The following is a 121,896-nucleotide window of genomic DNA, read 5'->3' as shown; positions in this document are numbered from 1 at the left end:
GCAGCAGTCTACTGGAAACTAGCCCAGCATATCATAGCTCTGCTGTAAAATTAAAGTTCCAATGAAGGACTACTTGTACCAGTAAAACTATAAAAAGTATTGACCCAAAAATTTAATTTCTTTTTGTTTAAGTACACAAGAAGAAGGACGGAGCAAGTTCATCATGTCATGGGTATGACGGAGGCACACAGGTTTGTTTTTGTGCATCGAGCATTTGCAAATGCGACAAAGTTTAATATATTTGTCTGCATATAAGGTCCTGTGAAATGCACATAAAATAATATTAATCAAAACTAACAGACAGTAATGCCAAGGAAAGTACAGGGGATGTTCTTTGTATTAATTAGGATATAAATGTGAAGAAAGTAAAGGGGACGAAAACGATAACTTGCCACCGGCAGAGACTGAACCTGCGACCTTCCAATAACGCGTCCGATGCTCTACCACTGAGCTACGGCGGCGGTCATCCCCTCGTCCACTTTATGGGGTATATATGTGCATTTAAACCTAGGAGTGTTAGTCAACACCAATCGCAGCCGTGACAGCAAGTGTGGAACACTTTTTTTCTGCCTGTTGGCATCACGTAGCATGACCCCATACTTTCCTCGGCATTATTGTCTGTTAGTTCTCATTAATACTGTGTCTAACAAAGAAAAAACGAGCCCTTAAAGGTCATTTTCTTTCCTTTAGCATAAAATAAGGACTACATAGAAAGGTACACATAGGTCTTTCTATGTTTATACAGTTGACTATATACTGTTTACAAAAATAAATTATACGTACAATAAATTTCTATTCACACAGTGCTGGCTATTTGTTAGCTGATGCCAAATATCTTGCCATGGAGGTAGTCTTGCTTGGCACTTGACTCGGCCAACTTCATTGAGTTCCACTCGTAGAATGGCACCTGCCAACAGCAAATAGTGTTCATCGTGTAAGAAAGCAGCAGCAGCATCCAAGTACACCACATGGTCTCCCAAAACTCCCCCCCCCCTCCCCTTCAAAAAATGTATATACTTATGCTACCTGGTAAGTAGGAAATAGCACGGTGATGTTTAAAATGCAATGTAAAGGTAATGGGAAATGAGTCCACATCACATGACAAGCAAGTGATAGCTCCTGGCCATCTTGCGGACAGACTATGTGTGACATCATAATATAATATAATATAATATAATATAATATAATATAATATAATATAATATAATATAATATAATATAATATAATATAATATAATATAATATAATATAATATAATATAATATAATATAAAAAATTCGGCCAGCTACGCACTAGTGTGGGAAAGACTGGAATCAGTGCAGCTGATTGCTTTGCCTTCCTTTTTTTCCTCTTCCTCACATTCACTTCCCTTTCCCACCCCCTTACTATACTACTATACTACTTCAGTATGTTACTATACTACTACAGTATTGAATTGAATTGAGTTTATTGACGACAAGGTTGCGAGGATGAGCAGGCAAAAAAGCTGCATTGAGCAGCTTGAGGGGAACCTTCCACCGCATGCACTGGGCAGCTTCACAGCGGTCAAACAGAAACACGCGGTATACGTAATGCATGAACTAACTAAAACAGTAAAAACAGTAAACATCCACGGTCAGAATAAATAAACAAGGTTATTGTGGAAACAACTGAAGAAAAGGGGAAGAAAATAGGCGAAGTGATGAAGACAGAGAAAAAGAAAAACAAATGAACCCACGGCAGCACAAGCAATCGCATAAATATGTCGCATAGCCTTTTTAGTGACAGAGTAGATACATTGGGACCGTTTCCTCTGCATAATTAATTTAGAACAGTAGGTAAACAAAACTGTAGCATTTGGTCACCGTATTTAGTTCTGTTTTTGTTAACAATCCAAGGTTCCGAATGACGAAATTTATAAAAAAGAATTATGTTGCTGTAAGAATGCCAGTTGTGTTAAGGCATTATCATTCTTAATTTTTCCCATTCTATACATGCGACAAAGCCTATATGTGTACAAGCTTATGGTCCTAAGCTTTGTAAACAAAGGAGCACCATGCCAAAGATATGGCACCCTGGAGACAAGGCGGATTGCTCTTTTTAGATGCGAAGCATCTTATGACGGAGTTCAAACAGGTGGTGGTGGTGTGCGGCGTGACCACACTTACTGCGCATGCGCGAACCCTCTCCACACACCTCCTCTCCCACTTTCTCCCTCTCCACTCCCCCTCTCCAATTCCCCTCTGAAACACGGGCTCGACATGCCGAAATGCTGCTTCGCATCGCCTCATGGTCCCCTTTAGCGGAGATGGTGTGAATTTTTGTAATACCATCAGCCTGTGAATGTTTTCAGCTGAAGTCGTCCCCCACACTACAATTCCGTGTTGAACTGGCGAAAGAAACATTGAATTATATAAAATCATATTAATGGATGTAGGAAGATAGTTACAATGGCGACACATAGTACCTATTACTCTAGATAATTTACCAACTAAGTGATTCACTTGGCAATCCCACGACATAGTTTCAGAGAAATATACGCCAAGCAATTTGAAAGACGGTAGTATTTCTATTTCAGTACTGCTTAATTTAATGGGGGTTAGTTGAAATTGTTTGTTACGTGGATGAAACATCACTGTCTTTGTTTTTTCTACATTAATATTAAGATAATTACTTGTCGCCCACTTGTGTATACTTGCAAGTGTCTTATTGGCTCGATTTGACATTTCAGAACCTAAGTCAAAATCAAAGAACAGGCTTGTATCGTCTGCGTAAATTACGCACTTAGCAGATGGATCAACATTGATTATGTTACTGATGTACAATAAGAGATACAGACCCAATATGTTCCCCTGTGGGACGCCTGTTCTTACAGATTTCAACTCCGAATGGTCCCCAGCTATAACTAAGAACTGGGATCTGTGTTGAAGGTAGGATGTAATAAGAGAATGAGCTACGCCGCGAATACCGTAGCGATCAAGTTTTTTAAGCAAAACATCATGACCGATAAGATCAAAGGCCTTGGAAAAATTGAGAAAAATTCCAAGCACCGTTTTCTTTTCCTCAAATTTTTGTAATATCAACTCCTTTTGGGTCATTACGGCTAATTCAGTTAACCTGTTTTTACGAAAACCGAACTCTGCAGGACTTATGATACAAAGTGGTCAGTAAGCGAACAAAACCGCGCTAAAATCACCTTCTCTAAACCTTTTGAAAAAACAGGCAACACTGATGCAGGGCTGTAACTTGAAAGATCATTTTTGTCGCCTTTTTTGGATATTATTGTCACCTTTGCCGTCTGCATGCTACGAGGAAAAACGCCTGTTGACAAACACAGAAGAGAAATGCACTCTAGGCAAGATGCAATTATGTCTATCATGAATTTTACCGGCGCTGCTTGAATACCAAATGCATCAGTGGCTCTGCTGTTACTTAATGACAAGAATGAAGAAATAACTTCTTGCGTTGTAACACCCCTTAGGAATAATGACTGCTTATTAGGTGAGTTCATGCATGAAAGGTCGATACCATCACATGCCTGACCAAGGGAAAAAAAAATCATTAAAAGCATTAACAAGATCAACCCCATTTAGTTCATTGCTGCCTTTTAGGACTGTGGTAGTTTTTTCAAGCGCAGTCCCAGTTATCGAAGCAAATGTCCTCCAAATTTTATCAGGGCGTCCTGCAGATGAGTTGAAGATATTAAAGTGATAGTGCTTCTTAGCAAACCTTAATTGTTTTGTGACATAGTTCCTGTATTCTTTAAATGCTTTTAATGCTTCCGGTGATTTAGTTTTCATAAATGAACTGTAAAACCTGCCTCTCTTATTTATAAGCTTAAGCAGCTGCTTATCTACCCACGGTTTGCAACATTTATATGTCTGCTTTAAAGTTTTCACCGGGAAACATGCATTGTATATTTTCATAAACAATTGCATAAACTTGTCATAAGCCGCATCTGCGTTTTTTTCTCTATACACATCATCACACGCGGCACTGGCAAGACGCTCTCGGAATGCAGACAAGGTGTTAGTATATACGAGCCGATAAGAGAACGCTTGATGTACTTGTTTTTGTTTTTCAACTGCGGTAGCAATGAATATAAACACAGGTAAGTGGTCACTAATTGCGTATACTAAAACACCAGATTTTACAGAAGACACGTCAAAATAAGTTATGAACAAGTCTAATGCAGTTTCACATGTTGCCGTAACTCGCGTAGGCAATGTTATAACATTTTGACAGAGATGAATATTTAGGAGAGATTCTAGCTCTAATTTCATCTTATTTTGGGTAATCATATTTATGTTTAGGTAACCTCCAAGGACTATTTGGTAACCGTTATTGTTAACATATTCTAAGAGAGAATGAATCTAAATACGATAAAAACAGCAAATAATTTCCCGATGGAGGCCAGTAGCAAACACAAAAATTATATTGCTACATTTAACTACGACAGCGTCACAGTGCTGATTAGTACAACAGAATTCAGAAAGAAGCTCAGAGTTAAATGAATTTGAAACCAGCATTGAAACACATCCCCCACGTCTACCACGATGGTTCATGTAAAAGGATTTGTAACCGGGAAAATTATACACACCATCTTCTGAAGCAAACCACGTTTCCGAAAACATGACAACACCAAATCGACATTCTGTTCCACCAACATACATGAAAATGGTATGCTTTACACTCTCCCCTCCTCCTTTCCCTCCACCCTTGCTATATTATAGTATACATGACTATGCTAGGCATTTTTCTCTTTATTTCTCTTTTTTCTGTTCTTTCTATCTCTTTTCTGTCTGTTTATATTTCTATTTCTTTTTTTTCTCTCTTTATTTCTTTCTTTTTCTTCCCTTTCATTCTTTCTATTTCTTGCATCCTCTTTCTATCTCTTTCTCTCTCTCTATTTCTTCCTTTCCGTTTCTTTGATTCTCTTGCTTTCTCTATTTTCTATCCCTTTTTTGTGTCCGTTTCTTGCTATAGTATATCTCTCTCTCTGTCTATTTCTTTCTCTGTCTTTCTCTCTTTATCTTTCTGTCTATCTCTTTCTTTCTCTCTCTCTGCACTTGTTCTCTCGCACATCAGCGTATTGCATCTCACGCTGCACAAATTGGTGCCCGTGTTCTGGGAGCGAAGCAGAAGATGAAGAAGAGGACGAAGACAGTACGTGTCGGTTCACGATGATCTTCTGTCAGCTCTGCATGGCATGACGAAAAGCTTAACAGCTCCGCTGTAAAATATAATATAATATAACTCTCGGGGTTTTATGTCCGAAAAACAGGATATGATTATGAGGGGTGCCATAGGAGAGGACTCATTTTGATGATCTTGTGTTCTTTAACGTGCACCTAAATCTAAGCACACAAGCCTCTAGCATTTCGCCTCCGTCGAAAAGCCTATCTGTGACATGGAACTGAGGAACAGTGGCAAAAGCAAGGAGGTTAGCCAGTGTATAGACAGGCTGGCGGCCCTCTGCTCGGGCAAGGGCTTATGGGAAATCAAAGTGTGCACAGGGCTCCACCAGATGCTATCAGGTAACAAAGCTTGGTATGCTGTAAAAGGTACCACGTATTTCACGTTTCAGGATGCGATAGCTCTTAATGGCACCCCAGTTGTGCCTTGAAATGAGTTTAGTTGCTTGGGATAGCATGTTCGGTCTCGTTTATTGCGAAACAGTGTTCCACACTTGCCGCTCGCAGCCATGACAGTTAGTGTGGAACACTCTTTCTTTTTGCCAGATGGCAGCAAGTAGCACGTAAACCTTTAACGAGCACCGTCACAGCTGCGAGCAGCGCTGACTAACACTCCCAGGTTTCATGCACATAAGTACCCGATAATGTGGAGGAGGGGACGACTGCCGCCATAGCTCAACTGGTAAGAGCGTCTATAAGAGTATCTATGACTGCTGCCATAGCTAAATTAGCAAGAGCATCTTCTAATCTTTAACCTGAAGGTTAAAAAACAGAAGATTCCTTTTCAATGAAAAAACAGCATCACACTTACCAGAACCAGCTGGTAACCAAGAATCTCAAGGTGCCTTATCTTAAGTTGCTGGTAGCCCGTAATCTGAGGATAGTTCTCACAGAAGCTCTTCTCTCCCAGGACGAGCACAGCGATCCTGCATTTGTATACTGTCAATTACTACACCGATGACTGTGAGCTAGATTCGAGACAGTTCATCGCTAAAATGACACGAGGCCACATATTACGACAGACACTCATGGTAGCGAAGCTACTTTATATTATGTTTTCCACAACACTACTTTAATGCATACCTGCCAAGCCGGGTGCCTCAAAACCTGCCGGATTTGTAGAGCAAGAAGGGGGGTAAGGAGATAAAGGTAAGGAAAACTACAGTACGTTTTTATTTTATTTATTTTCTCAGCGCCACAGAAATGTCATAGGCAGCTATGAATGACTGCCAGCTGTGATTTTAGAAGTTGGCAATCATGTTGGTACTTGTAAATGCATGGTTGATGCATGCGTGTTAAATCAAAATACAAAATGTGCCGTGTGCCATGACAACTAGTAGCCCCTGTCCAACCTTAGTGCACTTTTCCACATGACAACAGTGTACCACAATGAAAGTGACTTAACTCTTTGAGACCCTTTGCAGACATTTGTGTACACAACTTGTTTTTGCTAGTTGTGTCGACTACTGACTAAAGGGCAAGATACGTTGAGCTTTGGATGAATTGAACTTTCTGTGTAATAAATGTGTCTTCATTTAACTTCATTTTGCAGTGTTCTGTTGCATATGATCACTTTTCTGAAGACACTGCCGTGTTCGATGAGTCGTTCGATGTGTCACTTTGGCTAACCACACCAAAAGTATCATTTTTCTGTGCTCGATATAAACATAACCAAAAACAAAATTGTACGATATTTCTAGCCCAAGGGATGATTCCATTTGTGCAAAAACAGACTATGAATCACTTCAGAATAAATAGATACCTACGTTACTGCAATTTATTTAGGACTAATTACTGTAAAACACAAAACGACGTGTTATGATACTAATTTTGTTGCAATAGGATATCGAGTGTTTTGAAATAACGTGTAAATTTAATAATGAGAACTAACAGACAATAATGCAAAAGAAAGTATAGGGGATGTTATTCGTTGTAATTAGGATAAAGTGTCAAGAAAGTAAAGTGGACGAAAAGATCGCAGGTTCGGTCCCTGCCAGCGGTGAGTTATCTTTTCGTCCACTTTACTTTCTTCACATTTATATTCTAAATACTACAGATAACACCCCCTATACTTTCCTTGGCGTTATTGTCTGTTAGTTCTCATTAATATTGTGTCTAACTAAAAAACGAGCCCTTAAGAGTCACCTCCTTTCCTTCATTCATAGCGAGGTCCTTGCTCTGGCAGACTTGATGCCTTCAGGCAGTATGCGAGGGATTATTGGTCAGCTGCCAGCTCGTAAAAAGATCACGTACTTTGTGACACCAACAGGCAGAAAAAGAGTGTTCCACACTCGCCGCCATGGCTGCGACTGGCGCTGACTAACACTCCTAGGTTTAAATCAACATATATACCCCAGAAAGTGGACGGGAGGATCACCGCCGTAGCTCAGTGGTGGAGCATCCGACACATTATTCGAAGGTCACAGGTTCAGTCCCTGCCGGCAGTGAGTTATCTTTTCGTCCACTTTACTTTCTTCACACATTGTCCTAATTACAACGAATAACATCTCCTATACTTTCTTTGGCATTATCGTCTGTTAGTTCTCATTAATATTGTGTCTAACTAAGAAACGAGCCCTTAAAAGCCGTGTAAATTTGACGCATTTAGAGACTGTTCTTTATAGGTCACGTCTGAAAGGGTTAAAAAGCGTTCTACACGCGATAGACCAAGGCAAGAATTTTTTAAAAACTGCTGTCCTTTGCTATTAAGGTGAAAGCATGTGCAGTCAGCTCCTCCTCCCGCTGTGCAGAAAGGCGTGTGTGCGCGTTCTGTGCAGGTGCGTCACACAGACAGAGAAGTGGCATGTTGTCATCCTGTGCACTTCCTCGAAGCGGGCCCCAATGTCTTGCCAAGGTGTTAACGTGATGAATTATCGATGTGCTGCCCAGCTTTCGCCTTCTTGTGCAACAACACTGTAACACCTGCCAAGCATTTATTATTTTCTTTTTCGCAGTAGGGTTAGTACTGTTTTTTGGAAGATTTATGGCCCTGCCCATGCAATCAGAAGGATTGCTCAAAATTACGGGGTGTTCCGGGCAAATCGAGAGAGCTAATTGGCAGTTATGCTAATGAAATGTTTTCTTTTGATTTCTAACACCTTAAACCCTTAATTGCCGATTAAATCACGAAAAATTGTTCGAAAATTGCGATTTTTTTACATAAAATGCTTCATTAACATGCTCAAAACAGAAAAATACTTGAGAAAACATTTTATGGGCGATAAAAAAGCTTTATTCGTCGTATTTCGTGCCGTCATGTAATTGGGGCATTTGATGTGTATTCCAAAAGAAATTTCTGCAACTCCAGAAGGTAAGTTTCATTTAACTTTCCGTGAACACAATGCACTATTCCTCGATATTCAACTCAAACTGAATGAGGCTACCATACTTGCGGTAGCGTTCAAAGCACAGCACTGCGCCATGTTCATTTGTAACGTGCGGGAAATGCAAGGCATGCATTTTGCTGCTCAGTGTGCAGACTCTCATTCAATAAAAGCGCCAATCGCGGAACACGTACTGCCATTTACGTTTTAAATAGGAAAACACCATTTGACGAGCTGGGCTCACCAAAAGCCCTTTGAAACATTGCTGAAGAGCCATGATGAGCTCAGGCTGTCTTAAGTGCTTAAGGGGTTAAAGGCCGAAATGCATCACATGAGGGAGCATATATATCAAGTTCTAGAACAATACAACAAAAAACCAACTGGTAATAAATTTAACAAAAGAAATAGAACAAACAAAGGTGGCATGTGGCAGCATGAAGACAAGTTAACAACATGCTATGATGGTCATGTATCATTAGAGCACACTGTGGGTTAATTGCTTGTGAGATGTTCCTTTACCTGAGCATGAAGGTATGTTGTTAGGAAGCATGTTCCACAAGGGATCAAGGAGTCATACATTGCCGATGTTCGACCACTTATGTGTGCAATGGGACGTGTGTGGAAGATGATCTGAGGGGTGGGTTTAGTGGTGTGTGCATTGCACGGAACTGATAAAGGAAAGAATTAAGCAGGCAAAAACGAGTAATTATGTGACATGACTAAGGTGCTCGAAGAGAGAAGTCTGTTTTAGAGGATCTATACTGATGAACGGAGAATATTGAGATGATACAACATGTGCTGCGTGGTTTTGTAGTGCTTCTATTACACTGAAAAAGACATGATTGTGATAGATGCCATATCTGTGACGCATACTCGAGCATCGGTCACACATATGTTAAATATGCCAGCTTCTTGAAGTTAGTGGATGAAGATTTAAGACAGCAATGTAGGTATCCAAGTGCAAGTGACGCCTCAGAACAAATTGTTCGAATATGTAATACCCATGATAGTGATGGCGTTAAGTGCATTCTTAGGTACTCGCAAGTTTAAGTTGATGAGGGATGAATTAATGTTTCGTAGGGGAGCAGTGCAAAAGGCATGGACGAAAAAGGCACACATGCAACCACATGTAGCGCTGACTGGTAAGTGAAGTTAGTGCAGTGAAGAACGTAAATAAATACATACGTATCTGTAGTGAATGGATCAAATTTGTAAAGGGCACTTGTGTCCTTGTGAACTTTCAAGTGAATTTTGAGAACTTTTGCGCGGCTGCGACTACGAAGACAACGGAGAAAAGAAGATGAGCCAGGGGCAGGTGGCACGCACGGCGGTGGCACGAGAGGTAAAACAAGAAAAGAAGACGAGAACGAGAAGCGCGTGTAGAACGCGCAGAGGATCAAGGAGGTCGAAGGACACGCCGGACCAGGGCGCTGTCCGTGGAGCTCCTCCTGCCCGTTCCCGTTTTCCTGCCGAGGCCCTGGAGCCGAGGTACCTGCCTGGTGCTCCAGATACCGGGCGTGGCTCCTGCTGTGTCGGCGTGCGGGACAGACACAACCGGTTCCCGATCACCGCCACTACCTGGGACGGCCTAAGGCCGTGTTCTGCTCGAGGCCTGGCGGAGACCTCGTCTTCGTGCCGAGGCCGCACGCGGGACGTGTACCAGCCGCGTTCCTTGGCTTGATTACGACAGGGGTCGTTGCAGCGCGCGAAGAGCGACACCTCCGGAAGACGTCATAGTCTACGAACTCGTGAGACCTCATTTTTGTTATAGGTCGCACATTCCGCCATTAGGACTTTGAGTTTAGTTGTGTGTTTAACTTTGTGTCTGCTTGTATTCGTGATTGTCCCTCTAGTGTCTTTCGTATCGATAAATGTTTCGAGCTCCTTCGTGCGTCTTTTCCCGTTCATTTCGTTAACCACGCACACGCAAACGTGACGAACCACACTGTCGTTACAGTATCTATGTATCAGCCCTCGTCAATAACAGCGAGAAAAGGAAAAAGCAAAAACAAGGAAAGATATATGGACACCGAAGCAGGAAGCTGTGAGAGCATGACGACAGTACTAGTAGTTAACATAATTTGTCAGCAGAAAGGTGCGCGATTTCCTTGTCAGATAATAAAAAAGATATAGTGTGCACACATCTATCTTTTAACCTTATCTTTTAAGAGCAGCACTCTAAAATTAGTTCATTAAAACGATTATTCTAGCAAATTACCTCACACACTCTGACACTCGCAGTTTTCTTTTGTTTCTTTTTTACAGTTGAGAAGACACCATCCATTAACACAAAGAGAAATAAAAATTAAAGCATCTTCGCACTAGTGGTGTCAAGCCTGATGGAAGTGCAGAGCTGGGTGGCCTTCTTTCTTTCTCTCTATTTTTCTCTTTCTTTCTTTTCTTTTCTCTCCTATGTTTTTCTACGACTTTTTTTGCCTCTGTCTATTTCTTTCTTTCTTTTTCTTCCCTTTCTCGCTTCCTCATTCTTTTTATCTCTTTCGCATTCTGTCTATATCTCTCTCTCTCTTTCTTTGATTCTATCTCTTTCTGTCTTTCTTTTGCTTTCAGCTTTTTCCCTTTCTTTCTCTATTTTTCTTTCTATGCTATGCTTTCCTCTCTCCCTTCCTTTCCCTCCTCCTCACCCTCACTTCCCTTTCCCACCCCCTTGGTATACTATACAAGGCTACGTTATGCTCTGCTAGCATGCCTGGATAGCCGAGTGGTTACAATGCTCGCCTTCAGACCGTGGGTACGCAGGTTTGAATCGCACTTCATCAAGAAATTATTTTGCCAAGAATTTTTCTCTCTTTCATTTTATCTCTCTCTTTCTTTCTAGTATCTGTACTCATTCTCTCACCCATTCGAGTTATTGCATCCTAAGCCGGACAAACAGGCGCAGTGGGAGAGCGCGCGCCGGTCACGGATGTTCGTGTAGTAAAACAGAAGCCGAAGAAGAGGACGAAAAGGGAATGCTGGCCGAGTTATTTCTTTTCACACACTAGAAAGGTAGATGCCATCCATGATGATGATAGTTTCCGTGAACGCATAACGGCATAACAAAAAACATAACAGCTTCGCCCAGAAACTGTTATAATGGTAAATAAATCAGTGAAAAAACGCCAGGCCTACACGGCACACGCAGCACAGTGACAACAAATGCTGGAGGAAAGGCCTTTCTAGAGCCCATTGTAAACTCTCTTGGGGCGACTACTACAATTGTACAGTTGCAAGGTGCCCACTACGTCATAAATCCTCATAATTTTGGAAAGTGGGGATGTACCCACTAAGCCATTAGTATTCATCATTTTGTGGAGAAGCGAGCTACCCATTACACATCTATAAGGCATTATGTGCACTTTGCTGATGCTGTGGCTGAAGACGAAGAATCACGCGCATGAGCCATTTGTAATGGGTGGGATGCTTTAAACAACCTCCTCATTAGAGCAATTTGCATTGTGTGACGCCTGGTTGTTAATTGACTGTTATGCAATGCTATATTATATCTGTCAATGCGATTCCTCGCCTGACATAACGCCTGTATAGGGTCTTTTTGCGAATGAGTTTCGAGCACTGGCGTGGCTCTGTGGTAGAATACTCGACTGCCATGCAGAGGGTGCAGGGTGGGTTAAAGCCTCGCTCGATCATACATATTCTTTTTCTCCTTGCGCGTAATAGCGGTTACGGACACTGGCGGTGGACAACTATGCCACCAATATTGGCTGTTGTGATCACATAACAGATTTTGCTGTAAAATTCTGCAGGGCCCACGTACCTTTTATGAGCTCTATGGAAGGCTGCTGGAGCTTGACTTTCTGGCAGCCGGTGGTGTTCCCTGGTGCTGCTGCTGAACGGAACAGGCGTCTTTGCAGCGTCCAACTCACAGGAGAGTTCTAGAAGAGAGCAGTGATCGATTTGATATGACCCATCATTTTGCGTCAAGAACTGATGATCATGTGTATACAAGGAGTATGCTGGGTATTAGATATTAAAAACATTGGAGATGTTTTTTGTAGTGTTCATAATAAGTAACCAAATGTACTTTATAAGCTGACATCAGCTATAGGGGTCTGTTTTTGTTTGTATCGGGATTAATTCTTGACCAGCTGGAATTATCAGTGCTTTAACACAGTTTGCCGAACCATGACTGCGCACGGGTGGTATTCACTGTGCTCATTGTACTTTGCTCCTACCGCCTGGCAAGATTATAGGAATGGCCATGTGTGAATGAAATGGGGTAACACAATTGAAGCTTTGGCCAAGATGAGACAAAGCATGGATAAACAAACACTGGCAGCCACTGGTAGGTAGATGCCAAAATACTTTCATGATTTGGTGGCATCTTTTCTCTCACATTATGGGATCAGAACAAACAGCTGATCTTCATAAAAGTGATAAAAACACTGTCAAGTACTTTGTCCTCAGTGTGGGATGAAACCAAGTGCATTCTTACTTGAGCATTTATTTCTCACTTCCACAGAGGAGCAACTTTGGGCCGTCCGGTAAGCCGAGGATGCCGCCCGGGTCCAAGGGCTTAAAGCCGTCACCTGACGCCATCATCGACGGAAAGTGGGACGGGACAGGGGTTAATCCCCTCTTCCCCCCGCCTCGCCCGGACTTTTAATAAAGTTTATTCACTCACTCCACAGAGGAGAGCAAGTAGCAAGCACAAACTAGGATCAAAGTGGGTAACATGGGCATTCTCACGCTTTTACGCACTTGAACCAACCAGCGCAAGCCATCCAAGTGAGTTTGACAGAAAACAGCGGCCAATACTGAGATCTTGGTGAAACCAGTGCACGTGCAATCATGGGATCCTGTTACTGACAATAACAAAATGCTACGCTACATAGTACACTTCCTTTAAACTGCAGGATGTGTCCAAATAAGAACGAACACGAGGTCCCAGTCACCACTCCCAGTTTTGATGAAATATACTGTAGGTGAAGGTATGAGCTCTATCGAAGGCTGCAGGAGCTTGACTTTCTGGCAGCCTGTGGTGTTCCCTGGTGCTGCTGCTGAATGGAACAGGCGTCTTTGAACAATGGTCTAAAACAATGGTCTAAAAGCTAGTCTAGTGAAAAGAAATGCTGCTTGCATGAAAAAAAAATATATATATAGGGTGTTTCGAATATCACGCAGCTTGATTTAAAACAAGCTGAAAGTCGTTATGCGAAGCACATCTTGTGCATGTTGTTCCCAGTATACTGTAGTCTTCTAATGTTTTAACTACTAATTTTTTTATTAAGGAGGTTTAGCCATTTAATTATAATTATGTTTCTAACTCGACAAGCATTCACCTAATCAATAAAATGTCAAAGAGGTGTATGGAAACACGCTCAAATCACATCTAACTGCACTGTTCTCAGCAATGTACTAATTCCGTGCTCATTTTTTCTGGCTAATAAAGAAAGCATGTGAAATATGAAAAATGACACGTGACTACACTACCACTCGCAAAAGGTGGGAGTGTAGTCTTGACTTGCTACGGGCGCTGCTTCTTGATGCGTGCTGCAGTCTAGTCACGTGTCATTTTTGAGATTTCACGGGGTTTCTTTGTTAGCCAAAAAAAGTGAGCACGCCATTAGTATGTTGTTGCAAATAACGCAGTTAGATGTCATTTGAACATGCCTACATATGCCTCATTGAGGTTTTAATGATTAGATGAGTATTTGTCGAGTTAGAAACATAATTACGACTGGTTAACTAAACCTCATTAACAAAAAAATTAGTAGTGGCCTCTATAGCATACTGGGAACAATATGCACTAGGTGTGCTTTGCGTAACGACGTTCCTCTTTATTTTAATCGTGCTGATATTTGGGCCACCCTGTATATGTATTTCAGCCACACAAAAAAAAAAAAAAAACACTTTTCCGCCAATTTTGCAATTTCTGAACTTTGTATGCACCTGGGGAAAAAACAATGCACTCCTTGGCCGCATTATTCATTTCCATCAAAGAGCAACTGAAACACAACCTAATGAGTTGATTATTGCTCTTACCTGTCGAAGAACTTTGGAGGAAAAAAATCACAAACATGGCAAACCGCAAGAAATATACCTGTATTTCAGGAATTTATTGCTACAGACAAGTTAAACTGAGGATAATAAAAAATTCTGTACATTCTGACTTTGATATTTGCACCTTCTTTTAAATAATTTTCGTGGTTTTCTCGTGTTCTGTATTGCTTCAAAATTGTGCTGAAGCAGTTGTCGTTGACCGAAAATGCCAACATTTGAAAATAGTTTTCTCAGGAAGGCCATTTTAAATTAAAAAAAAAAAAGATCCCTCTGACTAAAGTCAAGGACACTGTCTACCATTCTCCGTAAAAAACATTGCGTTATTTTGGTTGCTAAGAAGCTATAACGCGTCACATGTGACAAAGTCAGCCTAGCGGCCACGCCATTTGTTATGTGCTGAAAATCGGATAGAAGTTATTCAAAATCATTGTACATGACATAATCACAAAGCAGCTGCTCCAGAACAACAAATTCACAACTAGGCTGCATGGTGCAGCATAGTGCAGCATGGTTGCTGCATGGTGCAGCAAAATTTGTCTTGTGATCAGCCGCTTAGAAAACCCGCAGCAACAGCCGCTCGAAGCTACAGGCACTCACATTACACGAGTATCAGAATAACTGAGAGCTGAGCAAGTTGGTAAGTATTCATTCTAAATGACAGGGTGTGCAAACACGGACACAAGAAAGAAGGCAAGACACCACAAACTTCCTTCTTGTGCCCGTGTTTGCATGCCCTGTCTTTTAGAACGATTACATGAGTGCCGCTTCGACTGCGGACGAGCTCTGCTTGCGTGTGTAAACCTCACTCAGAGGGCGAATGAGATAAGTATAGAATGTTTCACTGCGAAAAGTAAACGCTGTTAAATTGCCAACATTTGCCCATATCATGCAACGAAAACTCTGCTGGAAATTTTGCAGTGAGCGCCTCCAATTGCACGCACATCTGTTTCTGCCTCTCTTGTGATGGCCTAAAAATAATTAGATCCATTCTATCAGCAGCATATGACATAAAAGCAAGCCTGTGACATCTAAAGATAGCTGTCAAACATGCTCATGATGGTAGAACAGCTCAAACTGCACTTGCTCTGCTTCTCGTGCCAGAACATTGGTGTCAGGTGGCTGTTAACAGAAGTGCGTCTAAGTCCTTTGCTTCATGAAAGTACCGCTATTACAGTACTGTATTCTTGTGTGACTGCAGAGATTAAAGTGGCGAGTTGGGCTTGTTGGTACATAATTCTGGCACACTGCAGCTCCTCGTCGTCGTTCGTGTGCCGTCCGTTGTGTGTCTTTTGCGCCGTAGTGTGCCAGAATTCTGTAGACATGATATTCAACACAAGCCGCACATTTATCACAATACTTCGCGGCTTCAGAAATAACAGCAGTCGAAGAAATACATGCGTGCTGTACAGAGGGTTCTCACTACAAAATTTCCAGCAGAGCTTTCGTAGCATGACATGGACGAATGTTGGCAATTAACAGCGTTTACTTTTCACAGTGATACATTCGATGCTTATCTCATTTGTCCTCTGAGCGTAGTTTTCATGCGCAAGCGGAGCTTCTCCTCAGTCAAAGCGGCACTCATGTGATGTGAGCGCCCGCAGCCTCGAGCGGCCGCCGCTGCAGGTTTTCCAAGCAGCCCATCGCAAGACAATTTTGCTGCACCATGCAAGCTGGCTGTGCATTTCTTGCTCTGGAGCAGCTGCTTTGTGGTGATGTGGCGTACAATTATTTTGAATAACTTGTCCCCGACTTTCAGCACATAACGAATGGTGCAGCCACTAGGCTGGCTTGGTCGCATGTGACACATTATAACTTCTTAGCAACCAAAATAATGTGACGTTTCTTTACGGAAAATGGTAGGCAACGTCCTTGAATTTAGTCAGAGGGATTTTTTTTTTTAAATTTAAAAAGGCCTCTTTAAGAAAACTATTTTCAAACTTTGAAATTTTTCGTAAACCACGTTTATTTCAGCACAATTTTGAAGAAAAACGTAGTGCAAGAACGCCATGAAAATTATTTTAAAAGAAAGCGCAAATATCGAAGTCAGAATATACCGAGTTTTTATTATCCTCAGTTTAACTTGTCTGTAGCAATAATCTAGAAGAGAAACTTGGGCTAGTTGGTGGTTCATTATTGTGAAGGAAAAACAGCGCTAAAAACGGACGAGGACTACGGAAGACAGCACCTGTGTGGTGTCTTCCGCATTACTCGTCCGTTTTTAACACTGCTTTTCCTTCACAAAGCTCTAGGAATAAATCCCTGAAATACAGGTATATTTAGTGCGGTTTGCCATGTTTATGATTTTTTTTCCTCCAAAGTAATTCAACAAGTAAGAATAATAATGTACTTATAAGATCGTATTTCAGTTGTTCCTTGACAGGAATAAATAACGTGGCCAAGAAGTGCACCGTTTTTTTTCCTAGCTGTGCACAAAGTTCAGAAATTGCAAAATTGGTGGAAAAGTGTTTTTGTGGCAAAGATTTGTATGTATATGCATTTTTCAGGTGAACAAAATTTTTTGCACTAAACTAACTTCAAAACCATTGTTCTGGGTCTAATACCTGCGCCTGCAGTAATTTTGATCAAAATCAGGAATGGTGACAGGGACCTCGTGTTCGTTCTCAACTAGACACACCCTACATTAAGAGCACTGCAGTATGACATAGTAAGTGGTTTCGTGTACTGCCCGAATTCGGCTGACATGACTATGTACCAAACCTGTGACTTCGTGCCACATAAATTATAATAGCCACTGAGCCAGCTTGGTAAGAGGCAAGCGTGGTGTGCTTAAAATTTTATGAAATAATTTACCAGACTTGCATGATTACAAAAATGGCCCTGAGATCGCTTAGCCATCCTGCGTGTTGCTACATGCTGGTTGAGTGCACCTTGTGAATTCCGCACTTCCTCTGTCTTTGCGATCCACCTCGTCCTTTGCGAACTTCAAACAGATGAAGTGTGAAGTTGCCTTTGGCTCAACAGCACTACCATGTACACACTATGTTTTTACTACCATGTTGCCACACCTATTTTTATGCCCTCATGATAAATGAACCCCGTGAAACAAGAGATCTAATGTTATATTGGTCACTAAACAACAAACAACAAATTTGGTAATTTTGTGTGGAAGCTTGAGTAAGTTGGTGAATGGTAATTGTAGTTCACTTCGACGGTGTTCACTATACGTACATATATGTGTAAGGTACACACTCCACTAAGGCATGCCTCATAGCCTGAGTTGGTATTGGACGTTAAACCTCATTAATTATTCAATCAAGCAGTAGTGAACATTAACAATTTAGAGAAATAAAAGTTTCATCGCAGCCAGCCTACAATGTTGCAGCTATATAATTTACCGTGCCATTACTTGAGGTGCGGTCCATAGCTTCTTAGCGTCTTTCCCAAGTGGCACTCATTGTTCCATGCCCTCAGCTATTTCCTTCAGTCACCGCATAGACGCGACTCGTTATTGCCAGTTCTGTTCAGCATTGGTGAAGCTTAAGACATTTAGTTGTGTCTCAATTGAGCCTTCTGCTTCCATAGAGTGACAGCATATCACTTCAGGCTTAAAAAATTTTGCAACATATGACAACTTAGGCGCTCCAGTGTTTTTCGAAATATGCGACATGCTGTGTTCCGTCAGGAATAGCGAGACAATTGCCTCTGCTTCCTCATAATGACTGCTGTGTATCATTATCTTGTGCAAGTGCTTAGTGTTGATTCATTTCTTCTTCATGAAGAAAATGTGACATTATTTATATTAATTATATTTGAACTGTCTCAAACCATGAGAATTTGGTAAGAAACGCAAAAGGAAATCCCCCGTAACTTGACTTTCTTTTTATGTAATGTACAGTACCACGAAATCAAGTTACGCAACTTCGACACATTTATTGACACAGGCCACTGCAATTCCTGGCTGAAGGGGCTCCAAGAGCACGAATAACACAGCACCGAAATATGTGCTCTTCCATAGTGTCTGCGAGCATTACTAGGGGTGCACTATTCTGGACAATGTTGAATGTGTCCATATTGTCAAATTCCATAATGATGACATGACATTTTAAGCCAATCAGAGATCTCTGGACCAATGACAGTTGAGAACATGCAAATCTGACAACATGGCGGAACTTGACAGTGTCCAGAATGCACCCACGATGCTAAATGTAAAAGTAGGGTGAAGAGACTGCTGTCAATCAGAGTTTTTCAATCACACCTGTTGTGAAACTTCATTATGAAATCCGGACAAACCCATGGACAAATTTGCAGAAGATAGCAAATCAATATGCCACGTGAGAGTAATGACAGAACACACACCGACTCAGCGTGATAGCTGCAGTCTCTACTGTCACTACGTGAGTTGCTACGGCGATAGTTAGGACAAGTGCTTTCGAGAAAGTTCAAAGAGTTTTAGGGCCGCAGTATCATCTGCAAAATGCAAGCTGCAAGCGTAAATACACTGCTGACTTCACCAATGCGGCATCACTAGTGGGCTTGAGCATTGAATCACAGAACAATGCCATTTGTTAGCTCACTTTTCTGCCCGCAGGTGGTGCCACAATCAGTAGACCTCTGCAATTTCAGCTTATGGTGCGTCCGAATTCCAACACATGGAGGCCTGTGGGGAGTTTCGCAACTCACGACTGAATAGCTCTGGCCATCAATCGGCGTGCACATCTATAGGTAGTGTCCACTCTACATCACAGCTGACCACACCGTGAGTGGCGCCTCAGTGGAAGGTGTCAGAAAACAAAGCAATGTGTCGTCAATCGATAGAAGAAAAGAAAAACTCACGAAGGAGGTAGCCATACGGAGCAAACACGTGTCTCTGCACAAACTGGCTTCCACCTAGGACGTGCTCCAGGTTGTCTTGAACGTCTTTTTGCAGGGCAGTCAAGTGCCTTCGAGCTGCAGTCAAAGAAGCAGAGGTGTGTGACCGGGCTAGTTGGTATTCCATATTGACGTGAACTCGTCGTTTCTTCGTCCTTGTGTATTACACGCGCTGTTCACGTCAATAAAGAAGCAGAGACAGTTTTACTTCAAACATTCTGCCATGCAGGGGTTTACTACTGGGATGACATTATTAAGGCGAAAGCCTTAAGTGCCTCATCGCACGATGGTCCTGAAAAACATGGCCTGTGGTACAAAAGTTCATGTGACCTTAACAAAACTTACCTTTTAATATCAACGTCCGAGCCGGATTGAACCCAAGTATCCAGTGTGGTGGTCAAGTATTCTACCCCAAAGCCACACCAATTCTTGAAACCACTTTGGTAAAAGACCCTACACAGTTGTCATGCTGGCCAAGGAGTCGCATGAACAGATGTGATAATGTGTGTCAAAAGCACACAATTGTACCGGGCATCAGACCATACAAAGTGCTTAATGAGTCACTCGTTACAAGCTGCCATCCTCAAGCAAATTATGGTGCAGTGGGTACTTTGCAACTGCACTTGCAGTAGGCACCCTAAAAGAGTTTACGATGGGCTCTAAGGACGCTCCTCCAGCTTAGTCACACTGGCTGGCTTTTGCCTTTGAGTTGTCCTAGGCAAATGCATAAAGGACCTCCTGAGTTTTCTAAAAATCCTGCCATACAGGGGATACTACTGATATGACATTCAACTTTCTTTTAGATGCGAAGTATCTTAAGGCGGAGCTCAATCCGGTGGTGGTGTGCGGCGTGACCACCCTTACTGCGCATGCGCATACCCCCTCCACACACCTCCTCTCCACTCCCCCTCACCATTGCCCCTGTCATCTACCCTCTCCCATTTCCCCTCTCCACTCACCCTCTCCCCTTCCCCTCTCCCATACCCCTCTCCACTTCCCCTCTCCCCTCCCCCTTTCCACTCTTCCTCTGAAACGCGGGCTAGACATGCCGAAATTCTCTCCTGCGCAACGCCGCGATGAGCTCGAGCGCATGCGCGTCCCCTCCCCTTCTCTCTCCTCTCCTACGCTGCCCCCCTCTCGCCCGCCTGTCGACCACGTGCCCCGCTCGCCCTGCGAGAATTAACGGCCAGGCTAGATGGATGAAACGACGCGCGTAGCGTCGCTCTCTGCGTTCCACGACGCGAGCTCGGTAGCATGCCCAACGAACGCCAACGGAACGCGATCGTGCAAGTGCTCCGGCTTCGCATCTACTCATGGTCCCCTTTAGCGGGAGATGGTGTAATTTTTTTTTACTTTTTGCAGTACCTACACAGTTTCAAGGGACACTAAAGGCAAATATTAAGTCCACGTTGATTGTTGAAATAGCGGTTCAGAAACCTCGTAGTGCTACTCTTGTGCCAAGGAAGTGCTTATTTTGAAATAAAATCACGTTTTAGTGGTGCGCATCGCGTTAGCGCACTTCAAACCACCTGCCTGAAAGCGGTCTTTCTGACGTCACTGTTGCTGTGCCCAACGTTGCCCGCCTTTACGGCGCGGCGGCGTGCACTGGGGTTGTGTACCATTCGGGCATCCGGCAGCATCACAAGCATGCGGCATTTTGTCGAACTTTCTGTCAGAGCGACTTTCACGAGCGTGCAAAACACACGTGGCAGTACGCGATACTGAAACTACCACTGAGAGGCGACCGCGTGAGCGAAGCCAGGTGCCAGGCGAAGCGCAGTTAGGTGAAAACGGAACCTTTTCCCATGGCAACACCAAAGAGGTTCTTTTTTCTATGAATCAAACAGAAACAAACATGCAGCATTTTATTACATCTCTTGATGCACGGGAGGTTCTTTTTTTATTGCAGCTACATAGTTTGATTACTAGTGATTAATTGTAGTCAGATGCTCTCACGTCATTAGGATCATTTCCAAAATGTCCCACTCGTGGCGCACGTCGTGTGATACATTTAGCGTTATTTCTCGGCAAGTAGGGCACTGCTGCTGATAATATTGCCATTTTAGACATTGCCATACATTGAGCTTTCACTCTAACATATATTGTTATTTGCCTTTAGTGTCCCTTTCACTACCACCTATCTCCTCTAACTAATGTGATAACTGTTTTAATTTTCATAATTATTACTGTCATCTGAAGCTGTCTGCGACCACAGTAAAAGTGGTTACAAAGATATTGAGCAAATATCGCATATCCCTTATTTTGGAGGCTTTTAGGACAAATTTCGTGAAACACCTTAACTGTATGCATTACTTACCTGTAAATTCACACATTAACAACTAACATTAACATTAAAACTTAACTAAGAAAGGGGAAAATAGACAATCACCCGTTTGTAGCACGAAGCCACAAGGAAATCCATACGGATCTCTCAGAAAGAAAGCCTCTTAGTTGCCGAAAAATTTGCCCTGGTCCGGGGATCGAACCCGCGACCAACGCCTTACCGGGGCGGTCGCTTTATCAATTGAGCTAACCAGGAAGCTAGACACTGGCAGCACAAGGGCGAATTCATCGACAAGTCGAAGCACAACGACGCATATTATTGCACTAGTTGCCTTTGCGGCAACTAGTGGGACACATTAAGCTGTGGTACATGCATGCGGAGGGCACGCATGCACATCAAACTGCAGTGCACAAGCACAAACTGCTGTCACACTCACCTCCATAGGTCGGCCAAAAACGTGGAGCTCACTCAGACTCACTCATCTAATATATTTTGCCCTTAGAGCTCAGTCAGACTCAGACTCACGAAAATTTTCCTCACTCGGACTCACTCGGACTCAGACTCGCTGAAATTTTTCTCAGCTGGACTCACTCGGACTCAAACTCACCAAATTATTACTTACTCGGACTCACTCAGACTAAGACTCACGGCTCTATCCGAGTCTGAGTGAGTCTGAGTGCGTCGACTCATGAGTCCGTTAGCGTATAATTGGCTTTATCGACCATGGTGCCAGTGCTCTTTCACAGCAATATCTTGCATAATTGGTGCTCTGCATGGCGCCTTTTGATCTCATACCTTCAGATATGAGTTATCACTCAGTGGTTGCAATCCAGTAAGGACATTTTTATTGAAAGAGATGACTCACACGAGATATTTTTATCAAGAACTTCCTGTCAAAGAGGTTTCGGGGGCAAATTGTGGCACCTCCCCACCACCCTCTGTAAGTCACGCCTCTGATCACGCCGATAGTGAGAGAACTCCCGAGTTTTTTTTGTTTTTTTTATGTGCAAGAGAAAGCTTACCAGTCAGAGTGTGTAATCATGGAATGGTAACGCGAAAAACACCGTGAGACATTTATAATCAGAATTTTTAGATCTGTGGCGACTATGAAGTCGTATGCACACAACACGGGCTGCGAACAGTGGGAGGTGAGCATAGGTCGGTAATCTCACTCATGAGTCGACTCACTCAGACTCACTCAGACTCAGATCGAGCCGTGAATCTGAGTCTGAGTGAGCCTGGATGTGTAATATTTTGGTGAGTCTGAGTCCGAGTGAGTTCAGTTGAGAAAAATTGTACTGAGTCTGAGTGAGACTGGTTGAAGAAAATTTCGGTGAGTCTGAGTCCGAGTGAGCCCTAAGCGCCAAATATATTTCATGAGCGAGTCTGAGTGAGCTCCACATTTTTTGCCGACCTATGGTCCTATCTACTCAACTTCAGCAGTACTATCAGCCTTATGTCAGCTTACGTTTATATACTCACATCTACTCACACATACTTTAGCGCACTAGTGTCCATATGACAGCTCAATATTTATTGATCTGAGGCATGAGCTACGAAAGGAGGGGGGGGGTGCCCTGACCTCCGCACGCAAACTTTTTCACGGAATGTTCTTCATATAAATATCTCGTGTGAGTTCTCTCTTTCAATAAAAATGTCCTTACTGGACTGGAACCACAGGTAACTCATATATTAAGGTACGATATCAAATACTGCCAAGTAGAGCACCGATTATGCGAGATATTGGTATTAAACACTATGGTCTAAAGCTCATTATACGCTAAAGGACTCATGAGTGGACTCACTCAGACTGAGATCAAGCCGTTAGTGTGAGTCTGAGAGTAATATTTTGGTGAGTTTGAGTCCGAGTGAGTCCGGTTGAGAAAAATTTTAGTGAGCCTGAGTTCGAGGGAGTCCGTTTGCGGAAGCGTTTGGTGATTCTGAGTCCGAGTGAGCCCGAAGGGCAATATATATTTTATTAGTGAGTCTGAGTGAGCACCACATTTTTTGCAGACCTATGATTGTGTGCACAATTGGTCGTACTAAGCGAGTCTTATTGCTACAAATCTGACTGCTTAAGGTAATGTTGGCTAGATGTAATGTAAAGAGTCAAAATTATGCCAATATGACACGAAGTGATGATGGTGGAAACGAAAGTATGTGCATTACGTAGCCCTAAATTGTCGTGTTTCAATCCATGAAAAGTGTACATTTGGCAATTGTGGCTAGAGCAAGAGGATCAGAAATGCGAGTTCGGCTAGTTGGTGCGAACTGACTTCAGACATAACTAATTAGCTCAAGAAGGACAAAAGGACAAGCCAGCGGAAAACTGATAGGACGCAGCACTTCATATTAGTGCCGTGTCCTGTTTTCCTTCACCTGGTCCTTTGTCCTTTTTGTGCTAATTACGAAAGAAAGGAAGCTGTTTGAGGGGCTTGTTTCTTTTTTACACATATCTAATGAAACAATTAAGATTAGGAAAGCATAGGGGACATTTTTTATTGTGCGATCAGATCCCACCGATGAAAAGGGTGATTTTTTCATCCACTTAAATCCCTTTTAATTTAGGTAAAAAAAAATCAATATGCTATAGTTAAAGAATCAACAAATAATGTCCCCTATGCTTTCCTAGGCTTAATTCTCTGTTGGTTTCATTGTTTCGCACTAATTAGTTATGTCTGAAGGCAGGGAAAGGGGAAAGGCACGAGAGTGCCTTAAAAAGCAACAGAACAGAGATGATGCAGACAGCACGGTCTCTGATCGCTGACACGCTCATTGGCTATGCCAAATGCATTGAAAGATATTAGAGTTGACACTCTTCCCTGTGCGGGTGCCTATTCCTTGGTTTTGACAATCGCCATGTGACATGACTGCGTGGGCTTTTTTGGTCTAATATGACAAATAAAGTAGCAGATAGCCAAAGACAGGAGAGGATTATCACTATACTCCATCTCAAAAGTTCCTTTCAGCACTGTGGAGGCTACAGGTCCCCTTAGCCAATAGGAAGAGTGGACATCCTTCGCAATGCATTCATATGCACTGCGTTGTCTGCTCAGCGTACCCCTGGTGTCTGCGCACACATGCTGGACGAGTAGAGCGAGCAGAGGGCAGCGCCAAAATAAGACGAACGTGGCTGCACCCATCGACACTGGTGCCCTCCACCTTGAATTTATCACGTCATCGTGCACTCTGTGGCCCGTAAGTTCCAAACTGACGCTTGTATTTGCTTAAAATGTACTTGTGGGCTAGTTGGTTGGTCATATTTATGATAAACGGCAGCGCACACCGGGTTAAGACACATACACGAAACACGAAAAGCGCTAGTGTCGTCCTTTTTCGTGTTTCGTGTATGTGTCTTAACCAGGTGTACGCTGCCGTTTATCGCTTGTATTTGCTTTAGATTTATGTCCTGATGCTTCAACAGCAGCGTACTCGCGACTATATTGCGCTATTTTCATGTACCGTTATCAAATTGTCAGCATGATAGGCTTAGCAGGCACGGCTAAACAAACAAATGATCTCGCCAAAACGACAAAGCGTACCTGATGATTTTTCCTCATTGTGACATGGCACAGAGCGATGGCTCATTTTACCATTTATTTTTGGCTGTCAGCGCTGTGGGCAAGTAACAAGTGCAAGCTCGGATCGAAGCGGGCGGTTGTGTCTGCATGGGCGCTGCCATGTTGATTTGTAACCACAGTTACCGGTGGTTATTTTGATACAACAATAAAAGAAATGCGACGTAAATGCGATGATATACATACTATCACTTCTTGATGTGAAGCAGCACCTCCCAAACAAGCGCAAATGTCTCAACCCCGCGAACTGGAAGGTAATTATATCTGGAACTATGTTTTACTGCGCAAGCATGTGGCTTGCTTATACCCCGCAGCCTTGGTAGTGCTGAACGGTAGTGGTGAGATGGAGCATAGTCTGTCACATATTTCATCTACCTCCATAATCCTGTGCTCCTGTTTGTCATGACCCACCGAAGCTTTTCTGCCCCCAAAGTGAGTAGTGCTCTGTTCTTCGATATTATCCATTTCTCACAAGTACCAGCATGAAACAACGAGGTCTACCCACCATTTACGGCTCGTGTCGCGTAGAACTGGTCGTGAAACCAAGGCACGTGCTCTTCTGGAAAGTCCAGGCAGGCAATACGGTTGAGGGTGGCCAGAAGCTCTCGCACGTGGTGATCAGTGCGCTCGTTCCCAACAGATCCTGCATGATTAAAGAGGCATCAAAGAGATCCACACCTTAAAAGAAAGATCAATGAGGCAATGATGCAGCATTGAACAATGAAAAAGGAGCAAGAAACGAGCGATGGTGTCCTGAAAATGTGGGCTCCGGTGGCGTAGCCAGCAGGGGGGGCTGACCGGGCTACAGGACCCCCCCCCCCCCCCCGAAATTTTTTCGTACTGTCATGTACCGCCGACCAAAACAGCCCAGAAATTATCTGTATTTTTTCTAGAATTCCTTTCCACAGTCGAAAAGACACTTCGGTGCAAACATTGCTGATTTGGGCTGGCTGTCCTCGCTGCGCCTATGGCAGCCCTGTAACTGGCTGCCATGCTGGCTGCGCAGCGCATGACCGTCAGAAATACCCTGCAAATAGAGGCATAGTGTCATGGACTGCCATTTTGCGACGCAGCGACACGCTCATTAACAGGCTCCGCTATCCCACGCTGATGCCGTGCTCACGTGAATGAGTAACTATTGTTGACTAGCCGGATGCTCGGGATTAAGCTATACAGAAGGTATTATGAATACACCATGGCGGCGGGGACGTCCTGAACTGAAAGGATTATATTGTGCTAGCAGAGGGCCCAAAAGGGGGTGGTCATCTTTGACAGCTGTCCAGGAACGTTTCGTTCTCTTGCCCCTGTACGGAGAGTCGGGTGTCATTTTCGACAGTCTTCTTTGTCTTTTTAACTACTTCCCATCAAACGCGGGCGAAAAGTTTAGTAGGTACTTAACAGTGAGCCCATTTCGTTGCTCTGAAGGGCCCTTTGCAGAAAAGTCGTGTGTCTGCCATCTGTCATGGATTGCCATTTTTGCGACCCGGCGCCATGCCAATTAACGGAAGCCACGCTCCCCCGCTGACCAACGGGACCACTTGACCATGAGAGGGTTGTCTTTAGAGCCGAAGGGGTATTATTCTTTGGACGTTCGCCACTGACGTTTGATCCTTTGTACCTGCACCGGCAGCGACGGCAGGGTCGTTGAAGGCCGCGACGTACCCCGAACCAGGTGTAGACTGCAAGACGCATCGGCCAAGAGCCAAGGAAAGGGACCATTCTCACGGTGAAAACTGCAGGTGGGCAAGCCGTACGTTGCCACTCTCGCTCAGTTGAGTACCTCCCATAATTAAAAAGGGGCGTGGTCAATATATTATTAGGGCCGAGTTGGTAACAATGAAACGTGCATGATTGGACCCATGTGGAGGTCCCTTTTCCCCCAGTAAGAGAAGCGGGGGACACGAAGGAATATCGCCCTGCTAATCAGTCTAGTTGCTTGTCTAACGTGGTGTAGAAGCAGATCAGCAAATATCCCTTCTGGAAGTTTTTAGTGTGGCTCTGCGTCGGCTAGCTACCTAAACTTAGCCATTCGTCTAGTTGATACGCGTAATTAATATCTGCAAGGCATCGGAACTTCAATCTCAAGTTAGCTCAACTTGCTTGAGCTAACTTGAGATTGAGAGCTAACTTCAAGCACTAGCCACCAGCCACCGGAAAGGTCAACGTTGAAACTCCGCCGACATTGCAGTCGTGCCAGACCTCTCTGTGACTCGTCCCATCCGATCGTCGGGGACTCGACGCTTCCGGTCATCGCATGTACTATGCCTCCATCTGCTTATATTTCGAACTTTCCCATCTTTAGCTACTGTTAACTCGATTAACGTCTGCTGTTAGCCTAGATGTACAGCCTGCGTAAATACCTACTACTGTTTGTTAATCGTGTGATACTTGCCTCTTGTAAATGATTGATCGATTTTATACGTATGTTAGTTATGTTGGGTTTTATGGCTCAAGAATACGTATGTTAGTTTGCTTTAAGTGTTGTACTGCTGAAATTCCTATAGCTGCGATACCGCTAGATTAAAGTTGTTTTGTTTCCCAAACACGTCTCTGATCTAATCGCTGTGTCTGCTTGCGTACAACGACCTAACCTGCTGTCATTCCAGTCGCCGACTTCCCTTCTAACAGTGTCACTGCACATTAAGGCCTTTCCGGAAGATGTCCCCTCATGTGAAGGACTTTAGAGTGTCCTTGTGTGAAACGATGAAATGGCCGCACGGGCTGTGAACGAAGAAAGTGCTCCGTGAGAAAATCGCAGGTGGCTCATGTACGTATCTCTTTGGATGCAAAAATCTTCTAAAATCAGGGTAAGTAATTGTAAAAGGTTTACTCAAATTAAAAAAACACAATTATTAGCAAAATGAAATAGACGTTTCGCCACATATGCACCTATGCACACCCCTGCACAGGACATAGCTTCGACTGAAACGATGCGACGACGTTGGCTTGGGAACGAAGGTAGGGCAAAGGAGAACTACTGGAATCGTGGTTCATTCGTCTTAAACCGTCGGCTTGCAACAACAGCCGCGGCCCCTTACTGGACGTTTACAAGGACGTATGCGACACTGGTCGACCTCCGCTCATTTGTTGCCAGTGTATATATACTGAGAATGCCACATGCATAGGCGGCGAAACTAGACTCCCGAGAAAAACTGCTCTGCAATCCCATCTGATGCAAGAAGACTCGCCAGCACTCTTGCAGACTGCTCGACTCCTTGGCTCGTCGCATGCTAGCTTTTGTTTACTTTTGAACTTGTGTTATAGTTAGCCACTGTTAAGCGTATGCTTTTGAACTGTTAGGGAATTGAGATTCGAGCGCTTACACACACACACGCTATAAATCTATATATATGTTGACATGCCAGCCCCCCCCCCCCCCCCCGAGAAAAACTTCTGGCTACGCCACTGGTGGGCTCCAACCTTCGAAACTATACTGAATGCTCATAAACTGGCATCGTCATCTTCATAATTAAAATTGTCATGTTACACACAGGAAATTCAAGTAGTACACACTGCAGCGAAGCCATGAGTTACAAGTAAGCCTTTGCAAATGTTTGGTAACTTCAAATAATCGAACAAATATTACAGTGTTTGCATTCGCATCGACATGAATTTTAATAGCATTTCCAAGCCACCTAAAAAGATAATTTCACAGCAGCGTGGGACCGCTAAGCCGTGAAACCGTCTGTTCAGGAAAATACACACAGCAAGAAGCCACACTTCAAGGTTAACAATGCATGTTATTAACGCCCTGATTAATCTTATTTTTTTTTTAACTTTATGAGCCTATATCGGCTAGGTGTGGCAAATTTTAAAACAATGTATTTCACCGCTTATAAACTGCACGCACCCTGCCTCTATTCAAATCCTGCTACTGTTTGAGTTTGCGTCGGAATTATTCTATGCTAAATACCGTTTGCTCCAATTTCACTTTGAACCAAGAAAGCTCTATTCGCACAAGCCTAGTTATACGTGGGGCTTCGTGTTGTTCGAGTTAATTTTTCTTTAAATTCATAGGGTGTTTTCCGGAGTTTATTCCTTGGTGAAAATACGGCATTTATCGGAGTTCGTTTTACGCAAATCCACAATTTTCCAAAATTCGGAGTTTGATTTTGCATTATTCTCAATACTCCAATATCTTAGATGAAATGACATTTGCACACGAAAACATCAGAACACACAAAGCGTGTTTTAGTTGCCTGGAAGGCGTGAACACACAAACACATATACACACAACACAAATACTTGAATACAAAACACCAATGTTTGTGCATATTAGAACCTTAACGCTGGGTGTAACAGACGCAAACACACTTTACGAGGTCCATATATTCGATGTCATCTGGTGTGCCCCAGTGCCGCCGCGGGACCGTATATCAAGATGTCTCGCACTAGCGGGGTCCAGAGGCACTACAGAGGCAGAGACGCCAACAAGTCTCTCCTCTGTGCACGACATGCCCTTTGTTAAATGTGCGATGGGTAGATACTGTTGATGTGAGGTAAAGTTTATGCTGGCCAAACTGGCCGATGTATCAGTAATCACTAAGAACAGGCGTCGGCAACCTTTTGAGGCGAAGGGCCGAGCTGCATGAAGCCGACACGGCGGGGGCCGCAGGTTGCTAACCCCTGACTTAAAACATGCCCTTTTGATAAATAACAAAACAGGGACGTATTGGCCGTTAAAATCAGGGCTTATTGGATAAATCCAAATTGTCAAAAATTTTACCAGCGAGTGTTTATCGAATTTTTTCGGATTTATCCTAAAACGTGGAGCCCTAGTTGTAAGTAAGAGCATGCTAATCTTAAAAATGTTGAATACAAATTGAATAGTGTGCTTTACTCAATTCGTAATTGATTTGAAAATTCACTTTGAAGGTGTCGAAGATTTAGATGTATTCAGGTAATTCACAGCAGTTTACTGTTTATAATCTCTTCAGTTATTAGTTCATTAGTCAGTGATGCTACCGAGGACTTCTGATTTGGAGCAATTTTTGGAGCAGCAAAATTTCCGTTTTGGAGCACTTTGGAGCAGCAAAATTTTCATCTTGGAGCACTTTGGAGGAGCTAATTTTGTATCTGGGACAACTCTGAAGCAGCGAATTTTACATCCTGGAGTGCACTACAGAAGCATATTTCAATAACATTCAAGCACCGGAATATTACTATTGGGCTCTTATGAAGGCTAGAAATATTTCGATTCATTGCAAATCTCATGGAAAAAATCATCTCAGGAGAACTCCATATTTCACTCCCTAAAAAAAAAAAATAAGGGATCATGCAGTTGAGTGTTCTGGATTAACCTCTTCGGCGATTATTTTCGACACTAGGAAATAAACAGAATACCGGATCAATAAAATTGCACTTCATGAAATAACACTCTAAATACATCTATGTGGTTATCAGCAGGTATTGTAGACAAACGCCGTGATGTACAGCATTGCCTCAATGCCAAAGAGCCAAACTATCCCTAATGCATTCCCCTAAGAAAACTCCAAGGCGAAAGCCAGGTTCTTTTTCTTCTCGATCGACGGGTTGATGCTCCCCCTTCCTCTCTGCAAGCTTTCTGCACCTCACCTGGTTTTGCGCTAGCTCCATGATCGGCGCACCGATCACGGAAGCAGTGTAAAGCGACGATGTCATGCGATGGCGTCATCACGTGCATCACGATATATGACGCCATGATGACGTCACAAGTTTTGACGATCTATGACGTGATCATGACGCCATCACATGATTATTTTTTGCATCAATCGACTGACGCCGCCGACGGTCAATTTTCGTGTTTGATAAAGCATCTGAGGCTTTCACATTATTATTGCGTATTGAACGTTAACAACCTGGCCTTACGTACCAAACTGTCCTCCACCATGTCACCTCTTTGCCATGAGCGAAACAGCTTCGCTTATCATCTACTTCATAGAGTGAAATGGCTCCTCAACTTTTTTAAAATGTTTATTGTGATAACAATTATATGGGCACTCTCCGCGGATTTTTGCCGTCGCCATTGCCGTAATTTTCTGTATAAAGACCAAATTAATAACATCACCACGCACATTCCAGCCGCGGGTAAAAAGCTCGCGAGCGCTGGCGACGAACGCGGCTGAAGCGGAGATTAAACTAGCCGGCCGTCTATGTCCGTCGCACGGACAGCGCATGAGATATCATCTACCCGCGTGCGGGCCTGCCGTCGATTGCTCATCAAACAGAGAAGAAACGCCCGGCCCGTCATTCGTAAGGAGCATGAAAGGACGCCAGGGGAGCGGAAGGGGGGGAGGGGACCGCATCGTTCGAAGGGCGCAGTCGCTTGCGCGCGCGCTATCTCGAGGCATCAGGAGACGGCTCGTAAACTTGCTGCGCTCTCAACGCTTACTTCGTGTTCAGAGAACTCAGAGCAAGAAAACGCTTCAGTTCCTGGAGCGGCCATAGTCCCTTAAACCAGTGTTTTGTTGAGTTACGCGAGATCGGATCCAAAAGAGTTATCTGCTAGCCTTAATTCGTTTAACAATAAAATTTGTTGGTATCGCATTCATTGCTTCGCCCTTAAGCGAAACTGAGTTCTTTTAACCGTCAGCTATTGACCCCCGAAAGCGAGGGGCGGACGTGTAACATGGGGTAGCCGCTTCACTGTGGGCCGTCAGCGACGGGCCCGCTACTGACAGCTGCGCACTTGCGGCTGCTCCGACCAGGAGATATGCTTTTATTAATGAGATGTCATTTTTAAAAAGCAAGCAAAAAATTCGAATTGGAACCGTAGCACGTGAGCTCGAAAGGGCAGGGCCTTTTAGGGGGTATTTACCGCAGAGTGATTACAAACTCGGACGTGCTGGTATAAGCAATTACGAAAAAGCTCTTCCGAATGAAGATCCATGGATAAAGTATATCTGAGGAAAAGAATGAACGCGTTTCCACCGTTCGCGTGCTCTTCCATAGACGCGAAGCAAAGAAAATTCGATATTTTCCCATATATCTACTGCTAGCGATCCCATATTTCATTCCGCGATGTCCGGAAACAGAAGTGACCATAGGCGGAGAGTACGGGGGGGCTGGGGAGCTTGGGCCCCCCCCCAGACTGCCTCATGGGGGGGCAGAGCCCCCCCTGGCGCCGACCCAGGGTATTTTTTAAGAGCTTGGCTTAGATCCCCGGGTCGTGCTGTCTCGCAGCTATTTCACAGGAGGCTGTTTATGCCCGCTTCTTTTTCATTTCAGCCATTTAAAGTTCGGCACATGGGCCAGTGACAAGTCAAACATTCAATGAAAAAATGCCCCTCAAACGGATTTTTACGTGCAGAATATGTTGTGCTGATGAACAACTGAAGCGACGACTTAAGCTATGACAAATATTAAAAAAAATCACAGCATATCCACGTGGTGAATGATGAGTGGGGCGAAGCGAACTCGCGCTGCAGCACGGCGATGGCATTGGCGCGAGCGTGGTCCTTCTTGATGGAAGATATTGTGATTAGATTGTTTGAGAACCACAATCTGTTGCACACACCGCAACTATGGCCGAAACTGTTATCAAGGAAGTCCCGCTGGAAGCGCACGTCGGCGCCTTCGGGCAGAGCCCGCCTGATGCGTTTTGCAGCCACTTCACGTGCTCGCACAGCCTCGCGGGCTCTGCCTGCCGGTACGCGCGCTTTCTCGCCGCTTCACGGTCCTTCACATTTTGAAGATCCGTTTCGCGCCGCAGCCGTGCAGCTTGTCGAGCAGCTTCGGCCTCGCGGGCTCGAATGGCGGGGTCTTCTCGCCGCAGCCCTGCAGCTTGTCGAGCAGCTTCAGCCTCGCGGGCTCGAACGGTCTTCTCGCCGCAGCCGTGCAGCTTGTCAGCTTCGGCTTCGCGGGCTCGAACGGCAGAATCTGCTTCGCGGCGTCGACGTGCAGCTTCGGCCTCGCGGGCTCTCACCTCAGGATTCTTCTTCTTCTACTGCATACCAGAACGTGCGCTTCTCACGAGCTAGAGGTGGCTACTACAATGCTACAAACGGAGGATGGACAGACCCACGGCATAAGGAAAGAGAGAGAGAGAGAGAACAACTTTATTGGTTCGATCCGGCAAAACAGGAGAGGGGATAGGGATGGAGACTCTTGTGTGCCCGCTTGCCGAGGCGGGGGCCGTACTACAAGCCCGTATAGGCGGCCAGTGCTCGCCTACGGCATAAGAAGCTTCGCCCCTAAAATTCACCGGCGATTACGATACTGCCTAATTCGCTGAGCGCAGCCTCGTGTTCGCGCAGCGCCAGCTATGTTGGAAGTTTTGACTATCCGCAGTTGTAGCAATGTAACATTCGTTACATACTGCCACAGAAACTGCCAGCGCTCGAGTGCTACGCACACTATATACTCTGTGCATTGCAGCTGTCGCGAACCAAGTGAAACGCCCACAGCCCGGTTACGACAAGTGAAGCCAGCCGCAGTGCACGTGCCAGCCCTGCATGCGCACGAGTGACAGAGGAAGAAAGCGAGGTTAGAGGCCAGTATCTCGTGATATCGACAGACTCCGCGTTCGCTCTCTTTCGTACTCGTTCGCGCTATCGGTTACGCCGCCGACACCAATGGCGATGCCGCTCAACGCAGGAACGGACGCCTAAGAGCTGCGCTCTAATTGTCTTGAACCCCGTAGTGAATGGTCTTGAGAACACAAAAATGATACTGAGAATACAAAGCAATCCCGACACAGTCAGTCAGTGAACGCTTTCGGACAAACTTACTCGCCAATAAAAAAACGGGTAATTTCTTGGTTGCCTACATATTGGTACCCTTCGACATGCCTGCTTATAAAAGTGCCGAGAAAAGATTGTACGCCGTTTTGATTTATCAGTAAAGGGTTTTACTAAAAGTTCGGCCACCAATGATTAACTCCATTACTCGTCCAGATTCATAACCGCAGCTTCGCACAAGGTGTTGTGGTAAGCAAATGTTATTTGCTACCGTCTCAGAATTACTTTCGGCCATCTTGAATTGAACTCACTGGCATCCCGTGAACGCTTCCCGTGATAGCGTCAGCCTACTCTCTCCTGTGTGGCGCATGTTTTAACAAAGTAAAGGCTAACCCCACGCATTGCGTGAATCGATTTTACGCGACGCAGTCAACGAATCAACGAAAAAGGTCGCGTAAAAAGGTCGCCTACGCGACCTTTTTCGCTTCGAGCCAAGAGTTACGAGGTGGATCGATGTCTTTGTGTGAATTGAAAAATAAATCTAGGGTCTTCCACTTACAGATCTTCATTGTGATATCGCGGGCACCTAAGAGTCTAAAGTTACATTAAATTCTTTAATTTGGAAGTTGGACTCTTCTCTCTCTCTCTCTCTATATATATATATATATATATATATATATATATATATAGGGAGAGTGAGAGAGAATTGTGGAAGAGCAAGTCGGGCCCCCACCCCCTCCGGTAAAATGAAAACTCACCGCCTATGGAAGTGACAGACATTTTAGCAGCACACATGCAGTTATTACTGAACATTGCTTTCCTTACGTGCCGTGCGACGCTTGAAACGAGCTATCAGCAGCGTTTCTAGAACAGACGACATCCGCCGATGAATCGCTGTCGCACTTCCTCGCTACAGACGTCACGAGCCTCTGCGGAGAGCGCGTTTTGCTGTCGAGCCGACTTGCAGAACAGAAGCTGCGTCGGCACCGTGCATGGCATCGTGGCTTACTCGAGACGCACGCGCGAGCGCTTTTTATTCAGCGGAATAATTCAGCGGTTGCGACTTTGGCAGCCCCAAGATCAAGCTGCACATGTTCTGACGCGCCGGCCGTGCGATTGCCGGTGATAGACGGCCCCAAACCCGAGATTTTGGCGCAGTTTGGCGCAATTTTCGTCGATATTATCAGGATGGCGCAGTAAATACAATTTGGCGCACTTTGGCGCAGTTGGCGCAGAAATGAATCACTGATTAGTTATAAAATACATCAATATATTGGCAGTACTTGCGCCCATACATAAAAAATTCAGTGCGCAAACAAGGCAAGGACAAGGGAGGGCTCCACACAAGGAATGGGTGGGAGTGAATAGGGTGTTTTAGTGGTGTTAGCGCTTTGAATTTTTAATGTATGAACCATTACCAAGCAACTCACTTTGCCCTTTTGCTTCACTTGCCCGCAATTCTAGTACGTCCCTGAGTGAACCAGCGTAAATTTTTGTATGCTTTAAAAGTGGAAAACTAACATAAAATGAAACTTAGCTTGTAAACGAAGCACAAGTAGAATGTGGATAAAAATTTTTAGCAAGAAAGATATAGCATGGCTTCTGATTTTGGCCCTAAGAAAAGGAGAAATCTCACACAACAATAATTTATTCAATTAATTTCCACCATCCTCCGCCCCAAACTCCCCTTACAGCTGTCTATGAAGAACCTAAAACACTGTTCCTCCATATGGTTCATGGTGCACTTCATATTTATGCTATTGTCAAACGATTCTGTAACAAATTAAAATGGAATACTAGTAGGCTAACCACATTGCAAGTTTGTCCTGCAACACATGCAATTATATGGAACAGTGAGAGCAGATAATGTGACTTATTTCCAATAGCTTAAACATGTAAAATAACCTATCATTTGAAAATGCAAGGGTTATCAGACTGAAATCTGCATGACCTCACCATCACGCTATGCTTGTTAAGTTTTCATTTATGGTGGCCATCTTGAGATGGCGATCGCAATGATACTAGCTGGACCAACCCAAAAATGGCTCTGATGGTAGATGGACACCTTTCTGACTTTGGCTTCATGTTGGATTACCTGGCCCGAGCAATTTATCAAATCAGTTTTATTAAAAAATAAAGCGCTCAAAACACCAACAAGGAGGGATTTGAAGCAATGCAGTGTCTGACAGTGGTTAGAGGAGGACCACAGAATGCTGCAAAATAGGATAGATTAGCTTCAATTTTGGCTGGCATTAACTTTCTGGTTTGATGTAAGTGTTGCATTGTCAAAGAACTTGAAGTAGCCAGAATGTCAAAACGTATGATAAGACCAGTCGGGACTTTGGGTGCACGTACTGGTCAGCTCACGATCCAGGCGCTCCATAAAGGGCAGAGCAAAAATACGTTGGATCAAGTCGCTTCCCAAGCACTGGAAGAAGCCCAGGGCCACTGCTGTCTGGAGCACCTCTGGAGTTGGCAGGTCATCGAAGTTGCTGGAATGTGAACCGTGATGAACGATGAATTGTGGGCTTTGACCATTTGGGTTTCTTGAAAGCCCCGACTTCAATGCACACTTTCTTTAACGACTGGGATGGCACGGTCAATGTACAGAAGTAAGGGCTTGGGAAAGAAACGGAAATCTAGAAAAAGAAAACTGCTTTTTCTTTTTTCCCAGAATGTAAAAGGCGTGAAGAAAGAAGCTCTCCAAGCTCACCCAATAAAGTGCAGTAAGTTACTAGTTTGTACCATGAAAAAGTTACGCTGGTGTGACTTCATAGGTATGAATGTACAGGTTACATATTGTTTTATCCAGCCTCTGTAGCATTTTTGATGTTGGTGGTGTGCCGCACCTCCATCTTTTGTCACGCCAAAATGCAAAATCCCCACACGTCGCATGGCTCATCGTGGTACACAGGGTTCGATACCACTCATAAAAAAACGACAAAAAGGACATTCCTGGTAATGTTCTCATTCATAAGCAAGAAAGAATGGCATTGAAAGCTATGTCGCATGCTTGACTCACCTGTTAATGGATGTTAAAGGCAGTATGCAGAGCTCAGAAATTCCATGCAAAAACTTAGAGGATGCTTAAGCTTTGCCTTTGAGAGAGCAACGCGGTAGTGTTATTGTGCCTCATTCTCATCGCCTTCTCAAGCACTTGCCATGCTTTGCTTCTCGGAGGACGCCTCAATGATATAGAACCATTTAACCTGTGGCATATAAAGTTGCTCATGAGCCAAAGTTTATAGTATACAATTAAACCTCGATATAACGAACACGGATATAACGAAGTAAAGTAAGAATAGTCTTGTCATATATACAGTGTTATGAATATATATTTATAACGAATTTTTGGATATAACGAACTTATTTTCGTGTCAGATGCGACTTTGTTATAACGAGTAACTTTATAACGAGTTATAACGAGTAAACTTTGGCTGGTGCCAGCTTAGCCTCAAGACCTTTATAATCAGCCAAAATGTATGCATGGATCTATGTTGCTTTATCGCAACAGTGATTTGTTGCCCTTTCCCACCACTGACATACGTCTCTAATGCACGACAGATTGAGTATTACACCACTTTCCAAATGCAGAGTTCACTACTGCACTCTACCCACATGCAAGTTTGCATGTTTTCACAGATCACACCGAGTCTCCTGGTGGCACACGATGGCAATGTATCCATGCATGAATTTGTTCAAACAAGAGAAACATGCAGCAACATTGAGGCTGAAGACATAAAGTGACATGTAAGACTGATAAGGCCTGTGGCTTCAAAAAGCAACATTTGTGATGAAAAGTAAGAAACAGAAAAACAGATAGTACTGACACTGTGACCTGCACTGAAAATAAGGTCTCGCAACTCTCGCTTTAGGATAGACAAGAAGTTGGTCTTATTGAATATTTTAAACAATGAAGAAGATGTTTGTTCTGTTTTGCTGTATCTTGAGAACTGACTTCTTGCAACTTTTTTTGTAAGGAATTTAAGTAATAAAAGAAACTCGCATGAAACTCAAATCAAAAGGAATAGACAAAGAAAATCTCCCATACTAGTACACACACCACACACATCAACAAGTCTTTGGCATCATACTTAGGGACTTATAGGTTTTTCAAAAATGATCTCTAACTGTACTTGTTTCACAACCCATTGGCTACCAAAGTCAGCAAACCGTAGGGTGCAAGAACGAAATGCATCTAATCAAGGACAGTGGCTTGGTTCGAAGTATGGTTAGTTTAAAAAGGTACGTATGTAGACATTGCAATCGGTAATAAATACTGCACTAGTTTTGAAGCATTGTCCATAGTTGGTCGCACTACTTTCCTAATGCAGAAGAAATGGGATTTGTTTATTTTATTCTTGAAGTTTATAGAACATTTGTGTACACTTTCTTTTTTGTGGAAAATTGTCAACAAGAAAGCCGTAGGCAGCGGCTGTCACATGATAAAATTTTTAACATTCCCTATGAAAGTGACATCAGTGAAGGTTCGGGGGACGACAGTAACTACCTTGATGAGTCTTCTAAACCTGGAAGCTGCTCTGAAAATGGCTTTGTGCATGCACGAATGCTACAAGCTTTCTGATGTAAAAATTAACTTATATTTCACTTCACGTGGAACTGAAGAATATTCTTTCCGACTGTAAAATGAAACTTATTTAATGACATGTCTCGAGCACTTACTATCATGCAGCACTATATAAGGAATGCGTCAGATGAAGCTTTCGTAATGCGGGTATGCTCAAAAAACACTTGGCACTTAACATTTGGTAGCCAAATGTTAAGGTTAGGTTAGGTAAATCTCGATAAGAAGGAGAGGCAGTGCAATGCGTTACCTGAGAACAAAGGGGCTGACAACCTTTGCAAGCTGTTCCGCCTTGTCGGGAACCAGGCCACTAATAAAGCAAGCATAGGGTAAGTGGCACAAGGTAATAGGAAATAACCAATCCGGCTTCTCCACTGCGCGAGCCACTAGCCGGTTCAAGTAGTCTGGAAGCCATAACCGTTCTGCAGTCAGCACTTTGCAGAATGACGCCAGAGATCGGGGAGAGCCACCTTCCATCAAGGCCGCTGACCTGCAAGAAACGCTCTGAAGTCAGCAATGCTCACGGTCTCATGAGTGAAACGTGCGACGGAAATCACAAATGAAGAAAAGAAAGACGGCCTTGGAGATGTATGGAAATTTGTGAAACTCGCACGTTAAAACAGAGTAAATCTGTACAAGGAAGTTTTTGCACCCTTCGGAAGTCCTAGAGATTTGCTTGGCTACCACCTGATACCAACCCAAGACTTTGCACAATGTTCACGTTATTATACAAGGAGTGCGAATTGTAGACGAACACATGGAGCAGAAAAGCACAACACAAGCACTCCGTGTCTTCGCCTACCAGGTGCGGCACCAGGATTTTTTTACTGGGGGGTCACCGACGATAAGCAGAGTTCTTTCAGGGGGGGGGGCAGGGAGGCTGGGACTTATGCCCAGTGTTTTGAATATATTTGCTCTTGGGACGACAAAGGAGGGGCAGGCGGAAATTTTGGTGGGGGGCAATTGCCCCCCGGTGCCCCTCGCTGGCGCTGCCCCTGTCACCTACTGTTTGTGCTTCTTGTATATTATGGATCCATACCAACTCACCCAGTTTTCTGCATATATTTCACTAAATACATCGCTACAATCGAGTTTAGTACTTATGTTCCATCCACTACAGGTGGCACCTGTTTGCCTCACCTTGCCAAAACCAGTGTTCACTAGCACCTCACAAATGCCAATGTACAACTGGAAAGCTTTACTGTAAAGATATTTGTCATTCAGGGCCAGTAAACAATGTCCATATGTGTCAACTAAAAGCCTACAAAAGTAAGCAAATTAAATTTCCCCGAACCTAGCTGTTATATTTAGAAAAACCAGGCATATTTTATATATATGCTAATGTGCACACTAGTTAAGTGCTGCTATGTGTATAATTGCTCAACAGTTTCACACTGAGAGGCCTCCATATGTGAATGCACCTCTTTGCATTGAAAACAAATTACAGCTAAAAAAGTTTCAATTCTTTCTTTTTGCAGATGCCACTTTAACCTCGATATAAGGAATCATTGGTTATAACGTCTTATCTGTTATAATGAAGTAGATTTGTAGTAGCCTTGCCATTGCTGGTGTAGTAAACGTACGCTCACAACAAATTTTCGCGTATAACAAAATTATTTTTGTAAAATTGCAACTTTGTTAAAACGAGGTTTGAGTGCATTTAACTACATAAAGCATGTGGAAATGGCTCAGCATAATGTATGTTGAGAATATACTGGTGCGGGTTGTGTACCGATGTCTCAGGTTAAAATTATCCACAGAACTTTTGGAAAGTGGACCTTTCGTCCGGATCCTGGGGAATGGATACCTTTGTATTGCACTCAAGTGCACCCAAACGTGTCAAGATTTCAGCGCCACAGAAGTTTAGCGCTCGACAGCGCGTCTGCCTCGTAAGAACAATGCAGAACACTAGAGAGTGTTGTCATTGTTGACATCTTCTAGATACCTCTTTAACATGACATTAACCACCGCTGCAAAGTGAAGAAAAAAAAAACTTAGTTAACAAGTGACACCACTAAAATTTCAAACCACATCATTTGAGCAATATGCGCATAGAAGGTGGCCATGATAACCACTACGCCAAAGCTCAGCTAGAGTGCCTGGCAATTAGTGAGAAGTCATGCACACCACACACACACTATGAGAACGGTGGTGCTTACGCACACATTTCAAATGTCATAACTCGCACAGTAGCAGAATCATTTGGCAAATCAGTTGGGCAGAAGCCTGAAAGGTGGAGGAATGCTTACAAAAGACAAAAGCTGTCATCCATCCATTTGTAGAATGTAGCTACAAGGAAATATGTACAAATTTCTTTCTGAGAAACATGTGCACGAATTTCTCAGAAAGAAAGCTTCCTGGTTCATGAAAAATTTGTCATCAAGAAAAGTTTCCTATTGTTGTTTCACGCTACAAACATGTGGATGACAATCTTTTTTTCTTCAACATTCTATTAAGTAGAAGGTTCTCCTTAACAAGATGGCAGAGTGTTGGTTTCAATTCTTTTACACCATGCTCAAGAACATGGGACCACCCGTACAAAAGAGGTGTGCGTAACTTTGAGTGCCAGATGAAGCACATGCCCATGATGCAAGACACAGCAAGAGTCAGGCAGTTAGTGTAACCCAACATGAAAAGCCTCGTCGGCGTCACTACCTACAGTGGCACCACTAAAACAATGACAAAGAGTTCTTTACCTAGCATCTCAAAAGACTTGCCGTCACCTAGTATTCAATACGTATCTCTGCATTGCAAATGTACTATGCAGAAAAAGAAGTATTTTGCTAGAATCTGACAGGATGCACCGTATTGTTCAACTCACAATGTCAATTTTCATAAGTGAGTCATTTCAGAGCTTCTGGATGGTTTTTTTTTTTAATTTCAGAAAAAAAAAACCCCTCCAGAATCTCGGAAATGGCTCAATGATCTTCAAAAGCTAGTAGTCTCTAATGATGCAAACGGTAGTGTGGCATATTTCTTTGGTTGTTTAGTGTAGAAACTTCTCGTGTCTGTCTCTCAAAAGTTTCTGCGCTAAATGCAGCAACAAATTACACAGACACTTTATATTTATGCGAACATCATATTTGAAAGCTGCATGAAATGTCACACTGTAAATATGTTAGGCAAGTTGGTGCTTCGTTGTTGTCCAACTGAATGATGGAAACATATGACTGCATTCAATCTCTGGAAACCTATTACGCTGACAACAGTGCAGGTTCACTACAGTGACGCACAAAAGCAATGAAAATAAAGGTGATGTGACGGTGCCATCTGAGTGAAATAAAGCCAATGACAAACTTGTCAGACATGCCAGATAATTCGGTCACCTCTGTGGCACTGCCTTAAACTCCATACAGTGAATCAATACATGAGTATGTCTGAAATTTCGGGGGCTGAAAACATTCGCTGTGCGATTTTAAAGACTTTTTGCAGTGATTTCCGGTTACCCATGAAATTATTCAAAAGCCACAACCACAGCCACATCGATTATCTTGCAACACTGAACCAGCACTCTTGTGCACGAATCCTTACAGTTGTACTACTGTTGTAGCAGTTTCCAAAAGTCAGCTTCGCCACAATACTGCACTTTTACGCAGTCAGGCATACAAACTATATTGCGGTGAAGCACATCAAGAACGAAAAAGGGGCATGGTTATCATCTGGATGGCTTCGCAGCGCCTCCACACACTCCCTAGGGTCATAATAAATGTAACAGTGTAAGAAACAACGACAAGTGAAGAAGAACGCACATGTAGCGCTGTCATTTAAATGAGAATCACAACAATGTGTACAATACAGTTCAAGGCCACTTTACAATCTACTGCAGCTGCGTGCCTCACTTTGATGAGCATTGTGAGATATTAAGTAAGCACAGCTTGGAGCTAGCGTGAGAGATTATTGAGGAATATCACACCAGAAAGTTTGATCACTTATGCAAAAGTTCCCTATAAATCGCACTATTGCAAAAAGAGAGAGCATATCTGAATAAATTTCGAACTTTGTCCAAAGTCGGCACTGTGCATGCGTTCTTCTTTGCTAGTCCCTGTTTCTTGCATGACCCACCAACACGCCGAAGTTTCCACCATTCATCCCTAAGCCAATGTAAAAGGACCTCAGAAATGTGTTTCTTAACTATACATGCGCACATCTGCCATTTCACGTCACACTACGTGCACACAGATGCCTAAGAAGTATACTGGCAGGCCTTTGGAGTTTTAATATATGTGGCAATTTGAACCCTTAAAAGTAGAATGGGAGAAGCAGACATCGCCCTATTTCCTATGTTATTAGGTTCATTAAAAACTCATGCAGGAATGGATTCAGTGAAACAGTCACTTACAATAATCCTTTCTCAGTTTGAAAAAAACAACAAAAAGAAGTGTTGCAGGGTAACCGCTTTAAAGGATGTTCTGAATCCATTTTAATTCCACAATATCTAGATTCTGCAGTAGCCCACTACATGGATAATCGGTTTATATTAATCAAATATTTACGGAAAGTCTTGGTTACTTACAGTATCTCTTGAAATAATATGCACTCAGAATAAGCAAACAAAACAAAACAGGCAATTGGAACCAGTGAAAATCAGAGTAAACTGTCCTACGTTTTAGCCAAATTGAGTGACGCATCAGTGGTGGCCCTTACGTTAGATGTAACCTTCAATCTTAACGTGAAAAAGTTAATAGGAAGTGCTTTAAGAAAAACAGCAATATCAGCTGCATTTTATCACATCATTTAAGGACCAACCCCTTATGACAGAGAACGCACTGATCTCCATGCATGACTTTATGCAATTTTAGCAAGCACAGTAAAAAAAACTAATGTAGGATGAATAATAAGCAATGGACACTGACACTTCTGCGTGCATATGTTTAGTTTCAGTTTCACTAATTACATAACATACAGGAACTGCACTAATATGCATGGGTAACAAAGGAATGGTGACAGCGTGAATCAACAACAGTGTGATTTGATGTCAACATTAATCAATTACACATGTGTTTCAGGACTGGAATTCACATATTCATGAATTACTGCAAATGCGTATCTCTAAAACTCAACATAAACCTTTTGTGGAAACCGACGTTTTGATCTGCTGCCCTTCATCCATCCTACACAGTAGTTGTTTCCCTAAAAGAGATTGCTAAAGCGCCATAAATGCAATGGCACATTGCATGAGGTCTGACAGCCTATATGAGTTGGTGTAACGTTGGGCGAGTTGGCGCATAGCTTAATAAAAGACTTGTGGCACAAGATGAACGAGGAACAAATATCCTGTCTATCCTGTCATGTTTTTTTTTCCTTGTTCTGTTCGTGCCGCAACTCTTTCGTTAGGCCTCCATGAGGTGTGTTGACACAAAGCAAACGGCACTTAATGTGGCCCACCTGGTTGCGATGCACTCCTTCAGCTGGATGTTATGTCCTCTCGACGACCACAGTACTTTGCTACAGATAGACAACACAGTCAGTTCGGCTAGATCTTCAACTGTTTCCACTCGTTTGGAGACCACCCTGTGAATGTCTGTCTTTAGGTCCATTAGTGCGGGGGAGAGAGTGGTGACACTCCTCAGCTTACTAAACGATGCCCGTTCTGCTGCCTTAAGGCCCAGGGAGAGTTCTAGCAGAGACCAGTTTCGGAAGCGGCCCGACAGTGAGCTGAGCCGGCAGACGTTCTCGGAGCTCAGTTCCGAAAGTCTGAACGTCAGCAGGAACTGCGCCGCCAGGGCGACCGCTGCGAGCTTCCACGAGCTTTCCAATTCTTCCTTGCTCCACTCCAGCACGACGGACTCGAAAGACTCACTACGAAAGCGAGTCTGGTGGTAGCAGGAAAGATAACGTCTTATGAGGATCATCAGTGACGGATTGGACAGGTCCGCCGCCGCGTTCCAGAATGCGGACAGCAAACTGAAACTGCTGACGGGAAGCCACGTGACTATGTCTGCAAAATCGGTGACACTGCGATGCGAAAGGCCTGCCTTCAAAATTTGGTGAAGAGAACTTTCGATCTGATGGCGTTCTGGCTGCTGCAGGCGGGGACCCATGACGAGAGAATGCACAAGAGACACAGACGGTGCTTGCCTGAAGAGCTGCAGTGCTCGTTCTTGGATCAACTTAATCGTGTTACTAGCATTGCAATGAGTGTCGGATACCACGTTGGCGAGAGATGAAAGGTCCTTTACATCCAACGAAGCTATCAGCGGGTCGACGTAAGTGAGGACTTTGGACATGCAACTGTCACGAAAGCTACCCTGAGGCTCGTTACAGATAACCGGTAAGCTACGAAGAAGTGTGTGAGCATGTGATGCAGGGGTCAGAATCTCGAAGGCCTTACCGCAGAAGGTAGCAATGAGAGACGGTGATGACAGGTGAAGTAGGCGCCTCAGTGAAATTGCGGCACACTTGAAGTCCTGCTCCGTACTGCAAGACGGAAGCAACTCCTGCAGCCGTGAAATGGAAAGACACTGGTACGTGAGATTGACATTTCTCGATTGGTTCAGGCTAACAATGAAGCGTGAAAGATCTTGAAGGTTAAAGGATGAGCATCGCGAGGCGGCTTCCCGAAGTAGCGTGTGATAAATGGGAATTGAAGGTTCTTGAAGTAGCCTCTTCAGCGAAACAAGCACAGCTGTGAGGCAGCTGTTGGTCAGTGAGCCACACTCGCATTGAAGTTGATCCACCAAAGAGTCAAAGCCTGGTGAGGAAAGCACTGCTGCGGCATCGAAGGTCTCGTTCGTGGCTCTTGTGAGTTTTTTAAGATCCCACAGGGACACGATGGCTTGCGCAGCATACACCAGTGGACATGGCGTCCCAAGCTCGGACACGGACGAAAACAGCTCCTGCAAAGGAACAATGAGAAATGCAGAAGGGGGCAAAGTAGAGGACAAAAGCAAACAAACAGGTGAAATGTAGTGCTCTAGTTTGACGGTGACCAAATAAGGTGAACCGTACTTGGTCTCTTGGCCGTCATAGGGTACCGAGGTGCTGGGTGTGCTGGCTTTGGGTATGCATGCCATACTTGTTTTAGAATAGCTTGTCCTCCATGAAGCCAATTGCAAGTGTCATATTGAAACAGTGCAAAAGATGTAGGACATAGAAAGGCTTGACAACACAAGCGCTGACTGACAATTGATTGCTTAATTCAAGCGAAACAGAAAAAGAAAGGGAAGAAGAAAGACCCAAACATGCGCGCGCAACCTATGCACATGACAAAAGACTACACTTGTAACATCATTATGTCTTCTCCAGGTACGTGAACTCGCAATCAAGTAACGCAATCGACAGTGTGCTGACGCACGTGTCACCATTTTTGCAGATAGCGAAGGTTTCAGCTATCTCTCTTATGCGAGAATTCGTGTCTCTATAAACGGTGGTTGTGCGGCAGAATTCTGGGGTGCAATGACAGGCAGACAAATGGGAGAATGGCGCACCCTTTAAAGAGCTGTGGTGCTCATGCAGGCGAATGTTGAGGCAGCGTCCCGTTTGCCCCACATAAACCTTACCGCATGAAAACAGAATGGAATAAACGACATTGTTTTTGCAAGGGACAAACAGCATGCGGTGCTTGACTGTGCACGTTCTACTAGACGACATATTCACACTCGTGGACAACTTATCAATTCTGGCACACAAGCTGTTGGGCTTATTTTTGGTGGAAAAGTGAACATCAATGTTGAACTTGTCGGCAATCTTTTTTATACGATAAGAAATACCATGAATATACGGAATCATCGTTAGCCTCTTACCCTTTCCCGATTTTGTGTTACGTGGTTCTGCTTGAACATTTTTGACTTTGTTAAAAACTTTTCATGATGCGGAAACAATGGCATCACGGGGGAAGGCTGCATGTTCCAGACGTTGAACTTGAGATAAAAGGCTGGAGGACATTTTGTCAACACAAGACTTCATTAAGGCAGAAGAAATGGTGTTACCAGCAACGCCAGATTTTACAATTTTGGAATGAGGGAAAATCTAGATGCCTAAAACACCGCAAGAAGAACGAAGAAGCACAGGGAAAGAGCATCACTCGCAACTGATGATGAACCAACTAGCCCAGCAACAAGGACTTCTAATTTTGGAATGAATGAAGGAATAGCAGAGCAAGGGCTTACTTTACAGCACACTTCACGTGATCAATGCGAAAGTGCTTTGGGATGGCTACGGTTGTACAATATTTAAAAAAATAGGAGCTAGAACGCCAACCCAAAGAGTGTATGGCATATTTATAGTAGCGGCGACAACCCAAAGTGATAGTGTACGTAACGCTTTGAGTACCCTATTCTAAAACTGTCAGATTTATCAAATCAGGGGCCGAAACACTAGTCCAAAGCATGGCTTGTGTTTGATAAATGAAAAACGACAGCGTGCGCAAAACTGGCAAACATGCTGTACAGGAGCATTTCGTGATAAAGGGAGTTATGCATACCATGTGCTTACATCTTATATATATCTATATTCGAGATATTCGACCATAATCCGGTCTTCATCAGGAATGATTGTGCAGAATGTACTTGGTTGTATTTACATCTATGTCTATAATAATAAACAAATGGGGGGAGCAGAGAGTGATGGAAAGAGTCAACTGGGGACAGGTTTACCTTGTGATAAAGCTGTCCCCAACCGACTCTTTTCTCAACCTGCCACTTCACTGCAGAATCTACCCTTATCCAGACACCTACGTCTGCCAAACCACAACTGAAAGTATCAGCATGACCGATTTCAAAACCGGTGAACAGCACGAGGCATATTTTATTTTCAAATTTCGAACAACGATAACTAGCATCAACGAGAACCCTGGAAGACTCTCGTGCCTCCGAGAAAAAGCCCAAGATGAATTTGGCGACACGAATATATAACTGGTGACCGTGCTTGTTTTTTGAGAGGGCCGTACGTGTGCAGTATCATATTGTAACGCACACTTCGAGAACACACGTTTAATAAACTAAAGTAGTTGTGGCGAACTTGTGCCCGAGAAGGAACAACTAAAAGGAAGTCTCCTAACAGTCTTGAGAACAGTGCTCTTTTTCTTCTCAATCTCCACCTCTTCTCTTTTTCTTGTTTTCCGCGTGGGTTTTGCGCAACAGCTATTCCTTGGGTCACGCAGGCACATGCTCTCCGCCACACTTTTACTTTGCTTCGCACGTATGCCGCAAACAATCCGGAGGGCGTACGGATCGGCCAGCGCGCGTAGCTTGAAATCATCTTGCGTCAATATTGTTGTGCTGATAGGAAAAACGCTGGTGTCACCTGGAATGCTTACAGATCCCTACCCCTCCAAAGCCATTTAAAAGAAAATGAAGAAAGGCGGGAAAGCAGTCCATTATGGGATATGCTTCTTTCACGTGTGAGCTCACTGGCTCCTTATGCCCACCATGGCGACTACTTTGGGTGGCCCTTTACATGACGAGGACCGGCACACGAGACATTAGAACCAGATGTAATTGAAACCTTGAGGGTTTTTTTCTTTTTGCCCTCTGACTGAAATGTGTTCGAGGGCTAGGGGGACTTTGCCGTAAAAGTCAGCTCGACAACACTTTTAACGTAAGCCCAGACGAAGAGAGCTAGGAGCCCTCCTGAAACTGTTGGCAGTAAAATAAGTTTTTATTTTACTGTTCAAGACAATGCCTCCACTGTGCCATCACTCATTAATAGAACTGGCCCACTACTCTACAGTGACTATACATGTAATTGATATTCTGCATTTCATCACACTCACAGTACTATTTTGCGTTTCATCGCACTCACGGTACTATTGAAATTTATTGTGAGTTTTAATACGGAAGCCAGAAGAAGTTTTTGTTCGCCCCCAACACACACATGCACACAAACACACACAATGGCTGGAAAACAAATTGTGGGGTGGTTGAGAGTACCATTTTCCTTACCCCTTGTCAGAAACACGGCTAACACGCTTCTGACGCTCTGTAAAATAAAATATAAACGGCACACGTCCGTTAAATTTCATGACTACAGGTGATCAGGATGCTGCACTGGTTCTTTTTTTTTTTCAGCAGAGGAGCTGCTTACGCCAATTAGCATTGGTCTGTGACGAGCGAACAGAAATGGTCATCACGTGCGCCAAATTGGCCGGCGTGGGATGCATTAACTCTGATGGGCAGAAGATAGAGTACAGAGAGAAAGAATCAAGGAGAGAGAAATTAAGAGATATGGAAAGAAAGAGGAAGCGATAAAGAGAGAGAGAAAGAAAGAGAAAAAAAAGAGCGAGAAATAAATAGAGAGAGAAAAAAGAAATCGAAATAAACAGAGAGAAGAGAGAAAAGGAAAGAGAAAACTAAAGCTAAACAAAGCAAGGCCGCCCAGCTCCGCACTTCGTTCAGGCTTGGGACCCCTACAGCGAAGCTGCCGTATTTTTTTTTTCTGTTCAAATTCCTTTCGCGTACATTTTACAAACGTTCGCAAACGAACCACCACGTCAGAACAGAGCGTGCGGCGAACCAACGCACTTACCGACGGTGTCTCCGAGGACAACAGCCGCTGAAGCTGCGCGTCAGAGACGTCCGGTATGAGCACAGTTTTGTAAGGGTACTTTGCTAGGAGTGCATCGAGTTCCTCCGAGTCAGACGACGTTCCGTTATCAATGTCCTGGTCTTGGCAACTCAGTTTAGCCGAAATATGCATAGCCCGCCTCAGGCTACACATGCGAGTAGACGGCGGCAGGCATCGCAGTGCGCGCATAAAATGCCGGTAGAATGCATTCATTGCAACAAGCACTTTCAGAGAAAAGAGGAAAACACCATTATGCGAACGTTAAACGGTGACGATCATCGTCGTAACGTGAAACAGTTTCCGTGCGCTACGATTTGCTTGGCCCACGTTGTTTTAAGAGCGGACGCTTTTTTTGCAAACCCACTGCTTTGGATTGCACTTGTTGTGGCTTGTACGCAGCTCAAGTTGAATCCAGTGTAATTTAAAACAATACTGCTTTAAATTGAGCAATAAGAATAACTTAATAACTAAAATTTTTGAGCCGTACAGGTAACAGTTTTTAATGTTATTTTTTATATTTGTTCTTGTTATTACTTTAAACACAGCCACAATCGTTTTCCAGTCTCGAAACACTGGAATCGAAACAACGAGCAAAATTTTGTGATGATGGCGAGTGACAGCCGTTATTGCGCGATCCTCTGCGAATACTGCGCCTAGTTTCTTTACGAGCTGATTCACTGTCTTGCCGACCAGTTGAAAGATCTACGGGGCGTGCGCCAGTGTTTTTCCTCCGAGTTCATGACGCCAATCACCAGGTACGCTGAAAAGATGAGACGTCGAGCGTAACGCTGGGTCGGCTGTGTTGGCTCGCTCGTAGATTAGTGGATCAGTGCTGCGCGTGCCGAGCGGCGTCGGAGCAGCGATGTGGGCCCTACTGAGTCGCGTCGCGGCCTTCCTGTTCATGCAAATAAGGCCGACGGTCAAGTGGATCCTCCGTAGTCTAACGCGCTTGTGCGAGTTGCAGCGCATTTGCTACGGAACCGAACGGGGATGCAAGCGCACCCGCCAGCTCGAGTGGAGCTTGCAGATGTCGCGCACCCCGGCCGTGCGGACCATCTACGAGCGGCTCATGCAACTCGCCGACGAAGGCCGCTTCACCAAGGAGCTGTGCGTGAACGCGGTCGAGTACGCCGTCATCGGCGTCGCCTACGTCAAGAAGATCAACACGCAGGTGCACCGAGAGTTCGTGCGCTCCTTCCGGACCAGCATGCTGCAGATGTGCGGCTACCGGCAGCTCGTGCACGAGGTGGAGCTGCTGCGCAAGACCCAGTTCGTGGCGCAGGATCCCGAGCACCTGAGCAAGCTGCTTCGGCTGTGGAAGCTGCTGCGACCGGACGAGCACCTGCGCGGCCCGGTGTCCAAGCAGTGGACCGAGGTGGGCTTCCAGGGCGAGGACCCGCGCACCGACTTCCGCGGCATGGGCATGCTGGGCCTGGAGAACCTGGTCTTCTTCGCCGCCGAGTACACCGAGGTGGCTCGCCACGTCCTCTCGCACTCGCTGCACCCGCAGTACGGTTACTCGTTCGCCATCGTGGGCATCAACCTGACCAGCCTGCTGTACCACCTACTCGTCAAGGGCAAGCTCAAGTCGCACGTGTACAACGCGGTCGCCGAGCGTCCGCACGTGGACGACTTCCACCGGGCGTACTGCTTCGTCTTCTTCGAGTTCGACAAGTTCTGGCTGGCCGAGAAGCCTGCCGACATCATGGAGTTCAACCGCATCCGGGACAAGTTCGAGGACCGGCTGGTGCAGATGCTCGACAAGGACGACTGCCTCTTCAAGCTCAGCTTGGCGGTCAAGAAGGTCTGAGTGGCCGACCACCGGTGTCGTCGTGGTCGTCAGATAGGCATATCCGGTGGTGCTTGTTTGCCAGCCTGGCTCATCACAGGCAGTCACTTGGCTGTCACTTGCCAGGGTTGTTACATAAACCAGCTCACAGTGCTGACGTTGCTGTGTGGGGTGGTCAAATTATTGCCGGATGACACGCACAGTCCAGGCAATGCCCGGTGTGAGAAGAAAAAAAGGTTGAAAGTTCCGTACCCACCACGCACATACATAAACTGCCCTTGTGCCATAGCTTGGAGTTACCTGTGATCGCAATCGTGTCTTGATAATCACAAGTTCATTTCCTCATGCCTGGCATACTCTCATCCTTTTAAAGGGAAGGTGCTCCTCGGTGCGCATATTTTATTATGTGTGGACAAACATTTTACATCTGTGATTTTTACGTGTATGTTTCTCAAATATTAGATGACCACCAGTGGTGTGTTTATTTTTGTGTTGTTTTCCAAAATGTTTGCAATGCATCTGGGAAGTGTTTTGAAAGCTTTGGGTTGTTTGGTTAGTCCCAGTTTGCAAAGCGAGGATGAGTGTGTTTAATTTATAGACAACGATTAAGTGCAAAACTTTTGGTGGTTTGGTCTTCTTTCCTCTAGGTTTGCATTATTTTGTGTGTTCAATTATTTAACGTCCTGAATGACTGTATTGCTCTGGGAAGGCGAGATCAAAACTCAAAAGCTGCTTCCTTTGATCGGAGTGTACGAGACAGCTTCCGCAAACCTGCACAGAAGCAGTCAGACCGTTCATGTTGTTCCAGTATTAAAGCGATTCTCCTTAGCTGCAGCTCGCATTTTAATTTGCATATGATCCCTCTCTGGACATTCTCCTGTTCAGAGCTGAGCATTTTAATTGCAGCGTTAGGTCTTCATTCAATTGCATCATTGGTATGAGTCTTCACCAATCCTTATTTAGTTATCCCTGCTCTCTAGGATGCTCCTTCAGTTGACACTTGCCTCTTAAAAGGGGTTTGCTGTGTTCACCCAATGACGAAAATAGGCGATGCACTTTATACTCTGTTTCATGCGTGGGGTGCAGTGCTGTGGGGACTGACGAGACTTAGCGGGGGGCAGTGCAAAAAGATGAGCATGACACAGTACACTGGACGAGAGTTCTTGTAGCAGCTGCGTTCACAACAAAATACAGTTTGGCGTTTTTGCCTGCGAGCATACGAGATAGTTTTTTATTTCAGCTGAGTAATAAGGGAAGACTGGCTGCCGCCTTTGAAAGAAACCTGCCACATTGCGCAATTGTCAGTACATTATTTCTCTAAGATTTCAAGTCTTGTTGTTCGTTTTTGGGTTTTTCACCCACAGCTTGTCGCAATGTCTCGTGCACAGTCCTGCACAAGTACTCACAACCACGAAACATGCAACGTTGTAGATTTTGCTTACTCAACTTCTTGCGTAGCTTCTATAGCATTACAGACTGCATATGGAACACAAAATATTGTCATTGCATGACTGTTCCATAATGAAAATTTGGGTACCGTGGACGTGTAGTATGAGTCTGTTAAAGTGCACTGGAGTGTAGGGGTATTTTGCAAGCACCTTCTTTTTGTAAGGATCTCCGAGAGGAATTATTGAAACAAAGTGTTTACTGTTAAGGAGTGGCATTGTTTTCCACACGGTGGTTTCGAGGAAACATTGTGCATATAAGGCTTGGAGTCCAACTGTTTGCATTTAAAGGAGCACAGACACAGTTCTGCAGTTGTGGATACAATTGTCTCACATACATGGATGATGCTTTACAAGCATAAGGCAGGTGAAATGGCAGATGCCTTAGTGTGAAAGTACTGTGAGTTACCAAAGGCCAAATGTAGCATTGCTGACATTGTTGTGATGTTATGAAGCCAGGCAAAATTTGTTATTGTCACATAGCATGGAGTCCTGACACAATGTCCTGGCAAGCAATTATAGGAACAAAGCAGGCAAGTGTATCACAATGTGCCATGGTGCATCCACATTCTAGATATCAAAACGGAAACAGGCTTTATAGATAATTATTTAGCACACCATTACATTCTCATTACATTTTCCAGTGTGTGTTTGCAATGCTTAAATACTTTGATGCAATAAGATGTGAAGACGACAATGATATGTTAGTATTCCATTAGAACAGCATTTCACCTCGCGAAGACCTCGCATGATGGTAATACTGCTGCTAGATACGACCACACTAGGTTCAGCACAGGTTGAACAGCTGTTAAAAAGAACTTCCTCCATGAGAGATCTGTTATGCGTCCCTATGGAGTAGGCGTGCAGTTCACCATTTGTGCATGTCTTTGTGGAATTTATCACGGCCTGTTTGAAGGCACACTCTTAGTTGCGTGCACCAGACAGATATGAGTACAACATCAGCATTAGTGAAGTAAGATAACATACGACATCTAAGAACAGTCATTGCATGCTTCTGTCGACACTGTGGTGCTGCGTTCTCACTGGAAATGGCTCTTGGAACTCAATCAAATGAAACATAGCTTTACTATGGTGGGATGTTAGTATCTACAGTGCTCAGCAATTCAGACATGATAGATAGTTAAACTGCGAGTAGTGCAGCAATTTTTGTCATCGGAGAGCACTCGGTGATTGTGGGGGGGAGTGTTGTTAAGTGGAGTCAGAGTGTGTAGAAAAAGCTCCCACTTTCATGGCATATCACAACACACCAGCTCAGTGTCCCCAGTGCCCACTTGCGTTTCAAAAGGTGCTGCCAGTCACATGCTCCAAGTGTCCTATTTTAATCGCTTAGCATGGTGCATTGTCCCCTCATTTCAACCTAATGTAAGCGTGCAGTTATGCAAAAGTGGTGCGCCATTTGATGTGGCACGTTCACATTTGCTGCAGTGGGTCTCACTTTAGAAATTGCAGTGAGCATTATTGTGGCAAGTTTCTACGCAGTAGCCTCTATAAGACTGCAAGAGATTGGTTATGGGCATGCTGCTGACTATGATGTTGCTGATTCAATTCTTGGGTGTGATGGTTGCTGTGTTTCGATGGGGGCAGAACACAAAAACACTCATATAATTGCGTTAAGGTCACGTTAATATATCCAAGTGGGCCAAATAAGCTGGATTACTTTAGCTGCAACATCCTTCATAGCCTGTTGTGTGTTGCTTTAATATATTAAGCTCCAGAAGATTTTATGTAGGCTTTTCAAATTTTTAATAATCGGTAGGCATAGGTGTTGATAGGTACAGGGCATATCACACTTCACTGGAGGGGTTTGCTCCAAGTTTCATTGGCTATGTTTGCAGGAGGGTGCCTGTCAGTTCAAGATAGGACTGCATTTTGATTATGTGGTACAGCTAGAATCGTGAACACAGCTCTTTTTTTGAGAAATACTAGGAATAGCAGGGACTGTGTCTTGCCATTGCTAGACCATAAGTAGTGACACATGACTGGAGTGATTTGAGATCTGCACTGGAAGTTGCTGAATCAAGGGAGGGTTCTCGAAATGTGCTGCGAGATGTTATTTGTACCTCCAAGTGGAGAGGGAATGTGAATGCGATAGGGCTTATAAATACAGTTTTGTTAGGCGCCCTTAAATTATGTTCCACTTCTGATGAGTTCTCGGATAATAGATCAGTGAGATCTGTGAAGTCCATTGAGAAAGGCCCAACTGCATCAAAAAATACTTTAAAATTTTGCTGACGTTTTGTTGTGCTTGATTGGAAGTTCAGATTGTGATAAGGCTGTCCATCACAGGGCAGAGTCATTTAACTAACACACAAAGATCTGGTGACAATATCCTCGAAAATTTGTTTTGCTTTGCTTTTATCAGTTTCTTTTGTGAACCTTTCATTTACCCCTAATAGTGCAGACTAATGACATACAAGCTTGTACACACTGATTTTGCGCGTTTTTTTTTTTTCTGTTGTGCATGTTTCAGTACAGCTGTGTTTATATCTGGGTGAACTTGCAGCACAGATTTATATTTCAGTTTCACGTATTGCTGCGTAAGGGATGTGTTGTGTAGGTATGGGAAGGTGTTGCACAATCTATTAAAAAGATTTTGTCTTCCTCAAAAAGGCACAGGCAAGACGACAGATGTAGAAAGTATTACGTTGCCTTAGTGCTCAAATACTGTCTCCATCTGTCACCAGAAGGTATTGGCGGGCTAGTTGGTGAGAATCCATAGTGCTTTTTTAGCGCAAAAAACGACACAAGTGCTGTGTTCTGTCTTCTTTCTTGTGGTGTCGTTTTTTGCGCTAAAAAGCACTATGGATTCTTCTGTCACCTTTTCAGCGCTCTGGATTCGTCACTAAGAATGCATGATAAACCGGGCCACCTATTGATCCGCTCCAAGTAATATCCTGCCGATACTAATAGAAACACACGGCTGGAATTGACATTCGTCATTGCCTCCTAGCAGCAGCTATGGAACCCTTGCTCTACTTTTACGCAAGCAACACTGGGTACTCTCGATCTCATGCATGGTCTTTCCCTCTTTTTACCTTCCTGCAGATTATAAAGATGCGATGACAAACATTTTGTGAGTTCTGCCTCCACGTTTTGTGGTTTCATTGCACCTCTACTGGCCTATGGGTAGAGACAGTTCTGGTAGCAAAGAACCAGCACCTCCCCCCCAAAAAAAGACTTAAGTCTCGTGTCCCATAAGCTTACAGTACCAATAGAATGAAGCATGTTTATAAAAGTTGACGCAACATACGAAACGTCTCTTTCTATGTTTTCAAGCGAAATGAATTCCCATCATGTCTCAAGCACAGATATCAGGAATGTTCTGGTCTGCAAAGTCTGCAAAATTGATTTGTAAATGTTGTCAGTAACTGTAAAGGAAAACTGTTCGTAGCATTCATGCTTTTGACATTTGCACTACTGGAGCTTCCCATTGTCTCTCACCTGCCGCATGGATTAGCACTGGAAACTAGCGAGGGCTTCACTGATGTGATGTGACACCATGTGTTGTAATGAGTTGCGGGGTCTCTTGCTTTGTTAGCAGCAGAATTGCTTACGGTGTATTCTTGCGTGCAAGTAGTTCTTGTGTTGCTACCCTGTCTGTACAGCAGTGCATACTGTTTACGGTAAAGGTTAAAGAAGAAATAGCACATTACGAAGGTGTGAGGAAAAGAGCACTGTAGGAAGCTATGCACGTCCCTTTGCCAAGGCTTGAATGAACGGTGGTAGTCTGGGCTAGTTGGTGATTTGGCATCAACATATTTGGACAGCACGAAATGAACAAGGACAGATGAGAGGACACAACACAGTGCCTGTGTTGTGTCCTCTCATATGTCCTCATTCATTTCGCGCTGTGCAAATATGTCCATGCCAAGGCATTAGTTGAATGCTACGCAATATAGGCAAGCCAATGCTCCTGTCCATCTCTATACAATATGTTTCTTGAAAAATGCATGACATTTGTGCAACATACATAGCAGATCATGAATGAGCAATCATACCTTCCTGTAGTTTCAGAAGTGTAGGTCACGTGATTGGTTGAAAGGAGTACTGACACAAAATTTTGAAGGCGAGATAATGTGTGGGATAGATTTGTGTGTAGACACACATAATCTGCAAAACATCAAAGGCTAATATAGCCTATAAAAAAAGCAACTTTAAAGTGTGTGCCACACAACTGCACGTCGAACGGACCACCTCACCACATGTACGCCGACTTCGTTCCGATGTAAAGAACCAAAAACCACTCACACCATGAGTTTGTGATGAAGGGAACAAAGTACACCGACCAAATAAGAGCTTAAAAGAAAACGTTTTGGCTTCCATACGGAAGCCTTGTTCACACCCTTCCTTCCCTTCATCATGTTTCTTCCCGACCAGACGGGTTTCTGTCGAACTCTCAATTTGACCATGAGTTTGTGTTGACCACCGCACTCCTTGCATGTGCTCTCTCCCACAGTTGTCGACGTGGTGGCATGCGTGGCAAATGCGTCACTTTTTAGTGTGCTGATGTGGCGAACTGTGTTTACACAAAAACCCCAGTGGGGTTGTTTTGTAAACACGGTTTCTGATAGCGCTTCTCTTAGCACTCTCGGAAACTGAAACATTATACAAACGTCTCTGTACAATCAACCATTGCGTGCTCAAGCAAACAACATTTCCAATCATGATATGTGTTTCTCAACAGGAGAAAATAAGATGTAAAATTTTTATATCAGTACTCCTTTCAGGTACTTCTGTGTTAGCTTCCATATGTAAGCTTGTGCAGGGGGAGAATAGTGTGATGTTTGCAGTTGCCACGACATAGGCATGCGATCGTCCAGGGTAATCTTTTTAAGTCTTCAGTTATAATGCATCTTAAATGTGTTAAGGCTGGGAATGTTACGTGCAGGAAAAAAAAAGTATGTTGCAGAAAGGCCCCTTCATTTCATGACAACGGGATCAACGTTCACAATAAACTTTCTCACTTTCCTAGTCTCCTGCATGTTGACAATCTCACTTTTGTGCATTAGATCGATGCTGGATATTGTGAAAACTAAGGAGACAGGTAGAAATGGTTTTTTTGGCTGTAGCACTATCTTAAGCTAGAATTTCTTGGATAGTTTGGATTTCGTGGCCTTTTTATTGTGCAATACCTCATTTTAATGTAGTGCTTGCGTCAGCCACATTGAATTACATGGGTAGCACCATGATATAATGGTTCTTTGTTGCTTTGTTATCATTTCATTGTAAGCTGATCACGACTGCCAAAAGGTGCTGTCACTGAAGGCTTTGTGTGCTCAGGCCACTTATAACTTTCAAAAGTTTTGATATAAGATCTTTATGTTATCTGGTTCTATGGTGGACACTACGTAGAAACAGGAACACCAGGAACGAAATTCCACTACTGCGTTAGGTCGTTTGTGCACCAAATTACATGCAGAAATGGCGTTTTGTGGAGTGTGCAGCTACAGTAGCTAGTTTCAAAGCAACGTCTGCCATGTTTGCCCAAGGTTAATGAAGTGTTGACAGTGCTATTAATCCCAGGCCTGCCTGGTAACCCATGCTTTTGCCTAACAATTAGATAGAGTGGTGAAAATTCTAGTGTTGTCTCTCATCACAACAGGCAAAATGTGCTGATCTACATTGGTTGAAACGGGCAGTTTATTGAATTTATTCCAACGTGGCATTGAACTGCAACAGAAGTTCAATGCCACCTCTGTGTGAAATGCGCACGCACACATACTGCTGACTTAGCTCAAAAAAGCTGCGTTTACTTGGTGGTCCTATTTATAGAAAATGCGTCACATCATCTGCAGTGGTGTGGGACCATAACAATTATAGCAAGGCTTTAGTACCATGCATGTACTGTCCACAATGGCGGTGCATACGTAAGAACGCCGCATTCCGCATAATGCGCATGAGCCAAAGTTCGGCATGAGATGCAGTGTTCATACGTATGCACTAGAACTCGCCAGCATCTCAGTGAGAGCAACAGTGGTGCCATCCGTCACGTTAAGAGCAAGAGAGTGTAACCACGGTTTTTTATTCTAGGTTTATTGTCTCTTGTAGGCCATGTATAGCTAATGCTGAAGATTTATTCTGAACGGAACATGCTAATACCACATCCAGGCAAGATAAATGAACAAAATCCCTAGCTGTAGAGCGCAGTTTCAGATTGACAGAGTGATCAGTTCGGCTACAGAACTAATTTATGGACAGGCTGTACAGCGTAATGTCGCGAATATTCAGCAGTACTTCCGTCAAATGCATCTGTACAAAAAGATAAATGGAAACTACTGTCTCATGTTTTTCGTGCATACAACATTTAATGCAAACTACTAAAAAATTTTGCTTTGGCTAAATTGTCTAAAGAACTGTTCCACCACATTAAAGCACATTGCAGGTAATAGCCTCTGAGATATTCAGCACATGGTTGCCCCAATCTCGTAAGTCATGCCTAGTTAGTGTTCGACATTTTCTGTAATTTGTGTTCATTTCAAACAAAGCAGTGCTAAGAGCAGTGCCTAAATTTAAATTGGAAAGTAAACTTACGGGGTCGAAAACTTGTTTACAGTTGGCCTTTGCTGAATGTTACTCCTGAGAAAAGTTTACAGATACTTCTGAAAGGATTGTTGAAAGAGGCAACCAGAGCAGAAAACCAGGAGTCTTGTTTCCAATCGCCCTGTACTGTGCCTCCTTGTTTGCGAACGTGCAGTTTCCCAATGCCTGTCTTTGTGTGCATTATTCAACGAGTGCAGATTACCCCTGAGCCTTGTGTGTGACCCGTTAAAGGAGCAGGCACAGATAAGCCATGCCAAGAAATGGCTCAAGAACTGCCACATTTGTGATACCGAAACATTCCAGTTGACTCTGAATGTTGCACTCTCTTGAATTTTGACTGTTGCATCAATAAAGTATTCTTTTATTTCAAGACGTCGGTGGTTTGTCAATGATAAGCAGCATCACTTCCTTGCACTTGTTTTAAAATTGTTTCATGAGCAAAGATTTAGTGCACAGTGATCTGAAGCTAATCTAATCTCATTTATAAGAATAATTTATTTTTTCTGCTTAATTAAGATAAAAAAAAGGATATCTACGCTAGCTTCTGATGTTCATAGAAAGATGATAAAGAATATTGGGAAGTTGATGCTGAAGTTTAAGCATAACTACTAGACACAGTGTAACAATAAATATGCAATGTATCAGGCATGATGGATAGATACTAAACAGTTACATACAAATGAAAAATTTATAAACAGTGTCTGTGCGCTGGAGCAGACGTCTCGACACTTCTTCAAGGCTGCAACTGATTTCCTTACCCTCTCCTCCAGTCCAAACAAAGGAGGAGCAGAGGGCAACCGCGAGAGCGAGGGTGGGAAAGAGGCGGTGTGACGAATTGGGTGAGTCAAAAGGAAAGAGGTATTTCGTGACAAAATAAAAAAAGAGGAGCGGGGGGGAGGTAGACGCTTCGCTGAATTATGGTTGTCAGCACCATAATTCAGCAACACTTTTTTTTTCACGGAATGCCTCTTTCCTTCTGACTCACCCAATCCAACACACCGGCCACTCCCCCCCGCTTTCGCAGTTGCCCTCTCCTGCTTCTTTGTTTCGATTCGAGGAGAGGGTACGGAGCATATACACACAAGCGCTAAGGAAATCAGTTCCAGCCTTGAAGAAGACAAGTCCACTTGTCGAAACGTCGGCTCGATCATGCAGACCCTGTTTACGAATTTTTCATTGCAAGCTTCAGCCTTCCCCTGACTCCTGCTTTCTTTTTTATAATAAACAAAGTGTGATAGAGGAATAAAGTAATTTAACAATGTAATGGAAACCATTTAAATGTACTGTAAAGCATTAATGGATGTAGATACTAAAAAAAATTTGCATAGTTTGCACTGGAGGCGCAGTGCCGAAGAGACAGCGCAGCTGATGGGCACCTATGTAGTCCTGGCTTTTGCTGTTTTTCTAAGTTTTGCAAATTTTATTTCTTTCTTCTGTCTTTTTTCTCTACATTTATTTCTCGTGCTTCTTCTTAAATCCCTTTCTTTCTCTCTATCTCTCACTGTACTTCTTCCTCCATTTCTCTCTATTTCTCTTTCTCATTCTTTCCGTGCTACACTTTACTCTTTCCCTCCTCCTCACCGTCACATCTCTCCTCCTCATGCTCACTTCCCTTTCCCACCCCCTTGCTACACTATACTATAGACTATTTTACAGATGGGTTTCAGTGCTGCCATACTGGGCTGTTAACCTTACCGTTTTGTATCTTTAACAACTGTATGAAAAGTGATACGGCAGACGCATGTGCATGTAAACAGTTGGGCTGGTGCATTCGACGTTTCATGACTTTATTAATTCATGTCGCGACATAAAATAAAGAAAACATTCGTTTAGCTGCCCAAGATGGCGACGTCCATTCGTCTTACGTAATATCGTCTATACAAGGCTATGCGGCGCTCTGCTAGCATGCCTGGATAGCCGAGTGGTTAGGACACTCGCCTTTGGATTGAGGGAACGTGGGTTCGAATCCCACCTCGTGAAGATTTTTTTTTTTTTCAGCAAGAATTTCTCTCTTTCTTTCTTTCTGTATTTCTCTCTCTCTTTGTAGTTGTTCTCTCACCCATCATGGTTATTACAGGCCACGCTGGAGAAATCGGCTCATGTGCTGTGAGAGCAGAGCAGAAGATGAAGAATGGAGCGTGTGCCAGTTCGTGATGAAGATAGTTTTGGGCCACAACAGACATTTATAAGTTTCGCTGTTAAAATAAACACAGACACAAATGTTGAACTGAATCCAACAGGAATAAGAACCGATGCCTAGACAAGCTGTGTTAGCTAATTAAACATAACTGCGAGAGTAGCCTTGGTAAAATGCAAACAGTGGACAGCAATGCCACCATAAAATTTCTCCCTACATTGATGGTCTACATATTTTGTCATGCCCCGAAATTACCAACATGACAAGGTACTTCAGTATCCATGACAGTATACTGACATACACACCTAGAATTTAATAAAAGTATTCTCTAATACAATACTGATAGCTATTTTGAATGAAATTAGTAATAGGTTCTACAACAATATTTAACAAGCCCAAAATGATCTAGTGCTGTTGTTTAGTGTTCCTTAAATTTAATTGACAAAAAAAAGGCATGACGAGCAAGAAATTCAGCTTGAGATTAAGAAGTTGAAATACCTCCAGCCACAAATTCTTGGAGGAAACCCGACAAGCTGCGACGAAGCCCCCCTGATCAGCACAGTCACCCCTGAAGAAGAGACCAAGCCGGTCTCGAAACATTGGGTTTCCTCCAAGAATTTGTGGCTGGAGGTATTTCAACTTCTTAATTCTTCCACCCAGCCAGACAGACTTCTGTCGAAATGTTTACATTTAGGCTTGAGATTAGTATCAGAGCATTTTATTTCTTTAATTTATTTACCCACAATACATACAGCATCTGCATGAGGCAATGTAGGGAAAAATAATGCCATAAAATTCCAAAAATAGTAATAATAATAATAAAACTTGCATTACACAACAAAGCACAGATTGGTAACACGTCATTGGAATTATATGCAGAAATGACTCTGCAGTCGGGTTGAAAAATAACGAATAGCAATGAGGAGTCAAGAAGAGTCAAGCACAAATTACTAAGTAGAAGAAAGTAAAAACAATAACATTCAATTATGCACTGGCTGTCAAATAAAACTTTGAAGCACAAGTGGGAATCATGAATGGGAAGCGGAGACAATTTCTTGAAGGAACTGATTCCCTTGTTTGTGAAAAAATGAAGATCTGAATAGATTTATTCTGGCAGTAAACTCGCACAGTTTTATCAATGACAATGCAATGTACATCTGGCGACAAAAGTTTACGGGGCATGGGCTACATCACAAATAGGAATTTCCACTCTGTTGCAAGGCGCTTCTAATTTAACGAATTATTGCATAAGTAGCTGAAGCTTTTAATTAGATGCCACCATCCCATGCTTAGTGTGAATTCAGCTTTTTTGTTAATCTCGTGTGCATAAAACTTGTGTCATCACGCGTACATAGTGTTAAAATTGAAGGAAGATCATCCTTTACCCTCGAGCGCCGGGTTTTCGGGTATATCTGTCCTTTGCATGCAAAAGAATTTTTCCACATCAAATTCTATCTGGAAGTACCATGATACATAGGCAAACCTGGCAATTGGTTTATTTACAACATATTGCATTACATTTCACAACGCCTTCTTATTTAAATGGGAATGATATCTCTGCTGATTAATGGACCGATCTCTTCGGCACTATGGCTGCCACTGAATACCTTATACAGTGTATCATGGCTCACAGTAAGGTCTCAAAATTTCTCATCATTTAGAAACTATTGGCTACTTGTTACTGTTACGAAAAAATAAGTCTCGACCTCCGTTAAAGATGCAGGTAACAGTGAGCATTGCAGTATTAGACAGGTAAGCTTCACTTATCCGTTGCAAACGAAAGCGAAATTGTCGCATCATTTGTCTTCACATCAAATGTAAAGAAGAAAATCTTTGGCACAACACCTCAGGATGCCCTCGTTTTTTCCCAGCTATCCTAGTGTGGGAGAAAGTGCTGTTTATTATGCTTGCTCTTCACTAATGGCGATTTACCTCCAGATGTAGTGCACAAGCAGCAGCAAGAATGAACGAGCAGTGCTGCGCAATGCTGCACTGAAAAGTGCAGCATTGTGCACTCCAGCAAAGGAACATTACAGCATGCTCCAAATGTGCTGACTGATCTATGGCGGATGGGCGGGCTACTGCAAAAAACACTGCACAGTGTTGGTATCGAAGTTGGCACCAAACCCAGGCCTCCCAGCAATGCAGCTGCAGCATCTCTGGTGCTGACACTGACTGGTACAAATGTCGCATTGTACAGCACAATGCATGGGAGAGCACAAACACTTTCCACTGAGACCACAATCGGAACATGCAATGAAAGACATCCAATCTTGCCACGCTTTCATGTGTCCCATAACATAGCCACGAGTTGCTTACAAAAGCAAGAGCGCACTAGTTTCTCCCTATCCCTCTTTGACTGCAGCAAAAATGAACGAAAGAAAATGGACCGAAGGGCTCGTTTCTTTGTTGGACACAGACGCAAGAAGCCAAGCAAAGCACAGGGGCCATTATTTGTAGTGTTTAACTGTAGTGTACTAGTAATTACGCCGTAAAGTGGAAGGGATTAAAGTGTATACATGCCTTGCATGTGATGTCACAGACAGGTTCTCTGAGCTTGTTCACAAGCATGGTGGCCACTGTGACTTTTTATCTCATTAGAGTGTCATTTCAGCGGAGGACACCCAGTCGTTCCCTCCCCGCTTTCTTTTGTTCGCCAGCTGCGCCAAGGGGGAACACAAAGGATTGGCGGGGGCACCGGAACCACCCTGGGTCTCAACCAGTTTGTTCTCGGAGATGGTGGCCATGGTGACGTCAATGCAAGCCATCTATTGTAGGGAAGAAGCGTGAAAGGTGGGGACAGGAAAAGGCACACAACCGCACACTGAGCTTCAGTGGCAGTCATTCTCTCCCCCACTTATTAGGTATTAGCGAACATTTACCGCCATGACTAAGACTGGAGTGACATCCTTAGCCATGGCGATAACAACGTTAAATACGAAATTGTTCTCCATATCTAGTACATTCAGCAATGTGCTCAATGCTTTTCAATACCCTAAGCAACGCTAGATATTCAGTTGCCTGCAGGACGCTTCACTTAACATACGGCTCCTACAGTGAACGGAATGTCCATGTTTTGGATTGCACCCACTTATTCAGCGATCTTTCTGTTGACAATTTCACCTGCTCCGTATTTCCAAAATATGTCCAATGAAGGCTTATATCTTTTCAAGGTAATGAGCTAGATTTTAACTATGTTTTTGTAAAAATTTCACACGACACTAGTAGAGCTTGAATCGATATGCTTTTACGAGAAATTTCGGACACGACAGATACAGATTTAATCAACTCCGTAACGAGTACGCGGGGGGTTTCACATGTGCAAATCATCTCGGGACACAACAGGGATAAGAGGAAATTATAACACGTGGTCCGCAAGTTCTTGGTAAAGGTCTTTAGCTGCAAAAATTACCTTCAATATGATATGGAGAAACATAGAGATCGGCTCTTAGCAGGCTTTCTTTCGATCATATGCGTCTACAAGATTTGCACGTGAAGTTTCAGATAGCTAAAAAACTATACCCTCAACATACCAATGGCATTAAATTCTGTAGATAACACTGCACACCTGGTATTTAGGTAAAACAACTGTTCCTACACTCCTGATAAAATAAACAGATGTGCCAATGAACAACCAACACAAGAACATTAGAGCAACTTTTCAAACTTGAATTCAAACCAATAAATTTGCTTTGCAGATAAGAAGAGACATCAGAAATACATCACACAAATGCAAAGTTCAGAAATTTGCTTTGCAGATAAGAAGAGACATCAGAAATACATCACACAAATGCAAAGTTCAGAAATTTGTAACTGCACATGGCAGAATGTGGAGTGAATTGCAGAGTGAAGTGCAGTTTTTTTATACTGACAATCAAATACAAACTTAACACAGAAGAAGAGCACGTTAAACAAACAAGCACCCGTGAAACATTAAACATGACGTGTACAGTTGTGCTCAATATGACTTGCAACACGAGAGCGCGTGGCCTCACGAGTTCAAAGATTGCACATGGCTTCAACATGTTTTACTTTCAACAGCTAAATGATATTTTCTTATTTGGGGTCATACTCAAGTGCGAGAACAGCATTTATTTATGGAAATAAGGCCATAGTAGAAGCCATGTGTAGTCTTTGAACTCGTGAGGCCACGCGCTCTTGTGTTGCAAGTCATATTGAGCGTGAATGTACATTCGCTGCAACCCTGCAAAGCAATAGGAACCCACGACTATTTTTCAGCATATCGGAAACTTGGGTTTGTTGGTGTAGCATTGCAATCCACCAGTGCACAATCACAATAAGCAGCACTGTTGTGTGTGCTTCCTTCTTGTCCTCATCGTGATTGTGTGCTGGTGGGTTGCAATAGTTTTCAGCATTTACAGCTTCTCCATCACTCAGGTTGGCCTGTGGACAAGTGTGTGACAGGCGAGATCATGATTTCACTTTTTTGGGCAAATATAACAACATGGAAATTGAGCACTAATTGGCGAATCACCACATAAACCTCTGAACGGCTGGGTCACCCGTCCACGTAAACGTGCGGTTTAAGAACAGCCACATTGCGGCTACATTGAGAGAAATATTGGCAACAAGTTCCGTAAGCACTTGCCAATACTTCACGTCTTTCAACTGCAGCCGAAAGAACAGATACGGAACTATAAAGTAACGGAACTCCAGCAACTTCTGGGGCACTGTAGTGGCGACGACGCACACAAAGAACAGAAGCTGCCACAACAGCTTTTTATGGCGCAGCTGGTGCGACATGGCGTAGCCTGCGTAGATGTAGAACGGCACGAGGCAGCAGCGCACTAGCTCGTTCCTGCCCAGCAGCCGCCTCCAAAGGTAGAAGGGAAAGTGTCGGTTGTCCGCCAATAGATACGGGTGAACGTAGGTGAAGTTTTGCACGGCAAGAAGGCAGGCTAACGTAACAGCCGCGTAAAAGAATGGCCTTCGGAGAACGCTTTCGCAGAAGCGCCTGAGAATGCCGGGCTGCAACAAGTACGGAGCGGCGTGGACGAGCGTGAAAAGCGCGAAGTAGCCGAGCTGCGGCAGGTGCGCGCACGCCTGGTGCGAAGACTTGTCGCCGAGAACGATGCCGTCGTTCACGAGCACGAAAGCCACGAACGATAGGCCCACGACCACGTAACCCGCGCACTCGCTCAACACTCTCTTCGCAAAGTCCGCGAAAAGCCGCGCTTGTTTCATCGGAGCGGAGGCGATTGCGGCGACGGCGCACGAAAGGCCTTCGGGTTTGTTGTCGCTCGCAGAAAACACACTTTCGGCGATCTCCAAGGCTTTGCAGGCGGCAACCATAAATACCCAAACGACGGAGGTCTGTCGATAAAGCACGGCTACAGCTCCGAAGCACGCAGCGAGGTGGTGACGATCGAACAGGGAGTACAGATACATGAGTTGCAGGAAGAGCACGGATCCCGGGTCGGTGTAATAGAGAAACGTGAAGAAGTGCAGCACCGGTAGCAACGACATTGCGGCGCTCGAGAGGACGAGCTTCGCGCGGACTTTGCTTCCAGCGGCTCCGGCAAGTTTGATCGCAATCAACGATGAGACGTAGAAGTTTCCGAGCGTCAAAACTATGTTGCAGCAACGCAACGCGAACAGCGAGCAAACTTCAGTGTTCGTAACAAGCCTGAGAGGAAGCAGGAACATCAGCGATGTCAGGTACAGTCCCGGTGGCGTAGTAATCATCGGATCCCAGTGAGACACGTTGTAGGCGCAGTAATTCTGTGCTTGCGGAACGTGAAAGATTTCGTCCATATACGGCGTTGGCTGAGCATCATGCAATGTGAGAGAGACTAGCACCGACGACAACAGCACCGCACTTGCGACTGCTGTTAAAGCTACGAGGTGCATAGCTTTACAAAGTGGAATACCGCCACTCTTTCGAGCGCACTCCACGGAGGCTACTTTTTCGCTACACCAAGCAAGTTTGTAAACAATATGCCACGGTAACACGCACGCAGAGCTAAACCGGAAGTGATGATGGCAATGTCTGCGGCTCTTTCCACATCCATGGAGGAAGAAAAGCCATGTTCGCATCGGTCAACTGAATGTCGATCGACGATGTTACCGATCCAATCAAAGAGCAAACAAATATGGAATATGTTAATCACAAATAAATGCTTTTTTTTCTGCGTTGTTCAGGCGTCTCTGGTGTCGCGGATTCCGCCGCTCTCAGCTACCGCAACATCTACTAGGCGCTCAGATAGCTTGCGCAGCCAGCATGATTTACTAATGCATCATAAGAGATGTAAATAGCACTTCCCCATGAAACACAAAACCTCTACAAAATGTCTTTAAAACGTTTAAAACCTCTATAAACCTCCATAAAACGGTTTATAGAGGTTTCGCGTTTCGTACTTTCGACTTTACATTAACTGTAAATGCGAAGCATTTATACTGGCCAGTGGAATGCGGCTTGACTAAGGTAGATCATGCGGTCGCGAAGCTTTCGACGAAACGCGGTCGACGAAACGCTGTCCTGACCAAATGGTGGGCGGTGGACGGAGTGGGTGGGGACGTGCAAGACAAAAGAGGATGAAGAAACTTTATTCAAACAAAACAAAAACGTCCCTTATGCATTCGCATAAGACGACACGAAGGCGAAAGCCATCCCCTTTTAGGAGCTGGCTCGCCAGGTTCTTAAGCTGGGGCGAATGTCCCGCGCCGTAACCGTAACCTTAGTTCCAGAGGCGACCGCTACAGGCGCAGCTCGCGCGAAAGACAAGTCTTTCTCCTCTTGTTCTTCGAGCGCCTTGACGATGATATTAACGCAGGCGAAACCACATATAGCATAGCCAACTGTAGCATGCGGCGCTCGCTCCACTCCGGCGCGTGCTCTAGTTTGATAGGAGACCGCTAGAGGGCCTCAACTGCGCGCTTCCTCTCTCTTTCGACAGTCGTCAGTCAGTGCTCTTCGATACTAATAACATGAACGAAGAAGACAAGGCGGCGGAGCGGAGAGCTCACAAGGCAGCAGCAGCGCGGGCTCGCCCCTGCGGTGAAAGCTCGCGAGGCCGCAGATAGACGTCAGCGTCGCGCGGACCCCGAGATACAAGCCCGCGAAGCCGAAGCAGCGCGGAAGCGGCGGCAAGAGAACCTCGAAGAGGTACGGGCGCGGGATGCAGCGGCCAAGCGCCGAAAGCGGTCGCTACCTGAAGTTGGTGGCGCCGACGCGCGCTTCAAGCGCGATTTCCTCGACTACACGTTCGGCCACAGCTGCAAGGTCTGCGACCGCTTGTGGTTCGGCAACAACCTGACCACAATCGCTACTATAACAACGTGTCACGTCTTTATATGAGAGCAGAGGAACTGTACGGAGCATTCACGGTTTACCCGATTATCTCCGAGCCAGCTCCTCAATCATTCCCTTCGTGGATATGGCGTGATTTTTTTCTTCTCAGTCGATCTATATTCATCCCTCCATGCACCCTTCGGAAAGCTTTCTTTCTGCACCTACATTCATAATGTGTGGTGCTCCGGCACCACTGGGCGCGTCCGCCATCTTTTGTTGGGTGCTGTAAGGAGAGACTACGGAGAGGCTGAGTCGCAGTCGTTGGCGAAGCTTTCGGACCAAGAAATTGCGGCTGTTTCTTCCGTCAACCAGCGGCGAACGGTCAGCGGACCTCACTGTGCTGCCACAAATCGACGAGAACTCAATATCGGAATACATAGTTTTCACTGACGTCACTGTGGTCGCCATCTTGCAGTACTAGCTGGTAGAGATGCTGCGTGAACTCTCGAACGCGCGGAGAAAAAACCGGTGACATCAGATTAGTGACGGTGCCCCCTCGCGTTCCTTTGTGTTCCCCCTTGGCGTGGCTGGCGAACCGAAGACAGGCCTGGGCAGAGATACTCGGAAAAGTATTCCGGAATACAGATATCGAAATACGTGGACTGGAAGCCTAAAATCAGGGCTGGGCAGAGATACTCAGAAAAGTATTCCGGAATACAGATATCGAAATACATGAACTGGAAGCCTAAAATACAGATACTGAGAACTTTTGCAATAAGACGAAAAAAGAATTCCGGAATACAGTTACAGCGATACAGATACTGGAATGCTTTTTTGACTTCAAGGATGCTCATACTACGCAAAGACACTTATTTGTGCAGCATAATGTTGTAAATAAAGTTACAGCGCATCGAAACGTTCAGTTCATTTATTTATTTATTACAGTACCCTCAACGCCATTATGACATTGCAGGGGAGGGGGTGGACAAAGTACATAATTAGTAATAATGACATAATTACAAGTATCAATTGCAATAAAAAACACTATTTCACAGCAACAGTAACAAGGATTGGACACCGAAATCGACATACTTGGCGAACAAACTAAGCTATGCTAGAAATAGCACACTTTAAGCAAATCACTCGAATCACTAATGAACACCAGTGAATTGAGAAAAAGCACACATTTATTTTGAAGATCTGCTTTGCTGAGAAGGTTGCTGTGTAGGCTTCTCAAATAGGCTGTCTTCTAACAGCGCCGGTTCAGCCTCAGCACAAGACTCACGAAAGAAAAAAAGTGTCTACCGCTGAAGGCGAGCACAAATTCGTGAATAAATATCGCCTTCATAGCCGGATTGCGCTGCGGCGTGGCGATATCTCTTCTCGGGTCATCTAGATACCGAAACACTTCCGCCCTCACTTGGGTTGTTCTGACCGTTGAGAATCCGAAGTCTGTCCCCATCTTCGGAATCCTCAGCCGTCTGACCCTGTCGGCTTCAATGAAGCTGTCACCACCACCGACGCTACCAGCACCCATTACAGAAAGCCGCAACAGGCGAAGTCGGCTCCGGCGGTGGGGGAGCCTGCTACCACAAAAGACCGTTTCACGCATGTAATCAATTAGGAACGCACCCTGACATTGGAGAGGTGGCTGAAAGCGCGTCAAAGATAGCCATCTTCTAGCCACTTCCGCCGCGACTACGGGAACTGCTTTTGGAAGTGCCAGTGCCGCCGCTTTGATAACTGAACGCACGCGAAGCATTGCAAAGCCTGTTCCAAGGCGGCATCCGCGCGGGGGGTCGCGAAGTAATGGCTTGCCACCCGAAAAAAATTAGGCGTGCTGCACTGACCTTGAGATACAGCGACTTTCGTCGGCAGAGGCCGACAACACTGCCCCCGCGATTCTGCCGTCTGCGGCGTCGCGCGCTTTACCACATGGACCATTCTGTGCTTGAGGGGAAACCATCGCCGCCCTATCTGTCGGCGACCGGCGGCGCGCCTTTGTTTGTCTTGGCACAAAAAAGAAAAAAAAAAACGCCATTCCCCTATTGGAAACACGCCTCAACTCATTTCCGACACAAAAAGCAATGTAACGAGATACCCGTGTCCTGCATAGTATCGCGATACAGGCGATACATCGTAAATGTATTTCACTACTGAGATACAAATACATTTTTCAAATGTATCTCGGCGCAGAAATACAGATACTCAAACGTATCTCTGAAATACTATCGCGATACTCTTGTATCGCGATACTGCCCAGCCCTGCCTAAAATACAGATACTGAGATACATTTGCCTTTAACGTACTGGGATATTTCGAAGATACTTTCGCAATGAGACTAGAAAGTATTCCGGAATACAGACACAGCAATACAGATACTGGAATACTTTATTTCAAGGATGCTCATACTCCGCAAAGACATTTATAAGTGCAGCATAATGTTGTAAGTAGAGTTGCAGCGCATTGATACTTTCAATTCAGTTATTTATTTATTGCAGTACCCTCAGCGCCATTAAGACACTACAAAGGGGGGGGGGCGGTGGGATTTACAAAGTACATAATTAGTAATAATGACACAATTACACCTATCAATTGCAATAAAAAAGTACACGTACTATTCCACCGCAAGAGTAACAAGCATTGGACACCGAAATCGACATACTTGGCGACAACAAAATGAGCCACGCTAGAAATAGCAGTTTAAGCAAATTACTCAAATCACTAATGAGCACCAGTAAATTGAGAAAAAGTATACATTTATTTTGCACATAAGATCTGCTTTGCTGAGAAGGTTGCTGTGTGAGTTTCTCTAAGAGGCTGTCTTCTAGACAGCGTCGGTTCGACCTCAGCACAAGACTCGCGAAAGAAGAAAAGTCTCTCTATCGCTGCAGACGAGCACAAACTCGTGTTATAGTGAATAAATACCACCTTCATAGCCGGATAGCCCTGCAGCGTGGCGATATCTCTTTTCGGGTCATCTAGATACCAAAATACTTCCGCCCTCACGTGGGTTATGACTGTTCAGAAGCCGAAGTCAGTCCCCATCTTCGGAATCCTCAGCCGTCTGGCCCGGTCGGCGTCGTGTCAGACAGCTGAGGAGTCCGCTGCCCATATAGGCCGGCCATAATTACCTATGCGCAATGCAGGCACGTAGGCAAGGGGGGGGCCGGGGGGCCGGGGGGCCCGGGCCCCCCCCCCCGAAATTTTTCCAGCCTTCTATATTCCCAGGCAACGTTTTTTTTTGTTTTTGCCATGGAAAGACTTTCTTTCGAACAATTAGGCCTTGCCCCCCCCCCCCCCCCGAAAAAAAATCCTGGCTACGTGCCTGGCGCAATGGAACCCAATACGTAAAAACTGCACAATTCAAACATTGGCTTCCAAAGATCACGTTGTTTCGGAGTGAGAGGGTTTAAGCCCTCCCAAGTCGCTCCTGCCAGCTCTCTAAACAGACGTGGAAACAGGGACAGCGCTCAGAGCGCCCCATCAGAAACTACAGCAAGCACTCGTCGCCTGGGCTGAAAGGGTCACTCTTTAATAAAGCTGTCACCACCACCGACGCCACCAGAACCCATTTCAGCAAGCCGCAACAGGCAAAGTCGGCTACGGCGGTGGGAGAGCCTGGTACCACAAAAGACCGTTTCACGCTTGTGATCAATTAGGAACGCACCCCGACACGCTGGAGAGGTAGCTGAAAGCGCGACAAAGATAGCCATCTTCTAGTCACTTCCGCCGCGACAACGGGAACTGCTTTTCGAAGTGCCGCCGCTTTGAGAACTGAACGAAGCATTGCAAAGCATTTGCTCCAATGCGGTATCCGCGCGGGAAGTCACGAAGTAATGGCTTGCCGCCCGAAAAAAATTAGGCGTGCTGCACTGGCCTTGAGAGACAGCGACTTTCGTAGGCAGAGGCCGACAACACTGCCTCCGCGATTCTGCCGTCTGTGGCGTCGCGCGCTTTACCACATGGGCCATTCTGTGCATGAGGGGAAACCATCGCCACCCTTTCTGTCGGCGACAGGCGGCGCGCCTTTGCTTGTCTTGGCACAAAAACAAACAAGCCGTCATTCCCCCCTTGGAAACACGCCTCAACTCAATTCCGACAAAAAAATGTAACGAGATAATCGTGTCCTGCATAGTATCGCGATACAAACGATACATCGTAAAAGTATTTCACTACTGAGGTACAAACACATTTTTCCAATGTATCTCGACACAGAAATACAGATACTGAAAAGTATCTCCGAAATACTATCGCGATACTGCCCAGCCCTGTTTGTATTGTCCCCACAGCAAAACAATGCAATGGTGGGACTCAACTTTAAACATTTTGTTCTCAACTAAAACAAAAACTACTTGATTAAACTTTCTCCGGACAGTCTTTATGATTCTCAATCGTATGCGCTTTTCCGCTTATTTTTTTCTTGGACCGCCTTAGGTGCTACAGACGTCTCAACATAGGCCAATGTAGCGTTTTTGCCAACTTCAGGATTTAATTTTAGGGCCTATGGGGCATACACAGGCCAAAGAAAAAATTTAGCAGATAGTATGTTTTATGGAGAATTTTATAAATATAATTTCTGCATTTCATCGATAATTGTCTTTTGTAAAAAAATTCCCGAAAACACGACAATTTACTGAACTTTACTACGCGCTAAGGAGTAAAAAATATAAAGCTCCTATTAGGAACTACCCTATAATGAAATCACGATGGTCGAAAAACGCAAAAAGCAAGTGTTGAAAGAATGCCTGGAACGGTCGATTTATAGCGAATTTTTTTCGTACCTGGTTTTCCAACATTTCGTGCAGTTCAAATGGCGCTCACGTGCCCAAAAATTTTTTGCCGCTCAAATTATTTTGGGAAAATACTGCATTACTAATGTGTATATGTGTGTAATTTTCTCATATTTTTAAAGAGAAATTCATTTCTGTCGAGCGCCCCGACTGGGACAGTTGGCGTGGAATAACCACACACACACACACACACACACACACACACACACACACACACACACACACACACACACACACACACACACACACACACACATATATATATATATATATATATATATATATATATATATATATATATATATATATATATATATATATATATATTGTGTGTGTGTGTGTAAAAGCTGGAATAGCAACTCGTTAACAGTTCAAAAGCATATGCTTAACAGTGGCTAATCATAAAAAAGTTCAAAAGTAAACAAAAACTGGCATACGAATGACCAGGCGACGGTGGTACGTTCAGAGAGCCAAGGAGTCGAGCAGTTCCTCAGAGTGCAGGCGAATCTTGCGTCGGATGGGATTGCAGAGCAGTTTGTTCCCGGGAGTCTAGTTTCTCCACCTATGCAGGTGGTATTCTACACTGGCAACAAATGAGCGGAGATCGACCAGTGTCAAATGCGTCCTTGTAAACTTCCGTTAGGGGGCCGCAGTTGTTGTTGCAAACCGATGGTTTAAGACGAATGAACCACGATTACGGGCGTTTGCTTTTGCCCCACTTTCGATTCCGAGCCAACGTCGTCTCGCATCGTTTAGGTCGAAGCTATGTCCTGTGCAGGCGTGTGCATGGGCGCTGCTGCGACTTTGGTAGCGTGGCCAGTGTGACACGAGGGGGCATTGTGCCCGGAGCAGTCAGCAGGACAAACTGATGGAAGAAAATACATTATGTGCAAGTATTTACATGGTTCGATCCCAGTGAACAGGCACCTGCGCGATTCGGTGCGCCGGATTAAACAACATGGTTGGGGCCCACCCCTTCTTTCTTCTCTCAATGCGGTGGCCAGGATTCCACCAATACTGCAGCACTGGTAGGTGCATAATGAAAAGCCCACCCGCACCTCAAAAGTCAATGCCCAGTTGACGACGTAGCGCTTAGAGGTTGAAGATCAGGGGCGTAGCCAGCAATTTTTTTCGGGGGGGGGGGGGGTTCAACCATACTTTATGTATGTTCGTGCGTGCGTTTGTATGTGTGCGTGTATATATACGCAAGCAAAATTGAAAAATTTCGGGGGGGGTTTGAAACCCCCAACCCCCCCCTTGGCTACGCCCCTGTTGAAGATTGACACCTCGGATGACACTTTTTGGGGAATTGGCGGCTCGTTGACCCCACTTAGTCGCACCGGGACGGAATAAGGGCAGACTTGTGAGAGGATCTGCACGGCATCGGAGAGGCGACACCGCAGGTGCATGGAGCGCTATTGCTTCTCCCCTCGATCCCGCTCAGAAATGTTCTCAGTCGCTGACAGGCGTGGGAGAACGGCGACTGGCGTCGGCGGTCGAGGCCAATGGCACAACAGTGCATAGGTGGCGAAACGTCCAGGTCACTTTGTTAATAATTGTCTTGTTAAATCGGAGTAAACCTTTTACAGTCATGAATTCACCCGTCTTTTGGAACATTTTTTTGCGTCTAAAGAGATGTATGCATCCTGCATCTGCAATTTTCTCATGGAAACGGAGCGATGTCTTCGTTCGCAGCCCGCGCGGTACACGGTCATTTCATCGCTTTATAGCCCTGACACAAGGGCACTCTAATGTCCTTTACGTAAGGGGACGTCTTCCGGAAAGGCGTTCATGTGCAGTGACACACGACAAAGGAGCATTCCTCCCGTCAATGTTCCTTTTCGGGAAAGCAAATCCCGCATCGACTTTTCGAACGTCAAGTGTGCTTGGCTCTCGCACACAGCGTGCACAACTCAACAATGCAGCCTTTCAACAAAGGCTCAGTGGGTGCCGCCTAATCACCTCTGATGTAATTATGCCTGACCCCCCGAAAATGCACTGCCGAGGCAGGGACGTCACCCTCTGTACGCCCGCATCAAGTTGCTAAAGCGGCCATGTTGAATTCCGGCGGTGTCATTTTCTTTGTAAATAGTGTGTACAACGAAACGTCCTTGGCCAACTGTGAAAGATGGCCACCCCCTTTTTGGGCCCTCCGCTAGCTCGATATGATCCTTTCATGTTCAAGACGTCCCCGCCGCAACGGTGTATTCACAATACCGTCTCTATAATTTTATTCCGAGCTTCCGGCTAGTCAATAATGGTTACTCCTTCGCGGTAGCACGGCTAAGCGTGGGAGAGCAGAGGCCGGTAATCAGCGTGTCGCTGCGTCGCAAAATGACAATCCATGGCGCTACGCCTCTGTTTGCAGGGAATTTCTGACGGCCATGCGCTGCGCAGCCAGTTACAGGGCCGCCATGGCGCAGCGAGGACAGCCAGTCAAATCAGCAATGTTCGCACCAAAATGTCTCTTCGACCGTGGAAAGCAGTTATAGAAAAAGCCAGGATGACTTCAGGCGCAGGTGGCTGTTTTGGTCGGCGGTACACGACAGTACGAAAAAATTTCGGGGGGGGGGGGGGGGGGGGGTGCTGTAGCCCGGTCAGCCACCCCCTGGCTACGCCACTGATCGCCACGTTGTTTCTGCGCGACCTGTGCAACGCTGTGCTGCTTCCCTAGGCTAAGTTCTTTAGCCACAAGTATCTCTACACCCTCCGCAGTAGCGTTTGTTGTAGTTTTTTCGAAATAAAAAAGCTGCCAGATCCCACGCATTGTGGGAATCGATGTAATGCGAAGCAGCCAGCAAAGAGCTGCATACATCGTATTGTCTGTCATAGGAAAGTGCGTGCCACTCATGTTATTTATGTTCGTTACACTGTAACGTCGCGCAATACCAATTTCGGGGTAGACCAAGCTAGCGAAATGGCCGCCAGCGCACCATGAGCGCGGCAAGTAAGTCACGCTGTACATGACATGCGTGTCATGGTTTTCATGTTAACTCGTGCTATTTATGTTCGTCATACAGTCACGTCGCAAGATACCAATTTTGGTAAACATCAAGCTAGCGAAACGGCCGCCAGCGCACCATGAGCGTGGCACGTAAGTCATGCTGTACATGACATGCGTGTTATGATTTTCATGTTAACTCATGTTATTTATGTTCGTTAAACAGTAACGTCGCGCAATACCAATGTTCGTATATATCAAGCTAGCGAAACGGCCGCGAGCGCACCATGAGCGTGGCATGTATATCATGCTGTACATGACATGCGTGTCATGATTTGCACGTTAGGACCCGTCAGTTATGTTCGTCATACACTCTTGTCACGCCGTATCAATTTCGGTATATATCAAGTTAACGAAACGGCCGTAAGAGCACCAAGACTGTGGCATGCATATCATGTCGTTCATGACTTGCATGTCATGATTTTCATGTTATGACTCGTCATTCATGTTCGTCATACAGTCATGTTATGCCATACCAATTTTGGTGTACATTCGATTAACGAAACGAGCAGGAGAGCACAAAGTCGTAGGCGACTAGATAGATAGATAGATAGATAGATAGATAGATAGATAGATAGATAGATAGATAGATAGATAGATAGATAGATAAATAGATAGATAGATAGATAGATAGATAGATAGATAGATAGATATATAGATAGATAGATAGATAGGCTCAAAGTCGCAGAAGTTCGCTAAGAAATGCTTCGCATTTAAAAGGCATGAACATGTGCATGAGCGGTGCGCCACAAACCAAACAAAAATACTGATGACACGTTTCAACTCCCAGGTGCAAAATTACAAAGACCTTATGCAAAATTGCTGCCATCTGTCGGAGGTTTGACGAAGCTATCGATTCGGCGCCATGTTGGAGGCTCGTGTCCGAATCGTATTGCTGTCACTGCTATAACTTCTTGCTAGCATCTGCTTTGATAGTAGGCAATCAGGGCATAAGAGCCTGAACACGTTACCAGCATTTCCTACTTATTACATTGACAGCTATTACGTGTAAAGAACGGCGTTACAATGAGAAGATGATACAAGTTTGTAACCGAGTCGCATGTAAGCCTGTCGTCCATGAGAATGAAGCTTTGCGCGAGGTTACAAATTTTGTACTTGTTTTCAGTGCAGCGAATAAAGCGTTGTTAGCTGTCTGAATACCACGCGTGTAGTGTAGGATGGTTGGGGGTAGGCTTTAGCGCGCGGCTAGGCACAGCGATGACGGAAGAAAGTGCTGCTGACCCATTTCAAAGCGTATTTCATAAGGGACAGCCTACGTCGACCTGATGAATTCGGCATCTAATTTTAAATAAAGCGTTGTCCTCTTTTATTTTTGACAAATACTATTTCGCTGCGGTAGTCACCGACGTATGTTATGTAGAGAATTACCGCGCGATTAAAATGTAAAAAAAAATCCGCATCTCACGCGCGTGAAAAGTGAACATGAAAAGTTTTAGCTGCTCCAAGAAGTAGGTGCCGATTAGCTGGTATTTTATTGAATACCCTTCCGGCATGTGCTCGTAAATAACACGATGCGCCAAGAATAGTCGCATTCACATGCCCGCTTTTGTGGCCTGCTGGCGCCTCAGCTTCAACTCGTTGCAGCAAGGCAGTTTTGCGTAGCCGACTAAACGCTTGCGAAACCACCTCAGCGCGTAACCAGTGGCAGCGCACCCACGGTCGAGTGTAACACATTTGCCGGAACAGCATTTTTTGCAGTTTCATGCGAAAAGTGCCACACACTTGAAGCATTTGTTAACATTCCATAGCACAGAGGAGTGGATACAGGATTTTTCCGAAGGGGGCCAGCTTTTGAGAGAACCTGATATGTAATCTTCTCGGGTGTAAGTTTTAAGAAAAAGTAAGGGGGGGGGGTAGGGGGCGTTCACGACATCCGGGCCATCCCTCTGAATTTGGCAGTGATAGCACATGAAATGCTTGAAGAATACGCATATAATGAAGCAATACGCGCGCAAAGCACCCAACCAAACGCTACCTTGTAAAACTCCACAATCGAAAACAAACTACAAAGAACACGCTCCAGCACAATCGGTCCGTTCCATGAGAATCGACGACGTGCATGTGCCACCTGTCTAACATGTATTTGTTGTCGCAATGTAATAAACAAGGTGACGTTGTCAACAGCAGCGCAAGCATGCGCGATGCAGCTTTGAAGCTCGTACACGAAGCCAGTTTGTCTGTGCGTGCAAACACACAGAGAAAACTGTCTCGTTCCGGCATGGCACGAAATAGTGTTTTCTGATGAGTGTCGATTCTGTCACATACCGCATCTATTAAGAACGGTGAACGTAAACAAGGCGTTAGCAGTAGTCGGAGCAACGGAACGATCTGGCGCTTCTCGTTGGCCGCGAGGAACTCTAATAACGTGGAGGTTAGTTTCCTGCGAACCTTTTTTCAGCATCCCAATTAACTCAATCTCAGCAACACGGCACACGAAAATATGTCTGCATAGTCGTTCTTGTCAGCCGCCGCACGTTTTTACGTACGCTCCGCGTGTGCACATGCGGAGCGCGCTTAGCCTTCAACATGGCAGAAATGCGCACGGCAGCCGCTAGATGGCAGCATATTTTGCATAAGGTCTATATGATTCCCATTCCCAGCTAGGTTATGAAACCTGGAAATTTTCCCAGCTGGGAATGGAAATACTTCCAGTTGAGAATGGAGATATTTTCAGCAGGAAATGGCAAGATTTCCAGTTGCAATCCTTCAGTTCCAGCTGGATATGGAAGGATTTCCAGATTCCACCACTTTGCTATTGCATGCGTCTTAGCATGGTTCCTACAGGACCTGTTCGTCCAGTGAACAGCGCATAGTCAAAGAATATGGTGGTGAAACTTAACAGTATTTATTTGGACGCTTGTAGCAGGTGTTGGAACATATATCGAGATGCGGAATGAGTTTGCTCATATCCTTGTGCACTACCTGAAAAAAATATTTATACACAGTGAGTGAGCATCAAAACCACAATGACCCATAAAACGCAAATCTAGCAAAAGTATAGTTTTATCAAATCACACGAACAGCATCAATACAGCATCCAAAAACAGTACCACAATACAGTCAATGCAGTGCAAAGCGAAGATGCCTCTTAGCAAGATTTGATGAGCACTGCGGTTTATACGGTAGGTGCTATGTAACGATTATTCATATAGATCTTAAACTACTCCGGCGTCGAATGAATTCACTCGCACGGCTGCCGTTGTCCAGAACACCACGTACGAAGCAGCAGTGTGTCTCATTGTCATCATCCAAGCGCGAAAAGTCTGAAGAAGAACGTCGGTGACGAGTCCAGGAATCGTGATGTTCATAGCTGTCTGCATAGCAGCTTCAGAAGTACGAATTCGGTTGCTGCACCTGTACGTTCAGTACAAATTTGGGTACAAATTGTCGACGAATGACGACGTTTGCATATTTTGCATTGCACTCTGCGGCGGCAATCTCGTACCAGGTGTCCTTTTGCTGTACGCTTGAAGCACCGACCTTGCGCGGAGAGCAAACGGCGTTTCTCTGCTATGCTCAGGTGGCTAGTGCATTCTTCGGTATTTTGTTCAATTTTTGTTCAATTGCGAGGCAGAAGACGCAGGGGGTGAAAGAAATATGTTTGTCTTGATATACGGAGGTGACGCGATCTTCCGGGAGCTCTGGTTATCTTGGGTACGAGTCTGCGTTAAATCTGGAACCGTGATCTGCGCGCTTCTCTCTCGGCATTCTACTTTTATCTGTAGCAAGTGAAGTAAGCGCTCCATGCTCCTGTTGCGAAGATTGTGTACTGCTGGCGTCCATCGAAACAACCTGACTCCAGGCTCTCCCGTTTATAATAGCCAGCTACTATGTCTGCGGGACTAACTTTCAGCAGTATTTCGCTCAGGATGGTAGCGTATGATATAGCGCCAATTCCAAGGCTCGCGAGTCTTCTCTGGTTGACTGGCGTTTCATCATAAAGCTTCCGCAAGGCGGCAACGTCGCTCGACGACCTAACAGGTTTTAGTGTGCGGAGCCTTTCCAGATGTTTCTGTTCGATTAACACTGCGCTTCCAAGTCGCTGTTTTAAGATTTCAAGCGCGGCGCGGTGCGATGAATCCGTGACTTGAATTCCGGCGATTGCTTGAGCAGCGGCGCCGTCAAGTAGCGAAATGAGGTAGTGGAAACGATCCGCGTTGGACAAGTCCGGCTTAGCGTGTACAGCGTGTCGGAACATGTCCCAAAACGGTTGCCATCGAGTTGCCGTCAAAACGTAAAAGTTCTAACTTGGGCAATCTTGCACCAAACTCAAGTTGAGGTCGCGTCGGTTTCCTCTCTGAGGTAGCTGGTGGGTCCCCAGCAGTGGTTGCAGCCTAGTAACGTTGGTTGCAGCCGGGTGCGCCGTCGAAGTCGGCGAGGGAACCTTAAGCTTGCCCATGTGGTGCTCGAGCAGGGCTAAAGCGTTGGTAGCAGCGTCATCATATTCCATGACGGAATCGTAGTCTTCTGCGACCTGCTGGTCTGTCATGAATGTTTCCAGCTCGGCGTTCTGCGCAGCTAACTCCGCCTTGACCGCCTTTAACCGACTGTGGAGAACATGAAACGTCGAGAGCTCAAACTGTTCTGAGTGGATGAGCTGGTTCACCTCATTCACAATTCTCGTACTCTGGGATCGACGAGACGCCCGCTTGTTCTTCGTACGTTCCATGACGGCCTGGTTGCAGAAAGACGTCGCAAATCGGAAGCAACAGCTCGAGCCGGCTCGAGCCGGCTTCCCGGATTTCGGCACAAAAAAACGCTGTGGGAAATATCTCTGCAGCCTTTATTGGCACTCAGCGAGATACCATTCCAAACATGGCGTACATATCGAACCGTTAAAAACCCGTCCAGCATCCGCTCCACTACCCCTCTTCGTCCTTCTGTCCGCGCCGCGCGCAATTTCCAACAGCCTTCACTGTTATTTCCATCTTATCCACTAACGATTCTGGCATCTTCAAGCCCAGGGTCTTCAATTAAGGCAGTTAAAAGTAAGAATAAAGCCGCGAGCTTACTTGGGCAGCACGTTAAACAGACATATTGCAGTAAACGAATAGGTAATGTATGGAATTGAAAGAAGTAGTAGTAGTAGTAGTAGTAGTAGTAGTAGTAGTAGTAGTAGTAGTAAACATTTATTAAGCTGTTATATACAGAGAGGTTGTTAGGGAAACCAGCCCCTAGTGGGTGAGCTCCCTTACAATACCAGGTGGAGTCCCTAGTCAGGGACCCCATTGGTCGTGGCCGCTGTCCTGACACGCCGGGCCATGGCTTGTTGGGCCGGAAGGTGCTGGCAGCCGAGCAGGGTCGCCTCCCAGTCCTCTCGGGTTGAGTTGGGGTTCGGGGGTAAAGAAGGATTGAGCCGGCATGCGCATACTATGTGGTAGGTGTCAGCCACCTCCGCACAGTTCTGGCAGAGGCCGGAAAAAGAAGAATCAAAATGTTTAAGCGCTGCCGCGCACAGTAGCGTATTAGTGAACAGCCGGAGAAGAATTCTCTCGTCCGCCTTCCTGAGCCCTTTGCAAAGCGTATGAAAGCAGCGGTGGAAGTCCCGATAATGGGTAGTTATATCTTTATAAGTTAGAAGAGGAGAGTTTTCTTTTGGATCAGAGGGGTCATCGGTGGGCGACGCAGTGGCCCGGGTAATGAGTGCGCTGGCGGCAGCGTGCACTGCCTCAATGCCTACGAGGCCCTGATGGCCAGGAGTCCAGATTAGTGAGCGGGGAGAGGGGTAACCTACCCGCGGACAGGCTTTAAGAATTTTGGCAGCTAGGGGTGAGATCCGTCCCAGTTCAAAATTTCGGCAGGCTCCGCTGGAGTCTGATATTATGGATTTAGAAGTGTCATGTGAGATGGCTAGGGCTATGACCACCTTTCAGCATGGGTAGCATTGGGTGCGCGGAAGGAGAGACCATCCACCTGCCTGTCTTGGTAGACTACGGCTGCCGTATACCAACACCTGTGGTAAGGGCCGGCGATGTCCGTATAAAATACGTTTTGTTTAGAGCCGTATCGGCGCCGGAGGGCAAGAGCCCGCGCCTCCCGGCGGCCAGCGTGTGACTCATTGGACACATTGGTGGGGAGGGGTTGAACATGGATCGCGTATTTCCAATGTTCGGGCACTCGTACCCGCTCCTCTGTGTGGAATTCATGGCTGATGTGTAGGCGATCTAGGAGTCGTCTGCCTGACTGTGTCTGCGCCAGGCGGGTGTATTGGTTTGTTAGGTGAGCCTCCCGGAGCTCCCGGTAGGTGTTGATCACCCCCAAGGCAAGAAGTCTTGCATTGGAAGTAGAAATGGGGAGATATAGGGCTCGCTTGATGATTTTTCGGAGGGTGACCTCCAAAGAATCTTCATCATGCTTCCGTAAGTGCAGCAATCTTCATCATGCTTCCGTAAGTGCGCATACAAGATGCGACTAGTGACAAAAGCATGTTCGAGACGAAGCGCATCCTTGCTTTTGAGACACCCCCGCTTGTTGGAGACCCGGCGGACCATGCGGCCCACCTATTCTCCAACCTTACGAAGTTTGTGAAGTGTTGTCTCGACTCTGCGGTGTTTGTGAATGTAGAGTCCAAGGACACGGATCTCCTGTGCCTCGTTAATTGGTCCACTGCGCAGGGAAAGGTTAATGGTCGAAGTGCATTTCGGCGAACGCCGAATTAGCACGAATTCTGATTTCTGTGGGGAAAATTGGAGGCCGCAGTATGCCGCACATTCGTCCACTACATACGCTGCGGTTTGCAGGCTGTCCTCCATGTCGCCTAGGCTTCCCTCTGTGGCCCACAGGGTGATGTCGTCGGCATAAAGCGCATGCTTTACCCCGTCGACAGCAGCCAGGTGAGCCGGGAGCTGCACCATAGCTAAGTTGAAAAGCAGAGGCGACAACACAACGCCCTGTGGGGTGCCTCGCGTGCCTAGATACAGGCCTTATCCCTGACCTTGGATGCGAATGTATGAAGCTCGGTCAATAAGAAAATTTCGGATGTAGTTGAAGGCGCGCTCGCCACAGTTAGTGGCACTCAGGTGCGCTAGGATGACTTCGTGCTTGACATTATCGGAGGCTCCCTTAAGGTCAAGTGCTAGAATGATGTTGTCGTTGTGAGGGTGTTCTACGGGAGTAAGTATCTCGTTGTGTAGTTGTAGGAGTATGTCCTGCGAAGATTGCTTCGGTCTGAAGCCGTACATAGAGTCGGCGAAAATGTGGCGCTCTTCCAAGTAGGAGGAGAGACGATCTCTGACACAGTTTCCATTAGCTTCCCCGCACAAGAAGAGAAATGGGTCTGACGTTCTCATTGTTGATGGGTTTCCCTGGCTTTGGTATGAACGTTACTGGAGACGTTTTCCAATCTAGAGGGATGGGTGTTTTTCCGTATCAGATGGCATTAATGTAGTCGAGAAGCGACTGGTGTGCTGTATCGGGTAGATTTGCTAAGATTTTGAAGGTGAGCTTGTCTCGCCCGGGAGCCGTGCAGCGCCTCATATTGGCTAGAGCGGCGCGGAGGTTGTGTAACTGAAAAGGAGCGTCAAGTGCCGAGTTCTCCCTGCCCAACGTTTTAGGGGCGAAGCTCCTTAAGGCGGCACCCGTTCGTCCCTCGTAGTCGTAGTAGTGCGTAACCAGTCGTAACGCTAGTACCAGATCTTGACCTCCAAGGTGGTGCCGGTGGGAGATTTTTCCTGTGCGTTGTTGAACAATAAAAAATTCGCAGCGTGCGCGTTAACTAAAAGCCGAATTCTTCTGTCTCTCATTCCCCATTAGCAGCCATTGGCATGTTCCAGTAGGAAACGTTAGTAGAAGTAGAAGTGTAAGTGTTAGCTAAAAGCCGACTTCTTCTGTCTCTCATTCCCATTAGCAGCCATTGTTTACCTCCAAGGTAGTGCCTGGTGAGATTGCTCCTGTGCGTGATTAAACAATAAAAATTTTGTTCAAAACGCCGTTGATTGATGAAATAAACCAACGAAAGACGCCAGGTGTTTTCTAAAAGCAAAACGAAAGAACGCCAGATGTTTCTAAAGCAAAACGAAAAGACGCCAGCTGCTTAACGAAAGACGCAGATGTTTTCTAAAGCAATGGTTTTCTAAACAATGAAAATTCACAGCGTACATGTAAAATTAAAGTGAGCTACAAGTCGTCATAACTCATCGAACCTTTAGTATAAACGCGCCCGATCTCACGTCGGCGATGATGTACTGGGCAGAATTCACGGAAGATTCACGGTTTACCGATGAACCTCCGCAGCTTCGCCCACTCATCATCATTCACTCCGTGGATATGCAGTGATTTTTTTAGAACCAATACAGTTTCGCAGCTCCGCTCGCGTGCCGGCACACGCGGCCGACGCTTGAACTTACGGCGCTGCTGTTCCATTTTGCTTGACTTGCCGTGGCCCCCGTACCATAGCCCCCGCCCGGGACCGGATACGGCAGCGCACCATTGCTCTCAATAGCGCGTTGACAAAGTTAATCGCGCAGGCGACGCACCTGCCGCAGCGATCTCAGACGCGCGACGAGTAGCCGCTTGCGACGCGTTGCGCGTTTCTCTGTGCTCGCTTTCTCCGTACTCTGTGCGTGATTGTTTGCGAACGGTGATCGCTTGGGAGGCAGTTCCTTCGATTTAGTGTGGGTGAAAGGGACAATGCTGAAGAATGCCATCTTGATGCTCGTGTTGCACGAGCGGCTACACCGGTCATCACTTCTCCAAATGAGGGCAGGGACTTGCAAGAAATATCTTCTGAACGCCTATCCCAGCAGAATCGTGAAGACTAACTTCGCTACAAGTAACCTAACCGAGCTCAGGGAACACAAATCAGGTACCTTGATCAAACGTAGTTCGGGTTGTACGCCTTTCTCAAGAAATCGGAAATAATTCGCCCGAAAATTAACAACGGTCCTCTGTTTTACGACTTGCTTAGGATGACAAATCTAAGTACATGAGCCAGTGTCATTTTCGCCTCCGTAGAAAAAATGCGACCGCCGTAGTCGTGATTGATCCCGCAACCTTCGGGTCAGCAGCCGAGCAACGTAACCACTGTTCCACCGTGGCGGCTAAACACACGTTTACGGCAAATGGAATATTCGTGCGAGAGGACAGCTAGACGTGTGAGATTGTAACATTAATATAGGTCACGTTTGATTATCCTTTCTTGTTTATGGAGCATAGCTTGTGAAATGATCGCTTTTTGAAACAGTCGAGGTTATTGCAAAAGTTTAAATGTCGGAATCTCGGCTGTCACGGCCGTCGAAAGCTGCAGCGATAATATGTCACATGGGTGTTGTAGCAGACGACGCGTGAGGCAGGATGCAATTTGGAACTGCAGCGCCGCTAGTTCTTGCGTCGGCCGTCGCGTCCACTTCGGAGAGCAAGCGTCTATGGGGAGCTGCGAAACTGAACTCGTTCTAGAAACGTTGTCCCTGCCTGCATAGTGATACTCGGGTTCCCGCGGGTCCTGCTGAGTGCAGATGTATCGGTCCCATAGTGAGAAGGCTAGTTGTGTTGTGGAGCCTTGGAAGTTGTGAAAGGCTCGGTGTAGATGTTTTTGTGTTTCACCTCGCGTTTGAGCGGGGTCAATGCGACTGCGGAAGAGTCTCTACTCTCCATGTATTGCGGCAAGACATTTGCCTACCGGCAGTATTACATCGATCTACCCAATTTGAGTCGGCGAGCTGGGCAGCGTACTCGGCCGCCTGCTGGGTGAGATCCAGTATCCGCACGCCGAGTTCGCGGTTGTGTTTTTGCCGGCGCCATCTCTTTGTGAGGCTGTGACGGGCCTCCCAAAGATGCAGGAGGTGGTTATCCACATCCGGATGACTGTCCGTGAGCTGTATTGTAGTCTCATGCTGTCTTAGTGTTTGGAGCATAGATTGGGCCCATTGGGAATAACCACTCTGTAGGATGGGAGAGGCAGATACAGACTTCCGGAAGGCGTCCCATTTGGGTAGGTGAGCCTGTGCGATGCGGCGTTGTAGGGGTCGTGTAGAGAATGTGGTATTGAGAATGCAGTGGTTGCTACAGAGAATTAATTTCCTCGGTATTGAACCAGTCTGCGTGTCTGATGTTTTTTGTGAAGGTTAGGTCGGGGAAAGTGTCCCGGCTGGCAGAGTTACAGTAAAGTTCAGGTTCTTTGGAAGACGAGAAACCACACTCCACACTCGGTGCCCGAGACGCACCACCCGAGGTGATATAAACGAAGTGGGAGGTGAAATTAAGTTTGAAGGTAAAAAAAAAAAAACAACGCTCCACACTCGGCGCCCGAGACGCACCACCCGAGGTGGTATAAACGAAGTGGGAGAAATTAACGTTGGATTCGCTGGTCGCTTGAAGAATGAGATACGCTGGAGAAGTTTAGAGGAAAATCAAGACAACTTATATTTACAGACTTACAGAAGAGTTACAAGCATAAATGTTACTAAGAAATAAAGAAAAACAAGTACTGGAAATGAACCGTCTGTAGGGCGACCCTACGAGATTCGGCAGAGCCGACGGTGCCGAACACCTTAAGCCCGGTTCAGAACGTCAGACGGAGCACCGGGGCCTCTTTTTATTACCCTGATGCTCCGCCTTTACAATACTGCCGGCGAATAGCCGCCTATTTGCCCTGTAATTGGGCGGTGCATGCAGCAAATCAACAAACTCGCGACAAGGTCACCGCCTCCTTACACCCATGCGGGTTCATGCTCCTCGCCCCAAGCAACACACAAACAAGAGGCAAATAAAAACAACGTAAACTAAAGGTGTTGTGGCCAGGGCAGGCTCAGCTGACGCTACACGTGTCTAGAGCTAAGCGTACGCGTGCATTGACGAGAAAAGAAAAAAAAAACGTGCCTAAACGAACCTGGTGGTATGTCAAACACATTTGCCGAAGGGACACTACAATTCGACCACCCTCGGGCCACTTAGCTTCCCCCCCCCCCCCCCCACTCCGCGCACAACGTTACACGCGACACCACTTACAAGCTCGTTACCTCAGCTCCCGCTCCAGCTAGTCTGCCGAACCAGACTGTAAGCAAAGTGCGGAAATGGATGCCACGCCGAAGGGGGCGAGCGCACAAACAATTGTCAAAGGTGCCGACCGAGCGCTCGATGCCCCACGACGTGGGCCCGCTCCTCGTCGATCACGTCTTCGAGCGTCAAGGGCTTGTACGCCGTTAGAGACACCTGAAGTAAGCCACACATGACGAATGCCTCCGGCGACCGCGCGATGCACGAAAAGCAGGCCGCTTGGTCTGCTACCTCCATGGGTGGCGCCGGCGAAGCGCGCGAACAGCAAACGGTGGGCCCGGAGGCGGCCCCTTCATACGCCGCCAAAAGGCATCGCTGAGCAAGCAGGGAGTTCATTACGACAACGTTTCCAACCCTTCCTGCCGCCACCCGCGAGCGGGGCCGGGCACCTTTGTCCCGGCCGCGACAAGGAATCCGATGGGCTCACCCATCTGCGGAGTCTAAGTGCTTTTCGGGCGATGCACAGGCACTTCGAAGCACCCTCACCGGCGTGGCCGCCCAAGTTGGCCGCAACAAGTAAACAACAACAAAAAAAAAGCACCGTGCGTCCGGTTTTGACGGCGGTCCCACAGTTACCTACACGAGTTGGTTGCGCAGGGTCGGTATGAAGAGTGATGCCCAGCGTGGAAGTTAGCTCTGCAAGTTTCCTTCCCCGCATCTCTTTCTTACGATAGCCCCAAAGCCTGCTGGGGCGTTAAAGTCGACCACTGTTAAGAGAGGGTCACGCGCTGCGTGCTTCAGTGCCCTGCTAAAGATGTCAGCGAATGGAATGTTTTTGAGTTAAGGTTTGCAATAAATATTGAGGATGTGCACCGGGAGGTCGGTTCTGCGCAGAGGAAGGACCGTGACCATGGTGTACAAGTAAGGTATTGAAATGTCGAGGTCCACTTCTTGCGCAGTTAAGGTTTTATGTACAAAAAGGCCGTGAAAGGGTCCCGTTGAAAACTGTTATAACCTGAGAGGCGCACGGCATTGCCGGGCTCCTGAAGGGAAACGACGGCGCACAGGTGTTTGAAGGTTTCAAGATAGAGGCGAAAATGGGCCCGTTTGGCTCTATCCTTGAAGCCTCTACAGTTCCACTGAATTAAAGAAAGTAGTTGAGGTTTTCGGGTTCGCGATGGGGGCAGCGCTTAAGTGCTCTCGTCATATTGAGAATTTGGGGTGGTTGGGAGGGACTCAACCCCTACGTCGGTGCCCTGTGCAAGTAGGAGCTCGGAGTCCTCAGAGATTTCAGGGAAGTGGATGGCATGTGAAAGCTTAGAGAGACGGTTAACGTCCTTGAAGGGACTAGCCATTCGGCTGCGAGGGTTGGTGCCGTGGAGCCAAGTTTTAATGTTACTCGTCACCAGTCGGGTGACAGTGCCGGAGAGATTTTCGATGCTTTTGCTCATATTGGTGAGTTGTGCCATCAAATCAGTCATAGCGCCTTCAATAGCCTGAAATCACTCTTCAGTGTTAGAGGGTTCCGAGATGGATGGAGTGGTGCACATAGGTGTCGGTCGTGGAGCGTCAACGGTAATTTCGGTGAGGGGAGGGGGCGGTGACGCGGGGGTGACGGGCGCACTGCCTGCCTCCAAAGCGGCAATTTTGGCTAGAAGCTGCGCGTTCTGTGCCCGCCGCGCAGCGAGCTCTTGTTTCAGCTCGAGGAATTCGCGGGAGGAGGTGGGGAAAGAAGAGCAAAAGGAGGAGGCGGCCCTCGCCCCGTTGCCTACCTGAGAGGATGTCTTCTTGGTCGGCCGCCTGAGAGCGCCAGCATCGGTCAAGGGTTGAAAGTCCCCAGTTGGGAGCACGGGGGCACTGTGGTCAGGTGTCTTGGATGACCTCTTCTGTGACGTCTGTGGTGTCTTGGGTGGAGGTGGCGCTTGCTGATTTGTCCGTCTGGCAACAGGGTTCTTGGAAGCTTGGTTGGGAGCTCCCGGGTGACGTCCTTCCGGCATGACGTCAGATGTCTTGGGCGTTAACCGCTGCTGCGGGGAGCCGCGGCCGCCATGATGCCTGCCCGGCTGCTGCAGGCGACGAAATCTTGCTTTGCAGGCCTGGGATTCGGTGAGATGTCCCTCGCCGCACAACAGGCACGATGGCTTGCATTCGTGTGGTGCCGTCCCCTCCTCAGAGGCACCCACAACTTGACCACAATGGCCACAGCGTTGGTCGTTCGGGTGGGGACACAGCTCCACCCGGTGGCCCACCGTCCCGCAGCGGTAGCAGGCCGGTATGGTGCGTTTCTATTCGCGTACCGAGGTCACGACACTGTTGTAGTGCACGAACCGTGGCACGTGGCGGCCGTCGAAAGTTAGGAGGGCCACTGAATTCTTGCCCAGCTTTCTGATGAAAGCGATGTTTCCACCCCGCCAGTGGATCTTTGCTTTCAAGGAGGCGGAGGTCTCCTGTTTGTGCACCGTAATGACGCCGCGGCACACCTCTCCACTGTTGTTAGCGTGGCCGATCATCGGTAGGGGATCCTGTGATGTTTCGAGCGAGAATTCTCGCGAGAGAAGGTTCGCAGAGTTGATGTCTTCGGTTGAGACAACGAGGATAGTTTGCTCCCACATGGGCCGCACACTGATGGAATCACTGTTCGTAGCGTTCACATATGAGGTGAGCTTGGCGCCTAGTTCACCTGGTTGAAAGGTAGCTTTGAGATCCACCGTGACTCGAGGCTTCAGCACGATGAAGTCTTCCGCAGCAATTCGGGGCATAACGGTGGGCCGCCACGATACACGGGATATCTTCTTCTTGGGTGGAATCTTCGCTGATGTGACCTTATCGGTAGTCGAGCCCTTGGTAGCTTAAGATTGCTGGTGATGACGCTTGCGGAGCGCCACCACGGTGAACAGTCCCTCATCCACAATATCCGTAGGTGGAACGGAGCCTTCGGACGTTGAGGCAGAAACTTCTTTCCACGCTCGCTAAAGTAGTGGGATCATATCCACGGAGAGCGACGGCCGCCATATGTGGCTGCGGCCGCGGGGAAATCCCGACGCAGTCAGCGTTCAGTCCAACGCTTGTCAGGGCGAGCGCAGCTCCCACGATGTGAGGTCAACAAGTGGACATAAAATGCCCAAAAAGCGGCCCACCTGGATGAGAATGGTGTGGGACGGCTAAGAAAGCACTTATGATTTTAAGAACTCTGATAATGAAAATAGCGGGAAAGAAGGTCACGCAACGCCAAGATATCTTCTGCTTGGTAAATGCTTCTTTTACTGCATCAGTACCGGTGGTGCGATAGTTATAATCTCATCTGCATATATCTCTTCGAATATGTAAGTGAATATTACATGCATGAAATCCTCAAAACCACTGATGTGTAAAGTCACGAGACACAGCGCATCCCCATTCTTGAATTCTTCCGACGTCTTAAAGAAGCACAACGCAAGAGAAACTTCGATAACGACTCTACAGCAGCACCAAAATTTGCGCGAAAGACGTCGTACGCATTGAAGTACACAGCACAGCAAGTGTCATGGCACTGATACAACTAAAAAAAAAAACTAAATTTGGAGGACGCGTAAGCTTCGCTTTCAAGAGTAGAACGGGCTTAATCGGGCCCCGTGCGCATCGCCTTCTCATTTGCTAACCTGGCTTCGGTTCCAGGTGCATGCCTCAACCTTGCCGTAAGGAAACGAATGACTGTGCGCGTAACATTGGCCGTTTCAAACTATCCTAGTATACCTACTGCGAGTACAGTTGTTAAGTGCCCACTACGCCATAATTCTTCCTTTTGCGAATCAGCGAAGGGCCCACTACGCGTCCGTAAGGCAGCACGCGAACATTCGCAGCTGCTCACTTTGTTGATGCTTTTGCAGTTGATGATGATTAAATATGTCTGAGGGCTTTGTAATGGCTGGGCCTTTAAAACACCCACTCGTTGCGCAATTCACATGTTTCGACGCCTGGTGCGATTCTACGCTTCTGCCACTGAATATTACATGCGTTAAGGAGACTCCTTCCACTACATGACAATCGTACAGTGTTTTTTTCCGACGCAGTTTCAAGCAATGGCGTCGCTTTGTGGTAGAACACCTGCTTGCCACGCAGACGGCCTGGGCTCGATTCTCATTCAAACCGATTCTCATTCAAAATTTATTTTATTTGCATCTTTCTCGATTTTTTGGTCACAGACAAGATGATGATTTTTCGCTCACAACCAACGACGCTGACGCCGACGCCGACGCCGGAATTTCTGCGAAACGAGCTCTTTTACGCTATCGCGTTAAAACGCCAGGCCCGCGCGGAACACGCAGCACGGTCACGACGAAAGGTGGAAGAGCGGCCTTTCTAGAGCCCGTTGTAGACTCTCTTGGGACAACTAAGACAAGTACACTTGCAAGGTGCCCACTACGTCATAAATCATCACAATTTCGTGAAGTAGGGAAGCACCCAAAATGCCATTTTCCGCCATTCTGCGGACAAACGAGGTACCCGCTACACATTTGTAAGACATTATGTGTACTTTGTTGACGCTGAATGAAGAATTAAGGATGAAAAATTATGGTTGAGCCCTTTCTAATGAGATTGAAGTTTTAAACAATTGACTCTTAACGTATTGCGCATTGTGTGGCACCTGGTTGTTATTTTACTCTTCCACCATGCTATATTACAGTAGACTCTCGATAATTAAAACTTGAGGGGACCTCAGGATTTTATTTGAATTATCAGAAGTTTGTATTATCAGAACTTCTCATAAATATGACTCAGGGCAACACACCAACCAACACTGCTATGTTTATTGTTTCTCAGTGCCGCAGCAACATCATAGACTGCTCTGCATGATTGCCAGTAAACTTTTTAACACGAAAGTGTTTTATGCCGGGGTCCACCGCAGCTCCACTGACGCATTTCCGTCACGGATATGACGTGATAAAATATAGAGACTGACATATGACAAAAAAAACTAGCAGAAAAAGTTCCGTCACTGGGAATCGAACTCACGACCTCTCGATCCCCAGCGCGCAACGCGAAACGACTCCGCCACAGACGACACGTTCTTGGACATACTAACGGCGTGCTATTTATATACACCATTTGTCGGTGGCTGTACTCGGAGATCGCGGTACATCAGCGTGTTTTCGTTATCACTAGCGAGATGGCGCGAAGGGCTCGAACGGCGGAACGGCGCGCGTCGCCTCACACTTTGAGATGAGCGGGCGCCTCTACAGGGCGTGGTCGCTCCTGCGCGCGCGCTTATCTTGTATGCCTTGCGCTGTCACCGCAAGTTTGCGGTGAAGTTACGGAGAGCACGAAGGTCGCTTCGCTCACTGCAGCGGCCGCTTTTGCGAAAGGAGCGCGCTGCTCACCAACAAATAAGTTACAACTGTGATAGTTCGCGCTCATCCTGTGTATACTTGTGCGTTCGTTTCGTGCGTCCTCCTTTGTATTTGACTAGCGCGCTTTAACTGTCGAGCTGTGACAGTTGTTAGTTCGCGCTCATCCTGTGTGTGTTCGTTCCGTGCGTCCTTTCTGCTTGACCAGCGCGTTGCAAGTTTTGAGCTGCTTGCCGTTCTTCACGTGACATTACAACTTGTTGCTATAGCATTCATTCCTTCGCCCTCGGGGCGAAACAATGCACAACAAACGCTCAACTACGTCTGTGAAGACACGTTTTACTTTCGTGTTATACCAATTCCTACAGAGCTAGGGATCAACCATGTTTTAGACACCACCGATAATACTGGTACTTGTGATTATACAAGGCACGCACGGGTGTGTAATTAAAGGGACACTAAAGGCAAATATTAAGTCGACGTTGATTGTTGAAATAGCGGTCCAGAAACCTCGTAGTGCTACTTTTTCTAATTTCCCGCGATATCGGTTACGGACACCGGCGGTGGCGGACAAATACGCCACCAAAATAGGCTGTTGTGACCTCATAACAGATTTCGCTGTAAAAGGGAAAAATTACCAGGAAAAGAAAAGGTCAGCTGAGCGTAGGCGTTCGCGCGCTTCATTTTGTCGAGACGGCCCGAGCGCCACCATGCGACTGCTCCACCAACCGGGACGCGCAGACCTCATCACCTGACCCCGCTTGAGGACCCTAGCGGAAAGACCAGAGAATGTCACTGTGTTTAGCTTTGTTCAGATGGCCTAGTGGTAGCAGCATCAGCTTGGGAAGCGGAGTTCAGCCAACGTTTATGTTTCGCACGGAGGTGTTGCGATCGCAGTATCTTGTATCCTAACATACACGTTATAGTATTTAATGTATTGGAAATACAGATATTGATACACGTATCGAGAGTCGTATTGCGATACAGATACAATGTACCCAACGAGTATCTAAGATAGCATCGAAGATACATGTATCTTCGATACTACCCAGCACTGGTCATGGCTGAGTGTTATAACGAAGGGCGTTACCGGGACTCGGGCGCGCGTGCCGCAACCAGAGACATGAAGGCGGGTAAAAAAAAAGCCTGGTGAACGGGTGTTGTATCGGTTTCTTTTCTTACACTATATCTATATATATTATTTTTTGCTTACATTCGAGCCCGCTCCCTAAAAATTTGGTGGCTACGCAGCTAATTGTAACACAGCGCGCACAATGCTATCAGCTGGCTGCTGATCCCTGTAAAGATAGGGCGGGCGTGAGCACACTTGGCAGATCTTAGTACGCATTTGCTAGCGGAGCAAGGTATCCCCTTTCTTGGATCCCCATCACGGGAATTTCGAACAACAAAAGACAGCCGGCGCGTTTCCTCTCCGCTTTAGCCGCTATCGTTGGCCGCCATGGCACTGTTTCTCTCGCACATCGAACGTACGACGCTCGGCTTGATGTTATCGGTTTATATTTTATACCGAACCTTACGGCGACGCCGACGTCCACTCCGCATTCCCAGGGTTTGGGGACATCTGTACGTGGCGCCACCTCTCGGCGGCAGCAACGGCGTCGTGCCATAAATGAGTTGGAAAGAGGCGAAAAAAAAAAAAAAACATGTCTCTTGAAAAAAGCTAGTCATCAAAAGCAACTCCGGGTTCTGTATAGCAGAGACATACTGGACCATTTTGGTAAAATTGCAATATCGCACTACGAAGCGTGTAGCTTCCCAGAACCATTGAACACGTCCCATTAGAAACATATGGGGCCCCGTTGTAAAATATTAAACACTCTGGGAATCCACGCGGTTTGTAGTGTGACACTGTAATTTTAACAGAATGTTCAAATAAGTCTCTGCTCTATAGGACCGAGTGTCGTTTTTGATGACTAGTTTTTTCTTCAGATATGATTTTTTCCCGCCTATTTCCCATTCAGTTACGGCAGGCCACCACTGCCACCGACGAGAGATGGCACTACGTGCACATGTTCCCAAAATCCTGATAAAGTTATTCCTCCTCCTCCTCCTCCTGGTCATGGCCGTCAAGAATGCGCCTGGAGTGCCCCTATTTTGCGCGGAAAAATTGTAATACCCAAATTCCACATCGGGGTATCAACCATGGACAAGCGCTAATTTTCAGCACCTTTATTTTTGATCGCGCGTTGTTACATGAGTCTAAAGTTTTAGTGTCGAAATTACTGCTGCCGCAATAAGAACATTACGTTACAAGACTATGGTTTGCTGAGCAGTTGGTAATGCATTTGTTTGTGGTGAGCGCTGCACAACAGATGAGACACCACGAAAGTGAGAGCAGCATTGTCTTCTTCGTGTGCAGATGACTTTGCGCTATACCTCTAAATTTTTCATGTGCACATGCCTGGTTTCCTTCATTCCCCTCAATGTTTCTATTGTAACAGGCAGAGACCATAGGACACTTTTGCACAGAATGTCGCAGGTATCAAAATCTAAGCCTAAGCCTTTCCGAAAACTTGGGCTTCAGCTTTCCGGAACGGTATTACTCTCCCTGGAGAGGGGGGGGGGGTCGGCGCTGGGTGATTTCAACGTATATGAGGCGGTATTTAATTATATTAGAGCATCAAAGAGTCTGCCACGTTAATATTACAAGTACACATTTGTTATTTTATTTCTTCATTATTTATATCAGTTATCTATACTCATTTATTTGTTTGTTTTATTTAATTCGCTTTATGTTTTAGCACTGAACAAAAAAAACCGTAAACACCACTAATGTTTTCGCTTGCCTAGAAATTATTCTTTTAGGATTATCTTTTTTTTGTCTTTTTTTCACAAATCCTACTGTCGCAAGATTCGTGGCCGATTCCCCGTGGTGGGTTGAGCCATGCCTCTAGGATGCAATCAACAAACTAATCCTCAACAAAGAAATATAAACTTATAGCGCGGAAAGTGCGACGAGTGTCCTCGATCAGGCAATTACATTTGATTGCAATTAGTCTTTTTTTAACACGTTCACCTTGTGTGGTTTTTTTAAATTCCCTTAACAAATTTAATCATCTCGCCCAGGTTTCCTTACCTTTTTGTATGTTTTTTTTTTCGTATTAATAATAACAAAATTCCCTTTGCTGGATTGGACAACCAATACCTTCTGTAGCGGCCATTGTCGTCTTCATCGTCAAAAGCCGCCGTGATGGCTCGCCAGGCTCGTTCGTCTTGGACTGAAGATCTTCCTTTCGTCCTGCTTGGCATACGCTCGTCTATCAAGGAAGACCTCGGCTGCACAACCGCGGAGTTGGCGTACGGTACAACGTTGCGTATGCCTGGTGAATTTTTCGCACCAGCTACTGTCGCCACGCCCGATCCAGACAGTTACGTTCAACAACTCCGTTTCCTATTTTCACGCCTGCGTCCTTGCCCTAGTCGGGATACATCATCGACTGACGTTTTTGTCAGCAAGGACATGGCTACAGCGAGCCACGTTTTCGTCCGGCGTGAAGGAATTCGACCAACCCTTACGCCTCCCTACGACGGCCCATTCAAGGTGCTCAGCCGGACAGAAAAAAACTGTCGCCATCGAGCTCAACGGTCGGGAAGAAGTCGTCGCGCTGGACAGAGTCGAACCGGCCTACTTGGCAACCGCCCCGCCATTATGCGTTTTCGACTACTAAGCCGCCTCTCCAACCAAGGATTTACCCGGCCCTCTGACATCAGACAGTTTCTTTGACGCCAGTGTTTCGCCACCTTTATCAAAAATTTCACCATCTCCCACTAAAGGGAACCATGTGGGGATGCGAAGCAGCGCATGGGTCGACTTAAAGTTCCGTTCATCACGGGCACCTTGCCCGATGTTAACGCATCCTTGCATGTGGAGCACACCATGAATTCACTGCAGTTGTCGTTGCTGTTACTCGTCCCGAGTTCTTGTTGGAGCACGCCACGCGGGTTTATCGCGCGTCTGCAGAATCTCGTTCGCCGACGCCATCACATGATTGCTGAGAGAGTGTAAGGGGGAGAGGCCACAGCGTCTTACCCAGCCCCTTACTCAGGCCCGAAAGCGCTAGCGCGTGCCAGCACATGTGGTCTTGTCTGGGTTACGCCAAGCTAGGACAGCATACGGCAGCCCGGGCCCCTAAAGTGCTCTGCACGTATCATCATCAAGGCGGTCGAAGAACAAGGCGAAGAACACTTCTCCTTGGCACGAGCGCGCGCTCTGCACGTATCATCATCAAGGCGGTCGGAGAAGAAGACCAAGAAGACTTCTCCTTGGCGCGAGCGCGCGCTCAGTGTGTTACAGATGGCTATGGTAGGTTTTAGAAAGCGGACGGTCGCCAATGGAACTACGGACAAAGCCCAGCGCAAAAGCTGCTTCGCATCTAAAAAAGGAGGGGGAGCCCTCTAGCGGCCATCGTCGTCCTTATCGGCCGACTACTAATTATGGCCGATCCCCCTGAGTGGGTAGGTGCCAATCATCCAAGGAGCATCATCATCATCATCATGGCGCTCACACGCGCATGTGCATGCGCATGCTCCCCGTTCCTCGTGCTGCGGGCTGCGAGGTTAAAAGAAAAGAGAATAAAGGCTAGTGTGCTCCTGCCATTGATCTGAACGGTTCCCTGGTTTTTGGCTCGCCGCACGCATTGTTATAGTGGACCTAACCACAGTCCCTATACCTTCCCAATTTCTTTCCAACCCTACACCTTTACGAAATCGGTACAGCAGGTCGGTAGTTTCCTGCCAAGCTCTTAGTTTTAGGGGCGAAGCTCCTTAAAGCGGCACCCGTTCGTCCCTCGTAGTCGTAGTGCGTAACCAGTCGTAACGCTAGTACCAGATCTTGACCTCCAAGGTGGTGCCGGTGGGAGATTTTTCCTGTGCGTTGTTGAACAATAAAAAATTCGCAGCGTGCGCGTTAACTAAAAGCCGAATTCTTCTGTCTCTCATTCCCCATTAGCAGCCATTGGCATGTTCCAGTATGTTCCAACGTATGTTCCAGCCATTGGCATGTTCCAACGTTAGTAGAAGTAGAAGTGTAAGTGTTAGCTAAAAGCCGACTTCTTCTGTCTCTCATTCCCATTAGCAGCCATTGTTTACCTCCAAGGTAGTGCCTGGTGAGATTTCTCCTGTGCGTGATTAAACAATAAAAATTTTGTTCAAAACGCCGTTGATTGATGAAATAAACCAACGAAAGACGCCAGATGTTTTCTAAAAGCAAAACGAAAGAACGCCAGATGTTTCTAAAGCAAAACGAAAAGACGCCAGCTGCTTAACGAAAGACGCCAAATGTTTTCTAAAGCAATGGTTTTCTAAACAATGAAAATTCACAGCGTACATATAAAATTAAAGTGAGCTGCAAGTCGTCATAACTCTCATCGAACCTTTAGTATAAACGCGCCCGATCTCACGTCGGTGATGATGTACTGGGCAGAATTCACGGAAGATTCACGGTTTACCGATGAACCTCCGCAGCTTCGCCCACTCATCATCATTCACTCCGTGGATATGCTGTGATTTTTTTCCGCCACACAAATGTCTCTGTGTCGCAAACAAGCGACAATTACAAAAAACATGCAGTAAATAACATGATAGTAACACAATAGTAATCGTAATCTTTATTAAATGAGCCTATTAGAACGCTTAATGTGAATTTTTTTATATAACATTGTTGCCTTTTTAAGGGGGCGTGTTAGGGCAAATGGGTCGTCTTGGTTTCAGCTTAACATTAACATTGTTGCCTTTTTAAGGGGGCGTGTTAGGGCAAATGGGTCGTCTTGGTTTCAGCTTTATATCTAAGGAACTGCTGATATTTTATCATGAAATGTTGAATAAGAAAGTTTTCGGCCTTTCGCTTTGTGTGATTTTTTACACCGTAGCTTTTCCACACTTTTTTTTGTATTGTAGTATCACTTTTTAGACTGGGGTGTAAAGTGAAATGTACGTTTCCTCAGAAACAAAGAAGAGTATGGCCATGAAGTTTTTATGCAAATTTCACGTAGTCGCGGCATTAAACCATACGTAAAAGAACTGATTCTTGCATTTATTTCATAAGAAAATATTTAGGGGACCCTTGCGCTTCGCCTTCTCAATTGCTAGCCTCACCTCGCTTCTCGGTGGACAGCTCAACCGTGCCGCGAATAAAGTAACGTCTGTGCGCGTAACATTGGCCATTTCAAACTCTCCTAGGTTACGTTACTGCAAATAGAGCTCCGAATTGCCCACTACGCCATAATTCTTCCTTAGACCAATTAGAAAAGTATCCACTACGCGTCGGTAAGGCAATGCGTGCACTTGCGCACCTGGCCGCTTTCTTGATGCTTTTGCTGGGAAAGATGGTGATTAATTATGCCTGAACGCTTTGTTATGGGTAGATCTTCAAAGCACCAATTCGTTGGGCGACTCATATGTTTTGACGCCTGGTATAATTGTACGCTTCTGCCACGGAATTTTATATGTTGTTACGACACTGGTCGCACTGTTTAACATTCATATAGTTGTTTTTTTCTCGGAGCAACTTCGAGCACGGGCGTGACTCTGTGGTAGAACACATCCTTTGCCACGCAGATGGCCTGGGTTCGATACCTACTTGAACCGAAGATTTCTTATAATTTATTTATTTACATCTATTTAGATCTTTTGCTCATGGAGAACGACAGCGACGCCGACACCGAAACTTCTGGGAAACGAGCTCTTTAACTCTATCACGTTGAAAGATATTGTCCTTACTTGTCACAAGCCGTAAGATGAACTTTCTAATTAATATTTTTTCTGAATTATAGTTGTTGAAATTTTTACGTACAGACTATTTAAAAGAGATTTCATTATAATCTGCGAAAATTTTAATCGATCGCAATAGTTTCCCAGAAAACGTACATCGAATCTGGATAATTTAAAAAAAAAAGCTGGTCACGAGAAAAACGCACTTTTACTTTTAAAAACACACGCGGAAAGTGCTTGCAAGATAATGCAATGAATGCGCCTCAGAAGCATTCCTAGTGGAACTTGCAATAAAAGCTCATGAAAATGGCAGAAAATGAATTTTTACTCGAAACCATATTTACTCGAATCTAGGCCACCCTCGATTGTAGGCCGACCCCCGAAATTTGCAAGGTCAGAAAAAAAAACGTAATCATTGTAGTCGAGGCTGCGCGAGGCTCTGCGGAGCTCCGCTCTCAACGAACAAACCTGGGCGACCCATCACGCCCGTGAGGCGGCAAGCCCTTGACGCCTCAGGTTTAAGTGGGCATGTTTAAGTGGCCGGGCCTAGGCCTCATGGGAGGCCTAGGCCCGGCCACTTAAACCTGCTGGTTTCTCCTAATAAAGTTTATTCCTCCTCCTCCTTGTAGTCGAATCTAAGCCGACCCCCCCACTTTCGCACATCGTTTTCTCGAAAAAAAAATCAGCTTAGATTCGAGTAAATACGGTATATCTACCCCATTTAGGCATATTTCTTATAAAAAGTACATACATGTGCACGCAAAAACAATGATGGAAAACAACATGTCCACAAGCTCTTGCAACCGTCAGGAGACACGGCTTTTGGCGACCTTTTTAAATGGCTTTGAGCGCTTCTACGCGCTCGCCAATGCACGGTTTTGCCCCTCAGAGTGTGTATTCTGTTTTGCTAATGAAATCAAAAACTCGCTTTTTTGGTCGATTTACCCTATGTACCATAACCTCTTAAAGAAATTTCATTGGAGCGTGTCTTTTGTTGATATTTCAAATGACACACGTTCTGAACGAAAAATTAAGTGCCGATGCTCATACGATGCGAACAACAAGAATATGTGACGGCAACCTTCCAGAAGTCATTTCTATGAAATTTACAACGCACAACACTGTACCGGCAAATGTTCTATCATTTTAGTCTAATACCGGTGTCACGCGGGCACTTTTGATTTCGATTAGGGCAGATCCGGATCGCATTACTTAATCGCGATTAGCAATCTTCGCTGCTACACGGCCCAAACAAATCCGGATTGAGTTTGGCGGAGACAATTCAGTCAAATAGCCATCTGGAAGCCAGATTGCGATGCGTAGATCGCGATAGTTTTGACCCACATCAGACGTAATCGCGATTGAAAGTGACCGTGTAGCCGCACCTGATCCGGTGATTGCGATCAATCCTGATTGCGATCAAAATCGCCCGCGGGACACCCGTATAACTGTATTCCGAAAGAAGTTGACCCTTTGGGCCCTGGCGTCGTCAGACGACACCACACGAAATTTCCCCTAGCACCTCGGAAACAAAACCAAGACTGCTAATTCTTCGGGCAATGCTTCTTCGGGAATCCCCACTGCAATCGACGCCAAAATTGTGGCATTTTTGCGGAGCTAGGAGCCACACTCAAGAAGAAGCTTGATCGAAGTCATGAGTGACGCTGAGGCGGGTAAAAACACCGTACTTTTGTGGACATATTTCTGTGTGTATCTCAGTTTGTGTACTGCGATTTTCGGATATTTCATCCAGTGTCGGTCCGCAGGCTTGGAAGGAGAAGTCATTTTTGTCATTTCACAACCACTGAGCCCTGATGACCTTATTTGACGCCATGTTTGTAAATACATCAATACTTTCACGACTGGCTCAATTCGTTTGTGGCTTTCCGAGGTCCTAACCATTAGGAAAACACAAATTCTCCGACCAAATGAAAAATTCCAGGGCTGGAAGGGTTAAGAAAGTCAAACAAGGCCTGTGTGAAAGAAAATTAGGGAGTGAGATAGGGCAACCCAGTGAAGGAAAATAAACTTCAAATTGTCTTCTGTGAGACAATATTCGGTGCCAGGAAAATGTGAGGCGACAAAAACGACTTTGCTTAGCACGGAAGATTGAGAATGTTACGTGTAAACAGTAATGATTCTAGAATTTACTTCAGCGATAAGAACAGATCGTAACGCGGAAGGAATGCTGACGTCAGCGCTCCCGCTTGTTCATATAAACTTGAGCTGGTGAGGCGTCATACTCCTGCCAGATGGGCGATTTCGGGCTGGGCAATAGAAGAGTCAAGGTTAGGTTGTTCATTTACGGCGTTTAATGTCCCAAGGTGGCTGAACATATGACAGGCGCTATAATGGAGGGTTCCAGATTTTGCCCGTTGGGCTTAGCCGTGCAGTGCATCTCAATGTAGACGCGCATCTAGCATTTCGCCTCCATCGGAATGCGACCGCCGTAGGTGGGATCAAGCCCGCGTTGCTCGTGTCAGTAGCCACCGTAACCAGTGAGACACAGCGGCGGAAATAGATGCATTTTCGCATATAAATTCGTTCCCACGTCCTCTGCTTACTACGGCCAATTCGCGTACGACATTTTCTAAAAACTTCAGTTGACAGCATTATTGCACTAGGAGAAGGCCACTAAAAGGTGGAAGTAGGAAATACTGACAGGCAGAAAAGCGGGACGCAGAGGTGGCTGTCAAAAGAGACGACGCGACCGCTGTGTTATTCTCTCTCTCCTTTTCTCCTTCTCATTATTTCCTATTTCCCCGTTCTAGCGATTTTCTTCAAGTGTAAACATTTATGAACTCGCCCAACAAGCAACTCTCTAGTAGCAGTATTGACAGCACTATCCTTCCTGGTGCTCCGAGAGAGAATTGGGACTCGGCCAATATTTTTTAGAATTCCTTCAACGGTATTAGGTCTCTATTACCAAGTACCTCTTTACTACCAAGTGCTTCCAAGTGCTTTTCGATTCTTCAGAAGCAACTTTCAGTGGGTATGAGCCACCAGAATTAAAACTATCATCATCTTCATGTAGGCATCAGACTCGCGTAGGCTTTTTCCAGCAGCTGTTCCAGTGAGCTTCACGAACTGTTGCTGCTTATGCAAGGTAACTTCCCCTCAATAATTAATCGGTTAGTTCATTAAGCAGCACAGATGTGTGCACTGCTGTGAATGCATGCTGTTTCCGCCTTTGAAGGAACCTAACGAACGCTGTTTTCTAGGTCATGCCGGTCGTGTCTCGTACTGCTTTTTAGCTTTTCCCTTTTGCTGACTCTTTCGGAGCTTATGGAAATGGAGTAGCGATAAAGATAATGAACGAATAGTATGGGAAGTTTTAAAGTTGATGTTTACAATAACACTGATCACTAGTTTCAAGTGCTAAGATATTTCATGTGTCGAGTGCATTGTTATTCACCACACCTCTTCTCCATTTGCTCTTGTTACGTGCTGTTTTCATGACCCGTTTTTCTGTTCGATTCCTTTGGTAATCACGGCCTTGTTTTGCGGCGACGACTGATGCAGCACTCACGTAATGTTATATTTTTTTTCACAGCAAATGTGGTGATAGGACAGGCCTCTGTTCATGTGCATCTCGTGTTCAACACGACCAGATCGCGACTAAGAATGAAGTTTCACATTTTTAGACGAGTCATAATATAAACCGCTTATTGCTATATATTGTCCCAATTATTCGCACTACTGTGCATAATCATAATCTTTATCAGCCTATTTCAAATGCATGCACTGCAGCAATAGGGACCAATGATTCCAATTTCACACCAATGATCACCAATTTACTTTGTGTTGTTTGAGCTGATGCCATTCTATGACATCAGCGAACACGCAATACTTCTATGCTTTTCGCTGAAGGGACAGTGGCAGATTCCTTATCATGATTCTGTAACGCCTGCCGTATACGCTCCAATCCATTCTTACTCTTTGGTGAATTTTCTTTTCATGAATAAGTAGTGGGCTCCTGTAAGTAGTGGGCCTAGGTATACGTACTTTTCCCACGTAGTTCGCGGAAGTGAAGATGTACAGGCTTGACGACATCTAAGGTGAACACCTCATTAGTATTGAAGCTGGTAAAACTAGAATGGATGGAAACAACTTTATTGAAAGTCCGGCGATGTTTAATAACCCGGGCTCAGGTCTCCCATGAGGGGACTTCGAGGCCTTGCCTCAACGCCGCCTCGCGGGCCCGCTGGACTGCCCATTCTTGTGTCTTGAAGTTGGAGCTGCGCAGTGCGGCTGCCCACTTCGACGCGAGAGCATCCGGAGCTACTGCCATCTGAGCTGCTGTGACAGGGCACTCCCATAACATGTGTGAGAGCGTCGCTCTGGTTGTCTGGCATAATTTACAAGTAGCATTCGGGTACTGGGCAGGGAAAATGTGCCGCAATCGCACCGGACTGGGGAAGGTGTGTGTTTGTAGCTGTCGCCAGACGACTGCCTGGCGTCGTTTTAGCTTGGGGTGAGGTGGGGGCAATATCCGCCTGCCTAACTGGTAGTGCTTGGTGATGTCGTTGTACCTGACCAAGCGTTCTCGCGTGTTTTGAAGCAGGAAGTCCGAACTCGATGGGGCGGTATCCGACTCTGCGCGGCGGGTCATTTCTCGCGCATAGCGGTGTGCCACCTCGTTCGAATTAGGGGGGCCCTCGTCGGTGGGGATGGTGACGTGTGCTGGGAACCATAGGATAGCGGTGCTGTTGAACTGCTGTCGACCAGCCTTCCTTAGGATCTGGAGAGCTTCTGGGGAAATGCGCCCCCGCGCGTAGTTACGGACTGCGGTTTGTGAGTCGCTGAGAACAGCTTCGCAGATGGGGTCGGTAAGCGCAAGCGCAATCGCAACCTCTTCCGCTGTGTCTGGGTATTTCGTGCTGACACTACACGCGTGCGTAAGCCGGGAATTAACATCTACGACTACCGCCGTGAACCGGTGTTTGTTTGAGAACGTTTGTTCTACTTGAGGAGGGAAATGCCCGTTATTTGACGGCCAATTATGGTGTCGATAAACACACTAATAGTTTTCCGAAATACGTATTAGTGATCAGCGTCTAGGAGGACTTTAATAGAAATGAGGTGTTCAATTTAGATGTGAACGACCCTGTACACGGACTAAATGACCTTGTGGTGCCTCTTGTTCGCGGGGTAGGCTGCCTGCAGGAGGCTCTCGCGTTGTTGACGCACGGCTGCGCATGCACGCTCACGCTGAGCTTGTCCGCGTAGATGTCCGTTGCCAATGGCACGCGGCGTTCGTCAGAGCATATAGTACAGTACAGTAAAAGTGACCGCAGCGGACCTCCTCGGTTGAGTATCTGGGCCTCGGCATTGACAGCGGCGGCAATTTATGCTGCGCGGCATGGAGTAAACGAGAACGCTCGATGCGTGCTGCTGCGGCTGTCCGAAAACTCACTGCGCGCGCCCTAGGCTCCTCGAAAAACATGACGCTACTTCTGTGCAATGACACTTCGATGGTTTCTACACTATACGCGCTGCCGCTCGTCTCCATGCGCAGAACGCAGCGGAAAAACGGCTGGAGGTGCAGCATAGGAAGGATATTAGGACCTGCCTGGGCCTATACCGCAACTCTCGTAAGCGCGTCGCCGCGTGGTCATAAGTGAGGTTTAGGCCACTGGCGCTCCTGGAAATGGAACGTGCCCTTTCCCACACCGACAGACTGCACAGAGCTCTTCATGACGGTCCCCTTCCCCAGCGACTCTGACAACACCATCGTTCAACAATGGGAAGTGCGCTCCAATGCTACAAACGACTCAGTATGAACGCGCCCCCATATGACACTTGTGAACCTTGGCCAGGGCCAGAACACTTCGAAGGGTGCGTGGATATCACAGGCATCAGTTAGAAACTAAGAACGCCACAATGTCAGCTGGAGCAGCTCACAGGAGCCGTCTTGCAGGAATAACTTCGGGACCGTCCCTATGTGTACACCAATGGTTCGGTGTTGCCTGACGGCCGCTCACTCACCGCGGCAGCAGTCATTCGAATGTTTCAGCGTCACGATTAGAAAAGAACGATGCATCACGGGTCTTCGACGAAAGCCGAGATCTGGGTCCTAAGCATCGGATTCAACCTTCTTCTGGAGGTGTCCTAGCTGCACCAGAGGGTGCAGAGCCGCGCGACTTCACGCGTCGCACCCAGTCGCATCCAGGGGAACGGCTGCGGCTTCCCCATGGTGCTTGATATACTCGGGGATCTTGCTGAACTCGTCAGGAGGAGTGACACAGCCCGATTGTGCTCGGTCCCGAGTCGCTACAGTGTGCCTGGCAACGATCTCGCAGATGAGCAATCGATAAATGCATATCTAGTGTCACCCGTGGGCTTATAACCCCTGACCTGCGAAGAAATGTGTCTTGCTACTCGGCACCACCTACAACAGCAGCACCCTGACCCCCGTTTCGCGCGTATGGGAGACGGGGCAAGCTACCTCCGATTTCCGCGCGCTGCATATCACATCAAGAAAAGTCGGAAATGCTGCGGTTGCGCGTCAGGTGCGTGCCGGATTGTTGGGTAGCGCTGGCAAAATCTCGCACTCGCCTCCGTGGACACTTTTCAATACTGCAGTGAAGTGGAGACTCTCGAGCACTTGAACCTGCAGTGCAGTGCTTTTGAAGCACAGCGGGTGTAACGATAAAGCTGCTGCGGCGCGCACGGGCTAGTGGCGGACAGCACCGAGACGCTCGTATGACTTAGCGACCACTCCAGCGCTCGGAGGGCTGCTCATAGAAACCTATGCGACTTCGAGCAGTCCGTCCTCTCCTGCCGGGTACTCTTCGTGACGTAACAGTGCCGGTGTGCTGGGCTTGGTGTAAACTCCTTCGAGGAATAGTGCGAGTTTGGGCTTGTTGGCTAAACATCATGAAACACACTTGTCGTAACGTGCGTATATATGACCGGGTCGTAAACGTGCGTATATATACGCACGTTTACGACCCGGTCATAGAAAGGGAACACACGACAACGCTGACTCACAACAGTTTAATAGAGCGTTTTTTCTCCCATATATGCAGGGAATAGGCCCCTTCATTGCGCATCTCAAAAGCAGATAAACGCTTCCATCAACTTCTAAACCCCGATCGCAAGAATTGCAACTCTTTATGGTGGCATGATAGACGCCGAACTAACACATCGATCAGCTAACATGTGATGCGGGAATGTCACAGAAAAAGTTACGAGTGCAAGCAAAAAGGCTGTGCCATTCGATGAACCTTACTGACGTGGTAAAATCTATTGGTAGTAGCAAAAGCGACCACTTCAGCGTTTTCTTCAATGCTAAAACATATAAAATTGATTGGTACGAAGGGTCATTTCTTCGGAAAGCAATTCGTGTCAAAAGGCAGTGTCATTGTTCTTAAAAGAAAACTTAAAGAACCTGCCATGTAATGATCGTTTCACATTGCAGAATTCCGATGCGGTTGTAGATTTTTTACAGCACCAGGCTTTAATTACCATCGGGTTGTTTTCTGTTGATGTGAAAGAATTGTTTTATTCACTTTCACAGGTGGGTTTCTTGCCTAGCGTTTAGGTCGCTATTGACGAGTACGGAAGCATAGTTTCCTAAAATGAAAGTGGAATTCACGTTAATGAGTTTTTGGAGCTTTTAGCTGTCTATTTAAAGTCTACCTTTGTGATTTGGTATCAACAAGCGTACTTGCAAAAGCAAGGCGTGTGTATCGGGTCGGCCATCACCAGGGCTGAGCGATCTATTTTAGCTAACGTTGGCAATGACCTGTGCAGCAGGCTTGAGGATAATTCTGTTAAAAAGTTGTTTGGGTCGCAGGCGTATATTTGATTTTCTTTCTTTCTGACCTCACCTCACGTGATTAGGACGGTGCTGACATTCTTCACATGACTCGGGATTGCTTCGATGCCTCAACCATCGCCATCAATCGTCCGGTTGGCAAAAAAAATAGCGTTTTCTTGACCTGATGTCAAATTTTGGTGATAAGCACGTGTGCTGGAGGTGTGATCCTAGGCCGGAAAAACCGCCGCTGTCTTTTCAGTGAGCAAACTCCAAATTGGTGAAGTATGGCTTCTTTTTGTCTTAGAAATGCCTTGCCAAAATCATGTACCCATCTAATGATGAATGAAGTGCAGCTTCAATTAGAACGTGTATCTCAAGCGGCAACCGATGCAAGTACAAGTTAGCGTTCAAGAAGGGCTGCTAAAAAATTCACCGACGATTACGATACTGCTTAATGCGAATTCTGACGGCAGCTTCGTGTTGGGGCAACGCTAACTGTGTTTAAAGTTTTGGCGTTCCGCAGTCGTCGCAGTGTAACATTCGTTACATATGCATTGCCACAGAAACTGCCAGCGCTCGAGTGCTACGCACACCACTTTGGGCTTTGCAGGCGTCGTGAACCAAGCGAAACGCCGGTAGCGATGCCAGGCCTGCGCGGAACGGGCTGCTCAGTCTCAGCGAAAGCTGGAAGAGCGGCCTTTATAGAGCCCGTTCTAAACTATCTTGGGGCAACTAATCCAAGTACACATGCATGGCATCCACTACGCCACAAATCATAATTTTTGTGTAGTAGGGGAGCACCGACTACGCCATTATTCGTCTTTCTGCAGATAAGCTATGTACCCGCTACACATCTGTAAGGTATTATTGAACTTTGTTGATGCTGCATGTGGCTGATGACGATGAAGAATTATGGCTTGACACTTTGCAGTGGGTGGGAAATTAAGCTTTAAACGACACACTCCTTGCGCAATTAGCATTGTGTGACGCCTAGTTTTAGGAGCTGGCTCGCCAGGTTCTTAAGCTGGGGCGAAGTCCCGCGCCGTAACCGTAACCTTAGTTCCAGAGGCGACCGCTACAGGCGCAGCTCGCGTGAAAGTGAAGTCTTTCTCCTCTTGTTCTTCGAGCGCTTTGATGATATTAACACAGACTAAACCACATATACCGTAGCCAACTGTAGCATGCGCACGCTCGCGCGCAGCTCACGCGAAAGAGAAGTCTTCCTCTTGTTCTTCGAGCGCCTTGATGATGATAATAACGCAGGCAAAACCACATATGGCATACCCAACAGTAGCATGCGGCGCTCGCTACACTCCGGTGCGTGCTCTAGTTTGGTAGGAGACCGCTAGAGGGCCACAACTGCGCGCTTCCTCTCTCTTTCGACAGTCGTCAGTCAGTGCGCTTTGATACTAATAACACCCCGCAGGGGCGTCTGCTCAAGCAGATGTTTGGTGTGTAGCGACACCACGCACCCGAGCTAACGGGGGGCTTCGACCCCACCCACGCCTAGCCGTGCGTGGCTAGGCCGTGTCCGGGGAAAAGGGGAGCCTGGGGGTTCAGCCGACGCCGGGTGTTTGGACCTTTAAGGCCCCCCGGCAGAGGCAACACACCCCTTTGGCCCCGGCTTCACGTAGACGGCAGCTCTGGGCTCACCCACCCAGGGGAAATCGGCAGTAGCCTTTTCCTATCTCCCTCCTCCTCACATCTTCGTCTTTCTCTGTCACTTTTGATCTGTCCTGTCTTCTCTTCACTTCTTTTTACTTCCATTTTTCTGGGCTGCAAGGGTTAACCTGGTGTAAATAACCAAGCTTGGTTAGATATATTGGGTTATAGCAGCGATGCATGGCTGGCGTCTTCAAGCGTTATCCAACCTTGTAGCGTCCCCTTGTTGGGCTCGGTGGTGGGTGGCCACCATCGCTGCCGAACTTTTCAAGTCTTATATGGCAAATATTGTCCCTTCACCAATTGATCGCTCCCTCAAACGGTGGCGCACCAATGAAACGTTAACGTTATCTCAGCAACAGAAACAATCATTTCCCAATTACCATGTCATACACAGTCAACATGAAACTAAGTGAGCACGAGGGAGTTCGCCATTCCTCGTTGCGAAATGTCTAAAAGAAATAATTGGAACTGGTTACAAGGTCACAAGAATGGCAGCTGGCGATTTACTCCTAGAAGTACGAGATAAGCAGCAGTACGACAAACTGGCACACCTTGTTGCTTTCGGAAATTTCCCAATCTCTGTGAGCGCACACCGGAGCATGAACAGTGTCAAAGGTGTAGTGTACGATGAGGACCTGATTGGCCTCAGCGAGGAAGAACTACTAGATGGATGGAAAGACTCAAATGTCACTCATGTCCAATGAATCAAGATAAGGCGCGACAACACCGAAATACTGACCAAGCATTTGATCCTTACTCTTGCCTGCAACACACTACCCGAGAACATAGAAACCGGCTACGTCAAACTTCCTGTAAGGCCTTTCATTCCAAACCCGCGGCGATGCTTTAAATGCCAAAGGTTTGGTCACGCGTCTCAGAGCTGCCGAGGACAGCTTACCTGTGGAAAATGCGGAACGACGGGCCATTTTGTTGATGACTGCGCTGGCGATGAGACTCGCTGCGCGAACTGTGAAGGTGATCACCCTGCGTACTCCAGGGCCTGTACGGCCTGGAAGAAAGAGAAAGAAGTACTCACGATAAAAGTGAAAGAAAACATATCGTTCCGCGAAGCACGACAGCGAGTTTCATCGTCATTTCCACCAAGAACATCTTTCGCCGGAGTGGTGCGACGGGGGGCAGCACTACAACGGCCTATCGCGGTTGCCTGGACCACGCGCAGCGTGCCGAGGCAAGCGCCACCCGTCCCCATGGTAGGAGCAGCGAAGGCTGCCCTGCCAACTGTGAATCTGACCACACCGGCGGCCACTACAACCTCCGGCACCGTAGATGCCAAGGAGAGTACATCGCCCTCCGGCGCGGTGGCGTCCAAGACTTCGTCCCACCAGACGAAATCTCCACCTGCCAAGCCAGAGATCCCGGCTACTCCAGGGTCGTCGGGTCTCACGACCACGTCTCGCCAGGCGAGGTCGGACAAACAAGCCAGCAGCTCGCATACGCGGGCGTCCAGTGCCTCACACGAGGCAACAGACACAACTCCGATGCCCTTGGTACCGAAAGAGCGGCGTAACTCCCTGGAGCGCGCTAAGAAAACCAAAAAGCCGATAATGGGGCCCGACGACGGCCCTGCTACTTGAGCTGCAACTTTCGACCTAAACAACACTCACTTCCTTTTCGTACACACAGCACTACCTAACTTCCAATATGGAAGCACAAATTGTACAATGGAACGTCAGAGGACTCCTTAGAAATCTCGACGATGTCCAAGAACTCCTACACAAACATACACCAAACGTGCTGTGTGTACAAGCAACACACTTAAAATCCAAACACGGGAACTTTCTACGCAGTTACATTATTTTCAGGAAGGACCGGGATGATGCCATCGCATCATCCGGGGGTGTAGCCGTTATAGATAATCAAGGAGTAGCATACACACATTTACCACTTCGAACGTCCCTTGAGGCAGTGGCTGCTCGAGCGGTTCTTTCGAACAAACTCGTCACCATTTGCTCTCTTTACATACCTCCACAGTACCAACTGCAAGAACATGAATTTCAATCTCTAATAGATGAACTCCCAGAACCTTATCTCGTCCTTGGGGACTTTAATGCACATAGCAGTCTATGGGGGTGATTCTCACTGCGATGCACGAGTTCGTCTGATTGAACAGTTTCTTTTCTCTTTTGGTGCGTGTCTACTGAATCGGAAAGAGCCAACATTATTGCCTCGCCAACAATACCTACTCGTCCATAGACCTTAGCATCACATCTCCATCACTTCTACCCCTACTCAAATGGAAAGTCATTAATAATCGCTATGGAAGTGACCTTTTTCCTATAGTTCTGAGCACACCAATAGCGAATGAATGTCCTCCACAGGTTCCCAAATGGCAAATTGACAAATCAGATTGGGAACAGTTTCGTAAAGTGGCTGTCTTAAGTTGGACCGAAATGTGTACTTTAAGCATGGATGAAGCTGTAGAATACTTTACTGCTTTTTTGATTCATGCTGCAATGAAGTGTATCCCACAAATAACTGGACTGCCCGGCAAAAGACGTGCGCCGTGGTGGAATACTGAGTGTAGAAATGCGCGCAAAAAACAAAACAAAGCATGGAGGCTGCTCCGGGACTCTCCGACAGCCGAGAATCTGGACAGCTTTAGGAACATAAAGTCTCAAGGCAGAAGAACGCGCCTGCAGGTAAGAAGGGAAAGTTGGCAGAAGTTTGTATCGGGCATTAATTCGTATACACAGGAGGCCAAAGTCTGGAACATGGTTAGCAGGGTAGAGGCTGACAAGCACATTCACTTCCTCTAGTAAACACACAAGGCGACAGCTTGGAAGACCAGGCGAACTTCCTAGGTGCACACTTCGAACAGGTGTCGAGCTTGTCGCACTATAGTGAAGCTTTCCAAAGATACAAAACAAGAATCGAAAAACAGAAACTAAAGCGCAAATCCACAAAACACGAAGCCTACAATGAACCTTTCTGCATAGCTGAGCTACAAGCATCGTTTAATTGCTGCAATAATTCCGCTCCAGGCTCCGACCGTGTTGTATATGAAATGTTGAAACACCTGCCATCTGAAATCCAAAAAGCCCTCCTTTCCCTGTATCATGCTGTTTGGTTTTCCGGCGAGATCCCCTCGGCCTGGAAAGAAGCCATCATTATCCCGATTCTAAAACAGGGCAGGGACGCACCTTCAGTTTCCAGTTACAGGCCTATAGCCCTAACAAGTTGTCTGTGCAAGGTTTTTGAAAAAATGATAAATCGGCGGCTCCTACATGTCCTCGAAGCCAATAACTCACTTGACCCATACCAGTGCGGTTTTCGAGAGGGCAGTCTACCTCTGACCACCTTGTACGTATTGAGGCAGAAATTCGCGATGCTTTTGTCCACAAGCAATTTTTTCTTTCGGTGTTCCTCGATATGGAAAACGCCTACGACACCACATGGCGCTTTGGAATATTAAGAGACCTTTCCCAATTAGGTGTACGTGGAAAAATGTTAAATATAATAGAAAGTTACTTATCCAATCGAACATTCCGTGTTCGAGTGGGCAGTGTCTTGTCCCGAACATTTGTCCAAGAAACAGGAGTGCCGCAAGGTGGCGTACTGCGTTGTGCACTCTTTATTTTCAAAATGAATTCTTTGCGTTTGTGCATCCCGCGTAACATGTTTTATTGCACATATGTCGATGACCTGCAAATCGGTTTTAAATCTTGCAATCTTACAATGTGCGAGAGGCAGGTTCAACTTGGTTTGAACAAGTTAACCAAATGGGCAGACGAGAACGGGTTCAGCCTTAAGGGACAATACACGCGCTATCCGCACACCCGCTCCGCACGTGGCGGGACACCTGCCGCCCGCAAACGGAGGAGGAAAAACCGGAACGAAGCCAATCGTCGCACACGGTGTACCGGTTTTTCCTCCTCCGTTTGCGGGCGGCAGGTGTCCCGCCACGTGCGGAGCGGGTGTGCGGATAGCGCGTGTATAGTCCCTAACGCGCAAAAAGGCACTTGCGTCTTATTTTCAAAAAAGAGAGGCCTCCATCCCGATCTGGACATTGACCTGCATGGTCAGCGACTACCTGTGAAAACGAAGCATAAATTCCTCGGCGTGATCCTAGACACGAAACTTACCTTCATATCACACATAAAGTATATTAAGAACAAGTGCATAAAAACCATGAATATTCTAAAAGTATTGTCACGCACAACGTGGGGAAGTGACAAGAAATGTCTCTTGAATCTCTATAAAAGCCTCATACGCACGCTTCTAGATTATGGGGCGATAATCTATCAGTCTGCGACACTAAGCGCATTGAAGATGCTTGACCCTGTCCACCACTCGGGCATTCGTCTTTCGACGGGCGCTTTTCGCACCAGCCCCGTGGAAAGCCTCTACGTCGAATCAAACGAGTGGTCACTGCAGCTCCAGCGATTTTACACGTCGTTTTTATATTATCTCAAAGTGAACGCAGAGAAGGAACACCCTTCATACCCCACAATTAATGATTTGTCTAGTTCTGCCCTTTTTGACCACCGTCCTTCGGTCAGACAGCCCTACTCACTTAGCGTGAGAGGCCTAGCTGAGGAAACGGGTGTGCCACTTTTCGAACACTGCCGAATGGCTCCCGCTTCACAACTACCGCCGTGGCGATGGCAGCTTATAGACTGCGATGTATCTTTCGTGGAAGTAACGAAACACGCGCCTATTGCACATATCCGTACATACTTGCTGGAACTACAGCACAAATACACTTGTCCAGAATTCTTTACAGACGCCTCAAAATCCAATACTTCTGTGTCATACGCGGCCGTTGGTCCATCCTTTTCCGATTCTGGTATTGTGCATCCTAATTCAAGTATCTTTACAGCAGAAGCCTACGCGATACTTGCGGCAGTTAAACAGAATAAACAATTAAAACTACGAAAGGCAGTTATATACACGGATTCTGTAAGTGTGGTAAAAGCCTTAAAAACTCTGAAAAAAAAAACACAGAAATCCAGTCGTTGTCTCACTATACTCACTTTTGTACACGATCTACACACTAGAACAACATGCCGTAGTCTGCTGGGTGCCAGGGCACCGCCAGATACAAGGAAACGTGTTGGCGGATCAGCTAGCTGCATCCGCCCACGAAAACTCTGCCTCCACTACACTCATTTCCCTTCCTCCACTTGACTTGAAGCACTTCCTAAAAAGTAAGCTCAGGGCTTATTGGCAGAGCACATGGGATACGCACACACAAAACAAACTACACGTTATCAAGCCGTATCTGGGCAATTGGCTTCGAGTATCAAGGTCACGCCACACAAAAGTAGTACTTACAAGGCTAAGAACAGGACACACACATAGTACACACTCACACCTTCTCTCCGGTGGTGATCAACCCACGTGCGCGAGGTCCGGTGAACCACTCACCGTGCTTCAAATTTTAATTCAGTGTAAAGAACTAGACACTGTTCGAAGAAAACATTTTAAATTACCCTACCGTCAGCAAGTACCTCTTCATCCATCGATGTTCATAGGTAGGGAACCAGCTTTTAATTATCAATCATTGCTTTCGTTTTTAAAAAGATGTGCATGACTTTCACATGATTTACCCAGGCATTCCGTAGCACGGCCTCCTAACAGAGGCTGCCGCTGCGGTAGTTACGCCTAAGGAAAGCACCTGCCTCGCAGCCCTTAGACACAAGGGCGTTGACGAGGCATTCGTACTGATGTCACATTTTCATAGTCTTACTATTACAACCACCTGTAACTCATTTTCACTACACACATTTCACGTCACTCTCATAATTTTAATATATATATATATATATATATATATATATATATATATATATATATATATATATATATATATATATATATATATATGTCTCACCCGCCTTTAGCGCGAGGAATTTTAAGGCCCCTATACAGCTACTATGGTAGACTACCATTCATGATTTGATAGTGCTTGCCGAATGAGCCCCATCCCATCCTTATTCTTCTAGTTATTTCACTCTCGTGGTTCGGCTCCGCGGTTACTACCTGTCCTAAGTAGACGTACTCCTTTACAACTCCCAGTGTCTCGCCCCCTATCGCAAAGCGCTGTTCTCTGCCGAGATTGTTTCACATTACTTTAGTTTTATGCATATTAATTTGCAGACCTACTCTTCTACTTTCCGTATCCAGTTCAGTAATCATGAGCTGTAATTCGTATCCCGCGTTACTCATCAATGCAATGTCATCAGCAAATCGCAGGTTACTGAAATACTCTCCATTAACCCTTATCCCTGGGCGTATACAGGCTGATGATGATGATGATGACAGCTACTGACCACAACCATTGTTTCACAACTTTTGTCTCATGAATTGGCGCTCTTTGGCCATCAAATGGCCCTTGCGCCATTAAACACCACATATAACCATCATCATTGATAATAATAACATGAATTAAGAAGACAAGGCGGTGGAGCGGAGGGCTCGCAAGGCAGCAGGCACGCGGGCTCGCCGCCAAGACCCTGAGACCCTGTGGCAAGAGCTGGCGAGGCCGCAGAGAGACGTCAGCGTCGTTCGGACCCCGAGATACAAACCCACGAAGCCGAAGCAGCGCGGAAGCGGCTGCAAGAGAACCTCGAAGAGGTACGGGCGCGGGATGCAGCGGCCAAGCGCCGAAAGCGGTCGCTGCCTCAAGTTGGTGGCGCCGACGCGCGCTTCAAGCGCGATTTCCTCGACCACACGTTCCGCCACAGCTGCAAGGTCTGCGACCGCTTGTGGTTCGACAACAACCTGACCACAATCGCTACTATAAGAACGTGTCACATCTTTATATGACAGTAGAAGAATTGTACGGAGCATTCACGGTTTACTCGATTATCTCCGAGCCAACTCCTCAATCATCATTCACTTCGTGGAAATGGCATTATCTTTTTTAATTTATCAGCAGAGGGTTTTACTACCAGATTGGTGACCGAATAGCAGCTCAAACACTCGTCCAGAAAACAACCTTTGGCGGATGAAGTCGTCCAGCTTTCCACAAGGTGTAGTGGTAGGAAATGGCATTTGCTATCTCCTGAGAATTATTGTTGGTCATCTTAAATTGAATTCAATGCCATAGTTAAAGCTCCCTGTGCCAGAATTAGCATACTCTTTTCTGTTTGGTGCGTGGTTTAACAAAGTACAGCATGTCAATAAAAAAATTCGTGAGATCCCACGCATTGAGGGAATCGATTTTATGCGATGACGTCAGCGAGTAGCAGCCTATGCGGCCTTTTTCGCTATGAGCCAAGCGTTACGTGGTCGATCGATGTCTATGTGTAAATTGAAAAATAAATCTGGAGTTTCCACTAGAGATCTTCATAATGGGGTCATTCCACGCCAAACGTCCCAGTTTTATTATATAATAATATATTTTAAACGAAGCATCACTCGTTTTCCCTGACACTTCGTCGGCGGCACTGCGGAAAGCCGAAGAATGCGTGTCGAAACGTGAAAACTCACAGCAGCACACGATCGTGCCACCCGCGTGGGCGCTGCATACTTCCGTTGCCCCAAGGAACAGCGGCGGCGCAGTGAAGCGGACTTACGGGCCTGCGCCCAGGCACGCCGCGAACGCTCAACATAAATTTTTGTTTCTCGCCAAAAACAAAAAAACGCTCCGATGAAACTTTCACAAATAAATCTCCTTTGTTTACCCTTCCCTACGAGACCAAGCGTGCATTTTTACTTGGACTGCATCACCACTCTACATGTGCCTGAACGTGGAGCACTTCACACATTTTTCAATGTTTGCGCCCCTTCCACTTCGAAACTACTCGGTCATCGACTTCAATACTTTTTTGACACGCTTACTGCCAACTGTCCAGCCATGTGATATAGTCCTATTTTGTCTGTAGTATTCGTAGAATTTGTAAAAAATAATCAAAGTGGGCGCAGAATTGCAGTATTGCTTCACCACAAAGCACATCGTGAGACAAAGTAGTGGTCGTCAATGGGCGATAATAAGATAGTGCCATTCCTTTTCAAGTAAACAGCAGATATTTAAGGCGTTCCGTAAAGTATTGTATTTTTTAGAGTATTTTTTCGCAACCTATGTTTCACCCACTACGGCAAAATTCAAATCACTGTAACAGACGAGAAAAATTTTTTTTCCAAAAAATACTTTCCGAGGGCAAATAGTGTACTGATATCAACGTCCACAATTTTTTACAATACAATTGGAGAGGGTCGAGCGCAATGTCTGGGACGTTTGGCGTGGAATGATCCAATGGCATCTCACTGTCAGCACCTAAGCGACTAGTTATATTGAATTCTTTGATTTGAAAGTCGATCTCTATCTTTTTATATACCGGCTGTCCCAGCTAACTTGGACCAAGATTGAAAAAAAAAAACCCATGCGCTCTAGGGAAGTTCTACCTGTTGTATATTAGCGGTAGTCGTGTGTACATACAACCTGTATTTTTTCAGGACAAAGCGCTAATTAATTAATTAGCTTTCATTAGCCAACTTTTTTACTTCTTACTCGAATCGGTAAAATATTAACTTTACGTTGTACCTCACCTCAAGTAACCCCAGAATCAAGCATTTATTTTCTGCTGAAATCTACCTGGTTGATATTTCCGAGAAAAAACAAAAGTGCGCGAAACACGCCAAATGTGAAATAGACGCGTGCTCGGGCGGGGCTACTCCAGCGCTTCTCTTTAGTTGATACACGGCTTCATTCGCTTATCACCGCATTGCACAGGGCTTCACGCTGGATGATGGACGCGTCAGCAGCATGCTTTTATGCGCGTCCATCAAATAGCGTGAAGCCCTGTACAATGAACGAACGCAGTCGTGTATCAATCAAAGAACGCTTGGATTTCTCATGAAGTTTGTGTTATGATACATGTCGAAGACTGGCAATAAAGGAAGAAACACCAGCGTGGCTTTGTGGTATAATACCCGACTACCATGCAGAGGGCCCGGGTTCATATCCCATGCGATCATGGATATTTCATTCTCATTTTATTTTTTCATGTATATTGGTTACGCTGACGCCAACGGCGATGCCGCTCACCGCAGGAATGGGCACCTAAGAGCTGCGCTCTAAAACTGGTGTGACCACCGCAGTCACAGCCGACTAACACAAAAAGAAAAGTGGTTTTTCCATTTCTTGACATGGTGGCACATAACATTAAAACAATCGCTCACAAATCGCGTTTCAACTGAATTTTAGGGCTGGCATTAGTTAGCACCTTTGTGTAGGGTAACTCAACCTAACAGAGGTAGTGACGAAGTAATTTCTGCAGAAGGAAATGCCGAGCTCCTTTTCAAAATTGTGCAGTTGGTGTAGTGTATGAAATTCCGCTAAGTTGTGGGAAGCACTACATTGGCCAAACTGGCCGATGTGTCTGTGAAAGTTTAGGGCAGGATGACGGCAACTTCGCGAAAGGCCAATGAGGCCTTCTTGCTATACATTGCCAGGACCGCACGTGTAAGTCAATCTTCCAAGAAGAGGAGGTCGAAAGCAAGCATAAGAACAAACATGTGCGTGAAATAATGGAAGCAGAAGCCATTCAGAGGTTGGGTGATCAATGTGTTAGTGCGACGTCTCTCGTGCTATCTAATAAAGGGTTACAATTCTTGCGATCGGGGTTTCGAAGTTCATGGGAAGGGATTATCTATTTTCGACAGGTGGAATGAAGTGGCTGATTCTTTTTATATACATGAGAGAAAATGCTCCAATAAATTGTTGTAAGTCAGCGCTATCACGTGTTCTCTTTCCGTGTCTTGGTCGTATACGTGCGCTATGTGTTTTATAATCTTTCGCGGAAGTCACTTCACACTCGACGTGCCTTATGTATGCTGGTATGATTTGTCTGCTACGTACGACCTGCGCGTGGGCTTGTTGTAGAAGCAAAAGTTTTTGTGAGACCACATAACCTCGAGCTTCTGCTTTCTTTCTGTAGTAAACAGGAGAAGTGAGTTAATTCATTGATCCAGTTAAGTGAAGCATGATTAAAAGGCACACTGTTAAAAAAACAACCGGTTATGAGAGACAACACAAAAAAGTTTCGTTGGTTTTCCTACGTTCGCCATATTATCAACAACATTGTACACAAGATGCGTGGTTAGAAGAGACACTCGGTTACGAAGTGCAAATTTTAGAACCCCAGAGTAAATTTTTTAATGTTAAGAAGAGCCACAACCCAGAAAAGCTGAAATAACCCGGTCGACGTTGTATTACCAACCAATATGCGGCGCAAATTTCGTTACCTCGAATTGGTTAGGTTCCATTACGCAGGCGGACCTCATTACTCACATCGTCATAACTAGAGACCCTAGGTCGGCAAACTCACTCATGAGTCGACTCACTCAGACTCGCTCAGACTCAGATCGAGCCGTGAGTCTGAATGAGTCCGGGTGAGTAATATTTTGGCGAGCTTGAGTCCGAGTGACTCCGGTTGAGAAAAAGTTTAGTGAGTGTCAGTCCGAGTGAGTCCGGTAGAGGGAAATTTACGTGAGTCTGAGTCCGAGTGAGCCCCAAGGGCAAAATATATTTCTTGAGTGAGTCTGAGTGAGCTTCACACTTCTTTACCGACCTATGGTTCTATCTACACAACTTCAGCATTACCATCAGCCTGATGTCCGCTCACGTTTATACTCTCGCCGACTCACACATACTTCAAGCACTAGGGTTCATACGCTAGCTCAATATTTATTAATCAGAGGCGTGAGTTACGTAGAAGGGTGGGGTGCAGGTTGACCTCCCCCCGCACACTCTTTCACAGGAAGTTCTTGATAATATTATCTCGTGTGAGTCACCACTTTCAATAAAAATTTCCTTACTGAATTGCAACCACTGATTACTTCATATTTGAAGGTTCGAGAACAAAAGGCGCCAAGTAGAGCACCAAATATGAGAGATATCGGCGTTAAAGAGCATTGAAACCATGGTAAAAAAAAAACCCAATTATACGCTAACAGACTCATGATTCGATTCAGTCAGAGTCACTCATGCTTAGATAGAGCCGTGAGTCTGAGTGTGAGTGAGTCCGAGTGAGTAATATTTTGGTGAGATTGAGTCTGAGTGAGTCCAGCTGAGTAAAATTTTGGTGAGTCCGAGTGAGCTCCAAGGGCAAAATATATTTCATGAATGAGTCTGAGTGAGCTCCGCATTTTCTGCCGACCTATGCTAGAGAGCGGATTTTAGGCAAATTGCTATTTTGTTCATTGCGTTATTATCGCTCCTATTTGATAGATGAACATGAATTAGAGGTGAAAAAGGCCTTTTATAGTTTTTTATAGTGCCTATAAATCCCTATTTTCGGCGTTTGTGCATAAATGCCTATTAGCGCCTATAAATGCCTATTTTCAAAATCGGCGCCTATATGAACACTCACGTTAAATTTCGCTTTCGAGAGCAGTTCGAGGCCGTTATCCATGTTACAGAGGGCGCTCCGAACGCCGGAGTGTGTAGACGCGTCTCACCTCGGCTCCTCGATCTTTTCTTCTGAGATCATGCGAAAATATGGTTCCAAGGCCGCAAAACTGTGATAACCGACACCTACATTCACCGCAGCCCTCGAAGGGCACGAATATGAATAAAGACGTGTTGACAACAAAAGCCGACGCCGTGAACACTCCTAGTGAGTGTACTGTGCTTTTTGCCAGCTCCCGTTGCCTTTCTTCCGACTACGAGGGTATTTTTATCAACGGCGGCCCACGGACTTAAGCCCAACCACGCCTCGGCCAAGCTGAGTGCGGCCTCAACGAGGCCTGCCCGGGGAGCTCTTGACATTACGTCGCTACCACTACAACACGAGCCGCGCATCAGTGACACGAGCGTGGGAGAATGGTGCCTGCCGAAAAGTGGAGACAGCGAAAAGTTAGACATCAGCCCCTCCAGATCGCGGACACACGGCAAACGAAGAACGCCACGGTCGGGACGCCGAACGAACGCCAAACAGCTGTAGGAAACGTCGAAGTGCGTCCCTCGGTGGCGGAGTTCAGGCAGAAGGAAGGACCGCAAGTGGCCGATGACATGGATACCCGGGAACCGAGACTGAGAACGACAGCTACGACGACGCTGAATACGTAAGCACACAGCGGTTCATATTCGCCAAGCGGAAGCCGAACAGGAAAATCAAGCTGGAACAGCCTCGCCTTGAACGAATGAGTCGACCTCATTTTGCACTCTCAATCAGGCCACTTAATAAGGTACATGCACATGACATACCTAAGCAGGCTTTAACAGCTTGAATAGAAATGACCGCGCAAAGCTGGAAACTTGTAGAATTGGAGATCTTCTGCTACGACTCTGCTGCTAACAGCATAAAAGTTACAGTAAGAGATAAAAAACACGCGGAAAGACTTGTGGCGCTTACGCGGTTAGCTGAGGAAACGTGTGATCGAGTCCGCTCGTATGAAGTAAGCACTGAAAGAACACCGGCTCAAATAGTCGGGAGTAGTCGAGGCGTCATCAATGTGCGTCCTGGCCAGACCATCGAATATATAACTGATCACTTGAGATGCTAAACAGCAAAAATCATAGATGCGCGCCTGCTGGGGAAGACAAACATGCTGCTGCTTACGTTTAATACAATATCGCCCCCTAACAGGCTTGTATTGGACTGTTATTCGACTGCTATAACTGTCACGGATTGGGACACATTGCTTAGTACTGCCCGTCAGAGGAAGTCTGTAAGAAATGTAGACGAAAGCACTGTGATGGTAGTGACTGCGACGACGAGCTCTTCTGTGTCACCTGCCAGAAAGAGGGTCACATATTATTGAACTCGGCCTGCCGCAGTTGTGTGCCCAAAGACATAATGAAAATGAGCCAGAACGCGCAGGTTCACCAAAGGACAGTAAGCTGGTCTGAAAGAGTTCGGGCAGGCACACCTAAACAACATGTGCTGTCTATTGACTATGAACAACAAATCGAAGATTTACGCAAACCAGCAATTGAAGGCAATGCTACAAAAAATACTGCCAACACTACCGCCCCATCAACGATCAATTTTGGACTACACCAAGTTAAGGAGGCGATATCGAGAGCACCCAGCCATAGGCGGCTGGATAGATTGATACATACATAGATACATAGATAAAGACGTTCAAAGTCTCAAAGGTTCCCTAAGAAATGCTTCGCATTTAATAAATGAGAAACTCACCGGGTACCTTATGTCTTCGCCTAAGACGACTCGTAGGTGAAAGTCGTCTTCAAATTCCTATTCTCCGCCCTTGTATTGATCAATTTCCGCAGCCCTTCACTACGGCGTCCCTCATAATCATATCGTGGTTTTGGGACGTTAAACCCCATCAATTATTGCTCTATTGATCCTGCCACCCCCCTCCGAAAGCTATCTGCACCTAACGTGGCTTCGCACTGCCTACAGGATCCGAGGCGCTGCAAGCGTTCTGCATTTCACCTGGTTTTGCACTGCATCAGGGATCGGCCGACTTTGACAATGTGATAATTTCTTGTGATAATGTTACGGGACCTTGCGCCTGCGTTCGTCTCTTTCTGTTGTCTTGTATCACTGGGCTACTTACGAAGGTATTTCGTGTGGTCACGTCATAATGACATTA

General features: G+C 45.9%; 3 protein-coding genes across 3 annotated transcripts; 1 reads left to right on the top strand and 2 right to left on the bottom strand.

Annotated features, from left to right (window-relative positions):
• Window positions 1-811: 811 nt before the first annotated feature.
• On the bottom strand, window positions 812-49,282 carry LOC119394454 (FAST kinase domain-containing protein 1, mitochondrial-like). The gene is made up of 9 exons (XM_037661754.2): window positions 48,914-49,282; window positions 43,835-45,285; window positions 38,700-38,939; window positions 36,220-36,356; window positions 25,713-25,850; window positions 19,310-19,423; window positions 12,270-12,387; window positions 5,986-6,100; window positions 812-907 (listed from the first exon to the last, which is right to left on the bottom strand). Exons 1-9 carry the CDS (start codon window positions 49,163-49,165, stop codon window positions 818-820), a joined length of 2,655 nt encoding a protein of 884 aa, XP_037517682.1. The 5' UTR covers window positions 49,166-49,282; the 3' UTR covers window positions 812-817.
• A 256-nt stretch (window positions 49,283-49,538) lies between these two features.
• LOC119394455 (ELMO domain-containing protein 1) lies at window positions 49,539-54,893 on the top strand. The gene has a single exon (XM_049415788.1). It carries the CDS (start codon window positions 49,815-49,817, stop codon window positions 50,760-50,762), a length of 948 nt encoding a protein of 315 aa, XP_049271745.1. The 5' UTR covers window positions 49,539-49,814; the 3' UTR covers window positions 50,763-54,893.
• Window positions 54,894-64,633: 9,740 nt separating this feature from the next.
• Window positions 64,634-66,854, bottom strand: LOC119394453 (putative Dol-P-Glc:Glc(2)Man(9)GlcNAc(2)-PP-Dol alpha-1,2-glucosyltransferase). Its single transcript, XM_037661753.2, has one exon. It carries the CDS (start codon window positions 66,753-66,755, stop codon window positions 65,376-65,378), a length of 1,380 nt encoding a protein of 459 aa, XP_037517681.2. The 5' UTR covers window positions 66,756-66,854; the 3' UTR covers window positions 64,634-65,375.
• Between the last annotated feature and the right edge of the window lie 55,042 nt (window positions 66,855-121,896).

Source organism: Rhipicephalus sanguineus, chromosome 5 (genome assembly GCF_013339695.2).
Source record: "Rhipicephalus sanguineus isolate Rsan-2018 chromosome 5, BIME_Rsan_1.4, whole genome shotgun sequence".
NCBI lineage: Eukaryota > Metazoa > Arthropoda > Arachnida > Ixodida > Ixodidae > Rhipicephalus > Rhipicephalus sanguineus.
The sequence above is the reverse complement of the archived record's forward strand: the minus strand, read 5'-3'. Positions and strand labels throughout refer to the sequence as shown.

Coding starts and splice junctions, on each gene's coding strand:
- LOC119394454 (XM_037661754.2), bottom strand. CDS start 49,165: ATGAATGCATTCTACCGGCATTTTATGCGCGCACTGCGATGCCTGCCG. Junction 12,388..19,309: donor TCCGTATGGCTACCTCCTTC/GTGAGTTTTTCT, acceptor GCTCTCTTCTAG/AACTCTCCTGTGAGTTGGAC. Junction 6,101..12,269: donor TTCCATAGAGCTCATAAAAG/GTACGTGGGCCC, acceptor ATACAAATGCAG/GATCGCTGTGCTCGTCCTGG.
- LOC119394455 (XM_049415788.1), top strand. CDS start 49,815: ATGTGGGCCCTACTGAGTCGCGTCGCGGCCTTCCTGTTCATGCAAATA.
- LOC119394453 (XM_037661753.2), bottom strand. CDS start 66,755: ATGCACCTCGTAGCTTTAACAGCAGTCGCAAGTGCGGTGCTGTTGTCG.